The sequence below is a fragment of the Dama dama genome, chromosome 3, assembly GCF_033118175.1.
Source record: "Dama dama isolate Ldn47 chromosome 3, ASM3311817v1, whole genome shotgun sequence".
Classification (NCBI taxonomy): Eukaryota; Metazoa; Chordata; class Mammalia; order Artiodactyla; family Cervidae; genus Dama; species Dama dama.
This window is the reverse complement of record NC_083683.1, coordinates 40,864,782-41,008,960: the sequence shown is the minus strand read 5'-3', so window position 1 is coordinate 41,008,960 and position 144,179 is coordinate 40,864,782. Positions and strand designations below refer to the sequence as shown.

At 42.6% G+C, this 144,179-nt stretch overlaps 1 protein-coding gene across 9 annotated transcripts; it reads left to right on the top strand.

The window, feature by feature from the left end:
• Positions 1-76,441: 76,441 nt before the first annotated feature.
• Positions 76,442-142,899, top strand: TMCC3 (transmembrane and coiled-coil domain family 3). 9 transcript variants are annotated; one of them, XM_061125883.1, is made up of 6 exons: positions 106,017-106,139; positions 113,684-113,835; positions 131,186-131,270; positions 132,628-133,544; positions 136,105-136,240; positions 141,653-142,899. In XM_061125883.1, exons 3-6 carry the CDS (start codon positions 131,199-131,201, stop codon positions 141,953-141,955), a joined length of 1,428 nt encoding a protein of 475 aa, XP_060981866.1. In that variant the 5' UTR covers positions 106,017-106,139; positions 113,684-113,835; positions 131,186-131,198; the 3' UTR covers positions 141,956-142,899. The 9 variants fall into 9 exon arrangements, with proteins under 9 accessions (XP_060981896.1, XP_060981890.1, XP_060981872.1 ...); XM_061125907.1 differs by lacking the exons at positions 106,017-106,139; positions 113,684-113,835; positions 131,186-131,270 and adding exons at positions 76,443-76,605; positions 85,464-85,515; XM_061125889.1 differs by lacking the exons at positions 106,017-106,139; positions 113,684-113,835 and adding an exon at positions 76,444-76,605.
• The last annotated feature ends 1,280 nt before the right edge of the window (positions 142,900-144,179 follow it).

Below are 144,179 nucleotides of genomic sequence, written 5' to 3'. Positions count from 1 at the left end.
CACTGGAAGAACTGATGCTGAAACTGAAACTCCAATACTTTGGCCACTTGATGCGAAGAGTTGACTCATTGGAAAAGACCCTGATGCTGGGAGGGATTGGGGGCAGGAGGAGAAGGGGACGACAGAGGATGAGATGGTTGGATGGCATCACCAACTCAATGGACATGAGTTTGAGTAAACTCCGGGAGTTGATGATGGACAAGGAGGCCTGGCGTGCTGCGATTCATGGGGTCGCAAAGAGTCAGATACAACTGAGTGCCTGAACTGAACTGAAATGAGAAAATAGTAAAGAGATCACTGAGAGCCATAACCCTGATTCTGGGAGGGATTGGGGGCAGGAGGAGAAGGAGACGACAGAGGATGAGATGGCTGGATGGTGTCACTGACTCGATGGGCATGGGTTTGGGTAGACTCCGGGAGTTGGTGATGGACAGGGAGGCCTGGAGTGCTGTGATTCATGGGGTCGCAAAGAGTCGGACACAACTGAGCAACTGAACTGAATTGAACTGAAGAGCCATAAAGATTTACTAAGAATATTCCTTGTGGTGACTTGGCTCAGAGAAAAGTACATAGTAAATCTTAATTTCAACAAGGTACTCACAAAACCCCAGGTCAGATTTTGAAAAATGAGGTTGTACAGTTAGCTAGCATAACTCAATGAAGCTATGAACCATGCTATGCAGGACCACCCAAGACAGACGGGTCACAGTGGGGAGTTCCGACAATATGTGATCCTCTGCAGTAGGGAATGGCATACCACCCCAGGACACTCTCTGTGAGAACCCCGTGAACAGCATAAAAAGGCAAAAAGATATGACACCAAAAGGTGAGTCCTGCGGGTCAGAAAGTGTCCAATACGCTACCAGGAGAGAGTGGAAGACAACTGCTAATAGCTCCAGAAAGAATGAAGCGGCTGGGCCAAAGTGGAAATGATGCTCCATAGTGGATATTTCTGGTGATGAAAGTAAAATGTGATGCGGTAAAGAACAGTATTGCACAGGAACCTGGAATGTCAGGTCCTTGAATCAAGGTAAATTGGACATGGTCGAGCAAGAGGTGGCAAGAGTGAACATCGACATCTTAGGGATCAGTGAACTAAAATAGACGGGAATGGGTGAATTTAACTCAGTTGACCATTATGTCCACTACTGTGGGCAAGAGTCCTGTATAAGAAATGGAGTAGCCCTCATAATCAACAGAAGAGTCCAAAATGCAGTACTTGGGTGCAGCCTCAAAAAATGACAGAATGATCTCGGTTTGTTTCCAAGGCAAACCATTCCACATCACAATTCAAGTCTATGCCCAATCATTAATGCCGAAGAAGCTGATCAGTACTTTGAAGAACTAGAAGACCTCTTAGAACTAGCATTACAAAAAGATGTCCTATTCATCATAGGGGATTGGAATGCAAAAGTAGGAAGTCAAGAGATACTTGGAGTAACAGGCAAGTTTGGCCTTGGGAGTACAAAATAAAGCAGTGCAAAGGCTAAGAGAATTCTGCCAAGAGAATGCACTGGTCATAGCAAATACCCCTTTTCAACAACAGATGATTTTACACATGACTGAAATCCGGTTGATTACATTCTTTGTAGCTGAAGATGGAGAAGCTCTATACAGTCAGCAAAAACAGGACCTGGAGCTGACTGTGGCTCAGATCATCAGCTTCTCATAGCAAAATTCAGGCTTAAACTAAAGCAGGAAAAACCACTAGGCCGGACAGGTATGATTTAAATCAAATACCCTATGAATATACAGTGGAGGTGATGAATAGATTCAGGGGATTAAATCTAGTAAGCAAAGTGCCTGAAAAACTATGGACAGAGGTCCGTAATACTGTACAGGAGACAGCAAACAAAACCATCCCAGAGAGAAAAGGAAAGCAAGAAGGCAAAGTGGTTGTCTGAGGAGGTTTTTAAATAGCTGAAGAAAGAAGAGAAGCAAAAAGCAAGGAAGAAAGGGAAAGGTGCTGCTGCTGCTGCTGCTAAGTCACTTCAGTCGTGTCCGACTCTGTGTGACCCCACAGACGGCAGCCCAGCAGGCTCCCCCGTCCCTGGGATTCTCCAGGCAAGAACACTGGAGTGGGTTGCCAGTTCCTTCTCCAATGCATGAAAGTGAAACGTGAAAGTGAAGTCACTCAGTTGTGTCCGACTCTTAGCGACCCCATGGACTGCAGCCTACCAGGTTCCTCCGTCCATGGGATTTTCCAGGCAAGAGTACTGGAGTGGGTTGCCATTGCCTTCTCCGAAAGGGAAAGGTACACCCATCTAAATGCAGAATTACAGAAAATAGCAAGGAGAAACAAGAAGGACTTCTTCAATGAACAATACCAAGAAATAGAGGAAAATAACAGAAAGGGTAAGACTAGAGATCTCGTCAAGAAAATTGGAAATATCAGAGGAACATTTCATTCAAAGGTGGGCACAATAAAGGATAGAAATGGTAAAGATCTAATAGAAGCACTAGAGATCAAGCAGCGATGAAAAGAATATACAGAAGAACTGTACAAAAAAAGATCTTAAATGAACCAGATAACCATGATGGTGTGGTCATTCACCCAGAGCCAGACATTTTGGAATGTGAAGTCAAGTGGTCCTTAGGAAGTACTACTGTCAATAAAGCTAGTGGAGGCAATGGAATTCCAGCAGAACTATTTAAAATCCTTAAAGATGATGCTACCAAAGTGCTGCACTCAGTATGTGAGCAAACTTGGAAAACCCAGCAGTGGCCACAGGACTGGAAAAGGTCAGTCCTCATCCCAATTCCAAAGAAGGGCAGTAATAACAAATGTTCAAACCACCAGACAGTTGCACTCATCTCCCATGCTAGTAAGGTTATGCTCAAAATCCTGCATGCTAGGCTTCAGCATTACATGAACCAAGAACTTCCAGATGTCCATGCTGGGTTTAGAAAAGGCAGAGGAACTAGAGATCAAATTGCCTACATTCACTGGATCATAGAGAAAGCAGGGGCATTCCAGAAAAACATATACTTCTGTTTCATTGACTACACAAAAGCCTTTGACTGTGTGGATCATAACAAACTGTGGACAACTCTTAAAGATATGGGAATACAAGACGATCTTACCTGTCTCCTGAGAAACCTGTATGCTGGTCAAGAAGCAACAGTTGGAACTTTCTATGGAACAACTGACTGGTTCAGATTGAGAAAGGAGTACGTCAAGGCTGTATATTGTCACCCTGCTTATTTAACTCAGATGCAGAGCACATCATGAGAAATGCTGGACTGGATGAATTACAAGCTGGAATCAAGATTGCCGGGAGAAATATCAACAACCTCAAATATGCAGATGATACCATTCTAATGGCAGAAAGCAAAGGGGGACTAAAGAACCTCTTCATAAGGGTGAAGGAGGAGAGTGAAAAAGCCAGGTTAAAACTCAGTATTAAAAAAATGAAGATCATGGCATCTGGTCCCATCACTTTATGGCAAATGTAAGGGGAATAGGTGGAAGCAGTGACAGATTTCCTCTTCTTGGACTCTAAAATCACTGCAAATGGTGACTGCAGCCATGAAATTAGAAGGCAGTTGCTTCTTGGCAGGAAAGCTATGACAAACCTAGACAGTGTGTTAAAAAGCAAAGACATTACTTTGCCAACAAAAGGTCCATATAGTCTAGTCAAGGCTATCATCTTCCCAGTAGTCACGTACGATTGTGAGAACTTTACCATAAAAACGGCAGCGCGCCAAAGAATCGAACTGTGGTGCTGGAGAAGACTCTTGAGAATCCCTTGGACAGCAAGGAGATCAAACCAGTCAGTCTTAAAGGAAATCAACCCTGAGTACTCATTGGAAGAACTGATGCTGAAACTGAAGCTTCAGTATTTTGGCCACCTGATATGAACAGCCGACACATTGGGAAAAACCCTGTTGCTGCAAAAGATCGAGGGCAGTAGGAGAAGGAGGCAACAGAGGATGAGATGGTTGGACGGCATCACGCATTCAATGGACATGAACTTGGGCAAACTCTGGGAGATGGTGGGGGACAGGGAGGCCTGGCATGCTGCCATCTATGGGGTCATGAAGAGTCTTGGCGACTGAGCGACGAATACAGTTAACTGGAGAGAGTCCAGTTAGTGATTTTTTTTTTTTTGCTAGTGATGTTATTTCTGTCAGTTTCAGACCACACAAAAGGAAGGGTAATAGTGAAGAACCCTTTTTGTTAGGAATCTGGGAAAACACATAGAGCCCATGGTCATGAAACTTACAGATGATAAAAAGATCTCAGAAGGAGACTTCATGGCATGATACATGGCAATTTAATTTCAGAATTCTATAGGAGTGCTGGGATAATGGCCCCAAACTAATAAAAATGAAAACATTTTTAATGAAAAAGCAACAGTCAGTCCCATATATAAATTTAAAGGAATAATCATAAACATGTCAGATGGATGAAGAACAGCTTCAGGACAGTTCATGTGGGGAAAAAAAACCCAGAGAGGTTTAAGTGATACTGTGATTGGCATAGCATGCAGACCAACTATGGGTGGAGTCTGGGAGAGAGTGATAGGTTGAATTGGGGTGAGGCGGGGAGGGAGGTCAGTGGCCAGAGGGAGCTGTACTCGAGACAGTGACCTATGACTAGATTTTGAATTACCAAAGCTGTACTGAACAGAGTTCCTTCAAGGTGAAGAAAATGGTATCAGATGCAATAGATAAGAAAGGCTGCTAAGAATTAGGTCGAGGTTCAGGATTGAACCCCAGTCTCCTCAGAGAACCAAGGAGAGCCCAACTCTCAGGGCACCAGGAGCAAGTGAAACATTTCAGTAAGGCCAAGGCATGGGGCTCCATTGGGGAAAGGGTACCAGCTTGAAGGACACATCTTTGAAATCTGCAGAAATGTTCCCTATCCCTCCCCTTTCTTCCTGTGAGTGCCTGGGACAAGTTACTTGCCATTTCTGAGGACTGGTTTTTGCATCTGGTCAATGGAAGTGATAATAAAATCCACTTCCCAGAATTGTTGGGAGAATTGAGTGTGGTTCATTAAATGCCTAGTGCAGTCTATGAATTGTTTTGTAGAAGTCCTGTCAGGCGCCTTGAGCTCTATTTACAGATAGCGAGCTACAGACAAATTCCAGAGCGGATTTACCTATTAAGAGGGATTTCCTATTGCAGTGACTTTGAATCCTGGTTGTACATTAGAATCATGGGCGTTTTTAAAAATAAAATACTGATTTTGAAAAGAATACTCAAATCGACCCAACCAGACAGAATCTCTGGCATTAGAATGAAGCGTTAAGAGTTTTTAAAGCTCTCCTGATGGTTCTAGCAGCCAGAATTGACAGCCACTGTCTTACTATACCCTCGGTCCTGCTTGTCATTGACTCAGAGCCTCACTTAACTTGGATGTGGCCAGGTGGGGCTGTGGACAGTGACAGTCATGTCTGATCTTGCAATGATCCAGAGGAGGAGGGAAGCTGCTAAAAACCAAAGCCACAGATGCGTTCACAGTAACAACCATCTTGAAAAAGTACTGCATGGAAGGGGTGAAGCACAGGCCCCTGAACTCTGAGCTGATCAAGGCACACGTGGAATGTTGATTCCCTTTAAAGGGGAATTGGATGAGAGCAGACACGGTGTTTTTTCTGTGTAAAAATTACAGAGAAAGAAGCGCAGTGGAGAAGGTTTTGCTTGGGTTTGTTTAAATAGAGTCACTATAGATGTTGGTCTACAATGTTCTTTTTTAGGGGGGAGAACTTAATATATCATGAACATTTTGCCACTTAATTTTATATTGGAGCAGTTGATTTTTTCCCTTATATATATATATATATTTTTTTTTTTTTTTTTTTTTCTTCTGTAGCAGCGCAGCTTCTGCCCCCCAGGGAATAATTTTGTCTTTTTGCATGAGATGCCTGTGTTTGAAGCCTGGAATTTCTGTGGGCTTTGACCAGAGCTTTCACTGCAGGTTTTGGGCAGCTCCCACCCTTCTGATTATGAATCTTTCCTGGCATAGGATCCCCATAGGAACCACTGACACGAGCCTTCTCCATAGGATTTTGCTGTCAGATGACAGTTGTAAAGTGTGTTGGAAATTCAGCTCTCTGATACCCATGGTTTGGGGGCCAAATATTTGTGAGAGCCAGAAAAAATACTGTTGAATTCCTATTGCTTTTTTGTGATTTTGTATAATGTGAATTCTCAGTGACTCATGTACATTGATCAGTAACAGAGGGGTTTGTGAGAGGATGGTGTGGCATTTAAAAGAACAGAGTGGATGAATAGGTGACCAGCCTTGCCTCCATGATGGAGCTTTCTGTTATTATCATGCTGGGAAATTGACATAATTTAATTCCAGTGCCTCTTGCAATAGCTGCTCTTTGTTCATTTCCCTTTTATTCCAGTGGGAGAAAGACAATCTAAGCTTTGAATAGCTTTTCTTTCTCCCTTACCCTTGAGGATCACAGTGAATATCATGCTTTTCATGATATACTTCCAAAGTGCTTTAAAATATTGCTGTCATTATTTCATTCTCTTATCAAATATTTTCAGAGTAACTATTCTGTGCCAGTCATAGTACCTGGCCTTTTGGAGCAGAGAATGCAAGATAAATCAGTTTTCACATTATTGTCTGGGTGGAAATTCTAAGGTTGGTCACTGAGGAAAGATGGATATAGGACTGAAGTGGTGAGTGTTTTTAAATGAGGATATTTTGTATATATATGGAACAATAGATACCATTTACTGATTTATTACTCTGTGCTAAGTGCCTTTCTAGGAATTTTATATCAGTTGTCTCATTTAATACTCATAGGAAACTTTATGAAGTATATGCTCTTATTATTTCCCTTTTGTAGATAGGAAACTGAAGCACAAGAAGATGAAATAATTTACTGGGAATCACCCAGCTAAGAAGTGGTACAGTGTGAATTTAAACTTAGACAGGATTTCCCTGGCAGTCCAGTGGTTAAGATGCTGTGCTTCCAATACAGAGGGTTCAGATTTGAACCCTGGTTGGGGAACTAAGATCTCACATGCTGTGTGGCCAAGCAAACAAAAAACTCAGACCATCCAGTTCCAGAATCTGTGCTCATTGTGAATTATTACTAAAGAATCTGTTGGCTCTCTGATATATTGTATTAGCAGCTTTCAGTTTTTAAAAAAGAAAAAGATGGTTAATTATTGTTAACCATCAGTATCCCTGGAATCTTTTGGATTTTCAACCTTGAATCACGTTGATGAGCTTTTAGAGATATAATATCATAATGAAGTTGGGGATCAGAACTGATTTCCAGACTTTAAAGGAAATTGATCAAATCTTTGTAGTGTGTTGTACTTTCAGGGGATGAATTTCTACCTGTAGTGGGTGCAGAGTCGTATCAGAATGGATCTTGTTCTCTCGCTTGCAGTGTTGCTTGTGCTGAAAGGCAATCCACTGAACTGTTATTTTTGCTAAGTCAGCTTTACAGTTCATCAGGAAGTTTGCTATAATGTGGGAAAGTGTGTTTCCCCAACCTGCATCAGTGTGTATGTGGTCATTCTTCAGTCGCTAAGTCATGTCCAACTCTTTGTGACCCACGGACTGCAGCATGCCAGGCTTCCCTGTCTTTCACTATCTCCCAGACTTTGCTCAAACTCACGTCCATTGAGTCAGTGATGCTATCTAACCATGTCATCCTCTGCTGCCCTCTTCTCCTTTTGCCTTCAATCTTTCCCAACATCAGTGTCTTTTCCAATAAGTCGGGTCTTCACATCAGGTAGCCAAAGTATTGAACTTCAGCTTTAGCATCAGTCTTTGCAATGAGTATTCAGAGTTGATTACCTTCAGGATTGACTGTTTTGATTTCCGTGCAGTCCAAGGGACTCTGAAGAGTCTTCTCCAGCACCACAATTTGTAAACATCAATTCTTCAGCACTCAGCCTTCTTTATGGTCCAGCTCTCACGTCCATACATGACTATTGGAAAAGCCATAGCTTTGACTAGATGAACCTTTGTCGACAAAGTGATGTCTCTGCTTTTGAATATGCTGTCTAGGTTTGTCATAGCTTTCCTTCCAAGGAGCAAGTGTCTTTTAATTTCATAGCAGCAGTCACCATCCGCAGTGATTTTGGAGCCCAAGAAAATAAAATCTGTTTCCACTTTTCTGCCTTCTATTTGCTATGAAGTGAGGAGACTGGATGCCATGATCTTAGTTTTCTGAATGTTGAGTGTGTATGCCTATGTTTAAATGCATGTAGACATTCTTTGCTTAAAAATGTGAAAATCTCAATGCATTCCTAGATTCTTGTTTTATATATCTTGTACTCAGTGATTTTAAACTCTTTCAGTTGGTAATCCAGTCTGAAACTAACAGCTGCGAGTCACTATAAGCTAGGCTGTATAACCCTCAATTCAAATTCATAGTCCCAGATTACATATTTCCCCTTCACTTTACCATAATAATCATGAGAGCTGTCACTCACTGGGTGTTGACAATGTGTTAATCTTTGTATTAAGCACTTTACCTGTATTCTCATTTAATCCTCACAATAACCCTTTGAGATGGATCTTGTTATTCTGATTTTCCAGATACATAAGCAGAGGCTTAGAGAGATGGTTACTTGTTCAAAGTCACATAGATCCAAGTGGGAACCTGAATCCAGGTTTGTCTGCCTCCCAGGTCAGTTGATTTACACTGTGGAAACACTGAGGCAGACACTGATGAAGCAAGGAAGATGTTTTGTGTACTGTGTGCTTGTGTGAACTATGTTTATATGTAGCTTAATTTTAAAAGATAAACAAAAGTAACTATAACTTCCTATGGTAAGGTGAGGTCAAAGACATCAGAATTTGTATCCTAGCTCTGTTTAATATAAAGTTATTAAACCAATCACAATTTCTCTGAGCCAGTTTCCCCATCTGTAAAATAAGGATAATATTTGTTTAACCAACATTATGATGTTTTTGTTAGAAGGAAGTGAGATCACAGATATGAAAGTGCTGAGGAAGTAGTTTACAGGTGTAAGGAATCACTAGCCAGTTTCTCATCCCATTTACCTCACATGAACCCTTAAAACTTATTTCATATGATTCAGATTAAATCTTGCTGTGGATTTGGTTTAACTGTTTCCTTAAAAATTTAGGATGTAGTCTGGTTTTTCACTTCATTAATTCAGGTTTTTTTGCAACTCTATCATATCCCAAGTCTCGGCATTGTTGCTGGAGGTATAAATTCACTCACACTGGATCACAGATCATTCTAGACATTTTCTGGTTAGGATTGTTATCCATAATCCAGTCTAACCCAACTCCATGTCACCTGACCCCATGCAACGTGCACAGGGTCAGACTCTGTCCATGGCAGACAGACTGCTCTACGTGAAGAAATCTCGGGTCAGATGGGGCATCTGGCATGTGTTGCGAGTTTGTATCTTGTCCTGTGAGGTGGGGAGGGATGGAGGTGGGCTCAGATGAAGCGCAGGTGAAGAATTTCCCCAGACCCTGAGCATAATATATAGACCTCGTGGACTTGTGTCACAGTCTGCCTAGACACAGGAGCCCCCTGGCAAGTGTGTTTCAACTGGAACTGCCTATGTGGCTTTTTAAATCCCCCCAAATGAAAAAAGGCACGTTTCCCTCGGAGCTCACCAAACAACAATAATTAATAATAGACTCTAGTCCATTTCGAATACATTTTAATTGTGTGTTCAACAGTATTTCATACTTGCACTCTATTTTTTTGTTTAATGTTCAGACTAAACATGCACACAGCTCTATAGCAGCTGGACTGGAGACAAAGGTTGCTCAGTTCAATAAGTATTTACTAAGCTTTCCCCAGATGGGCATTGTGAAAGATCACACAGTCAGCTCCAACCATAATCATCAAAACAACTAAGCCTCTAGCTCTGTTTATTTATTTAATTGGAGTATAATTGCCTCACAACATTGTGTTCATTTCTCTGTACAACAAAGTCAATCAGCCATGTGTATACATTTATCCCCTCCCTCTTGAAGCTCCCTCCCACATGCCTATCCCACCCCTCCAGGTCATCACAGAGCACCGAGCTCCCTGTGACGTCTAGCTCTTTTTGATGCCAGCCCTCCTCTTTGGGTGCTTTTGGTCCAAGCGCTGACACTGCAGTGCAAGAGGCTCTGAGACCATCCATCTAATTTCCCAGGGAGCGTAGGCAGATGAGAAATCTGAGGCCTGGAAAAATATAAAGTGCACAGTTTGTGTGTTCATTTGAGAAAGTATTAAAATCAGTTCTGTGCTCTCTGATAGCATACATGTGCCACTTTCCAACTCACCCTCTACCACCCCCTACATATGCACACATAACCACACATCCATTTCAGAAGGTTCACCAGTAAGATATGGAATTTGGGACAGTGAAGGGGAATGGGTTTTGCTGGGGGAAAAGGGAGAATGAGTTTCTGTTTCCAAAGACTGGGATCAGAACTGTCTCTAAAACATCATTTAACTGGATCAGTGCAGCAAGGTTAATTTGTAGGTGGGTTACAGCTTAATAGACTTCCCTAGTGGCTCAGATGGTAAAGCATCTGCCTACAATGCGGGAGACCCAGGTTCAATCCCTGGGTCTGGAAGATCCCCTAGAGAAGGAAATGGCACCCCACTCCAGTACTCCTGCCTGGAAAATCCCATGGACAGAGGAGCGTGGTAGGCTACAGTCCATGGGGTCGCAAAGAGTCGGACACGACTGAGCAACTTCACCTTCACTACAGTTTAATGGAAACGGCAGCTTCATCTCACTTGAGTTGCACATTTCAAAGCAGTAACGTGATAGGGACTCCAGTGGCAGCCCCCGAGCTTCCCCCGCTGACAGCTGTCCCTGTGTGGGTAGACGTGGCCATGAGTGTCTCAGGTCACCCTGTGTTCCTGTGTTTGTGGGTCACTGTCAACGAGCACATGGTGACCTCGGCAGAACACCCCAGACTCATGCCAGTGACTGTCTAACCCTCAGTTCATTAGGAAAGTCAAGGCTTCAGAACTAATGCGTAGATTGCTTACACTTTTCATTTAAACTGGGCTTGAAGCTTTCAGCGTTTCCAGCTGTACACGCTTCAGAGGGGCAGGTCTTTAGAAATCAAAAGGGTGTCCTGAAGGAGGGCTCAGTAATTCTGATTGGCCAACAGGCCTGGCCAGATGTCAGAGAAGATACAGGCCACCCGAGAGAAAGAAATCACAGAGAGGGTTGCTTTGATGGCGGGGCAGCTGGGAACCTTCCCCGCCTGGCAGCATGCCTTCAGCAAGACAGATGTTCCCAGGGCAGTCTCTGGGTATGTCTGCTCCTGGGGAAAATAACTCTCATGCCTGTTCGTGCAGGTCCACCCTCCCTGATTACCTTCAGTTCTCTGAGCGATTTGTCAAGAATCTTTGAGTGGCTGTGGTATACTCAGCTCCTGGTCTAATAAGAGAGGAGGGGGCTGCTGATCACTCAGTCTCCAGACCCCTTCCCTGGGACATGCATCCCCATCTTCTCCATGCCAGTGGTCCTAAAGGAAGCAGGAGGGAAGTGTTCCAGATATGCCAGGGCAATGCATGTGTAACTGATACCTACAGTAGTTACAAAACGTAAAGGATGTTGGTCTCTTTCCGATCCTGTAATCTCCCCAGAAACAACTATTATTAAGTTTATCTACTTCTACAAAGATATTCTATTCATAAATACATATACATATTGTACATATTATACTTATATGTACATACACACATGATATGCATACATGTATTTATTCATCCTTTTTATTTATATAAATGGGGGCATACTCTGAAACAATAGGTATTTCATACCTTACTTTTTACACTTACCTTGAGAATTGTTCCAGGATAGCACATGTAGAGCTGCCATATTTTTTCTTTTTCTTTTTTTTTTTATTTTTATTGAAGTAAAGTTGATTTACAATGTTGTATTAGCTTCAGGTATACAGCAAAGTGGATCAGTTGTACATATGCATATACCCACTTATATTTGGGCTCTTCCCATACATATGCATATACCCATTTATATTTGGGCTCTTCCCATACATATGCATATACCCACTTATATTTGGACTTTTCCCATACAGGCTGTCACAGAGTATCAGGTAGAGTTCCCTGTGCTGTATAGTAGGTCCTTATTAGTTATCTATTTTATATATAGCAGTGTGGACATGTCAGTCCCAGTCTCCCATTTTTGGGGCTTCCCAGGTGGCTCAGTGATAAAGACTCCACCTGCCAATGCTGGAGCTGCAGCAGACTCAGGTTCAATCCCTGGGTTGGGAAGATCACCTGGAGGAGGCAATGGCAACCCACTCCAGGATTCTTGTCTGGAAAAATCCCATGGACAGAGGAGCCTGATGGGCTACAAAGAGTCATATACAACTGAGTGTCTCAGCACGCACATGTACAGTCTCCCAATTTATCCCTCCCTACAGCTTATGGTTACCACCTGGTAACCATAAATTCATTTTCTACATCTGTACATATTCTTTTTAATAGCTGTGGAATGTTTGTTCCATGTTTCAAATGGACCATCTAAACCATTTACTTCAGCCTTTTATTGTTGCACAGTTTGGCTGTATAAGCTTTTGTCATCCCAATAATACTTAGTTGAATATATGTGAATACTTGTGGGCACATGTGCTAATTTATATATAGAATCAGTTGGTAGAAGTAGAATTACTAGGCCCAATGTTATATCCTTTTTGTTCTATTTATTGGCCATCTATATTTTTCTTTATTTTTGGTCTCAGGCATATAACAGAATGATCTGCTATTTGTATATATTGCAAAATGATCACCAGAGTAAGTCTAGTTAATATCTGTCACCATACATAGTTATGGAATTCTTTTTCTTGTAATGAAAAGTTTTTAAGATTTACTCTTTTAGCTACTTTCATATATACAAATACAATATTATTAATGGTAGTTTAATGCTATAATTAATAATAGCTTAATTGATTCAGTATTGTTAATTATAATTTAATATATAATGCTGTATATTATATCCCATGACTTATTTATTTTATAGGGTATATCCTTTTTGATATTAATAGAATTACCAAATTGCCTTTCTAAGCAGGATTTATTCATTTATACCTTCCCAAACATGCATAAGAATGCATAATTTGACTGTCTTTCCCCAACGCCCACCCCCACCTAGGCCATATCAGTCTGTTGTAGAGGAGAAAGTTTTGGGCTGGATATGAGCCTGAGTATTTTTAAAGCACCTCATGTGTGTTAGCAGTCTTTTAGTTGGTTTCAGGTCATGGAAAATCTACATCAAACTAAAGAAAAATTTTTAAGTGGAGAAATTTATGGTACACGTAACAGAAGTCCAGAGTGACGTGGTTCAGGCATAACTACATCCAAGAAGGGCTGCCATGTTGTTGCATCCCTCCGGGGGCGCATTCAGGTTTTCTCAGAAAACAGTGTGCTGTGCCCCTGGAATTAGTGGCCCCATGCTTGGGGGTACAGTTGACGTCGTGGGAACTTGGTCTTTCTCCACCTCTTAGCCCTGTTTTCATGGGGTTTGCTTTATTGTCAGGCAGGCCTTCTCTTAAGAGGTCACCCTAGGGGTGGCTCTAGATTTCTATTTTATCAGTTTTAAAACCTCAGAATCTTCTCTGTAGATGTGGCAAAAGACTCACAAATGAGCCTCCTTGACCTGACTTGGGTCAGGTGCTCCTTCTTAACAATTCATCTCTTTGGGGACTATGTTTTGATGTATCTGCCCATCATTCATTCTCTATCTTATAATAGCACTTTGATTTTTTTCTTCCTCAGTAGTCAGTTCATATGGCCTAACTCCCTACCTTCCTGCAGGGGTGAGCATGGTACCCAGGCATCCATCTTACCAGTGGCCAAAGCAATTCTGATCCTCAGATACCACTGCTAATGTATCTGGGCTTCTTAAACTCGAGAGAGTTACAGCTGAAGGAGAAAAGATACAAATTTTGTGCATCCAGAATACCTGGTGATCTTGTAACAAAGCAGATTTTGGCTCATTAGTTCTAGGATAGGGCCCAAGATTCTGCATTTCTAACAGGCTTTAGAATGATGCTGATGCTGCTGGTCCAAGGGCCACACATTAGAACAAGGGGATACACCATGGATCCAATGAGTTCTTTGAGTTCCCTTAGTCTAGTACTTTTGAGATTTCATAGCATATCCAGGTTATTAAATAAATAAAATCTCCACACGCAGCCAATTTCAGTGTGTCTTCATTTCAAAGAGCAAAGAGAAATTACTTTCATAATCACATTTATCAGAAAACATTATTGTAACGTTCATTCATTTGAGACATAAAATTCTATTGCCGGCCATGGTGGGGAGGGGAGAGGAAGCCTTTGGTGGACTGTTTCTGAAGAATTGTACTTTTGTCCAATGTTGGCAGGAAAGTACCTTTCCCTCTGGGGACGATGAGCTCTCTGTTGTCTTAGTTAAAAAACAAAAAAACAAAAAAAACCCTGTTGTTTCCACCATCAAACCAGTGACTTACTAGTGCTTTGCCTGAGGAACCAATTTGCTCTTGGTAGACACTAAGTTTTACATATCCCGTTATCCCATCCTGGCTGGGTGGTCTGTTAGCAAATCTGCAGACAATATACTGGTTTCTTGGAAATAACAAAGTCACTTTCTCTCATGACCAAGTGCTCCTAGATTTTCTTTTCTCATCATCCCTCAGAACCAATATCTCAGTGCAGGATTAACTTGAAAAGCATTAAAGATTTTCTTTGCTCTCCCTAATTCAGATCAGGATTGAATGGACCCTTCCCTTCCCCCATACCACTTATTGAATCAGAAAAATGAGTTCTTTTGCAAAGCAATTTCATGCCTTGTTATCCTCCACATGTCTCTCAAATACAAAGTTAGATAGCATTGCCAGAAAGTCTCTATTCATTCTAGAGATTGAAAAGGGAATTTTTTAAAGGGGGCTCAGCAAACCTGTGACAGTGCCCATTCGGTTTTCTCCTGCCTTGTGTAGCATCGTGATAGTATTTGCTTTCAAACCATGCCTCCTCCAAGGAAAACTATGGCCTCAAACATTTGCATCATTATGTAAATAGAGATTAATGAATCAACTCTACAGAATGTACTGTGACTGATAATTTGGCTTTTTTATGAGAAAATAAAAAGCAGATGGATTTTTCTTCTTCTTTTTTTTTTGTGCATCCTCACACTCTTCTGTTTTACAGGTATGGCTTTTATGAGAAGGTTAGTCTAGAGAATTCTGCAGAATTCTCATCTTGCCCTTCATTTTCTTATTGCCAAGCTGCTAAGTAAAGCCAGTCCCATCTGTAAGCTTGGCAAACAACTTTAAGATTTAATTATTAAAAGGTAACATTTCCTCTGTAAATTCTGTGGGTTCCTGCTAAATCATTTCAGTTGTGTCCAACTCTTTGTGACCTTATGGACTGTAGCCCTCCAGGCTCCTCTGTGTGTGGGATTCTCCAAGCAAGAATACTGGAGGGGGTTGCCATGTCCTCTTCCAGGGGATCTTCCTGACCCAGGGGTTGAACCCATGTATCTTATGTCTCCTGCATTGGCAGGTGGGTTCTTTTCCACTAGTGCCACCTGGGAAGCCCTCTGCAAATACTGATCCTCTATAAATATTGTGTTGTATACATTTGCTTTTTGAGATTAGTATAATCTACCCACTGAGTTGGAATTAACTTAAAATGCTCAGAAAATGGGATGTTGAGTCCCTCCCTTGGTTCTCTGTACCTACTACTGACTCACTAGTGACTGAACTGTACTTAGATGATACCCAAACTGGCAAGTCATAAACCAACAAATTGTACTTTGAAGGTGGCATAGAAGGGAGAGGATCATTTATTGCAGGAGTCTTCTTCACCCATGAGCAGTATGAATAGTTGGAGACACGAGCTGGAGTTTGGTCAACTGGCCAAATGACATGTTTCTTAACAACCCCTTATTGAATACTTGCTGTGTTCCAAGGCATGAGGGTAGGGAATATAGTGATAAATCCAACATATGGAGCCTTGACCTCATGGAGATAACTTAAATGAACTATTTCACTTCTTCGGGCCTTACTTGAAAAACAAGGTGAATTCTTAACCTCACAGGATTTCTATGCTGACACATTTGAAAGTGAAAGTCACTCAGTCCTGTCCGACTCTTTGCAACCCCATGAACTGTCCATGGAATTCTCCAGGCCAGAATACTGAAGTAGGTAGCCTTTCCTTTCTTCAGGGGATCTCCCCAGCCCAGGGATCAAACCCAGGCCTCCTGCATTGCAGGCAGGTTCTTTACCAGCTGAGCCACAAGGGAATCTGAAGAACACTGGAGTGGGTAGCCTATCCCTTCTCCTGTGGATCTTCCTGACCCAGGAAAAGAACCGGGGTCTCCTGCAGTGCAGGCAGATTCTTAACTGAGCTATCAGGGAAGCTGACACATTTAGATAAGTACAAACTGTTGAACAGTTGTAGAGTTCTTTAGGTCAGCATGTTTACACAGCCTCAGCAGTGTCCTTATCCTTGAACTTGCCTAGGTTGGCTGTTTTGCTTATTATTTACTTTCATCAAGTTATCCTCAAATGACCTTCCCTTTGCCCATTGTCTTTTTGCAACCGTTGCATCTTCCTCTCCAAAGATGATCCCATTTTCCTGATTCTTGATCAATGCCCACTTCTTATCTGCTTCATAAAACAAAACAAAACAAAACAAAACAAAACAAACCTCTTCAAAAGGAGGGGGCTCCTAACTCAGAAATTTCATAGACATTTGATGGGAACTCAGAAAGAAGAAAAATGATTATTCATAAAAGATGGAGAAAAAAGTAATATTCTGTATTTTATACACAATAAAACCAGATACTTAAAATAACACCCCAGAATACAGTTCATGAGACATGTCTCTCATTTCCTAGAGTTAGAAATAGAGAACAGTGTTAGAGAGCTGGGCGAGTGGCCAGCCTTGTCGTTTGTGGATAGGAATGATGGGGGTCATGGTCTGAGCAAGGGAGAAGGCTGGGAGGGGCTTTCTCTGGAATATGCTGGAGCAGCTGCGACTTGGAAGCATGCGGGGAATGCTTCTAAGCATGCCTTTGCTATACAAGTAGGAGGAGGATCTCAATGCTTGCATTGAAAGATCCCTGGTCTGTCACAAACTCTCCCAGGGTACAGATTTTTGACTCACTGCACTAATTTTATGTACCATCTGTTCATTGAGGGATCTGCCCCTAAATCCTACCATCCATTATAATGTGTGTTTCTCTTTTTCTGCTCTGTGTCCCTGTCTCCGCATCTCTGCCTGACTCCCACCCAACTCCTTCACCCCACACATATGAGTTCATCACTAAGAATGGGAAAGCACAGCAAACCTTGAATCTGGGCTCCTAAAGAAATGTTTCTGAGGGTCTTATTTTACACTTTGTAAATTGCACAATTAACAAATCTTCTTAGGGATGAAGGGATTCTTCTTTTCTCTACCCCCTGACAAAAATGAGGCTGTTTGGTGGGTAGTTAGCATCATGGCATAGCACAGGATTGGCAGATGGTTTCTGAAAAGGGCCATACAATAAATATTTTAAACTTTTGAGGTCATATGGTCTCTGTCACAACTATTCAGCTCAGCTGAGGTATCATAAAAGTGGCTATAGGCAAATATATAAACAAGTGAGCTTTGCTGTATTCTAGTAAACTTGATTTATGGACACTGAAATTTGAATTTCATGTAAGTTTTACATGTTAGGAAATATTCTTCTTTTGACTTTTATTTTTTTAACATTTAATTTTATATTGGAGTATAGCCAATTAACAGTGTTGTGATAGTTTCAGGTGGACAGCCAAATATATACATGTATCCATTCTCCCCCGAACTTCCCTCCCCTCCAGGCTGACACATAACATCGAGCAGTTCCCTGTGCTATATAGCAGGTCCTTGTCGGTTATCCATTTTAAATATAGCAGTGTGTACATGTCCATCCCAAACTCCCTAACTATCCCCTCCCCCCAATATTTTGATTTTTTTAAACCATTTGGAATATAAAAGCCATGCTTAGCTTGGAGGCTTTATAAAAACAGTTGGAGAGTAGAATCTGGCCCATGTTACCATCATAGTTTACCAACCCTTGGCATTGTGGAAGCAACACAGAACTGGGGGTGAGAAGTACTGTGTTCCAATTTCAGTTTTACTTTCTAACCTTGACATAGTCATTTGACTTCTAACCTGTTTCCTCATTTGCAAAATGAGTGTGGAAAGCAGGAGTGGGGGAAGAGTAACTCTAGAGAGACCTGGTGAGTGCTGTCTCTGCCCAGTGATCAAGGTTCATGTCATTACACGTACGTCATGTTGATAGCACGTATCCTTGCTGTGGGATGAAAGTGGCACTTCACTTCTGGTCATCCTCCAAGAAACTCATCACCTCAGTCAAACATGAGAAAAACATCAGACAAACCTAAATGGAGGGACATTCTACCAAATACCTGACCAGTATTCCTCAAAGCTGTCCAAGTGTTCAAAAACAAGTCTGAGCAACTGTCACAAACCACAGGACACTAAGGAGATGTGATGACTAAGAGTACCATATACTGGGAATGGGATCCTGACACAGAGAAAGGACACGGGGAAAATCAGTGATGTCTGAATAAAGCGTGGAGTTTCCTATGTGACAGGTGCCCCGTGGTACCATAAGGTGCGAACATTGGGGGTATCTAGGTCAGGAGAATATGGAAGCACTGTACTATCTTTGCCGCTTTGTTGTAAATCTAAAACTATTCTAAAATAAATGGTTCATTTATATTTTTACAAAAACTAAGCAAGAACAGTCCCAGGATATGGCAATTGATTGGATTTGGAGGGTAAAGGAGGAAGAGAAGTAAAGATTATGTCATAGTGTTCAACCTGAGTACCTGGGAAGGTAGCCCTGCCATTGGACAGAAATAGTGAATACAAGGGGCTGGTTAGGCTTGGAAAATTAAAAAGACGCTTGCTCCTTGGAAGAAAAGCTATGACCAACCTAGACAGCATATTAAAAAGCAGAGACATTACTTTGCCAACAAAGGTCTGTCTAGTCAAGGCTATGGTTTTTCCAGTAGTCATGTATGGGTGTAAAAGTTGGACTACAAAGAAAGCTGAATGCCGAAGAATTGATGCTTTTGAACTATGGTGTTGGAGAAGACTCTTGAGAGTCCCTTGGACAGCAGGGAGATCCAACCAGTCCATCTTAAAGGAAATCAGTCCTGAATATTCATTGGAAGGACTGATGTTGAAGCTGAAACTCCAATACTTTGGCCACCTGATATGAAGAGCTGACTCATTGGAAAAGATCATGATGCTGGGAAAGATTGAAGGTGGGAGGAGAAGGGGATGACAGGGTGAGATGGTTGGAGGCATCACCAACTCAATGGACATGAATTTGAGTAAACTCCAGGAGTTGGTGATGGACAGGGAGGCCTGGTGTGCTCTAGTCCATGGGGTTGCAAAGAGTCAGACACTACTGAGTGACTGAACTGACTGACTGACTGAGACTTGGAATAGGAAATAACGAACTTTGAGTACCAGGTCGCATCCATAAATACAAGATACTGTTTAATACTTAAACTGATAAAATACTTGGAGAGAGGGCTTTTGGATTTCAGATGTTTTGTTTAAAGTTATCTCCAGCCAGTAGTTGACAGTGAGGTCCTAACTTAAGAAAGATTAACTCGATTAAATAATAAAATAGTTATTGGACTTTGTATAAGTGCCTGGATTCCTGCTCGTAAATATATCTATCTTTTGTGGGTGTGTGTTTCCTGTTGTTGTTAATGCATTGCTTGGAACTTGGAGTAGTTCTGAACATCTTTATTTGCAAAAGGAATGAAAGTTATGTTGCCAAGTGGAACATAATCTAAATGACTCAGCAACCAGAACCAGCCCTTTAGCAAGACATACTAATTGTGTTGACCCACAAATGGAGAGCGTGTTTTGTTTACTTCAGACAAGAAGTAAGAGATTTGTTTGAGTCATTTCTTTTTTTGTCACTCTATGTATATTTTATAGCCAGAATTGCTTCAATAGTGCATTTAGTCCTCTGGAGGCCTGTGATGTCTGCTCTGCATTAACAATGTATGTGGTAAAACCCACACCTGCATACATCCTGATCAGACAGTTCACAACAACAGAAATTCAAATGATTATAAATGTATGAAAAACACACAAAGAATCAAAGCTATGTCATTAAACAAATGCCACTGAGATGGTAAGGACAGTAAAGAAATGGACAATCCAGTGCTGGCCCAGGTGCGGGGAAGAGCTGTCTGGTTGGAATGTAAATAGATAGGATTTGGGGGAGGAGAGTTTGAAATCTATATTCCAAGCTTTAAAATGTGTATGTTCTTTGTCATAGTAATTTCACTCTTAGGAGACTATCCTAAGGAAATAAAAGGACAGGCATGTAAAGCTTTGATATAAAGAATGGTTGTGTTGTTGTTTAGTCTCTGACTCTTTTGCGACCCCATGGACTGTGGCCCACCAGGCTCCTCTGTCCATGGGATTTTCCAGGCAAGAATACTGGAGTGGGTTGCCATTCCCTTCTCCAGGTGATTTTCCCGACCCAGGGCTTGAAGCCTGTGTTAGCAGGCGAATTCTTTACCACTGAGCTACGAGGGAAGCCCTAATGATTGTATTAGCTTTGTTTACAATAGTGAAATGTTGCACATAGTATCCAACAATAGGCCATCAGTTAACTTCAGCATTGTGATGTAGCTACAGTAGAAATACTTGAATTATCGTTTTGAAAAAAACATATTTCAAAAAGAATTCATAGCCCAGTTTATATAAAAGTGTATGTGTGCAGGTGCATTTCTAGAAAAACATGCTAAATTTTTAAATGCTTTTAAAATGTTGATGAAAATTAAAATGTTTTAAAATCTAAACCAAAATCTAGACTTTTAGTATTAAATTTGAGTGGTGTAGACTATCCTTGTCTCATAAATTACTATTACTAGTAGAGCCTAAAACATGTTCCTGTCACCACCCATACTTTCTTTTCCAAAGTAATCTTGACTCTCTTAAAAGTTATAGCTCATCCTAAATTATTGAGTAAAGATTTTTATTCACAATGTGAAGAATCTAGTGCTGTCTTAACCAAAGAGAAACCAATAAATAGTTATCATTCCTTAGTTTTATTTTATAGTAGTTTAAGATACCCCAGGGAATTCCCTGGTGTAAGATTCCATGCTTTCACTGCTGAGGGCCCAGGTTCAATCCCTGGTCAGGGAACTAACATCCCATAAGCCGTGTGGTGCAGCCAAAAAAAAAAAAAATACCCCAAACAGAACTTATTAAAATGCACTGTAAATAAGGATAGAAGGTGGAAAAAAAAAGATTTTAAGGAAAATTTTGTCCTTCAACTTGATTGCATTAATTTATGTCATATCTCTTTCCAGCTGTATTTAAAGTACCTAAATTTCTTCATAGAATGTGTGCTGAGCATAAAAGCATGTTTACACACATGAACAAACCAGCTATATCATTGTACTACCTCCAAGGTAATGATGATTTGTAGATAACAGAATGTATATACCCAGAAACACTCATGATCTCTGAACTAGAGGCCTTATCTTTAACAAGTGAATGAAATGATTCAAAGGCATCTTCCTAGTCAAATAGAAAATAGTGTGGTCATGTCGTTCAGATCCGGGCGTAGAGCTTGAGAAAAAGAGCTGACTGTAACTAGCAGAATTCTCAAGTAAATAAAGCTTCATGTAATCACACACAGCCTGATAGAAAGGGGAAACGAGTAAAGGGGTGGGGAGAGCGGAAGGGTTCATAGGTCACCTGCTCTTTGCCCAGCATTGAGCTTAATGCTTACTGTGCACTGTCTCATTTAGTAGACTGCAGGCATGGATATAATGTTTAGGTGGTAGTTTGATCTGAATATTTCCAAGTAAGTCAGTCCTCTTCCTAACGTGGCTCTCACCAGCTGCATCTCGGAGGCAGCCATTCTCTAGATCTGCCAGTTATGCAATTAGTTGTTAGATCCCAGACTTTCCCTCCTCCCACCGCATATCAGTACTCCATCAACCACTGATTAAACCATGCACCACAGCCAGGGTGTGGAGGGCTCGAAATTGTTGGAAAAGGTCTACCAGATGTCTCAGATTTCATAGCCAGAGTAGTGAGCAGTACATTGTCTTCATTTCCCTAACATGTGTCTGTCTCTTTCCAAAAAGGATTTGATCTTCCAATAGGATGATGTGTGTCACAAGACATTTCATAAGAGGGAGAACCTTAGGATCCCCACACAGAAGGGCACCATGTGAAAAAGCAAGCAAGACAGTGAGAAAAGAGAGAACGTGAAAATCTCTCCCTGTGTGGACAGAGGCAGAGGGGGTCGGGGGGAAAGCCTGAGGACAGTTCATGAGAGTGTAGCTCCTGAAATGGCTTTCATGATGAAAATAGGTGGTGTGTGTGAAGGGCCAGCCCATGGCCGATTGTCTCCTGGTGTTTCCCTGCATCAAGAAGCCTTCTTGTGTTCAGACTTCAAGACAAGTTTCCTTTAAAAACCTTGTGCATGTCAGTTGCTCAGTCGTGTCTGACTCTTTGTGACCCCGTGGACTGTAGCCCAGCAGGTTCCTCTGTCCATGGAATTCTCTAGGCAAGAATACTGGAGTGGGTAGCCATTCCCTTCTCCAAGGAATCTTCCTGACTTAGGGACTGAACCCCGGTCTCTCGCATTGCAGGCAGATTCTTTACCTTCTGAGCCATGAGGAAAATCCTATAGAACCTTGTGCCTGGTTCATTCCATACCTGTTACTGGCATGCTTGGCTACACCCCAAAAGTCAGCCTCTCTTGTTGTTCAGCCCTCTTTGATTTTCCCATTCCCTTACCACTGTTCCCAAACCTCCCACAACGTCGCAGACAGGGACCCTGGGCTAAGTCTGACCCTCTGCATGCTCCACCTTTATTCCCACATGGCAACCACTGGCAAGAGCCAAGAGTCTCCCTGAGAGGGGAGATATGCTCTCCTGTTTGCTAAAGTCCCTACCACTCTCTGTTGCTCCCCAGGCCTGATAAAGGTGTCGGATGAATGTGTTCAGTTTGTGCAAATTCATAGAAATTTTAATTTTGTATATTATTTGCATATGTTATATTTAAGTTTTTTTTAAAAATTAAAAAGCAGAGTCTTGGTTTTCCCCTGCAAACCTGATGCAATAGACATTATTTCCCCCCATTTTGTAGATTAGGCTATGAGGATGTGGAAGAATCAAGCAAATTGTTCATTATTGTACAGCTGGTATATGGGCTAGGAATCATACCCCAACCAAACAGCAGAATTACAATGGGTGTGTTCCACCAGACCTGGCCAGCGTAGTTGGGGAATGATTGATTACCAGGGTTTTGTGTTTACTTTAAAGGGAAATCAGAGGATTATCACTGCCATTTCTCCTGAGCTTTTTCCAATTTGCACTTCCTGTGCTTAGTATGGAAGATAAGCGAGGAGAAGAAGAAATGCCCTTGAATGCATAACTGATGATGAAATACCTATTAGAAAGTTGGTAGGTCTAGGAAAACTTAAGATGGCCATGATATATATTTGAATGAAAAAAAAGCAGGCAGACAGAAGGTATTGTGTCAAGCAATCTGATATATAGATGGATGAATAAAAGATAGTGGGTTAGAAAGAGAGTTGTTTTTAGAAAGGCTGACAGGATCTATTCTGTTAGATGAGGGATGCTGCTCAACTCTACAACTCTGGTGAAAAAGCAGTCACAGACAACACAAAAGCAAATGGATGTGGCTGTGTACCAGTGAAACTTTGTGTATGGAAATTGAAACCTGATTGCATGTAATTTTCATATGCCACTAAATACGCTTCTTCTTTTGATTTTTTTCAACTATTGAAAAAAATGTAAAAACCATTTTTTAGCTCACAGGCTGTACATAAACAAGTGGCAGGCTGGTTTGACCCTTGGGCCATAGTTTGCTGACCTCCCTGGTCCTTTGGGTGGGGGAGGAGTTGAAGGATGGGGGTGGGAGGTGGAGGTAGGTGGGAGAGGAAATGACTTGCTTTTCACTTTCTACTTTCTAAACTTTTGTATCTGGGGAAATTTTAAGACCAAATATGTATAAATGTCTTTTATAATTAAAAAACTAAAGATATGTCCGTGGTAGGGTCAAAGGAAAAACAAGTCTGTACAAGGCCCTTGTTAGGTTTCAGTGGAAAAAGGACAAGTGACAGACCTTGGTGCTCAAGTTCGTATCATTGAAAATCTCATTCATTCAGATTTATCCATACAGAATTTGGGTTGAAGGTCCCATTTCCTTACTCCAAAAGGAAGATTTATTTATTAACTTTCATTGTAAACAGTTTAAGACAAATGGTGTTAATAATGATAAATCATTTTTATGTGCTTCTTAAAGCAATTCCATTAAGAATGTCTGTCTGAGAAGGCTGTGGGCCTAAATGATGATACTTGATAGTCTAATTCAGACTACCCTCTTTCTCATGTTACCCACAATTTGTTGTGCTCTTCTGATACCTACCTTAGGCATTAGGGTTGTTTGTGTTCTTCTTTTTGTCCATTTCAGTCTCTATATAAATTCCCAGGAGGCATGATACTGGCTGTTATAGATCACAACTTTTATTCCTTCATTCATTCATTCATTCAACAGACATTTACTGAGTACTTCCTATGTACCAGGACTTCCCTGGTGGCTCAGACGGTAAAGCATCTGCCTACAATGTGGGAGACCTGGGTTCAACCCTGGGTCAGGAAGATCCCCTGGAGAAGGAAATGGCAACCCACTCCAGTATTCTTGCCTGGAAAATCCCAAGGATGGAGGAACCTGGTAGGCTACAGTCCATGGGGTCACAAAGAGTCGGACACAACTGAGCGACTTCACTTTTTTTCTTTCCTATGAACCAAGCATTGTTCTAGGCCCTTAGAAATAACCGGAGTGAACATAGCAAAGTTCCTGTTCTATGGAGCCAATATTCTTTGTTGAATCTAATTTTGCCCTGTTCATCTGAATTGATGTTTTTCTTCAGAGATAGCAGATGAGGTTCACGTCACAAGTCAAATCTGATGATTGTTAGTGGCTGCTTGGGATAACATGTTAGGAGAATTTCTGGGGACCGGGTAGAAGGAGGACCCTCTTCCATTACTTATTTGAGGAGAAGAATGAGAGCAATGGGCCACATCTGTGTTATCTTTTATGTAGACTGTGAATTGTGGCAATGTGAGGTGGGGGTAGGGGAGTGCAGGGGTGCAGAGGGGAGTGTGGTGTGGTGATGGTGGAATAGATACAGATTTAGTGTCAATAGGATTCAAATTAATTTCTCTCCTTTCATAAAAATTTTAATTAATTTTTATTTAGAGGAGGATAACAGAAGATTCTCAAATGTTTTATTATTGGCCTTAAACAGATGTAGGATATTTCCCTTGTGGCTCAGATGATAAAGAATCTGTAGGCAACAAGGAGACCCAGGTTCAATCCTTTGATTGGGAAGGTCCCTTGGAGAAGGGAATGGCTGTCCACACCAGTATTCTTGCCTGGAGAATCCCATGGACAGAGGAGCCTGGTAGGCTGTAGTCCATGGGTTCACAAAGAATCAGACATGACTGAGTCACTAACACTTTCACTTCACTTTCAACAGATGTAGAAAGAAGGTATCTATAAAATGACAGAAAAAAAAAAAATGACAGAAGATTTTAAGATCCTGAATATATATTGTATATGATTTTTGAAACATGAAAGTAATAATACTTCTTTTGATGTGCTTATTTGCTCAGTCATGTCTGACTCTTGGCAACCCCATGGACTATAGCCCGCCAGGCTCCTCCGTCCATGGGGATTCTGCAGCAAGAATACTGGAGTGGGTTGCCATGCCCTCCTCCAGGGGATCTTCCCAACCCAGTGACTGAACCCTGGTTTCTTGCACTGCAGGCAGATTCTTTACCATCTGAGCCACCGGGGAAGCCCAAGAACACTGGAGTGGGTAGCCTATCCTTTCTCCAGGGGAACTTCGCAACCCAGGAATCAAACCGGGGTCTGTTGCATTGCTGGCAGATTCTTCACCAGCTGAGCTACATGGGAAGCCCTAATACTTCTTTAGGGTTAATTAAATGTTGTATGAACGATGACACGATGCTGATCAATTTTAAAGAATGTCATCACTTTTACAAAAGTGTTTTTTCCAACTTTGTGTGTTTGTAAAATTGTAGATTCCCTATAGCTCCCTAGACTTCCCTGGTGGCTCAGATGGTAAGGCTTCTGGCTACAATGCGAGAGACCCAGGTTCAATCCCTGGGTCGGGAAGATCTCCTGGAGAAGGAAATGGCAACCCATTCCAGTATTCTTGCCTGGAAAATCCCATGGACGGTGGAACCTGGTAGGCTACAGTCCATGGGGTCGCAAAGAGTTGAACATGACTGAGTGACTTCACTTCACTATAGCTCCCTAAGGAAACCTTTATCTTCAGATGAAGATCTGAAACTTCTGGTGCCATAGCTCTTCACAGAATACTTTGAGAAGGCATCAACCTATTCTTGCACAAGTGAATTCAGTAGGTGTAAGATATTTTATTTATAATTAAATAGTCAAAAAAAATCAGGGTACTTGATTTTAAAAAATAAGTTTTTATTTTAGTTTTCAGTATGTGTCATGTATACATGTATGTACAGTTGACCCTTGATTTAAACTGCAGAAGTCCACTTATATGCACATTTTTTCCAATAAATATACAGTTGGCCCCCCAGTATGGTCAGGTTTCACATCTGTGAATTGGGGCTGATGGTACAAGCCATTTTCTATAAGGGACTTGAGCATCCTTGGATTTTGATATATACAGAGCTCCTGGAACCAATCTGAGGGATGAAGGTATTTCTTTTTTTTTTTTTTTTTAATTTTTTTTATTAGTTGGAGGCTAATTACTTCACAACATTTCAGTGGGTTTTGTCATACATTGATATGAATCAGCCATGGATTTACACGTCTTCCCCATCCCAATCCCCGCTCCCACCTCCCTCTCCACCCGATTCCTCTCGAAACATCCCACCCTCGCCTTCTCCCAGAGAGTTCAAAAGTCTGTTCTGTATTTCTGTGTCTCTTTTTCTGTTTTGCATATAGGGTTATCGTTACCATCTTTCTAAATTCCATATATATGTGTTAGTATGCTGTAATGGTCTTTATCTTTCTGGCTTACTTCACTTTGTATAAGGGGCTCCAGCTTCATCCATCTCATTAGGACTGGTTCAAATGAATTCTTTTTAATGGCTGAGTAATATTCCATGGTGTATATGTACCACAGCTTCCTTATCCATTCATCTGCTGATGGGCATCTAGGTTGCTTCCATGTCCTGGCTATTATAAACAGTGCTGCGATGAACATTGGGGTGCACTTGTCTCTTTCAGATCTGGTTTCCTCAGTGTGTATGCCCAGAAGTGGGATTGCTGGGTCATATGGCAGTTCTATTTCCAGTTTTTTTAAGAAATCTCCACACTGTTTTCCATAGCGGCTGTACTAGTTTGCATTCCCACCAACAGTGTAAGAGGGTTCCCGTTTCTCCACACCCTCTCCAGCATTTATTGCTTGTAGACTTTTGGATAGCAGCCATCCTGACTGGCGTGTAATGGTACCTCATTGTGGTTTTGATTTGCATTTCTCTAATAATGAGTGATGTTGAGCATCTTTTCATGTGTTTGTTAGCCATCTGTATGTCTTCTTTGGAGAAATGTCTGTTTAGTTCTTTGGCCCATTTTTTGATTGGGTCATTTATTTTTCTGGAATTGAGCTTCAGGAGTTGCTTGTATATTTTTGAGATTAATCCTTTGTCTGTTGCTTCATTTGCTATTATTTTCTCCCAATCTGAGGGCTGTCTTTTCACCTTACTTATAGTTTCCTTTGTAGTGCAAAAGCTTTTAAGTTTCATTAGGTCCCATTTGTTTATTTTTGCTTTTATTTCCAATATTCTGGGAGGTGGGTCATAGAGGATCTTGCTGTGATTTATGTCGGAGAGTGTTTTGCCTATGTTCTCCTCTAGGAGTTTTATAGTTTCTGGCCTTACATTTAGATCTTTAATCCATTTTGAGTTTATTTTTGTGTATGGTGTTAGAAAGTGTTCTAGTTTCATTCTTTTACAAGTGGTTGACCAGTTTTCCCAGCACCACTTGTTAAAGAGGTTGTCTTTTTTCCATTGTATCTCCTTGCCTCCTTTGTCGAAGATAAGGTGTCCATAGGTTCGTGGACTTATCTGGGCTTTCTATTCTGTTCCATTGATCTATATTTCTTTGTGCCAGTACCATACTGTCTTGATGACTGTGGCTTTGTAGTAGAGTCTGAAGTCAGGCAGGTTGATTCCTCCAGTTCCATTCTTCTTTCTCAAGATTACTTTGGCTATTCGAGGTTTTTTGTATTTCCATACAAATTGTGAAATTCTTTGGTCTAGTTCTGTGAAAAATACCATTGGTAGCTTGATAGGGATTGCATTGAATCTATAGACTGCTTTGGGTAGAATAGCCATTTTGACAATATTGATTCTTCCAATCCATGAACACGGTATGTTTCTCCATCTGTTTGTGTCCTCTTTGATTTCTTTCATCAGTGTTTTATAGTTTTCTATGTATAGGTCTTTTGTTTCTTTAGGTAGATATACTCCTAAGTATTTTATTCTTTTTGTTGCAATGGTGAATGGTATTGTTTCCTTAATTTCTCTTTCTGTTTTCTCATTATTAGTATATAGGAATGCAAGGGATTTCTGTGTGTTAGTTTTATGTCCTGCAACTTTACTATATTCATTGATTAGCTCTAGTAATTTTCTGGTAGAGTCTTTAGGGTTTTCTATGTAGAGGATCATGTCATCTGCAAACAGTGAGAGTTTCACTTCTTCTTTTCCTATCTGGATTCCTTTTACTTCTTTTTCTGCTCTGATTGCTGTGGCCAAAACTTCCAACACTATGTTGAATAGTAGTGGTGAGAGTGGGCATCCTTGTCTTGTTCCTGATTTCAGGGGAAATGCTTTCAATTTTTCACCATTGAGGGTGATGCTTGCTGTGGGTTTGTCATATATAGCTTTTATTATGTTGAGGTATGTTCCTTCTATTCCTGCTTTTTGGAGAGTTTTAATCATAAATGAGTGTTGAATTTTGTCAAAGGCTTTCTCTGCATCTATTGAGATAATCATATGGTTTTTATCTTTCAATTTGTTAATATGGTGTATTACATTGATTGATTTGCGGATATTGAAGAATCCTTGCATTCCTGGGATAGAAGGTATTTCTATTTTAGTTGATTAACAGGTTAGTTGTCTTCTGGACTCATTAAAGAATTCATTCTTACATAGAAAGCACAGTCAACAGATCAGCATGGTCTTTTCTATCTTCAAGAAGCAGCCCCAGATTAATCTCTCTTCTGCCTCCATTTTGTGGTGTAGCTCATGAGGCCCAAGTTTACTCCTCTTTAAAATGAGGGAAATACCTACCTCAGAAGATTGTTTTAAGAATTGCCTATTCGTCTTCATAACTATTGTCTCTTCAAAATCATTATCATTAATAGCTAACATATATTGAACATGTGTTATGTCCTGTCGGGCACTTGACAGTATTATCTCATTTAGTTCTCTTAATAACCCTACAAGGTGGGTCCTATTATTTTTCTCATTTTACAGATGAAAAACTGGGATGCTGAGAGGTTACAAGTCTGCTCAAAGCTACACAGTACATGATGACACAGTATATGTGAAAGTCCCTGCATCATAGGTGCTCACTGCGTGTTGAGGGAACCACCAAGTCTTTGTAGGCAGTTTGTTTATAGGTGGATAGGTAGAGCCCATTCATTCTTGTTCTTCCTCCAGGCCTCCTAAGGTTAGATATGTCCCTTAGGATATATCTAATAGTGTCCTTTTTCATTTACTATGAAGGCTTTAGGTTGGACTTTAGTTAAGACTTTAGTAAGACTTGGACTTTAGTTAAGACTATAGTACTAACTAGAGTCCAAATAGGACAGAGATGACACACATAAATCAGATAAATTGAAGAGAATAATAAAGAAGCTCCTTATAAAGGTGGAGAGAAAATGTAGGACATGTGCAGGGCTATTCAGGCTGATACCAGCCCTAGAGCTGAAGAGGAAGGGAGTGGTCACCAGAACCGAGGACAAGAGGTCGTGTGCAGGGGGCTGCCTGACCAAAGCTATGCCTTCTGGTTAAAAGATGCAGCCAACTTACAGGGAGCCGCAGAGAGAGACTGGTGTAATGATTATCCCAGGCTCATTCTTCTTTTCCCCTTTCTGACAGTGTTCCCCCACGGTGAGCCTATCTGGAGGTTCTTGCTGCAGCCTGTGTGGGCTGAGCTCCCAGGGAAGGTACAGTAGATCCTTGAGGGGCAGCTGGAAGACCCTCAACACCAATCCCACCCCTGGGTGTGACTGGGAAATGGGGAGGAGGATCGCAGACTCAGTTTTTCATACTTCTTGGTATTTGTGCGGGTTCCAATGTTCTTGGCTCCAGCTGTTTAACAGATAGATTCACCAGGTCGACAGTTATTTACAAGTTACTTTTTATAAGTGCATACGTGGGAGAGTCTGTGGCAGTGATTTAATTGGAGGACAAAGAATTGGATGGATTATATCCACAGAGCTTTTGAAGCCTATTCACCATCTCAGCTAGAATTCTTCAAAGTCTCAGTTCACTTTTTTATAAGCTGGACAGAGTAAGATATTCTTCTCAGAGATGTGTGAGGCTTCATCTAGTCAAAGTCATTTTAGTTTTTGAGGTTTCTCATGGAGATAAGTTTTATTATGATGAGCATCAGATGCATTAGTAATTGGACATAAACCTCTTTCATTTTGATTTGAGATAAAGTGCCCTTGACTTTAGGTTGCTAATTATGTGGCTGATTATGGACTATCGTATCTTAGAGGTTCATTTGGGAGGTTAACAGCTTGACTTGAAAGGTTATAGGGGTTTTTCTCTGACCTTTTTGTATGTTAGAAGGTCTCAGACATGTTGACCAGAATAATAATGATTGTAATAGTACGGACAGTTTCTACCAAGAATCAACCACTTGAAACAACTGTCTAAATCCTCCTTTGTTATTGTACTTTATGTTCTAATGGTGAAAATCCAGAATAAATTATTGTAATATAAATGGAATGTGTAAGACTCTGTCATGTCATATCTATATGTATCTTCATGTTTAGACATCATATTGGTAACTGTGTGGAATAACTGGAACTAATCTCATATTACTTATGGGAATGTAAATTGGTTCAGTCAGTTTGAAAAATCAGCAGTTTCCACTAAAATCATGCCTCTACCTAGCCCTTGAACAGCAGCTCCACTGCTAAATAAACATATAAGAAAAATGTGTTCACTGGAAGGGAAGGGAAAAATAATTTTCTGGGTTCTTAGCTGAGACTCCCCATAATAAAAAGACAAATTAATGGGAGAGAAATGAATTTAATTACATACAGGAGTCCCACAAGATATGAGAATCAAAGGCAGCCATGCAGTTATGCTTGTACCCTATCCTGAGATAAGGAAAGGGACAGGAATCTGGAGCTTCAGAGGAGAGGAATGCACACAGAACTGTAAGAAAGAAAGGCAAGCATTTGGTAAACAAATGTTTACCAAATAATGACTCTATTCTTAGTACAGTCCCTCTTTCTACTTTTAGGCAGTTAAGGGAGAAGCAAAAAACTTTTCCTGTTGCTGGATCTTGTTTGCCTTCACCTCAAAATGACCCACATGGTGAGGTGGCACGTTTTGGGATGGGCTCTTCTGCCCTCCTTCACCACCAAAAGATGTGAACAATGGTGTTGATAACAGCCTTATTTCTAATAGCTCCAAGCTAGTCACCCAAGTGAACATCAACAGGGAAATGGATAGAATGAATTGTGGCACTTTCATGTAGTAAAATATTTCATAGCAATGAAAATTATGAACTAATTTTAAAAATGATCCAATGACACATGCAGAAGCATGACTGCATCTCAAAGGTATTATGTTGGGTAAAGGAAGCCAGCCATGAGAGGAGTGCCTGAATGAAGTTCATGCTTAGTCGCTCAGTCGTGTCAGACTCTTTGTGACCCCAGGGACTGTAGCCTGCCAGGCTCCTCTGTCCATGGGATTTTTCCTGGCAAGAGCACTGGAGTGGGTTGTCAGTTCCTTCTCCAGGGGATCTTCCTGACCCAGGGATTGAATCTGAGTCCCCTGCACTGGCAGATGAATTCTTTAACTGAGCCATCTGGGAAGCCCTGTATGAAGTTCAGAGACAGGTAAAGTTAACTGATGGTGATAAAAGTTAAAAAAAACAAAATCCCTTGTGCCAGGTGGGGATGGGGAGGTATTCTTGGGAAGCTCATGCTCAAAAGACCTAAACACTCCAATGGCTTTCTGGAAAGGGTTTTTAAAGACAGTGTGTGAGAGAGGCTCGTGAGATGGATGATCAGATTGTGTTCAGTTCTCTAACCACAGTAGTGGTTAATAGTGAGGTAACAGAGTGATGTTTTGGAAATATTGATCATTAACTTTTCTGATTTTAACCAATCTGGGGTCTGCATGCTATTGGTCAGCATGCAGTTAACTTCTCCCACCTGGCCGGGGTTTTAGTATCTATAAAACAACTCAAAGATATGGCTCAAGATATTATACATAGGCCTTGAGGAGGAACTAAAGATCCTTGATTTTGTTTTTTAGGTAAACTGTCATAGTTTTGTCTTGTTCGACTTCCTTTGGTTTATTCTGATTCTGTAACTTTTCTGAGCCTAGGAGGCTAAAGGTTTTTTTACAGGGAAGAAGCTAGGGACACGGGGAGGGGCGATGAGAGGCCTGTCTCCAGGAAGATCCCACGGGGTCCTGATTGGCTTTATGACCGAGTAAAATCCTACAGACATCACTAAGAACATATGTACATGTTTATCTATAAGGATGTTTCAGTGCCTCTTGTAGTGTTGAGCATTTGGAAACAATCCAGTGTTTCCAGAGCATATTGGTAAATATGCTTTGTAATAACGTGCAGCTATTTGAACAACATGGCGGGGAAAGGGCCTATATTTATAGTCATGTGTGTTTCTATTAAGGAAACCAGACAGACACAGTAAAGACTACAGGAAACTGTGTTAGTTGACTCAAAAAGTAGCTGTGGTGATGATGAAGACATTTGAAATGTACATATTGAATCAAATTGATAGATGAAAATATAATAGATATTGATTACATATTATTCACCTTCCTGGATGAAACATACTGTAAATTTTATGTTTATTCCTAAAATAGATTTTAGGAATAAATCTCATATTCTTTGGTTTGGCCTTAAATTTACTTTTTACTCTTCTGACTTAGATTCAGTAAATGAAATCTTGTCTGTGGCCTGAAATAACAGTTTTCCTTTTCAGTAATTGCTGGTTAAAAAACCCCTAAGCGTGTAAGAGAGGGTGTTAATATAAGTATAGAGACTGGGAGCTAAACGGTAAGGCCGTGTGGAAGAGAAAGCTGTTGAATAAAGTTGAAGGCTGAAAACATTCCCATAATAAAATCCTACTCTGTTTTTAGTAACCATGAAATGTCTTTTTAGAGTTGTCTCTAAGAAACCCACTGGGAAACACCCAGATTTTCTAAAATTTAGTTATCTCCAATGGAAATAACATTACCTGCCAATTAATTGTCATGGGATAACATTATTCAAATTAGGAACTGTGGTGGCTCAGATGGTAAAGAATCTGCCTGCAGTGTGGGGGACCTAGGTTGGATCCCTGAGTCGGGAAGATCCCCTGGAAAAAGAAATGGCAACCCACCCCAGTATTCTTGCTGGGAAAATCCCATGGACAGAGGTGCCTGGTGGGCTACAGTCCATTGGGTCACAAAGAGTTGGACATGACAGAGCGACTAACACAAGATTACATAAAGTTTTTTCAAGAAAGAGATCCTCGAAAATTTATTTCTATCTTTTCTTCTTCTGGCCAAAGGAAGAATTAAGTCAGTGACTTTGGTGGTTCCTTATTTTGAACAGTGCACATCAGAAATTGTGTACTATCATTTTTAAAAGCTTTCTCACTTCAGTTAGCCAAGACTCTTTGAAAGAGGGTAATTTTTTCCTCGGGAAAAGGAAGAAGCACTTTATTGTCAAGGTTGCTTTATATTTAGCCATCTTAAAAACTTCTTGGCCTCAATTTCCGTATCTATCAAATGGAAACAACAGTGCTACAACATCTTACTAGTATTAGATGAATTAAATGGTGTCTGAAATGAGGCAAGTGCTAATAAATAGTAACTGTATATTTCTGTATACACATATATAACAGCACACAGATATAGCTCTGTGTCCAGGAGTCTTTATCTTAGTTTTTCATCTCCTGTCTAGCACCATATTTGGCTCACACTAGGCCCCATAATTTTTTATTGAAGCCCCCCCCCTTTTGCTTTGTCATATATAGCAGAAAAAAAAAACTTTATTAGAGACTCATTTTATTCTCCAGGCCACAGCAACCTGGGGTTTCCGTAGAATTAGAAACATCTACTAGGAAAACAGCATGACAAGAGCAGATGTAACCCCTTCCAAAACTCCCCTTTTTATTCAAAAGGATTTCTGTGGTGCCCAGTCTTTCTGCCTCCTTCATTCATGCATCCCATAAATATTTACTGAACAGTAATTATAACTTGTGCGCACAGATGCTGGAGACACTGTGAGCAAAACAAGAAGAGGCCTCTACCCTCATTCATGGAGATTATATTCTGCTGGGGGTGCCCCCAGGCTGGCACTTCTGCTGCTCCAGTTTACCAAGCAACTCCCACCTCCCCCGCCGCGGCACCCCCATTGTTGGGGAGAGCAGCCTCTTGCTTCAGTGGGCGCAGCTGTTCTCTGAGCAGTGGGCTTTGAAGACTTCCTTCTCCTCAACTTTGCTGGACTTCGGAACAGTAGTCCAGACTACTTCTGGAACCCTCTCTCCAGGAACTCCGCTGAAATGAACTTATTGTTGTACAATCTTGGCCCCAGGCTTGAAAAATATCCCACAAACAAATACCAGCTTATCTGAGGCGTGTCCACATGATTTACTAGCACCCTTTTGCCTTACAGAGATGGGAAAGGAATACCAGGGCAATGTGTCAGCTCCTACTGGCAGGCACATATTTTCAGGGAAGGGTAAGGCATTCCCATCCAGAGTCTCTTTCAGATTCTTGAAACTGCAAGGACTGTGCAAAGACAAAAAGCAAAAGTAAACACTAAAACTGTGAATGAAGAATGAACACAAAGGGGGGATATCCTTCTATGGAAATAAGCTTTCCTGCAGAGGAGAAAAACAAGAACCTGATGAAAAATCTGTCAGCCTGGGCTAATAAGTGGAGCCCAGACTCTGCACCATGCCTCCTGCATCCCCATTTCTCTGCTAAAACACTTTGTTTTTAAATGGAAATTAATGTTTGGTAGCTGACGTCGTTGACACCGGCTCCATTGTGGAGCGGAGACACAAACCACAAACGGGAAGATTATTCTGGGAGTGGGTTAAGCAGACGGTGAGAGGGGGCAGTAAAGTGACGGAAAAACCGAGCAAATTCTGTGAAGTCTGGCTCACCTGTAGAGGCAGCTTGATTTGAGAAGTTCCTCCCCTGAGTTCGGCATTTGTTCACCCCAAGCGTCACTCGTTCAGTATCCAGGCCTCTTACCTGCTGCTGGGCTCTGGGGACCCAGTGGGGGTGGGGTGGGGGAGGAGCCAAAATCCATCCAGCTCCTCCCACTCCCCGCCCCCACCCCCACCGGCTTGGAACTCCCTCCCAACGCTGGGAAGTGGGGGAACCAGATTCACATTGAGGTCTTTCCACTCTGGATCTTCCCCTACCCAGGGATCCAACTGGGGGTCTCCTGCATTGCAGGCAGATTCTTTACCACTGACACCACCTTCAAGCCCTGTTGTGGGTTTGTTTTTATTTGTATTTTTAATCCTGGCTAAAATCTTTATTTCTTCTGTGGAATTTCACTTTTCCTTTGATCTTGAAGGCAGCTTTGGGTCACAGTGTCCTTCTGACCCAGAGAACCATATTCTCAGGTGATATGACTGATTCTACGGTTTCTTTCCAGTGTCAATATTTTCCCCCCTTACCCTCTGAATGGGTTTCTTTCTAAGCGCTGATTGATGTTTTCTGCTCCCAGATATTCTTTCTCAAGTCCTCCCAAGATTTTCTCTGCTCCCCAAGACAGACACAAAAGCCACCTCCTTTCAAACCAAACTCAATATAAACTGAAATGAAAGCAGGAAAAGGATTACTGAAAGTGCTCCAGAATTTTGACTTTTCTCATTCTGAAATCAAATTCTGTTTGAAAGGCAGGGACATGTTTACAGGAGAACATGATAAAATGAGGGTCCTCATGTTTGATTCAGAGAACTCTAATGCAGAGGCTATAGAAGAACCGTAAACAAACATGATTATGAAAACTTTAAAATGATTAAATATTACACTTACATCTTTAATTTTAACCATTCATTCATTCATTCATTCAACCAACTGATGGTTATGGAACACCTGCTGTGAGCCAGGCCCTGCGGTGCTGAGGAAACATTGTCAGTAAGCAAAGTAAACCAAAAAAAGTTTCTTCCTCTTACAGAGTTTATATTCCAGCTCTGTGAATATTGACTGGAGGAAACAGTCAATAAACCTAACAAGTAGGCACACTCTATGTTAGAAATCGATACGTGCAAAGAAGGAAAATAAAGCAGTGAAGAGATAGGGCACACTGGGGATATGGTTGCATTGCAGCTTTACGCAGGGAGGCCAACCAGAGCCTCTGTGGTGAAGGCGTGAATGATTGTTCAGTCTGAAGGAACCACATGCACAAAGGCCTGAGAAAGCATGCCCAGTGAGTATGCTTGGAAGAATGAAAATGCCGCCTGGGCTGAGGCACAGAGGGTGGAGTGGGTGGACCACCTGTGGAGGTCTTTAGTAGATGTTGGCCTTTTTCTAAGTAGGGTGGGAGCCTAAGGGGTTTTGAGCAGCATGGATAAGGTCTGACTTAGTTTTCACCATGTTGTGGTCAAGAGAGGGATTTTTAAGGATGAAAAATTACAGCATGTTTGTGTGCTTTTGTAAAGGATCCCCAAGGGAGAATATAAGATGATGTGAGAAAGAGAGGGGAGAATCACTGGCGATATGCCCTGAGTAGGGAAGGAGGCCTGGGGTGTAGAGCAGGAAGAGGAGCTTGGCCTCAGGATCACAGACAGCTCACCTGTGACAGGAGGGATGACAGATGTGTGTATGGGCACAGGTGCATGTGGTGGGCTGATGTGTTGGGGGGAACTTGTGGAAGTTCTCTTCTACTTTTTTTTTTTTTTCCCAGGAGACATGGAAAGCAAAATCATGAGCCAAAAGTGAGGCTGGGGGAGGAGCAGATGTTGGAAGTTTGAGGAGAGAGGGGTATGAATTAACCGTCTAGGAGAGAGGGAGTGCAGAGGGACCAGATGGCAGGATTATCAGATGGCAATCCTGGTTTCTGGTCATGGATTTAAGATGAGAGCAGCCACATGGGTATGTTTTTCTCCAGCCGTGTTGAGCTGCACTGATGCAGGCACAGAGTAAGTGAGACAAGGCAGAGGTTTTGCTGCATGAATATTATGATGGGAAGGAGAGGCAAGGAGTTGGAGGGATACATAGATGAATGATAAGCTGTCTGAAGAAGCTGATTGGAGGTAATGGAGGATATTATTAATAGTGAAAAGATGGTAAGATCACTGCATCATAGGTCTCCTTGGATTGGGAGGGAACTAAATGGAGTAAGCTGGAAGTCAAGCAAATGGTGGTTGGGATGCTTGAAATGGAGGAGGCGGCATTGGGGTTTGGCAGTGACATGACCTGGAGCATGACTATGGGGGAAGCTGAGGTAAGGTGGAGGACGAGACACTTGATGGGAAAGTGGTCAAGGAACCTAGAGGCCAGTAGTATTGGGAGACTCCCCTGTGGATTTTGAAATCAGGAAATAGTTTTATAATGTAAGTAGTGTTGGCAAAGGTAACAGTGAGTCAGGGACTAAAATCTTTAAGAAACAAGAGCGGATGGGGAATTCCCTGGCAGTCCAGTGGTTGGACCCCACGCTTTCAGTGCCAAGGGCCCTGGTTCAATCCCTCGTTGAGGAACTAAGATCCCCCAAGCCAGTTCAGTATGGCAAAAGGAAAACCAAAAAGAATGAGGGGAGAATGGTAAGGGGTGGCCTTCTCTTGATAACTGCAGCAAGGAGGAGCCGCCTGTCGTTGAGTCTAATGACAACTTTTAAAAGCTGGGAGTGTAGAGAGAAAGGAAGATCACTGACACGGAGGAGGCCAGCTGTGGAGGTGGACTCAGGCCTTAGCACAATGAAAATGTGAGAGAAAACAGCAGGGGACGCAGTGACCGCAGGTTTCAATTAGAACAGGGAAGTGAAGAAAATGTTCAGAGTTTGAGAACAGAGAGGAATTTGCTGCTGGAAGACTATGGACAGAGCACAGAGTAGAGAGCTTTGGGGTGCTGGGCTGTCAGAAGTGTATGAGGGTAGCAGCCTGGTGGTGATGCTTACTTGCCTGCATCTCTGGAGATCCTGGGCTTGTATTAACCACCATAGCAAGGGTGATCGGATAGGTCTTGTTGGTTTTGAAGGCAGAGAATATATGTGCTGGGAAGGAGGATAGTTCAGTAAAGGCAGGACTTGGCAGGACATCTTAGAGCTTTTTCTCCTCTCAATTGTAAGTGTATATATTGACTGCTTAGGAGGAAAGTAAACAAACATGCATTAAAACCCTCATGGTAGTTGTAGTAGGATGATGGAATTTTGGACTGTTTTCCTCTCTTTTTCACTATTTACCCCTTGAAGCCCATACAAAAGTCTCACCACTCAGTTTAAACATTTTACCGCCTCTTGCTTGTAACTTAAATAAAACATCCAGTACTCTTTTACAGGGTTCAACTAATTTTGTCTAGATTCACAGAGGAGAAAACTATGCACTAAAAACAATGATGATCACAAATAATATCCCTGCTGGTGATATTTCCCTGGGTGTTCTAATTGTTCTAATTGTGTTTTCGCAGGATAGCTCAGATAAAGCAAATGCCTTTCTGACCTTGAATATAGCTAAGTACCATGCATCCTGCCCCAGTCTGGATTACCGTTTGTTGGCCAGATCCAGACTCTCAGGTTCTTCCAGGAAGTGTGTTTCTAAAAATTTCAAAAGCCTGTATATAGAGTTCTTTTGTGCCCAGATAGACAGATTTGAGACTAATAACAGCTAGAGTTCTTTATGCCTTTGGTAATTCATCTAAAGCCTCACAAGATGTTAGAAATGAAACTATTCTAAATTTTAAGTTTGGTTATCAAATCTCTTTATTTTTATTGTTAATAGATGAAGAATGCAGTTATTCCCTTAGCCATCAGTCTTATCCCCAGGAGGACTTTGTAATGAAACCTCCTGAACCTGCAAACCAAGATTTTTGTACAAACATGTGTAGAAACTTGCCAGCCTGTTATCTACCTAACATATTAAATACTATAGAATATTTTTGTAATTAACTATCATATTTTGCTTGAAAGAAAGTATATTAATTTTCCTCTATAGGTAGAATGATCTCTAAAGAGAGATACACTGAGATTGAACATAGGTTTGGGGAATACCCTTAATGACAATGTATTTCTAGAATGAATGAATGACTATTTGATTAGTATTTCAAAGACTTTCTTAACCTCCAGGCATTTCAAGAGATTGAACTGGATCTTGAGTATGAAATCCTGCAGAAAAAGTAAGAACTACTTGTAACTAGCAACAGAAAGCTGAATTGTATCCATGAATGTATCTAACAGTAAATACCTCTGTTGACTTTGGGCAGTTGGCTTAACCTCTTTTTGGTTTTCATTTTTGTCACGAACATGACAGGATTTAACTAAAACCATAGAATTGTGTAGAGTATGAAGGGATCACAGGGATTTTATAATTTCCCTCAAAAGAAACTAGGAGTTCTAGAGAATTTCCTGGTGGTCCAGTGGTTGGGACTTTGCCTACCAATGCAGGGGGTACGGATTTAATTCCTGGTTGAGAAGCTAAGATCCTGCATGCCTTGAGGCCAAAAAGCCCCCACATATAAAACAAGCAATACTGTGCTGTGCTTAGTAGTTCAGTCATGTCTGATTCTTTATGACCCCATGGACGGTAGCCTGCCAGGCTCCTCTGTCCATGGGTTTCTCCAGGCAAGAATACTGGAGTGGGTTGCATGCCCTCCTCCAGGGGGTCTTCCCAACCCAGGGATTGAACCCAGGTCTCCCGCATTGCTGGTGGATTCTTTACTGTCTGAGCCACCAGGGAAGCCCAAGCAATACTGTAACAAATTCAATATAGACCTTAACAAATAATAATAATAAAGAAACTAGGGGTTCTAATTCCAGTTCACTTCCTTCTCCATTATGCTGTGCTGAGCTGGAAGCCACTTTCAAATCAAAAAGGTGATGATTCCAACTTTAAAGGTAGTTTCAAAATTGTGATGCTTTTGTAAGCAGGTTTGCACAAGTCTGTCCCCACCACCTTCCACACCTCATGCCTCCTGAGCCATTTCTGAGGAGTTTTGGATCAAAGCTCCTACATCATAGTGATGGTTGCACAACTCTGGAAATGTACTAAAAACCACTGAAGGAATATATGCTTTAATTGAGTGAATTGTATTCTGAATTATGTCTCAGTAAAACCAGGTCAAAATTCTTTCTTTGCAGGTAATAGGAAGTGAAGTGAAGTGAAAGTTGCTCAGTCGTGTCCGACTCTTTGTGACCCCATGGACTATAAAGTCTATGGAATTCTCCAGGCCAGAATACTGGAGTGGGTAGCCTTTCCCTTCTCCAGGGGATCTTCCCAACCCAGGGATCAAATCCAGGTCTCCTGCATTGCAGGCAGATTCTTTACCAGCTGAACCACCAGGGAAGCCCAGAATACTGGAGTGGTTAGCCTATCCCTTCTCTAGCGGATCTTCCCAACCCAGGAATCGAACCGAGGTCTCCTGCATTGCAGGTGGTTCTTTACCAACTGAATTATCAGAGAAGCACCAACTCCCAACTCAAACAGAAAAAAACGGGAGTTAATAGACCAGGTCATTGAAAAGTCCTACCCTAGATGTCCAGGCATGACTAGATTCTGGTCTCAAGCAATAACATTAAACCCCAGAAATGACTGCTCTGTCTCTCAGCTCTCTCTCTTCTGTGGGAGACTCAGTCTTAGGAAGACTTTCTCCATAGGCGGCCCCTGGGAGTTCTCTTATGTTTACCAATTTAGCGACTCTAGGAGAAGTATATCCAGCAAAAGTTCTGGGACTGAGTGTCTTTGGCTTGGTTTGATTCACATGACCATCCAATAATAGCATCCAATAATAATAATACTTACTATGAACCAACTCTATTCTTCCACCATCCCATTTCATAGATGAAGAAATTAAGGCACAGAGACGTTAGGTAACTTGCCTAGAATCACATTGTAGTGAGTACAGAAGCTGGATTTGAAACTCACGCAGTCTGCCCCTAGAGTTTATGGTCTTATTAGTTTCAGGTATTGATACTGTTCTGTCCCCAGTCACTGGAGTCAAGGGAAAGAAATGAATACTCTCATTGGTCAATTCTGAGGCAGGTCTAGTATTTGCAACTGCATTCTCTCCTGATGTCCTCTGTTCCAGACCTTTGATGATTGATTTTATATATATATATCACTTATATAATTATATAAGTTATAACATAATTTTACAAGTTATTTATAATATATATTATAATCAATGTCAAGATCTTGGGCTGTCTTAAAATAATACACTAATCTACAACTTTGGGAAGGAACAGTGGAGTAACTTTTCAGTGTTTCATCACCAACACTAAGTTAAAGGAGACTTTAAAGCTACTCAGCATAACTAATAGACAGTAACAGACAATAGCTAATAAGTTATAACTAGAAGATACACCCCTTATTGTTGAATACAAGGATTAGACTGAAAATGAGCATTGTTTTTTTAAAATGCAGATAGAAGATTAAAAGAAGATTTTTGGTCTTTTTCTGATGCAGGAAATAAACTTATACATGGTAAGTATTTCTAAGGTGTCAGGCTTTTCAGAGTGTGGCACCCAGAACCCCTGATATTGAAATCACCTGGGATGCTCTTTATTAAATCATAATCCCTGGTAGTGGGCCTGGGAATCTGCATTTGTTAAGCACCTTCAGTGATTCTTATGGCCTCTAAAGTTTAAGAATCATTATTGTAAGTAGCTAGGGAAAGTGGCTAGGCTCTTAGAAGTAGGATCTTAGGGAACTGAGGTTGGACAAAGGGCAACATCCATAGGAGGCATCTTCTGTTGGGTAGGAAAGAGGGAGCGCTCACAATCTCAGATTTCAAACAGCTTTAATTGTTAGATGGTCCCTCTGTAGTTTATCTCCCCTCCTTCTTTATGTTGAGAGGTGTGGGTATCTGTGTTCACTGTTGGCTCTGCAGATGAGGAGAAAATAGCACTAACCAGTAAACTTCAGTGAGGAATTTTTCAAATGAAAAAAGTGTTCCTGTGAACTATAAACCATGATTTCCAACAGTGGCCATTTAATATTAGTAATTGTTGTTGTTCAGTCACTAAGTCATGTCTGACTCTTTGTGACCCCATGAACTGTAGCCTGCCAAACTCTGTGGGGTTCTCCAGGCAAGAATACTGGAGCGGGTTGCCCACTTCCTTCTCCAAGGGATCTTCCCAGACCAGGGATCGAATCCCATGGTTGGAGGGTGGATTCTTTACCACTGAGCCACCAGGGAAGGCCTCTAATATTAGTAATAGTAATCATTAAATATTTAGAGCTAGCACTTTCTGAGTACACTCTACTGTGCTTTTTATACGCATTATTGCATTCTGTCCTCCAGTCATCTTATGGATGAATAGATGCTGATTATCAGACAAGCAGACCCAGGCTCAAATGTTAAGTCTTACATCACAGAAATGGGGCAGAATTGGGAGGGAAGGGGTTCAGGACATACTACCCCAGTGGGGCCCTTGGTGTATTGAATATTTTAAGCTGAATGAACAATACAGGCAGGAAGGTCACTCTGACCTTTCCACTCCCTTCTCCCAACACAGATCATAAAACCCTTTTGTGAGAGGTGTCCTTCCTACACCCTGAGCAAAGGAGCATCCTTATCTCCAAAGACAAAGTTACTCGGAGAGAATCTGAACAAACGAGCTTTGCTCGTTTCCCTCAGTTTATTGCAGTTGCTTCATATTCCTTAACCTGTCATATTTCTTCACCACTGTGCATTCTCCATCAAACCTTGCGTAAGAGTACACAGGCTTAACTGCTTCCCGGGGTCTTCATTTCCATGTGAAGTGTCTTGTGTTGGATAAAGTTGTATGCTTTTCTCCTGTCCGTTTACTTTTCAGGCCCAGTCAGGGACCCTAGGGCTTCCCTGGCGGCTCAGCGGTAAAGAATTTGCCTGCACTGATTCTTGTTGATGTATGACAGAAAACCACAAAATTCTGTAAAGCAATTATCCTTTAATTAAAAAAAAAAAAAAAAAGAATCTGCAATGCAGAAAACAGAGGTTCTATCCTGGGTTGGGAAGATCCCCTGGAGAAGGAAAGGCTACCCCTCCAGTATTCGGGAAATCCCATGGACAGAGGAACATGGCAGGCTGCAGTCCATGGGGTCACAGAAGAGTTGGTCACGACTGAGGGACTAAATAGCAACAAGAACAGGGACCCTAAGAGAGTTGTGGAAAACTTTTTCCTCCTCCACAGGACATTCAGACCAAGTCCACTTAGCAGGAAAGCTCACCTGCTTTTTGAACCACCTTGCCTTATGCTCTCAGCAAGAATTTATCATTCTCCATGAGACTGAAAACAGATAATTTAAAGGAATGTTAACTGCAGCAGACATACATTTATAATAAACCTACCTGAAAAGAAAGACCCTCCCAAAACTCACCATTCTAAGTGATCTATCTGATGCGCACAAAGGCAGTTCTGACATGTCTCAGATATCTGGTCACCAAAATTAGGAAACAGTGGTGCGCATGTCCTGTGGGCCCTTCTTTTTTTTTTTTTAATTTATTTATTTTAATTGGAGGCTAATTACTTTACAATATTGTAGTGATTTTTGCCATACATTGACGTGAATCAGCCATGGGTGTACATGTGTTCCCTATCTTGAACCTCCCTCCCACTTCCCTCCCCATCCCATCCCTCAGGGTCATCCCAATGCGCCAACCCTGAGCACCCTGTCTCATGTATCCATCCTGGGCTGGCGATCTGTTTCACATATGATCACATACATGTTTCAATGCTATTCTCTCAGATCATCTCACCCTCGCCTTCTCCCAGAGTCCAAAAGACTGTTCTATACATCTGTGTCTCTTTTGCTGTCTTGCATATAGGGTTATCATTACCATATTTATAAATTCCATATATATGCTCTTTTGATGCTTCTCGAATGTTTTAAGGATCAGATTCCCCCTACTTCCTGGGTCTTGGATGCTTGACCTTGGATGGCCAATTATAATTGCCATTCTTGACTTGTCCTAAAGTCTTTTTGCTGGATGAAATAGAGAGCGATCACATGCCTGGAAAAATCAGGCACAGTGATCTATCTAGAAATGCATAAAACAACACCAAGCTTCTTTTGCTCAAATTCAAGCACCCACTTTGAGCCAGGCCTTGAGTTAGTATAATGGGATAGCCAAAAATATACGACCTCAAAATTCGCAGAGCAGATGGGACACTGTGCATATTACAGTACAAGGCAACATGCAGCAGAGCGTGTGAGCTCCCTCACTGCCCTTTTAAAATACCTAACATTTCTCAGCCTCGGTTTTCTCATCTACAGAAGGGAATAATCATGGTGTGGATGGAGGTCACTGTGAGGATTAAAGGGAAGAAACTATCAACTGTGTCACATGATTCCTGTCCCATAGTATGTGCTCACTAAGTAATCTTATTACCAACTTTATTGACTGTTGTAGACAAAGAATTATTTGGGGTGAGATGAAGAAGTTATTGCTTCTGGTAATTGAGGAAGACATCTTTGGGGAGGAGCATTTGATCTGGGCCTGGAAGGGTGGGGCTCCTGTGAGAGAGAAGGGGATGTTGTTGTTGTTTAGTTGCTAAGTCCCATCCAACTCTTTACAACCCCGTGGACTGCAGCATGCCAGGCTTCCCTGTCCTTCACTGTCTCCCAGACTTTGCTCAAACTCATGTCCACTGAGTCAGTGATGCTATCTAACCATCTCATCCTCTGCCGCTGCCTTCTCTTTTTGCCACTCTCTTTCAGTCTTGTTTCCCACCACCAGGACTTTTCCCAGTGAGTCAGCTCTTTGTATTAGGTGGCCAAAGTACTGGAGCTTCAGCTTCAGCATCAGTCCTTCTAATGAATATTCAAAGTTAGTTTCCTTTATAATTGACTGGTTGGATCTCCTTGCTGTCCAAGGGACTCTCAAGAGTCTTCTCCAGCACCACAGTTCGAAAGTATCAGTTCTTTGGTGTTCAGCCTTCTTTATGGTCCAACTCTCACGTCCATACATGACTACTGGAAAAAACTTAGCTTTGACTAGACAGACCTTTGTTGGCGAAGTGATGTCTCTGCTTTTTAACATGCTGTCTAGGTTGGTCATAGCTTTCTTTCCAAGGAGCAAGCATCTTTTAATTTCATGGCTGCAGTGACCATCCTCAGTGATTCTGGAGCCCAAGAAAATCTGTCACTATTTCCACTTTTTCCCCTTCTGTTTGCCATGACACCATCGGCAAAGAAAACAGAGTATGGAGATGGTACAGGTTAGCATGTGTAGGGAATGGTGAGCAATGCAGGCTGACCGAGGCATGGAGGGCAGGCCAGCTGCAGAAAGGGAGGAGGGAAAGCCTGGTCAGAGGTATTTGTGGAAGGTCTCCCATGCTGACCATCATCATGTGAACAAGCAAAGGGCTTGTGTGCCTGCGGTGCAGAAAACCAAATTCTGGCAGTGGGAACCTGCAGCAAAGTGAGGATTTCTTGCAGAGCGCCAAGTATGGGAGGAGGAGATCCACTCCAATGTGGTCTTTGAGTTTAGGAGTGTTTTTAAAGGAGAAGAACAAAGAAACTGGTCATCATCATCTTGTGACATTTCTGTGATATTTCTTAACTGTGGTTTCTGGAGTCAGGATGTCTTTGGTTTATGATTCTCTGGCCATCCCATCGGGGATCTGTGAGCTCATCATGCCCTGGAGAAACAACCTGAGTTTGTACGTTGAAGATGACATCTATAAGAGCAATTCTCATCTATACAAACAATTTTAGTACGTTAACACTGTTATCAACAACAGCAATCTTGGTCATCTGACTCTGGTTGATTAGTGTTCAGTTAGCACAGAATTGAGGTCAGAGAGGACAAGAATGGGAATGAAATTTTGGAGAGAGATTAATCATCAACTTGGTAAGAGAAGTCAGTCTTAGGGGGACTTGATTTCAATCATATTTATTTTCTAGTCCAATTTCGGGGATTCCCTGATAGCTCAGTTGGTAAAGAATCTGCCTATAATGCAGAAGACCCCAGTTCGATTGCTGGGTTGGGAAGTCCAATTTCAGTTTTGGGTGCCAAATACACAGTAAAGAAGGATTGCACTGCCTTTTTCTTCCTCTTCCTCTCCTACCCCTCTTCTCCCCCTTCCCCTCCTACCCCTCTTCTTCCCCTTCCCATCCTCCCACTCCTTCTCTCCTACCTCCTCCTCCCTTTTTTTGTCATTGATAATACTCATGATCCTGGTGCTTCCCAGGTGACCCAGTGGTAAAGAACCCGCTTGCAATGCAGGAGCTGCAGGAGACCTGGGTTTGATTCCTGGGTGGGGACAATCCCCTGAAGGAGGCAATGACAACCCACTTCAGTATCTTGCCTGGAAAATTCCATGGACAGAGGAACCTGGCGGGCTACAGTTCAGAGGGTTGCAAAAGGTTGCAAAGAGCGGGCATAGGCATACTCATGATCTTAGCCAGGGCTGACTTGGTGACAAGGAGAATTCCCAGAAGCCTTAGGAGGCAACTCTTTTTTAATATTAAAAAAAAAATTATTTATTTTTGGTTGCGCTGGATCTTTGTTGAGGCTAGCGGGAGCCACTCTTCATTGTGGTGCATGGGCTTCTGATTGCGGTGGCTTCTTCTGTTGTGGAGCACAGGCTCTAGGTGCCCAGGCTTCAGTAGTCGTGGTGCGCGGGCTCAATGTTTGCAGCTCACGAGCCCTGGATCACAACCTCAATAGCTGTGGCAAATGAGCTCAGTTGCTCCGTGGCATGTGAGATCTTCCCGGACCAGGGATCAAACTCGCATCTCCTGCAATGGCAGGAGATTCTTTACTGCTAAGCCACTGGGGAAACCCAGAGGCAACTCTTTTTGAAGTCACAAGTACATCATCAAAGTTATGGTCTCCCCAGCCCCACCTTGGCTGTTGCTAACTACAGCCGCAACAGCCTGGAAGATGGTGTGATTCAAGTGTTCCTGTCATTGGGCAGCCGAGGACCTAGGCCCTGGGGTCAGGGAGAGGAAGAAGAACCAATCTTGTTTTGCAGAGATAGAGGAGGATGCTGGGAAGAATTGTGTACAGAGGGTGATTTAGCTGTTATCTGCTTGGGTGTGGGATTGATTCACTCCTACTCAGAGGTTCTGGGAGCCCAGAATGTTAGATAAGTGAAACATCTGATGTTTTTGTCTCTGTAACAGTTAATCCACCACCTCTGCCCCCATTCAACATTTTCAATATTTGTAACATACAACCATAGCTAAAGGGAAGGAAGGACTTGATGTTTTAAATTTTAAGAGAAAAGCCCTTGTGGTTCTGATCTCTGTCCCTTTCATTGGAGATGGCTATGGCTCCGTGTCTCCATAAGAAATGGCCCCAGTTGGGGAGCAGGTACCAGGCTGCAGTCGTGTATGATCTTGCCCTAAGTAAGCCTCAATTAGGAACTAGTGAAGAGAGGCTTAAAGCCTGTCTGGTCTATAATTAGACTGGCTGTACTGGTTTTTCTTTGGTTAGTAAATGCACAAGCATTTACTATGTGCCAGGATTTGCGTACAGAATTGTTACACTGTCAGATTCAGAGCAAACTGAAAGTAAGTATGTCACACTCTGCATTTTCTGAGAGCAGACAGCGCTTCAAGCTTAGGCCTGGCTTAACCTCATTGTCAGTCGGCTTCCGCAGCCCCGGTGGTAGGAATTAACAGTGAGTATGCAGGTGTTTCTAAATAAACGACATGTGAAATTGTTAAGCAATCACTGAATTTTTTTGTTCCCCTGAATCAGTTGGTGAATGTTTGTACACATATCCAACCGGTTGCTGTCAGCTTGCATACATCATTAGAAGTAGCTTTTAATGGTTGCAGCTGCTTTGTCGTGTCAGTTGTATCTGACTCTGTGCGACCCTATGGACGGCAGGTGCCAGGCTCCTCTGTCCATGGGATTCTCTAGGTAGGCAAGAGTACTAGGGTGCCATGCCCTCCTCCAGGGGCTCTTCCTGACCCGGGGATTGAACTGGGTCTCTGCACTGCAGGCAGATTCTTTACCGCTGAGCCACCAGGGAAGCCCCCTCTTAAAGCTTACTTACCTTCAATCACAAGAAATAGGGTTGCATTTGCATAAAGCACTTTTTCGGGCTCCTCCTCCTCTGAGTCTGCCCAGACCCAAGGGAGCCATGATAAACATCATTCTGACCTTGACGTTGGACGGATTGCACAAGATGACAGAGCTCAACAGTGGCTCATCCAGAAGGACTAGCCAGCTAGGTTTTCTTCCTCCATGTACAGTGTGGGGTCTGTGTTCCAGATTGTCACAAAATAGTATGGCTCCATTGATTTTTCTAAAGCTCTGAATTTTCAGCCTCCCAAGAGAACTGGAGTAGGTCTTTTTGTTTCTTTGTTATGTTGACCCAATTACACATCTTTTCTGTAGACTTTTCCATCTTGTAGGATGTGGGAAGCAAGTGTTATGCCTAGCCAAGGACTTTTAAAAACCAAATTTGTAAGCAAAAAATCTGAATTTCTTTGGAGCAGGAAACATGGAAAACAAACACCTTATCTATGCTGATTGCTCCCATAGAGTTGCTAAGCAAAACTCTGAAAGGGGTTGGGTTTTAGAAATTCAAATTATTTCATTGTCACCTAAAATAAAACCCACCTTGATTGTAAATTAGTGCAGCCACTGTGGAAAACAGTGTGGAGGTTTCACAAAAAACTAAAAATAGAACTCCCATATATTTCCACTCATGGGTATATATCTGAAAACACTAAAAAGACTAACTCAAAAGATACATACACCCCAATGTTCATACCAGCATTATTTATAATAGTCAAGACATAGAAACAACCTAAATGTCCATCAATTGATGAACGGATAAAGAAGAGTGTGTGTGTGTGTGTATATATGTACATACATGTATTTGTAACATACAGTGATCACTAAAGAGCAGGACTTGATGTTTTAAATTTTAAAAGTAAAGCCTTTGTGGCTCTGTTCTCTGTCCCTTTCATTGGAGATGGCCATGTCTCCATAAGAAATGTCCACAGCTGGGGAGTTGGTACCGGGCTGTGGTCATGTATGATCTTGCCCTAAGTTAGCCTCAAGTAGGAAGTACTGAAAAGAGAGAGAGAGAGAGTGTGTATATATATATAACACATACACATACACATACGTGTGTATGTATACATGCACACTGGAGTACTACTGAGTCATAAAAAGGATGACATTTGTAGCAATGTGGAAGGACTTGGAGGGTATTATGCCATGTGAAATAAGTTGGAGAAGGACAAATGCTGTATGATGTCACTTATATGTGGAATCTAACAAATACAGTAAACTGGAAGCAGAGTCACAGATATAGAAAACAAACTAGTGGTTACCAGTGGGGAGAGGGAAGTGAGAAGGGGCGAGATGAGGTAAGGGAGTAAGAGGGACAAACTACTAGGTATAAAGTAAGCTACAAGGATATAGTGTACAGCACAAGGAATATAGCCAATATTTTATGATTATAAATGGAGTATAATCTTTAAAAATTGTGGCTGCTTCCCTGTCCTCGTTTCCTCCCCTTCCTCTCACCTCTCATCCTTCTCCAGTCTGGAAACTGCCAGTTTTTTGTTAAAAAATCTGGTCTTCACGTTAATCAGTTCAGTGGGCAGTTTTTAGGACTCAATTTAATTCCTCTCTTAGCAGGACTTAGTACACAGGGTAACCTTGGGAAATTACTTAACTTCCTCTTAGGATTGTAGCCAGGTCTAAACGAGATAGTTCATGTAATGGTGAGCACAGTGTCTGCTACAGCAATGTGTGTGCGTGTTAAGTCACTTCAGTCCTGTCCAACTCTCTACAACTGTATGGACTATAGCCCGCCAGGCTCCTCTGTGCATGGGATTCTCCAGGCAAGAATGTTGGAGTGGATTGCCATGCCCTCCTCCGGGGCATCTTCCAAACCCAAGATAGCGATAAGCAACAATAAATGTTAACTACTGCTTTTATCAGCACACTCTTCTTTGGTTTTCCTCTTACATCCTTAATCCCTTCTGCTCTTCTGTGGTGTCATGAAATGTTGGGATTTGTTCATTCCACAAATAATTTAGCAAGTGCATATTTCATGCCAGGAGATTTTCTCGGCTCTAGGGATGCAGCGGTGAACAGAATTAAGTTGCTGGTTTCATGGAGTTATGCTTGGGGCAGGGAAATTGTAAAAATTAACACATACTATATGAGATGATGACTGACACATAGTAAATGTATATGATATATACTACTGTATTGTATAACACTATATTGTATATAATGAACCATATGTCTAGTGGACATATATCAGATATTACTACATTTCAGTAGGGAAAGAGGAATGGATGAATGCTGCAATTTAGGATAGCATACTCAGGGAAGTCCTCACTGATTGGCTGATTTTTGACTAGAGACCTCAGGAAGTAGGAAGTAATACATGTAGAATATTTATAAGACCATTCAGGCAAAAGGAACAGCCAGTGCAAAGGCCCTGGGGCAGGGGAGTACTTGGTACATTGAGGAGAAGCAAGAAATCAGTGAGCCTGGAGCACAGTGAGCCCAGCAGGAGAGGGGTGGATGCGGAGATGAAGTCAGAGAAGCGGCCTGTGGTGAGGAGAGAGGCAGGGTAGATCTTGAGACATTTTCCAGGCACTGGAAGGACTTGGCTTTATTTCAAGTGAACTTAGAGGTCATTGGAGGGCTTTGAGTAAAATAATGACTTTAATTTTAAAATAATCTACTAGATTCTCTGTGGAGAATAGACTACTGGGAACAAGGGTGGAGGCAAGGGGCTGAAGAGGAGGCTGTTGAGATGGTCCAGGCTTTCTCTGGGTCTGTAGGTGACTCTTCCCCTCCCATCCTGCGCTCTCTCCTAGACCACGTTTGGCTTCAGAGAGCATTGATGTGCCTACAGCTCCCACCCTCAATTCTTTGGCTCCTCCCTGTCTTCTGACCTCCAGTCTTACTTATTTGTTTACCTCTACCAGCACTTGGCCACTCTGCATCTGAATATACCCACACTCCTCCACACCCCCTCTGGCTCCTCTGGGGTCACACTGGCCAGTGAATGGCACCCCCACACAACCAGCTGTCAAGAGCCCTCCTTGGAGTGTCCCTCCCTAGCACATTACATCTGGGGGATCAGCACGTCCTCTTGTTTGTTTTCCACAGCATCTCTCCCCTGTTCTCTTTACTACAAGCCTCGCAGAGCAGTGGGAAGACTCTTGAGAGTCCCTTGGCCTGCAAAGAGATCAAACCAGTCAATCCTAAAGGAAATCAGTCCTGAGTATTCATTGGAAGGACTGATGCGGAAGCTCCAATACTTTGGCTACCTGATGCAAAGAGCTGATTCATTGGAAAAGACTCTGATGTTGGGAAAGATTGAAGGCAGGAGAAGAAGGGGACAACAGAGGATGAGATGGTTGGATAGCATCACCGACTCAGTGGACATGAGTTTGAACAAGCTCTGGGAGTTGGTGATGGACAGGGAAGCCTGGCGTGCTGCAGTCCATGGGGTCGCAAAGAGTCGGACTCGACTGAGTGACTGAACTGAGCAGAGCAGTAGCCTCCTAGCTGGTAACTCTTATTTACTCAGCCCCTCCAGCTACTACTGGGTTGTTTTATTTGTTTGTTTGTTTTAATTTACTTATCTGGTCATGCCGTGTGGCATGTGGGATCTTAGTTCCCTGACCAAGGAGGACAAACCCATGCTCCCTGCGGTGGAAGTACAGATTCTTAAGCACTGGACCACCAGGAAAGCCCCTGGGTTGTTAAATGATATTCTCCACAAAAATGCAGAACTCTATGAGGAGCAGAGTTTTTCTGTAAAGATGTGTCTTTCTCACCATGGAACAGCCTTTTCATTTATTAAAGGAGACACTTAATAACATCAGAACATTTGCTTTTGGATTACATTACTGGCTTGGAGAGCTACCGAAGGACAGTGGGTATGCCACTGACATTTGCATGACCAGAAAGCTACTTCCCAGAATAAAGAATGCTTTTCTTTAGTATCATATCTGGGCAAACCCCAGATATGAATTGTAACAGTTTCCCTTGACCACAGGAAGCTTATTAACATTGAATAATAGTTTTGTACCTGCATCCTGCTGCTCAGAGGACTCTCCTACTTAATTGGGGGGTTTTTTTAATTAAAAGAAGGAGGTGGAGTGGATGTGGTACCTATGCATGTTCACGACTTTATTTAGTTTTATCAGAAGAAAGAAACTAGATTCTCTACTTCCACCCCAGCTGCAGCCAGAGTGACCTAAAATGACCACAAACAATAATAACAATCAGATCATATGACTTCTCTGCTTGGAACGGATCAGTGGTTTCTAATTGCCCTGGCAGTCAATCCTAGATTCCCTCTTCTGGCCCAGCAGGCTCTATGGTGTGGCTCTTACCTTCTCTTCAGCCTCATCGCTTACTTTTTCCAGCTGCCTTATATTTATCTCCATTTCTCAAGTGTACACCACTCTTCCCCTCAGCTGTCTTTCTCTATTCTTTCTGCACCAGCTTAAAAGCTGTTCTTTCTTTAGGCTTCAACTTAGGAGTCTCTTTATTAGGGAATCCTCAGCTCCAGACTTGGTTAGGTCTGTTGCAGGAAGGGGGACCCCTTCCAGGGCCCAAAACTGGGCTCTTGTCTAACACTCAGAAATGAATTGTCTGAGGAGACACATGTGCTGACAAAGCAAGAGATTTTGTCGGGAAAGGGCACCCGGGTGGAGAGCAGGGGGGTAAGGGAACCCAGGAGAACAGCTCTGCCTGTGGCTCGCAGTCTCCAGTTTTATGGTGATGGGATTAATTTCCGGGTTGTCCTTAGCCAGTCATTCTGACTCAGAGTCCTTCCTGGTGGTGCACGCCTTGTTCAGCCAAGATGGATGCCAGAGAGAAGGATTCTGGGAAGTGGTCGGACAGGTGGTGTCTCCTTTTGACCTGTCCCGAACTCTTCCGGTTGGTGGTGGCTTATTAGTTCTGTGTTCCTTAGCAGGACCTCCTGTCATAAAACAACTCATGCAAATGGTTACTATGGTGCCTGGCCAGGGTGGGCGGTTTCAATCAGCGCGCTTCCCCTAACAGGTCTGCCGGCCGTAAGACTCCAACACACCTCTTTCTCCCCCGGAACCCACGATGTGCTGTGTTGGTCTTCCCCATCAGTGCTTTGCTGCGTTCAGCCAGTGGCAGCTCGTTCTGCAGCTGTCACCCTACAACCTGGTCAAAACTTGACACACAGTGGGCCCCCAGGAAGTACCAACTGGCCGGTTTGCCTCGGTTTTGCTGTAAATGTCAGGATGTTTCATAAAACAAAGTGTCTTCCAAGTGAAGGTTGCAATGACCACTCGTTAATTTGGTCGTCTGAACCTCTTAAAAAAACAGAAATAGATTTTCCAAGAGGGGTGGTGAACTCAGAGAGCAGGAAAACAGGGATAATCCTGAGACTATTTATCAGCCTGGTTTGAGGTTTCATTTGGCTTGTTCCTGTTTCATCAACTGTATTGACTTTATATGCCTAACCCAGTAAAATAAGGTTCCTCACACTCTAGACTTGAATGAATCGGCATCACATGTTCTCCCTGAGTGAAAAGTCTAGGGAAGTCTGGGATAGTGAAAATAGAAAGTATCCTCATAAACCCTCAAGTTCAGAATTAAGTGACTTTTGGAAAGGGGAGGGGGAGGGTCAGTTTAGGAGTAGGTAATTAAGAAGTACAAACTATTATGTATAAAATAAATTATGAGAATATGTTGTAAAGCAAAAACAAAGCAAAAAAGAATATGTTTTATAACAAGGGAAATATACCCATTATTTTATAGTAACATAAGTGGAATATAACCTTAAAAAATTGGGAATCACTATACTCTACACCTGTAACTTATATACTATCTTACATCAGCTATACTTCAATATTTTAACAAAGGTTTCTTTTGCCTTCCTGCCTGCCCAGGTTACCATCAAAAGTTTACCAGTTTACCATATAAACTCTGTGGAGTTGGTTGTTGTGGTACCTGTATGTTTTATAATTTGTATAGTAATGTTCATGAAATAAGGGACAAGTTTCCAATTTTCATTGGAGTAGGATGAACTCAGATCCTGCCAAAAGTTCTTTCCATCTTAAAAAGACTTAATCCAAGCTTAAAGATGTCAGCTTCCTTCTTTAAAACATGGCTTCTTTTCTTCAGGAAATGTGTGTTTCTACTGGGATACAAATGGGAATTTAAATACTGACAGAAGTAGGTGTAATTTACTGAATGTGCTTTTGGCAACTGGGAGAAGGCTATCTGAGATTTAGAAAGCATAATTACCAGGTTTGTCAGTATTATCACTTTGGGTTACAAAAGGACACAAAATTACAAGGGTATGTGCCTTGAACTTTTTGATTGTTTTCTTTCGAAAAACATTGCCTCATTATGAACATAGTGACATAAAAACAAAAGCAATTCATTGCCTTCCCAATTTCCATTCTACTGAGGATGACCCAAGGCAGACTTAGATTTTTCAAAGTGATCTGAAAGAAGATTGGGTATTAAAATAGCTTTAACGTTAGGCTCTGACCTCATGCATTAGATGTGAGCAGAAGGACACACAACGTCTGCTAATGAATGTTACTTTCTGTCTGTTAAAAACCAACATTATGCCATTGGCTCCTAGAGTAGTAATAGTATTAGGTTGGCCAAAAAGTTCGTTTGGGTTTTTCCAGAAGCTATTATGAACAAACTTTTTGGCCAACCCAATGCGTGCCCTGTGGGTTGTTTTATTACAGTAATAGGTCACACTCTTACCTAATCACTCATGCAATTCAGATTTACCAAATGAAGATTTAAGGATGACCTTTGTGGTGACAGCAGTTTGAGTCAACAGGAGTGAAGCATCAGGTCTCATTAGCCCTGTGGTCCAACAGTGTTGAGTTGTAGCTATGGAGCTACCAAACTGTTTTAAATGAATACAAATTATTTATTCTCTCTGCCAAATAAAACTGTTTCTAATTAACAGGGCCAAAGAAATTGAGCACCAGTCCTCAGTTTGATGAAGCAGTTCCCAAGAAGACTGTAATTTCTGTGAAACAAATACAAAATTCTAAGAAGCTTTCACATTTAAGTATGCTGGATGTATTTTAAATGTACTTTCTGCCTCACTTCTTGGCTTGGTTTCTGGTGCCAGGTAGCCAGGTGGCTCAGTGATCAAGAATCCAGCCGCCAGAGCAGGAGACATGGGAGACGTGGGCTCAATCCCTGGGTCAGGAAGATCCCCTGGAGGAGGAAATGGAGACCCATTCCAGTATTCTTGCCTGGAGAATTCCATGGACATAGGAGCCTGGCGGGCTACAGTCCATAGGGTCACAAAGAGTCGGATATGACTGAGCACACACCCATTATGGCCTTGAGTTTGCATCAGTTGCTAGCTGATTTCTTGTACCTTTTTGTGCCTCTCACCATGAACATTAGGTGATGGGTATGAAAGATATGGAGAAGGAAATGGTAGCCCACTTCAGTAATTTTGTCAGGAAAATCCCATGGACAGAGGAGCCTGTCAGGCTACAGTCCATGGGGTGGCAAAGAGTCCAATGCAACTGAGTACACACACACACACACATAAGACATATTCAGTAAATTTCCAATTTAGGTAAGACATGCTAAAGGGTCTGTATTGCGTTTCCTTCAAATAATTCAAATAACCCTTCAAAAGATTATGAATTTTTTATCACTGATTCATTAAGGTCAGACAGCTGGGATTTCAATTGATTTGTACTTAAATATATATTAATTCCGGAGAAGGCAATGGCACCCCACTCCAGTAGTCTTGCCTGGAAAATCCCATGGACGGAGGAGCCTGGTGGGCTGCAGTCCATGGGGTCGTGAAGAGTTAGACACGACTGAGCAACTTCATTTTCACTTTTCACTTTCATGCATTGGAGAGGGAAATGGCAACCCACTCCAGTGTTCTTGCTTGGAGAATCCCAGGGACGGAGGAGCCTGGTGGGCTGCCGTCTATGGGGTCGCACAGAGTCGGACACGACTGAAGTGACTTAGCAGCAGCAGCAGCATGTATTAATTCATACTTTCTTAGAAAGTGAAAGTCGCTCAGTCATGTCCGACTCTGTGTGACCCCATGGAATTCTCCAGGCCAGAATAGCTTTTCCTTTCTCCAGGGGATCGTCTCAACCCAGGGATCAAACCCAGGTCTCCTTCATTACAGGCAGATTCTTTACCAGCTGAGCCACCTGGGAAGATTAAATATGTATTAATTCATACTTTCTTAAGTAAATGTCAATTATGCTGCCAAAGTTTAAACTGGTAAAAATCAGAGATTGAACAGTAAGGAATAAACCCAAGGTTTCAAGAAATTTTATGTAATGCCATTGTAAATATCAGTTTTGAACTTAATGTAACTTGGTCTATTTATTTTCTTTAAAAGTGTGGGGAAATTGGGAAGGGTTGGTGTGTGGTATCAGACAGACTTGGGTTTAAATCAGTCCCTCCCGGTGACAGTGGGCAGGTTTCCTAACGTCTCTCAGCCTCAGTCCCTCAGTCCCCCTGTCCTGGGACTGTGACAAGGATGCTGTGAGGTGTGTGTGTGTGTGTGAAAGTGCAAGGACATGGACCTGGCTCTGGACCTGCCCACAGCCTCTCTTCTCTCTTTTCTCCCACCCCTTCCTCTAACCATCTTACCGATTTAGTGAGTCATTTTACATATCTGTGGCTCAGTTTCCTCATCTAAAAAACAAGGCTAGACCATACACTCTTGAAGATTCTGAAAAGCTCTGCAATTCTAGGTTTTAAAAGTAAAATATTAATTAAAAGAAAAAGAGTTCCTACTTGGAAAAAATATTGGCACCATGCTGAGAATTCTGACTGATCTGTAAATGAAAGTGTCTACAGACCATGAACTGGATCTGTTCTTTATGCCAAAAGTAGATTTTTCTGAGAGCAAGTTAATTGGAAAATTTGGAAAGCACCAATAAGTTCTTGCATTCACCTTAAAAGAGCAATGAAATTCCATATCCTGTGGTCTTGAAGTGAGTAATGGAAGGATGTAAATATTTATTGAAATGAGAGTGCAGCAGAGAGAAGATCTGCTTTGTCTACTGGTGGGTGGTAACACATCTATGGATCATTGTTTGCACTAAGCATTTAATAATCCCATCTGTTGAAAATGTATATTTAGAGGTACTTTGAAACTGCTATAAGCTACCTAGAAATTGGCAGGGAAATACTCCTGGAGAGATTCCAAACTCTGCAGTAGACCAAGAAATCCAATATAAATCAATATGTAATTATAAAACCCCATCTTTAGCCAGAGCTCTTTAAAATATATTTTTTACTTAGGCATGGTATAGATTTTTAACACCAGAGTCTGAGACTGTAGAGTCCTTTGCTAACCTCAGATTCAGTTCTGTTTATTTGACCTGAAAAACCCACTCTTCATTTGACCCAGCAACAGCAGAACTTCCTTCTGTCCCCACTCCCAGCAGTTGCTATGGCATCATCTCCTCATACCTTCATGCTTTCCTTGTCTCCCAGGTCCTTTTAAGTAGATCACATCTCATTTCAAAAATCAACCACCGAGCTTTATAACAGCTTTATACTTCTTTTTCCATCCTATTACGTCTTTTTCACATCCAAAATTCTCTTGGTCCATCCTGCATTTCACTCAGAGAAGTGCCAGTTACAGCATGGTCTTACCTCTCAAGTGTATTTTATTTTTCTTACTGTACTTCTCTCTTTAAAATTATCAATTCACTGGTTTTCCTTTTCTCCCAGCTCTTCTGTTTCTCTCCCCACACTCTCCTTTTCTGCCCGTTTATCACTAGGCCCTACACATATGTTTTATACAGAGAGGTGACACATTGAGAATTGGAGAAAAGGCTAGGTATTTTGCAGGAGCTGTTAGAGGCAATTAATGGACCATTACTTCTTTAGTGGGCTTTCGTGGTGGCTCAGACAGTAAAGAATCTACCTGCAAGGCAGTAAATCCGGGTTTTATCCCTGGTTTGGGAAGATCTCCTTCAGAAAGGAATGGCTATCCATTTCAGTATTTTTGCCTGGAGAATTCCATGGACAGAGGAGCCTGGTGGGCTATAGTCCATGGGGTCACAAAGAGGTGGACATTACTGAGTGACTAACACACACACACACACACACACACACACACACCTCTCTTTAGTTATCTCTTTGGATGAAATCTTTTACATAAGTCTCTGTGAAATTTAAGTAGGAGTTTAAGAGAGTACCTAATCAAAATGAGCAGTTTTCTACAAAAGAAACCAGGCATTCCCCACCCCTCCACCTCCTACAGTTCATGGAGTTTCTCTGTGGGCTTAGAGATCCCTTCTCTTTCACTTCTCAGCTGCTGTTCCTCCCAGCCTCACAGCATGGCTGCTTACATGTATTTGGCAAATTAATCATCCCATAAGTAGTGTTTGGGGCTGCATTGTGTCCCCCTAAAATTCACATGTTGAAGCCCTACCCTTTCATACTTGAGAACATCACTGCGTTGGAAAGGGGGATCTTTAAGTTAAGATGATTAAGTTAAAATGAGGTTTTTAAGTTGGGCCCTATGTCAGTCTGACTGGTGTCCTTGTAAGAAGAGGATCTTTGACTACACTGAGGATATAAGGGCACAGGGTGATAGCCATGGAAAAAAGGCAAAGCATCGAGGAGGGTGCCGTGTGCAAGCCATGGAGATTGGCCCCAGAGGAAACAAATCCCTGTTGGTCCTTTGATCTTGGACTTCCAGAACTGGAAGAAGATATGTTTCTACTATTGAAGCCACTCTATCATTGAAAGTATTTTGTCATGACATCCCCACAAACTAATACCAATGGTGATAGCAATATCACATCTGTGTTACGAGGTCACTACAAGACCACTCAGGAGGATCGAAGCCATGAGATCTAGAAAACAGGCTTTCGAGCAGGAAATAAACTCGTGTGGGAGATGATCTGAGCACATGCGATATTGATAGGCAACATATTTGAAACATTCGTTTCTTTTCAAGCCTGGTTTTGGGATTTTTGCCTCCCTGGAAGTCAGGGAAGAAATTCCACCACTTGCTCAGAACTGCAGAAAGTGTAAGCAAGCCCTGCGACACGCGGATCGCACTGCCTGTGCCCTGAGTGTCTGATGCGTGGGGTTACACCGACAGTAACTGGCTTAGATCTGGGTGAGTGAGGGTCACACTGAGCTTCGCCTCGGTGAAACAACCCAGGTGGGGGTGAGTCAAGAGGCGCTGTTCAATAGAGTGGAGCACTGTCAGTGTGCAGTTGGACTTGGCTCCAGCTTTATGGAGTTAACTTCAAAGAAGTTCTTAGAAGTACTTTGCACAGTGACTGAGTCCCTCCATGGATTTACTGGCCTCTACCGCAGTTCTGAAATTTTGACCTTCATAAAGCCGCAGTGACTTCTGGCTTGGTTCAGTACATTAAAGAAGAAAAAATGTGTTTTATATACCCTGTTGTGTGGGCATCTTTAAAATAAGTCCTTAAAAGTACTCATTTCTGTTCCTTTCTATTACCATTGGGTAGGAACGGTGTGTTCACTGTGTGTAATTTATGTGGTGCATAGTCCACTTGGAAATCTCAATGAATCATCAGTAGTAGAAAATATGACATAATTTTCAGAGATGAGTTGCACCTGAGTTTTTTTATTTTGGTGTGAGAATCTAGTGCAGTTTTCCTTTTCTCCATGGGAACTACCAGTATTTTCCTTTCCCCACTGATTTATAATGCTATCTCTGTCATAGATTATGCTACTAAATATGCTTGAGTCTATTTCTGAGCTCTCTCTATTGGTCTTATTCCTGGTCATGGTAACTGATCAGTTTCTGTTTCATTTATCAATTAATTTAGAGGAACTTGTCATTTAGTTGATATTGAATCTTTCCTTCCATGAGCATAGAATTCCTCATTATTCGCTTTAGGCTTTCTTTTATAGAACAATTAACTTAAAAAAAAAAAAAAAAAAAACCAACTTGTATACACTGTATTCAAGTTCCCAAACATTTATGAAAGGATTTCCATTGTAAGAACCACAGTGGGCAGTGGCAATGAGCAAGTTAGTCCTCCTATTTCAAAATGATTACAGTCTAGTAGAGAGGGTGTGGTAGATATGCAGTTTATTTAATATAAATTAGACTGTCAGGAATTCCCTGGCAGTCCAGTGGTTAAGGCTTCATACTTTCACCGCCTAGGGCTTGAGTTCAATCCCTGATAGGGAAACTTAAATCCTGCAAGCCGCCTGATGTGGTCAATAACAATGTTAGACTATCATAAATATGGTACTAAAGTTATACATAACATGCTAGCAGGGAAGGAAGATTAATTTTGACCTGAGAGATCATTTGAGGAGAAAGAGATATGCATAAATAATAGTATGCTTATATTTGTCTCATATTTTCTGTAATGAGATTTAGAGAATACTTAGAGATTTAGAGAAGATTTAGAGATTTAGAAAACACAGTCAACCTCTGTGTTTTCATATTTTGGCAACTAAATAAAAGTGGCCTTTGTTGTTTATGTTAACATGTAGTCAGCACCAAAAATATTAATGAATATTTTACATTTGGGGGTGCTCAATCCTCAAAATGTAACTTAATTAAAATTAAATAAAATAAAAAATTCAGTTCCTCAGTCCCAGTAGGCACATTTCAAGTACTCATAGGCCACATGTGGCTAGTGTCTGTTGTGTTGGACACCGCAGCACTAGGCAATCATTTATTATGCAGTTAATCTTTATCTCAATGAGGGAAAATATTTAAAACACAATAATTTAAGTAGGTGCTTGTGCACTGGAATTTTATGAATAATATACATTCTAATTGATAACCTGTATTCTAATGGTTTATATCTAAGACATTATGCCATTTTTGAATTGACAGAATGTAATTCCGTTTGTAAAAGGATCAGATGGAACTAATCAAGCTTGGGAAAAACTTCATCTCGGTAGAGCTGTGTCTAGAGAATAGTTTTACAATTATGAGTGTCAGGAGTTCACAGTGATATTTATGGATTTTCTTCTTCTTTGGGAGCAGAAATTCCAAATCAAGCTTTATATTTGGTCTTTTATCATATGTTTGTTTGTTTTTCCCCTTATTACCTGCAAGAGTCCCTTTTCACGGTTGAAAGGGTGATTATTGTTTATAGCTCCAAATGACCAAACCCTGTTGCATTTTTGGTAACTTCTGATAATTCATGTGTGTGTGTGTGTGCGTGTTAAGTGTATGTTCATGCTCATAAGCAGGGGTGGCTACCAGCTGGGTACCCTGCATGATGCTTTGTTAGCTATTTTAAATCTTGTGCCTAGGGTAGCAGTTTTTTCTTTTGTGAAAGACATTCCTTCAATGGAATGTCAGAAATACTGGCTGGGAGTGCATCAACCACAGCTGATCTGGCAAGAAGCAGTGAGAAATAATGGAACGGTAGAATACCTTTCAACCATGTCAGCTAGGATGGTGAGTACTTCTAAATACTGGCAGGAAATTTAACCTTCCCTTCCACAGTGATCTGAGAATTGAGTTCTCATTTTGCATTTTGAAATGAAAAACTGGAAAGCTAAAAGTGCTTGGAAATGATAAAAAAAAAAAAAAAAAAAGAAGAAGAAGATTTACAAGGAGGCTTTAGATAAGGTCCTAATGATGTAATTTTGAATTTCAAAAGCCCTGCTCATTTTCTTTCTTCAAGGAAAGAACAGGAAACAAGAAGCTTAGAAAATAGAAATCATCTTCATGGGGCTATTAGCAATGCTGCTGTTCATTAAACTCTTCAAGAAATGCAGGAAAAGATCAAGCGGGAGGTGGGGAGCAAGTTCATATGAGCTGAGTGTTAAGTGAGGCGCCAGGCATCAGTGGAGTTTCCAGACGCCTTGAGGTTCTTCCTTGTTCTTCTCTTAGTGATGCCAATATAGATTGGTTAAGAGACAGTTACTGGGTGCGGTGTTAATGGATGCAGTTATCCCCATTCTACAGGTGAGGAAACTGGGGCCTAGAAAGATTAAATAAATTGGCTAAGAATATATACCTAAGTGGGCTTTGATATCAAATAGGCCTGGAATTTGGACTTCACTTTTGCCATTTATTAGCTGAATACCCTTGGTCAGATAACTTATTTAGAGACCCAATTGCCACTCAGCAAAATGAAAAAAATAATAGCATGTACTATTACAGAGATGCGGGCAGGGAAGGGGTTTGGCATAATTCAGAGTTGGTGCATTTAAAATTCCAGTGCAGATGGAGTAGGCTGCTCCTACTCTATATTATCCAAAAGACGATAATAACTATCATCTTTTGCTGACTCTGTACAGAGCACTGGACAGATGCCATAGGAAGACACAAAAGTAATAGAGGAAGATTTTTTTCCTTACTTTTCAGTAGCAAAATGTTTCAGGGCTTCTGCTAATCATTTTGCTCTGAACATTTGGGGTAGGTCAGGGAGAATTAGCATTTATGATACTTTATACTGGGCATTTTGTTTGACTCTGGGTCAGTCAGTTTGGCTACCTACAACCAAAAAGCCATACTTTGTAAAAATTAGTTAAGATAATGAGAAATAGGCTCTAGTTAGCTTTTTCATGCGTTTGATTTTCGGCAACAGATGACAGACATTAATCGGAAAATATAATTCTCAAGTACAACTTCTACAATTTACCCACTTGTAGTTGATGACAGTTGAGTTATTTCCTGCTGGGGACTCTTAACCACATTGAACATCCTTGTCTTTCTGTTCTGGTTGACTAGTCTCCTCTAGGAAAGGGGTCCCCAACTTCCAGGCTGATGCCTCCTGTCAGATCAGCAACGGCACGGGATTAGAAATAAAGTGCACAACAAATGGAATGTACTTGAATCATTCCAAAACCATCCCCCTAACTTCTGGCCCATGGGAAAATCATCTCCCATGAAATCACAAAATCAGTCCCTGGTGCCCAAAAGTTTGGGGACCACTGCTCTAGGATACATACTGATGAGTGGAGAGGTTGACTCATAGGAGAGGCATGGCCTCAACTTTATGAGATAATGCCAGATGGTGCTTCAGAGGGGTTGTACCTGTTTATATTCCCACCTCCAACGTGTAAGAGTTCCTGATGCTCCAGGTCACTGCCAGCACTAAACTAGAATACTTTAAAAATTTTTGTCAATCTGACAAATTAGGGTTATCCTGATTTTTTGTATAGTAGTATTACATAAGCATTTCCCCATATGATTACACATTCTTCCTAAGTATAATTTGCAGTAAGTATACTCTCTTTTTGTAGAACTATCATAATTTGTATCATTAACCTTTTATCTTTATAAACAATAAACAACTGTTTCACAAACAATCCTTTAAATTGTTCCGAACTTTGCAGAATGATAAAACACTGTGATGGGCAGTCTTCGTCTATAAAACTTTTCCTGTGTTGTATTACTTTTTTTAAGATAGAGTCCTAGAAGTGGAATTATTTGGTCAAAGTGTACAAGCAAAAAAAAAAAAAACAAAAACACCCAACTCTGTGTTATGTGGGAGCAGGTACCTTGAAGACGAAGGGAATCAAAGGTTAGTGTGACGAGAAGTTGACCTTTCTTGGTCCAGAGCTTGGCCACAGGCTCCTACTTATTTAGTTCTGTTACAAAATTCATGAAGATAAGGTATGACATTGGAGTGCACCCTCTTCCTTAATAGGATACTTTCCAGGATAAGGCCAGTTGTTGAAGTCTTACTGATCAGAAGAAAAATGTGTCATGTGAAGGCAGATTTTAGGTTTTGTTTTGTTTTCTGTAGACATTTATTGAGCCATCATTTGGAAATGTTTTTCACATATTGTCTTTTAATCCTTAGCAATAATGAGGTAGTTTCTTTTATCATTCTCAGCTTACAAATGAGAGAGCCAAGGCTTTATAGCTAAGTAGGTAGTAGCATCAAGATTAGAATCCAGGCAGTGTGTCTCTCCAGTGTGTACGGTCCTGCCTCCCTGCAACAGGAGAACGTTTCTACTTAAATGTTTTTTTGTTTTTTTTTTTTCTACTTAAATGTTTATCTGACTGATAGAAGCAACAGATGCTGTCGGAATTCAGAGATGGGATATGTGAGTGTGAACTAGGGTGGACAAGGAAGGCTTCAGCAAGCAGCATCCTCCCTTTTGGTTGGACTGGGACTTGTTTAGACGTCACATCAGATTTCTCTGGCAGTTTCATCTCCCACCATCCTTATCTTGCAGAGTGAATTGATAAAGTGCAAAGTGAATTCACAGACACTGTGTTCCTGAAGTGAAGCTAGCTCAACCTTCGGGCTCAGTATGTGTTTGATGAGAAAGAATTCTCCTTGGCTGGTCATGCATAGCGTGAAGTCAGCTAGAGATCAGAACACTGCTGCCTGTGTGGTGAAGGGAAGTAGGAACCTTGAGCGTCACTAGTTAAAGACTTAACCAAAAGGAACACGTTGTGCCGAGTACAAAGTAAGGCATTTTCATCTAGGTTTGTTTTCTGTCATTGTTGTGGCTTCTGGGAAACTGCAGGAGCAGACAGCCAAGAGTCATAAACGGTGATCAGACAATGCAACCCTTTCCTAGTAAATGGGAGGTCAAGAGGTTAAAAAAAACATAGCACTCATGTTATCATGTGTGTGTGTTACAGAATGTAATTCAGAGACTCAAACCAATATGGGAACTCCTCAGCAGAACAGTGAAATTCTCTATTCAATGTAGAGAATATGAATTTTTGCATTTTACTGAAAATGTTGTTGTTCAGTCATAAGTCATGTCCAGCTCTTTGTAACCCCGAGGACTGCAGCACGCCAGGCTTCCCTGTCCTTCACTGTTTCTTGGAGTTTGCTCAAACTCATGTCCCTTGAGTCGATGATGCCAACCAACCGGGAACTCACTATGTAATGAGTTTTTTGAACCAGAACCAAATCTATAAACTGTGTTGTACTCTTCCAACCAAATCAGGACTTAATTGTCAGTTTATTCAAACAAAATAAATTGTCATTTATTCAAACAAAAACGTAGAATGACTGCTTCTCTGTTAAAATGCTGAGCACTGGGCTGGCTCAGGATAAAGGACTAGCCCCTGGCCTCAAAGTCTTCAGAGTTGACTAGAGCTTCAGACACAGTGTCACTGCAGCTAGGGGCTGCTGGTGGTGATCTCATTCGTGGACACCACCTATGGTCTGGCCCTTACTTGCCGATCTCTATAGCTGGTCCCCTCCTGTGCTGTGCTAAGGGGCCAGAACCTGGAGGAAGCAGAAAACATATGTTTTCTGCTCTATGGACCACTCCTCCAGAGAAAAAATCCTCTCCACCACCCACTCCCACTTGCTGTGTTGTTCCCCCTTCCCCAAACCCAGAGATTTTCCTGTGAAAACTATCCCAATTGCATCTACATTTAAAATACATTTTATTTTATTTATTTTTAAAATTATGTGTTTTTGATTGTGCTGGGTCCTTGTTGCCGCTCATGGACTTTCTCCAGTTGGGGTGAGCCGAGGCCACTCTTTGTCGCAGTGCATCATGGCAGCTTCTCTTGTTGCGTGGGCACAGGTGCTAGGCGTGCCCAGGCTCAGTAGTTGTGGCACATGGGCTTAGTTGCTCTGGGGCATGTGGAATCTTCCTGGACCAGGAATCAAACCCTGCACTGGCAGGCAGATTCTTACCCATTGTACCACTAGGGAAGTCCTAAAATGCATTTTACATTAACATTTTAATTTTGAGATAATTATACAGTCACCTGTAGTGATAGGAATATTACAGAGAGATCCCGGGTACCTTTTACCTAGTTTCCTCAAAAGTAACATCTTTTGTAGAATTAGTACTACAAATAACATGGTAGCATTGAAACAATTCACAACTTAATCAGATTTTTTTTCAGTTTTGCTTGTGTAATTGATCCTTGAACAACACAGATTTGAGCTGCGTGGGTCGACTAATACACAGATTTTTTTTTTCAGTGAACACATTCCATACTATACCTGCAGTTGGTTAAATCCGAACTATGGATATTGAGGGTTGACTACGGGAGCATCTGTGGGTTTTGGTATCTGCAGTGGGTCCCGGAACCAGTGCCCCATGGATACTGAGGGACCATTCTGTGTGTGCATGTGTGTTTAGTTCTCTGCAGTTTTATCACATGAATGAGTACTGTCTGCCACTACAGTCAAGATACAGAAGACTTCCATCATCACAGGATCCCTCGTGTTGCCCTTTGATCACTCTATTCACCTCTTCCTGCATCCCCCTTCCTCCCCACCCAGTTCCTAATCCTTGGCAATCACCAGTCTTGTTTCCATTTCTATGACTTCGTCATTTCAAGAACACTACATGAATGAAATCATCATGTGGTATATAGCCTTTGGAAGATTAGCTTTTCTCATTCAGCATAATTCCCTCAGCACTCACCCAAGTTGTTGTATATCACTGGTGTGTACCATTTTCTTGCTAAGTAGTGTTTCATAGTATGGATGTCCCCCAGTTTGTTGAACCATTTATCTGCTGGCCATCCGGGCCGTTTCTAGTTTGGGGCTTTTATGAATAAAGCTACTCTGAACATTTTTGTGTAGGTTTTGATGTGAACATATGTTTTCTTCTCCCTGGGATAAATGACTTAAGAGTGTAATTGCTGAGTCATATGGTATTTGCATATTTAGTTTTATAGAAAAATGCCAAATTATTTTCCAGAGAGATTGTACCATTTTACATGCCTGCCAGAAATGTATGAATTATTTAGTTTCTCCATATCCTTGCCAGAATTTAGTGCTGTCACCATTTTTTATTATTACCAATCTGATAGGTTCTCATAGGTATGTCATGATGTCTCAATTGAGGTTTTAATTTGCATTTCCCTAATGGCTAATAACGCTGAACCTCTCTTCATGTGTGACCTGCTATCTATATATCTTCCTTGATGAAATATCTATTCATGTCTTTTGCCCATTTTTCAGTTCAGTTCAGTTCAGTTTAGTCACTCAGTCATGTATAACTCTTTGTGACCCCATGAACTACAGCACACCAGGCTTCCCTGTCCGTCACCAACTGCCAGAGCTTGCTGAAACTCATGTTCATCAAGTCAGTGATGCCATCCAACCATCTCATCCTCTGTCATCTCCTGCCCTCAATCTTTCCCAGCATCAGGGTCTTTTCCAAGGAGTCAGTTCTTCACATAAGGTGGCCAAAGTATTGGAGGCTCAGCTTCAGCATCAGTCCTTCCAATGAATGTTCAGGACTGATTTCCTTTAGGATTGACTGGTTTGATCTCCTTGCAGTCCAAGGAACTCTCAAGAGTCTTCTCCAACGCCACAGTTCAAAAGCATCACTTCTTTGGCTCTCATCTTTCTTTATGGTCCAGCTCTCACATCCATACATGACTACTAGAAAAACCACAGCTTTGACTAGACAGACCTTTGTTGGCAAAGTAATGTCTATGCTTTTTAATATGCTGTCTAGGTTGGTCATAGCTTTTCTTCCAAGGAGCAAGCGTCTTTTAATTTCATGGCTGCAGTCACCATCTGCAGTGATTTTGGAGCCCAAGAAAATAAAGTTTCTCACTGTTTCCATTGTTTCCCCATCTATTTGCCATGAAGTGATGGGACCAGATGCCATGATCTTAGTATTTTGAATGTTGAGTTTTAAGCCAGAGTTTTTACTCTCCTCTTTCACTTTCATCAAGAGTCTCTTTACAGTCTCTCTTCACTTTCTGCCATACGGGTGGTGTCATCTGCATATCTGAGATTACTAATATTTCTCCCTGCAATCTTGCTTCCAGTTTGTGTTTCATCCAGCCCGGCATTTCACATGATGTACTCTGCATAGAAGGTAAATAAGCAGGGTGACAATATACAGCCTTGACATACTCCTTTCCCAATTTGGAACCAGTCTGTTGTGCCATGTCTGGTTCTCACTGTTGCTTCTTGACCCACATACAGATTTCTCAGGAGGCAGGAAAGGTGCTCTGGTATTCCCATCTCTTGAAGAATTTTCCACAGTTTGTTGAGATCCACAGAATCAAAGGCTTTAGTGTACTCAATGAAGCAGAAATAGGTGCTTTCCTGGAATTCTCTTGCTTTTTCTATGATCCAACGGATATTGGCAATTTGACTTCTGGTTCCTCTGACTTTTTTTAATCCAGTTGGGTTGTTTATTGTTTTTACTGCTGAGTTTTGAGAGTTCTTTATATATTATGGATACTAATCCAACTAATTTGTTGCATTTGTGGTTTTGCAAATATTTCTTCCCATCTGTATTCTGTCCTTTCATCCTCTTAACAAGGTTTTTACAAAACAAAAGTTTTTCATTTTGATGAGATAAAATACATTTTTGTACTTCTTAATGTAGCTTCATATCTTCAGGGGAGATAAATGTTAGGGATCAGTTTCTTAAACACTTGAAGTCTTCATGTAGAATCCTCCTTTAAGATTCATTGCTCTTAGCAGTGAAGACACGGACATAGACATGGACACACGACTGATGGACAAGAGTGAGGGAGAAAAGGGAGAGGGCAAGATGAATGGAAAGAGTAGCATGGATACATATACACTAACATATGTGAATAGATAGCCAATGAGAATTTACTGGGGAACTCAAAATGGGGCTCTGTAATACCACAGAGGGGTGAGAATGGGCCGGAGCTGGGAGGGAGATCCAAGAGGGAGAGGACATATGTACACCCATGGCTAATTCATGTTGATGTATGCCAGAAATCAAACTAACATTGTAAAGCAACCATCAGTCAATTAAAAAATTTTTAAAAGATTCATTGCTCTTGAGAAATCAGTAGCATGAAATTGTTAAATTAAAAAAAAAAAAAGGAAACTTAGAAGGCAAGTTCACAAGCCTGCAAAGTTTGAATCTTTTTACTTTCCTGTTTTTATCAAAATCTTGCCAAGTGGAAGTTATGGGTTTCTGTGCCAGACGATTGCTAATGCTAAATAAATAGCAGCAATTGTTTTCTTACAGTTATATAGAACATGCTATCTTGAAAATTAAATATAAACATTAAGAGTGGTCATTTCCAGTTGGCTGTAAATCAGGTGGTTAAAATTAGAGATTAATATTTGTATCAGCCCTGGAAGCTTCTGGTCTGGGGTATAAACAACTTATATGTTTATATTTTTTATATATATCAGCATGCATTCACCTTAAGCTATTTGAATAAATTTAAAAAATCTGATTTATTCTTCTCTTTCCACTCTCCTTAAATCCTTAGGAGAAAAGCTTGCTGTACTTTTTGCCTTACATATTTTCCCTGGAGAAGGAAACTTCCCTCTACTATTAAATAAAAATATTATGTGAAAGGAAATACATTTTCCTTTATTTTATAAGAGGCTTACATTTTCATCTTTAAAGTCACACTTTCCTTTATGTTTATTTCCTTCTCCCTGCTATAGTGACACGAAGCCTAACATACCTAAGGAATCGAGTTTCACCAGCAGACGACTTTTTCCCTTTGCCCCACCACTGTACCAAGGATATAACTATCTTTGCATTCATAGTAACCTTTTTTTTTTTTTTTTTGCAGTCTGTCTCCCTGTCTAAATGGGATAGCCTTTCAGGATTGGACCATGTCTTCCTCTTAAAAAAAAAAAATTATTATTTATTTTTTTGGCTATGCTGGGTCTTTCTTGCTGCACACCGTCTTTCTCCAGTTGCAGCGAGTGGGGGCTACTCTCTAGTTATGGTGTGCGGGCTCTCACTGCAGTGGCTTCTCTTATCGTGGAGCACAGGTTCTAGGTGCGTGGGCTCAGTAGTTGTGCACGACTTTAGTTGCCACCTAGCATATATGTTCTTAGTTCCTGGACCAAGGATCGAACTTGTGTCCCCTGCATTGACAGGCAGATACTCAACCACTGGACCACCAGGGTCGTCCCTCTTATTCATTTTTATATCCTCAGCACCAGGAACAGAGCCCATCACATCAAAGAGGCTAACAAGCAATCGTAGAGTTCACAAATTTCAGTAACTACTTAGTGTGTGAAAATTAGTAACACTCATTGTTCAGCACATTTTCATCCTTATAATATTGTTCATTCCAACCCCTGGAGGGCAAAAGCTACCTTCTGCTTACCTCTTACTCATTTTTAAAACCCTAGTGCTGGGAAAATAACTAGGCATTTGATAAATGTTGCATCTATCCATTCACTCAGCAAGTATGCATTGAATACGAGATGCTATGTTAGCAACCAAGACTTCACACACCTACCTAGAAGGCATCATCTTTTCCTTCAGCTAACCTATAATCTAGTTGGGGGCGGTCACATGCAAAACACCACACAAAATATTTAAATAACGTGATAAGATAACTTTTGTGCTCAAACAAGAGGTATAGACTATAATTAGTTCAAGAGTCTAGGAGGTCATCTGGCATGGACTGACCAAGGAAGGCTCAATCAGTGGCCTGATAAAAACTGGAAAATTCTCTGCTCACTCTTCCTCTGTGTTGTCCTTAGTTCCTGCTTTCCCTTGAAATGCCACCCTTCTCACTGTCTTCTGTCTACCCAGACCCAGCGTTAAATGTATTAGGGTTTTAAAAACTGGTTTAAGTGAAAAGAGAAATAACCAGAAAGGAAGGGAGGATCTAGCCACATTTGATGTGGTGGATCGTCTGCCTCGATGGCATCCAACAGTTCTCCCATCCCTGTATGTACGTACTACTCCAGTCACGAGGGGATGCTACTGCTCCTCCCCTTGAGCCTGGTCTGGGCTTTTGACTCATTCTAACCAATACAATGTGACAGAAGTGCTGCTCTGCCAACTCTCGGCTGGCCCTTAAGAGGTTTGGCATCATTTATTTTTGATCTCTTGAAAACCACTCACCATGTAAATAAGTCCAGCTATCCCCATAGAGAGAGGGGAGACCTGGAAGAAGGGAGACTATGAAATATAAGAATATTTTGTTTAAATATATAAACATATACAAATTGAGACAGAGGCCTGGCCAGCCCGAGGTATTCCAGACACCTCCATTCCTCTTGGTGCTGACAGGTGAGTGAAGCCATCTTGGATACTCCAGCTGCAGCCAGTATCACAAGGAGCAGAGAAAAGCCAAACTCTGCAGACTTGCTCAAAATGCAGGCTCATAAGCAAATGAATGGGAGCTGTTGTAAGCCAATATATCTTAGGGTGAAGTGTCATGTGGCAGTAGATAGTGGGAAAGCTAGATTCAGTGCTCCAACAATTCAGCAATGAGTCTTTCTCCTTTCATGGTTGTTATCCCTGGGGGAGGAAGTTGTCTTTGATGCCTACCACATACAGCAGGAATGCCCACCATGGCAACAGACTTATATTCTACCGGCTGAACCTGGTGCCAACTTGATGGGCTCAGCTCTTTCCCAGCAGTTACAGCAGAAGTCTCAGGGGAGACTCTGATTGGCTCTGACTGGGTCACGAGCCTCTTTCTGCACAAGTTGAAGCAACTCTGATTGGCCAATGCCTCTTCCAGGTGCCAGAGGTCCGGGGTGGTCAGTCTCACCTAAATTACTTGAATTGAGGGTGGGGTTTGAGAATAAGAGGCTGGATCCTGGGGCAGGCAGGAACAACAAATATGTACTATGAGAATCGAGTACAATCCTGTCTCTTTTATGAAGCCTCTTCTCACTATTTTACACTATTACGGCTCGAATGACCTGGTTTGCTGCTTTCCTGCTGAGAACATGCTGCGTTATTGTGCCTTACACCTTGGAAGTAAATTCTTAGTTTACACTCTAGATTTTGTACCTTTATCTTCCGTATTGTTCTGATTGCATTTGCTACTTTAAAGGTGCAATTTTTAAAAAATTTTAATTACCTTTTGCAGAGAGAGGCTTTTGGAGGCTTTTATCAGAGGCACAGATAATTCTTACATTGAAGAAAAGATGTGTGTGTTCTCTCTCTCTCTCTCCCCCTGCGTCTGACAAAACCTGCATTGCCTGCAAAAGAAGGCACATGGTCTATTTTCCCCATGGGTCCTAATTCCAAATAAGAGAGCCAATGGTGATCCACACGGCTTGTTTTCTTTCTTTTCTGGGGAGCTTGCTCTTGTGCTATTTAATTTGGGCTTTTAAAAACATTATTTTGTATGAGTGCCCAGTAGAGCAGCTTTTGGGCAACTGGCTTATGAAATAAATCAAAATGATCTAAAAAAGAACATCCTCTGTTAATTGAAATTGAAGTGAGCCTAATATAGTTTTAATTCATTCTTTTTCTGGAGGATCAGCGTTTCCTTCCAGAATGGAGTTCTTCTAAGCAACACCAAGACAGTAATAGAAATGGAAAATAGCTGCCTGCTGTCACACTAACCAAAGCCCAACCTTGGCTTGTCAGAGACCTTACTTAGGTCTGGCCTCTCTAAAGTTACACACAGATACAGTTATACACACATGTACATGCATACACCTGATCAATATAATTTTTACAGTCCTAGGTACCTGAAAAAATGAGGCATCAGGCAAATGAGGGGGAAAAATCCAGAGACAGACTCTTACAGATTTCAGAATGGATCTTTATAAGATTACATTGGCATAAAGACAATAATAACAGACTGTCTTGCCTTTATATCAAGATTTATACTTGTAAAGTGTTACTCAATTCAGTTCAGTCGCTCAGTCATGTCTGACTCTTTGCAACCCCATGAACCGCAGCACGCCAGGCCTCCCTGTCCATCACCAACTCCCGGAGTCTACCCAAACCCATGTCCATTGAGTCAGTGATGCCATCCAACCATCTCATCCTCTGTCGTCCCCTTCTCCTCCTGCCTTCAATCTTCCCCAGCATCAGGGTCTTTTCCAATGAGTCAGCTCTTCGCATCAGGTGGCCAAAGTATTGGAGTTTCAGCTTCAACATCAGTCCTTCCGATGAACACCCAGGACTGATCTCCTTTTGGATGGACTGGTTGGATCTCCTTGCTGTCCAAGGGACTCTCAAGAGTCTTCTCCAACACCACAGTTCAAAAGCATCAATTCTTCTGCACTCATTAGATTTGTGTATATGAGTAGATACTCCACTGTTGACTTAAATCCAGGATTAAGGATGCCATCATCACAGCTGTCTTTTGAGTCTTTGTTATCTTTAGAATTTTAAATTATTATGAAATATTGTGTATATGTGTAGGCATGAAAATATATCTATTATACCAATAGCCATTGAGTAAATATGGCATTATTTATAATCTTGTTTCCCTTTCTTCTTGAATCCTTCTTTATCTCCGCACTAGAGGTAAATACTCTCCTGAAATTTGTGTACATCATGCTCTTAACTTTTCTTAATAGCTTAGCTATATATCTTTGTTCTCCTAAAAATGCCATTTATTCTTCCTATTTAAACTTTACTTGAATAGAATCTCAACAGGAAATTTTATGTGGTTTGCTCTTTTTTGTTTCTCAGTACTGTTGATGAAATTCATCTATATTGATTATTTTTAGCTCATTTTGTTTGTGGCTTATCTTTTCACTTTATTATTTTTTTTCATGAGCAGAAAATTTAAAACAGTGTAGTTGAATCTTTATGGTTTATGTTTTTTGTGAACTACTTTTTATGACTTGAGATCGGAATGATATTTTTCCACTTTCTTTCAGCAGTTTTAAAAATTGTATTTTCTCCTTTAGGTCTTTAATCTATCTGATACTGATTTTGGGGTATGCCTTGAGGTAGGGATCAGTTTTTTTTTTTCCTCCCAAGTGAAAAGGCAGAGCATTTGCTTAGAAAATTTCAGATATTCCCATCTTTCTCAGAATTAAACTCGAAGTTCTTAAAATGGTCTAAATTACCCTATACAACCTGGTCCTTTGAAATGTTTCTGATTTCATCTACTGTTGTTCCAGGCAACACTGGCCTCCTTGCTCTTCCTGAACACTCCCAAATGTTCCTGCTTTGGGGACTTTATATTAATACTTGCTGTTCCTTCCATCAACAGTCTTCAGACATCTACGTGGCTAGCTCCCTTTCTTCCTAGATCTCTTCTCAGATCTTACCTTATCGTGGAGGCCTTCTGTGGCCACCCTAGCTAAGATCATACACACACTCACATTTGAGATCTCTTCTCTGCTTTGGAATAACTCACCTACAAAACTCTCTGGGACTGGTGTAGTTGTTTCATATATGATGAGTATTTTTAAATGTTGATTTAATTTTTGAATGATTTTAGGACTCTATGGGGTTTTCCATTTCTTCTTAAGTTAGTTTTGATAAATTTGTCCTTTTCATTTAAAAAAATATATATATATATTTAGAAATCCATGCCTTTTTTTAGAACTTTTTATTTTATATTGGGGTAAGGCCAATTAACAGTGTTTTGATAGTTTCAGGTAAACAGTGATGGGACTCAGCCATACATGTGTGTGTATCCATTCTCCCCCAAACCCCCCTCCAATAAAATATATGTTTTATTTCACTTTTTAAATAGTCAATATATGCATACAATTCAAGCATTCAAGTTCAAAAAGCATATATGATGAGAAATAAACCTTCATCCGTTCCTTCTAGCTACCTAGTTCCCGTCTCCTACCATCAGTTTCTTATCTATTTCCCTAGTTTCATGTTAATTCTCCCCCAAATATGCTATGCATATTTAACCACATATATATATATATAGTTTTTATATAAATGGTGGAATACTATATATATATTATTCTGCACATTCCTTTTTTCACTAACCAGATATGTTAGAGATATTTCTGTAGCTATACATTGAGAGCTGCCGTTCTATTACAGGTACCTAACACTCCACTGGATGCCTGTATTGTAATTTACTTAATCTCCTTCTGAAGGACATTGACTCAATTTTTGCAGTAGCTTTCTAGCCAGTGTCCCTTACCCATCTTTAATCAGTGCATCTCACAGCTATTAGATATTTCTTCTTCTTTAATTTCCATCCTGATATTGTCTTGTCCCCTTTCAGAAGCCTACAGCAGCTGCCCAATATCCAAGAATAGGGCTGAACTAATTAGCCTTGAAGTAGAGCCCTGCACCACATGGTGGCCGCCTACTTTTTCCATCCAGTCTTTCTGTTCTTGAAGAGACTCCCTAAACTGATGGCTTGAGGTTTTCCAAATGTACCTTTGTTTTTGGGCTTCCCAGGTGGCGCTAGTGGTAAAGAACCCATCTGCCAATGTAGGTAGAGGTAAGAGATGCGGGTTCCATCTATGGGTGGGGAAGATCTCCTGGTGGAAGGCATGGCAACCCACTCCAGTATTCTTGCCTGGAAAATCCCATGGACAGAGGAGCCTGGCAGTCTACAGTCCATAGGGGTTGCCCCGAGTTGGACATGACTTGGCATGCACCTTTGTTTTTATGCTCGGGATTTTTCTTCTGCCTGAACTTCCCTTCCCCCTCAGCCCTTTGAAGGAGAGGATCACAATCCTCCTCCTTCTGGGCTGGTAAGGTCTAACTCTAACTCTTCTCTGGAGCAGCTGCACTTTCAGTATTTCAACTCATTCTCCCACTGGTACACCGTCTATAACCAGATGAGGTGTTTTCACGGTCTCCTCTAGACTCCATATTTCTTGTGGGGAGGCACTCTTCACTCGAAATAGGGAATACTAAAATGAAAAGATATATCTTGATTTTCAAGTAGTTTCCAACATAAAGGTGAGCCAGACTTGCAAAATAAAAATACATAACACTATAGATGGTTGTTTAAGGGGAACTGTAGTCTTTGCTCAGTGGAATCAGAAGAAGAAAAACATGAGCTCCTAAAAAGAAAGAAACGTCAGAAACAAAAAAATAACTCTGATCCCTACCCCAGGGCCTAGGACGATGCCCCATAAGTACATGTTGAATAAGAGTTACGTGAAAGGAAGCATTAAAGGCATGCCTCAACATCTTGACCAAAATCCATCTTTTATCAGGTAAGTCAACAAATAGTGTAGATGCCACTCATCCCTTGAGTGAAAAGAGGGCAGTGTGGAAGGAGGTGGAATCAAGTTTAAGCAAGCGAGGGAGGCAGAGCCGAGGCACCTGGAGAGGGTCTCGGGAGGGCGGGGCGCGCAGGGGGCGGAGCCGGGGGCGGTGCCTCTCGCGTCCCGGCCCCGCCTCCCCCCGCCCTCCCCACTCCGCGGCGGCGGCGGCGCAGGGCGGCCGCGCGGGTGTTGGCAGCTGCCGCGCGAGCCCGCACCGCCCCCTGGCCGAGGCTCCCCCGGGCGAGCCCGAGCCGGAGCACGCCGGCAGCTCGCGGCGCGGCGGCACTGGACCCCGGGAAAGTTCCCGGCGCCAGCGCCGAGATGCCGGGCAGCGACACGGCGCTCACCGTGGACCGGACCTACTCCGACCCGGGCCGGCACCAGCACTGCAAGAGAAGGGTGAGGGTGGCGGTCGGTGTGGCGGTGGGGGCGCCCTCCGAGGGGCGAGGCTGGGTGGGCTTGGGCTCCGGCGGGAACGACCTCGCCCTGCGCGTTTCTCCGGCTCCCTCCCTCCCTTCCCTGCGGCTCGGAGCCCGGACTTCCCAGCACCTTTCGGGCTGACGGGGAAGGGAAGGGGGGCGTGGGAGCTCGGCCCGCGGTTCCGAGACCTCCGGGGTGGGAGCAGCGCCAAGCCCAGGCCCACCGCCGCTCGTCTGTCCCCGCGCGCCAGGGTCTCCTCGACGACCGGCGCTCCGCCGCCCTCTCCGCCAGGGAGCGCTCGCCGCGCGGGGCCAGACGCATGGGGATCCCGCCGCCCGCGTCGTCCTGTCCCCGGAGTTCGGCCTCCCGGCTTCCTAAGCTCAGGTGCGGCCGCCGCGCCTCCCCAGCCGTCGGGGCTCTCGGGCTCGGGGCTGTGCCCCGAGCGCGGACAGGCGGCCGACCCCGCTTCCCGGTTTCCCGCGGCCGCTCCTGCGGGCTCTGCCCCAGTGAAAAGTCAGTCTTGCGCGCTGCCTGTAGAGAGTTTCTAGTCGTGAGGAGCAGGCGCCCTCTCCATTGTTTGCTGTGTAATTTGCTGTTGCTGATTTTGGCTGTGGGCGAAAATAGCTTTTCAGAGTGAGCCGCAGAGACGAGCCTTATAGTGCTCGAACGGGGAGGGAGGCCTCAGGCTGCGCGCCGGTCCCTCGGGAGAGAGGAAGCCTCACCTGCCCCGGGGATCGCTTTGCTGTCTTAGGGCTGTTTGATCGTCCAGGTTGAACACTTGGCTCTCCCCTTGACTGATTGAACTGCCATTTAGAAATGCACCTCCTCTGTCTGGCACTTGTTCGGGCGAGGATTGCCTGAAGGTGTTCTTTGCGCTAACTGCTCTCTTGCACGATCTTAGTCGTTGAGTGCCAGCCTCTCTGCTTAAAGTTCAGGAGGTAGGATCGTGCTCGCATCTGTTAATCAGTTTCACACAATGATTTAATTTTTTTCGGATTAAGTACATTTAGTGGAGTAATACTTATCTCCAGCATCCAGTCCGCGCTCCCCTCCCCACAAAAGAATTCTCCCTGTTTCTGCACTTCTTAAAAGTTCCATAACAGTTTGTAATGAAAATAACTAGAAACTCCATTTGAAAGAAAATATTGATAATAAAAAATCTTTGGTTACCTAAAGTTAGAAGTTTGTTGAGGGATGGCTGCTGACTAATACTCTGTTAACTGCAAAGGAAGATGAAAGTCTTTTTCTGATGCCTTTGTAATCAGGGGGATGTGTGGTCCATAGTGTTGTAGTTGACGGAAAAGACATTTCAGGTTTGAAAAAAGTGTGGAAGCTGGGTTTCTCTTGTCACAACTGTGATAATCTTTGTGTAAACAACAGGATTAGTAATCTTTGAGGGAGGGATGGCTCATTGTGAACCCATTTAAGCAATTTGGCAAAAGCACACGGAACTTTCCAAAACTCAGCTCTTTTTAGCTTAACTACTGAGATGGAAAGTGGCAAAGCAGATGTGTAAGTCAGCGACAGACTTTATCTCTGCTGTATCTGCTGCTGTTCCATTTCCACACCCATCTTTCCTGTTAAAGTAGGGGAGCCATTTGTGAAGGGGGTTTCTTATTTTGTTTAAAATTCTGTTGACCGTGTTAAAGTACTACATTGTTAGCATAGAGACACCTGGTTTTTATATAGACCATAGATTAAAACTGAGTTAGACTTATATATACTGATTATTCTATATTAGCTTATATAGGGCAAATGAAATCTGGTAAGGGCTGGACGAAATCACATTGAGGAAGGCTAGAAATTCAGTGGACAGTGGTCACAAGTTCTATAGCAAAGACCTTTACTCAGATGGGGCTGATACAATTTTGATCTGTCCTGAAGGCTGCCATAAGACTGCTGGAATGAAGGCCAGGTGGAAGCAATCTTTGGGTGCAGAAAGCATCCCATTAGATGATTTTAACTCCTGTTTTGTGGTACTCATTTGAATGTAGCTATAAAAACGTATTTTCTTTAAACTCAGAAAGTATGTGATGCTGAGGAAAACCTCAAGGAACACTGATACTTAATTTCTTGATGTCCTCTTTGCCTTGACATCTAGTATAGGATTCATTTATTTATTTTTTGATGGGAATATAGTTGCTTTACAGTGTTGTGTTAGTCTGCTGTACAGCAAAGTGAATTGACTATATGTTTACCTGCATCCCCTCTCTTTTGGATTTCCTTCCCATTTAGGTCACCAGAAAGCATTGAATAGAGTCCCCTGCACCGTACAGTAAGATTCTAATGTGGGTTTTAAAAAGAACCTTTTTGTGGACTTATTTGGTAAATTAGCTCCCCTAAAAACATTATAATGAGAAATGGAGGTGTGTGTGAGGAGTTGATTAACCTTTCAGAGATAAGAAGTTTCCCCCTGCCTAGGGGCTAAGACTCAGTGAGATCAAGTTCTTGTTTACCGAATGGTCACTTTTTGTGTTCAAAATTGATACCCTGTTGAGAGAGCAGGGAAAATAGACATCTTGCTTGCTGAGCTTGTTTAAGCCTTTGAGACTGGAATAATAATGAGGCAGTGTACTATTTTAACAGTGCACAAGTCTATTTTTACAGCCAGGTGGATTAACCTAAATTCCGCACCCCGCCCCCCCTTGGTGAAAATGTAATGTAACTGATGAATTCTGTGATTGTCTCTAAGCTGGCAAGTCAGGGTCATTCACATTTTTAAACTTCATCTGTGTAAAACTCAGAAATGGTACATGTTAAAACTCACTGCACATTATATCCCTTGATTTTAAAAGAAAGAGCATACATAATTAGAATCTTACTTTTTTTTTTCATGCCCTAGATAGTTAAAGCCTATTATCTATTTAAGAATATAGGCAGTCTGCTTTCTATCCAGTAACTGGTTTTTATTAATTATGTCTGAATCAAATTTTTGTCAGTTCTAATTTTAAGTGTCCTAAAATTCCATCTTCAGCCACTGGGGTCTAGAGCCGAACAGCTGTGGCTCTGGAAGCAGAAGACTTGGATCATAGCTGGCTCTTCACACTTCCCAACTGGGTGACTGCTGGGGCAGGCTCTGACCTTTCCAGGCCTTCAGTTGCCCGTGTATAAAAGGTGATAATGATCCCCACTTTGGGGAGTGATTGTGAGTCTTCAGTAAGAGAATTTGTAAAAACAGTGGTTGTGTATACTCAGTAGTAGCTGTTTTTCTCCATGTGTGAGATAAATAATTTTTTTTTCCTTATGCTGTTGGGCCACTGATCAGAGCTGCTAGTTGTCTGGAGTGCCTGCCTTCCCTGCATCTCTAGTCTCAGCCATGCCACTGGATCTCTGACATTTCTCTGGAATCCTTTCCTTCTTCCCATGTTCCCCAGACATCCCACCTTAGTTTAGCCACTTACGACCTCAGGAGGAGATAGCTGGTGCTTTACCTTCCTCTCTGATGTCATCAACTTCTATTCCATCCAGCCTGCACAGACCAGACTGTTCTGTCTACAGAACCGCTTTCATGCGGCTAGCCCGCAGAAGACAGACCCTGTGCTAGTTAGGGCCGCTTACTAAGCACTCGACCTTGGACCTTATAGTTATCCCAGGTCTTAGCTTCCTCTTCCACACCGTTGATGTGTGGTGAGTGATAAATGAGTCATGTCTATAAAATGTCAGGTACACAATAAGACTCAATTGATGGTAGCCAGTTTTTGTTATCACTATGTAAGACATGAGTTTGAGCAAGCTCCAGGAGTTGGTGATGGGCAGGGAAGCCTGGTGTGCTGCAGTCTGTGGGGTTGCAAAGAGTTGGACATGACTGAGCAATTGAACTGAACTGAAATACATATTCATAAGCTTGAGAATGGAAAGACTGCTGATTTTATGAATAATATAGAGACTTTTCTTGGATTTTTAGCATATGGTACCTTCCTCCATTGCATGTTCCTCATCAATTGATTACTTACATGTTTATAAACTATAGACACTGGCGCTGTGAGAGCAGGAGGCTTCATTCAGCAAATATTTCTGAGCACCTTCTCTGTGCTCACTGCAGTTCTAGGCATCAGCAGCGTATGGGTGATGAAATAGTCTGGCCTCTCTGGAAATTTAGTACCTAGTGAATGTATCTTTTTTATCCTTGCAGCCCCAGGAAATAACCCTTCTCTTTTACAGACGGAAGTGATGATAGTAAGTGCAAGTCTCTAGTGTCTGAACTAAAACCTGTGTCAGGCATGGTTGCCACCTATAGTACATCTTTAAACCTTCTGAGGTGTGGAAATAGATTCAGAACTGCACGATGAGTAATGGCCAGAGGCAGTCAGGGAGAGGAAGATGTCAGAGCCCTTCTCACTGTGGAAATGGTTGGGCAATGATGTAATAAGTTGATGACTGTATGCTTACTTCCTGAACAGGAACCAGAGTGAGTGGAAACAGACTTCTTTTGTAGGTGACACTGACCTGGTGAAGGGGTAACCTGAGTGAGTGGTCTGTGAGTACAATTTTTAATCAGTGATTTGTTTTCTTCTAAAGAGTTAATTTAAGGGATGGTGAGTAGATGAATGTGTGAGTTGGAATTGTCTTCAGTGTAGCATGAATGGATTGATGTGTGTGTTTTTTGAGTGATGCTTTGCTGTGGGCTCACTGGTTTTCCCTTTAGAGGAAAACGAATTGCCAGCCTCCAACAACACGCCTGCTTGTCACATCCGCTGTGGAACACCAAGACAGCTGCTACCAAGTTGGATCACAGGATGTGTTTGCTTCAGACCCACTGCCTAAATTTCCAGGTCTGCTGTTAAGGCCAGAAATGAGCCTTGTGCTTCTGGGTGGAAGTTGCCCAGGTCTTGACTTAGGAGAGGCTGCTAAGTCAAGCCCAGCTTGACTTTATTTCAGCCCTACTGTTTCTTTGTTTAATTGTGTTTTTGTGTTTTCAGTTGAGCGTGGTGGGGGGGTGGGGGGAGTGGTGAGAGAGAAGAGAACCATGAATCACTGTACTGTGAATCAGAGTGAGGACTTCACATTCCTCAGAAAAGGAACATGGGGATATATGATCTATGCATAATCCAGCTGCTTCCACTGACTTGGGGGAGGGCTATGCTGCTTGAAGCAGAATGTAGCGTCTGTGTCGATTATTCCTCTGTAAGAAGGCAAAAAGAATGTAAATAAAGAGAAGAATGCAGCAACAGTGATAATAGCCAATAGGTACCAGTTCCTTACTATATACCAGGCGCCAATATTAAATACTTCAAATGCACTCCTTAATCCTCATGATATCCTATTTATAGTTCCATTTTACAGATGGGGGAGTTAAGGCCCAGGTGGGTTAAGTGATTTGTCCAAGGCCTGTGGCTGTTGGGTAATAGTGGAGCTAGGGTTTGATGAACCCAGATCTAATTCCACAGCTTGCATTTTAGCCACTTCCCAATCTTCTGCCTCTGAGCTGAGGGCAGGAGAGCAGTTCTGTCTTAATAAACCTGCTCAGTGCTTGGGGATGAATGTGCTCAACCTCTGCTGGGGGCCCGCCAAACTGCACACTCGAGACTGTTAGGAGACTGCACACTGCTGGTGCCCTGCACATAGTTGGTTGTTCCCAGTAAGTGTTTGGTGGATGAACAATTTAGAGGGATCATTTATAAAGTTCTTATAACGCCTAGGGTGTAAGAATTTTGGCAGTAGTTGGGGACATCTTCAAGGCTGTTGAACAAGCTTACAACTTAAAGACGTTGTTAAAGAATCATATTCTTACTGGCGTGTTTTCTCTGGAGGATGAGCAGTGGAAGGACAGAACAAGGGTGGTTGCTTCTTGTGATGGTCGAGTCACATTCTGGCCTCATGGGTTCTCTCTGTAGGACTCAAGCTTCACTGGGCAGGCATGTCCTTCTAATCCTTAAGGCAGAGATTGGAAAGTTAGACTTAAAGATTTCACCGTGTTAGAATTGGAAGAGAATTCAGACTTTAACTCCACATCGTTCTCTTTATACTTTGCAAAAAGAAATCCAATAAGACCATAACCAGATAGAATGACTACAAACTGATTAAGGACTAACCATTATACTAGCTCCTGTCTTAGAAGAGAATTTCTTAAAAGAAAGCTACTTAAAACACTTCTCAAAGTAAAGTGAAGTCACTCAGTTGTGTCCGTCTCTTTGCGACCCCATGGACTGTAGCCTACTGGGCTCTTGCGTACATCCATGGGATTTTCCAGGCAAGAAACTGGAGTAGGTTGCCATTTCCTTCTCCAGGGGTATCTTCCCGACCCAGGGATCAAACACAGGACTCCCACATTGTAGGCAGATGCTTTTACCATCTGAGCCACCAGGGAAAGTCCTTAAAACACTTTAATACTATACTAATTGCTAAATTATGTGATAAACATCTCAAAATTGAACTTGATGAAAATTCTAATTATTTTCAGTAGAGAATTAATTGATGAACAGATTTAAAATTTTGTGATTTTGGGGTGAAAAAAGTGAATTTGAATAATTTAGTGTTAGGCCATTATGCTTCTGAATTTATTTCCAGATTTCTGGTGGGGTTGGAGTGAATAGGAGGGGTAACAATTCATATATTAAACTACTTAGCTGTATTGGATCTGCTGCAACTGTTTTAAAATTATCTTTTCTGGGGCTTCCCGTGTGGTTCAGTGGTTAAGACTCTGCCTCCCATTACAGGGACACAGGTTTATTTATTTATTTATTTTCATTTATTTTTATTAGTTGGAGGCTAATTACTTTACAATATTGTAGTGGTTTTTGTCATACATTGACATGAATCAGCCATGGATTTACATGTATTCCCCATCCCGATCCCTCCTCCCACCTCCCTCTCAACCGGATCCTTCTGGGTTTTCCCAGTACACCAGGCCCGAGCACTTGTCTCATGCATCCAACCTGGGCTGGTGATCTGTTTCACCCTAGATAATATACATGTTTCGATGCTGATCTCTGGAAACATTCGACCCTCGCCTTCTCCCACAGAGTCCAAAAGTCTGTTCTGTACATCTGAGGGACACAGGTTTAATCTCTGGTCAGGAAAGTAAGGTCCCACATGCTGTGGGGTGTGACTAAAATTTTTTTTAAAAAGTCTTTTTTGAGGTCCCTTTTATGGTCTGTTTTTTTTTTTTTTTTTCTTTCTAAAATCAAGTTTTGTGATGTGAGTTCATCTTTGTCTTGACCTCCTACCTGTTGGGAAAGGGTATTGGGAAAAAACATGTGCCAGATGCAAAAGTCATGGAATACATCATGTACGGATTTAACCTAGAATTTCAGCCCCAGTCTTTTGTCACCTCTGAAGCTCTCTGTTCCTGTGAGTCTCTTTTGAGAGCATCTTCCAGCACTCTTTGTCTTTGGCATATATAATTTCCATACAACACAGCCCCTAAACACAAACCAGCAACAGCATCAGCTTCTTAGCCTAAGAAACAGTCATGCGCTGGCACCCTGGGGGAAGCCAGGGGAGGGGTCTGTCACATTCTGGGAGCTGGCAGGCCTATCCTGAGGGGCACGCCTCTCTGCGTGAAAGTGTGTGTGCTGCCTCATGTGCTGACCTGAGAGCTCAACCTTGGTGTGGCTTTATTACACAGTATGTTTCTACCCTGCCCTGGTGGCTCAGATGGTAAAGAGTCTGCCTGCAATGCAGGAGACCCAGTTTCAGTCCCTGGTTGGGAAGATCCCTTGGAAAAGAAAATGGCAACCCACTCCAGTATTCTTGCCTGGAAAATCCCATGGACAGAGGAGCCCAGTGGGCTAGAGTTCATGGGGTCACAAGGAGTTGGACACACCTGAGCAACTTTCACTTTCATATTTCTGCTTTCATATTTCTATGCAGATGTTCCACAGGCACCTCAAAGTCTGTGTGTCAAATTTAATTTGTTCTCTCAAACCACCTCCCCCCGTCCCCAAATCCTGATGAATACTTTTCCCATACAGCCAATCCCCAAACTGGATGCCGGGGAAGCCCCCTCAATAAGCCCCCTTACCCACCACATCCAATGGTTTGCTTCCTCAATTTTCTCAACCATCTTTTCCTCTTTATCCCCAACACCACTCCCTCAGTTTGCTTCCAGATTTGAGGGTTGGAAGGAAGGGTTCAGAGTTTGGAGTCAAACTGGAACATCAGCTCCTCCCCCTCCCGCTTGTGTGAATGACCGTGAGAAGTGGGGTTGGCAGATCCGACACAGTGTGGGTTGTTCTGACACTGAGTCATCCTTTGTCTACTGCAGAGTTCCCCAGACCTCACTCATTCCCACACCTCCTACGCAGACCACCAGCACCTTTATTTATTTAATATTTCTAAATCAGTTTGGGCTTCCCTGGTACCTCAGTGGGAAGGAATCCACCTGTCAGTGCTGGAGATGCGGGTTCGATCCCTGGGTCAGGAAGATCCCCTGGAGAAGGAAATGGCAATATTCTTGCCTGGAGAATCCCAAGGACAGAGGAGCCTGGGGGGCTACAGTCCATGGGGTCGCAAAGAGTCAGACACAACTGAGCAACTAAAAAAACAACAGCAGTGTTAACTGCTCTAGGTGAATATCGTCTGGGCCTCTGAGGCCTCTGCACCCGATGAAAAAGGGAATGATCAAACGCGGGAGCGTTGTAAAGGGGCTGTTAGTGCAGAACCTAGACTTTCTCCCAGCCTCAAGCAGCGACGTTTGGTTGAGGATTGTTTTCAAGGGACTAACTCACTCTCTGTGATTCTGTGTGTATTTAATGCTTTCAATTTTGTCCACCTAACATGATTCAGAATCTTTTAGGAAAAACACTGGCCTTAATGTGTCATCATCTGTCTTCCTTTATGAAACAGTTAAGACCTTTGGTCTTGAAAATGCTAAGAGATTTTTCTTCTTCTCATAGATTGCAAGAATTTAAATAATTGAATGTTTGCGATGAAGAAAAGCGCACTCTGGTGAGTTGAAGGCAGCCTTGTTGGGATAGGAGTGCTTGGGAGAGGTTGGGAAATTGAGAGTCGTGTTCCAGGCTGCCTTTCTAGTCTTCTGATGACCTGAGAAAAACTGAGACAATGGAGGGCGTGGGGCTAAAGAGTGGAACATCCAGAAGATACAGATTCTTTGGGAATTTCAGGCACGGACAGAAAGATGGGTGGAGAAGAAATTTAAGCTCTGTGTTTTGCTGAAGTAAAGTTGAATCTAATTAAGCTGTATCTGTAAGCTTGTTGTAAGGAAATTAAATGATGCCTTGAGCTGCAGCTTTTCTCAGAAATTTTGATGTAAGCACTTGTCCAGAAATAAAGTCAGTCTTTAGTGAAAGCTATACTTCGTCACCTGGATATATTTACTCCTGTATGTGCAACTGTGTGTTAGGACTGAAATTCTCTCCTTTTTTTTTTTTCTGTCTTTTGTAAAGATTTTGTGATATCCAGAAGACTTGGGACTCGACTTCAGATAGTCAGTAGTATACTATTTTAATCTCACTAATTGGAACAGGTGGCCTCGATTTGAGACTGAACACCAGTTGGCATAGATTTTAATTTATCTGAAAATAGGAGGTCCATTCAGTAAGAGCTGTTCAGGCTGTGTATTGGCATCAGGGATGGTGCTTGAAAGCTTCAACCATTACGTGCACAGAAGACAGGAAGGTTGTAGAAATGCAGCGGAATAGTTTGCTGCTTTGACTCCGTCCTTAAATGTTGGATGAAGAACTAGTAAAGGAACATGGTTAAGGGAAGCATGTCCAGGTGCTTGAGACATCTGCTTGTAAATATTTCTCCAAGTGAGAACAATGTGTCGAGTATATCCTCTGACTCCAGTACGCAAGATGGCATGTTTCAAGAGGACTTCGTGCTGTCCTCATGGTTCTGGAGGTCTTAGCAGGTGTGAGGTGAAGGGGTGTGCCTGGGTGACTCAGCTTACGGGAAGCGCTCAAGGTGAGATGTCCTAAGACATCTCTCATGAAATCACACGTGGTCTCCAGATCCTGAACTTGTCCAGCTGGACCCCTCCTTGGTTTTTATAGTAACTGTGTGCTTCACTGAGTGTCTTGCCAAGATTTTGCTTTAAATCCTTCAGCAGAACAGAATCCCAGCCTGTCACCCAAGCCTCTTCATTTGATCTTTGTCTTTTATGCCCTCTTGGCCCTTGAGCCCTGGTCTCCTTTCTTTGTGGGCTCTCCTGTCTCCCCTCTCTCCTGTGGGCACTTGCTCCATCTTCTCACATGGGGATAGTTATGTCCTTTTTATCCAGACATGAAGCGTGGTACATACTTGGGACATGTAAATACTGACCAAATAAGTGAATGTGGGTATGCTGTGAAATTGCTCTGCAAGACTTGAGAAGCTGGAAAACATATTCTACTTTTGATCTTTATCAATGCAGATTAATCGATCTTGTTATAATTGCTATACAGGATTCCAGTCTATGGGTATCCCATAATTTATTTAATCATTTCCTTATTAAAGGGAACATGTATTGCTTTCAGTCTATAATTACTGTAGGCACCTCACTCACTGCACTGGGGCATGCTTCTTTTGCACACATGAAGAATATATGAAAGTCCCTCAGTCATGTCCGACTCTTTGTGACCCCATGGACTGTATAGTCCATGGAATTCTCTTGGCCAGAATACTGGAATGGGTAGCCTTTCCCTTCTCCAGGGGATCTTCCCAACCCAGGGATTGAACCTAGGTCTCCCGCATTGCAGGCGGATTCTTTAGCAGCTGAGCCACAAGGGAAGCCCAAGAATACTGGAATGGGTAGCCTTTCCCTTCTCCAGGGGATCTTCCCAACCCAGGGATTGAACCCAGGTCTCCCGAATTGCAGGCGGATTCTTTACCAGCTGAGCCACAAGGGAAGCCCAAGAATACTGGAATGGGTAGCCTATCCCTTCTCCAGCGGATCTTCCATTTGTAAGCTAAATTCTTAAACGTGGGTTTGCTCATCAAACAGTTTGTGCCTTTTAAATTATGGTATTGTGAAATTGAACACTGTACCTGTGTCAAACAGTAGAAGCTGAAAGTACAGTAGAGAGTGAAACTATTACAGTTTATGTAACCATCAACGTATGAACATCTTTCTGACACATAGTGTATTGCAAGGTTTTTTGATGTTTGCTAATCTGGTAGGTGAAACTGGTACCTCATTTTAATTTATATTTTTCCTGATATGAATGAGATTACCTGTATTTTGAAATAATTTTAGATGCAGAGGAAGTTGTAAAAAGTAGTACTGAGGTGTCCATTTACTCCCTCCCACCACCCAGATTTTCCCAACAGTTACATCTTATATAATTATAGTACAATGTGTTAATCATGTTTTTATACACTTAAAAACATTTCTCTTTATTGTGAATTACCTGTTAATATATTCTGGTCATTTATTTATTGGGTTATTAGTCTCAAATTGATTGGTAGAAGTTTTTACTTATTAAATAGGTTGTTTTGCACATTTTTTTTTCCTGTTTGTCATTTTTGTCTGTTAATTTCTACTATCATGTAACAAATTACTGCAAATCTAGCAACTTAAAGCAACACCCATTTATCATCACACAGTTTCCATGAGCCAAGAGTTCAGGCCCAGCTTACCTGTATCTCTTCTTGTAAGTTTCATCAGCCTAAAATCAAGGTGTCAGCCAGGATTACAGTCTTGTCTGAGGCTTGGAATCCTTTTCTAAGCTCATTTGTTGTTTCCCGAGTCAAGTTCTTTGCAGTTGTAGGACTGAGGCCCTCAGCCCTCACAGGCTGCCTAACTGCTATTGCTCCCTGCCACGTGGCCCTCTCTACAACGTGGTAGTTTATTTCTTCAAGGCCAGCAGACGAGTATCTCTGTCGCATCACCTCTAGAGACCTGATAGGCCAGGCCCACTCAGTTATTTCACCTTTTGATGAACTAAAGTTAGCTGATTAGGGACCTTAATTATATCTGCAAAATTCTTTTACCCTTGACAAATAATGTAACCTAATCATGGGGGTAAAAACCCCATCTTACTCACAAGTCTTGTTCACACACAAGGAGAGGTTATCATACAAGGTGTATACACCAGTGAGTAGGAGTCTTGGGGTCTCTCTTAGAATTCTGCCTTCCACACTGACTTAATGATATATTGTGTATATATAGTCGTAGCATGTAGCAAACATGGAATATATACTAACCAGACTGTGCCATGAAGAAATTTAAAAATTTTGGCACTTGTTAAAGGTTTGTGTCATTCTTAGAATGGCCTTTTAAATGACTCTTTAAAAAACCATAAACACCATGGTGTTTTACAATATATTTTATGATTTTTCTTTTTATATATTTTAATCTTTGATCCAGTTAGAATTTGATCTTCTTTAAGATGTCTGCACATAAATGCCATAGTTATTCCTGCACCATTTTTTGCAGTTACTTCTCTTTAAAAATACACTGCTGTCCATATTTATAGTTTCATTTTCATGAATTTCTTTCTCTGGTTGTATTGAATCAAAGGTTATGCTTTTGGTTCATTTTTTCTGGATTGATATCCTCCCTCCCCTTCTCCTCCTCCCCCCAAAACAAGCATTTTGAAATGAGCATTTTGAGAACTCTAGCTCATGTATTTAGAAACTTTCAACAGGCGTATTTTCAGTATCACTTATGGTAAGGAAAGACCAAAAAGTAAAAGAAGAGATGGTAAAGTTTGTCATTTAAAAATAAAAATTTGCCCTCAACCCTTTTGAACTTGATGTTACCTCTCAATAAGTTCTATTTAATGTAAAATCTTGGAGAAGGAAATGGCAACCCACTCCAAATATTCTTGCCTGGAGAATTCCATGGACAGAGGAGCCTGGTGGGCTGTGGTTCATGGGGTCACAAAGAGTTAGGCATGACTGATCAACTAACACTTTCACTTTCATTTGTCCTTCCATATGTTTGCAAAAGCTATTACAGTATAAAGAATATGTATTCTTGCTGCCTTAATCATTGTGGTCCACCATCTTAGCTCCAGAGATGAAAGAACAGGAATAACTCTCAGCAGAATACTTTCAAGCTTAGGAAAAGCTTGGTCCTCTCCTTAGGAAACATCTGTAGCTCCCTTGTGCTATCCTTGGTACTAGGAATTTAAGTTGGTTTATGACTCATGTTAACATAATGAAACAAGATTTCGTGTTTGTAGGTAATAAGGTGTTACTGTATTTGGCTTAATTACCCATATTTGTAAGTTACTCCTGTGGCTTGCTAAATATCACTAGATATTTAGTGGTTGTTATATGCACCGAAGTTAATTACCGAGAGGTTCACATGGGTTACAGTGTATGTGTCTGACACAGAGGGAAATTGAAACTGTTTGTTGTACCCAGAAATTAACACTTAACATTTCATAAGCTGACCCATGAGTGTATTATAATGGTGAAACGAGTATGCTTTTATTACATGTGTTTTCATTTGGGAAGGGCCACTGTGCTAGTCGAAACTTCCTGACTTAAGCAAATTATCAAGTAATATTTCTTTTATAAAGCCAGCCAAAGTTTACCTCATGTGCCGAGCAGTTTAGAGGTACTCACTGATTTGGCATCATCTGTTGGATATGTGGGCACCAAAATTAAAGTGAGAGTTTCCTTTCATCTAAGCGGCTCACTCATGTGCTGGTCATGGGCGCCATGAGGGCTCTTGTTTATACCAAGTCATTGTCTGTTTTAGCACCCAGACATGCTCCTACTGTTTGGGTAGGTGGGAGCGCATTAAATTCTGTTGAGAAATTTAGCTAGCACTTTGGCAATTTAAAATGATTTTAAGTACTCAGGGCTCAAATTAGGCTCTATTTATAAAGAAAGAATTAAAAGGAGAGCTCTTCAGCTTTATGCTGTTTAAGGATGGTTTTGCTGAGCCTACCATTTCAACAGACATTTTTTGAAACTTTTCTTTGGGCAAATAAGAGATGAATGAAATAATATATTTATGTGGTTTCCTTTAAATTAATGTTGATGTCTTCTCAGCCTTCATTTTTTTAAATTATTTGTTGCACATTTGGGGTGATTTTAATGATAGCTGATTTGTTTAATAAGAATAATACATATACAGTTGAGAGAGATATTAAATCTGTACACAAAGATTACTTTATGTTTTCTGATACTTTGAACATTTCAGAAATCACAGTTACTTTGTTAGTAAATAATTTTTCCCCTCTTGCTGCCCTGGGTCTCAGTTGCAGCATGCAGGATCTTTAGTTGCGACATGCAAACTCCTAGTTGAGGCATGTGAGATCCAGTTCCCTATTCTGGTCTGTGCTAAGCTGCTTCAGTCATGTCCAACTCTTTGTGGTCCTGTGGACCGTACGTAGCCCACCAGGCTCCTCTGTCCATGGGATTCTCCAGGCAAGAATACTGAAGTGGGTTGCTGTGCCCTCCTTCAGGGACTGTTCCTGACCCAGGGATTGAACCCACATCTCTTACATCTCCGGCATTGGCAAGTGGGTTCTTTACCACTGGTGCCAGGGAAACCCAGGTATCAAACCGGGGCCCCCTGCTTTGGGAGTGCAGAGTCTTAGCCACTGGACTGCCAGGGAAGTCCCGTAAAAAATTCTTTAAAATAATTGTTCCTTAGTTTCTTTAAACAATAAAATGAGGCTTGATGTTTTTCTAGGGCAGCCAGCTTATTAAACTCTCAGTGGATTTTAATTTTCTTAAGTTTATGCTTACTGTGGTTGTTGATTTTAATTTAAGGTTTAATTTAAGGTTGAATGTCCTATGGAAGTAAATGCAGTGACATCAGATTCCAAAATGATAAGGTAACAAAATGACCCATCAGAAATAGCAACTTACACCATTTTTAAAAATGGTTCTGCACGTGAGGAAAACCCATATCAAATCATTAACCAAATCGTTCTGAATAAATAGTAAATTTATTTTTAATTACTAAATACTTCAGATATGGAAAAGACGTTTTTCTAAAGTGTGGCACTCATAGACCTACCACGTAGATTTAAGATGTTAATATTTTGCTGTGCTTGTACCAGATTTCTTTCTTTCTTTTTTTTTAAAGAAATAAGTGGTTCCAGATACAGTACTTTGACATCTTCTCCCTTTCTACTTTCTCAGAGGTCTCCGTAACCTCAATTTGTTGAGTCTCATTCTTGTAATGGTTTTACATTTTGGGAGAATCCATGAGGACTGTCAGAGTCTCAGTTCTCCTTCTGGAAAATAAAAACCAACCAAACAAACAAAAAAAGAATCTGTCCGCAATTTATAGTACTGTTTTTTGTATTAAATATTTATGTAAATGGCACCTCTTTTGTAACTGGCTATTTTTTCCCAACATGATGTTTATAAATTTATCCAACTTCATTCCCATTTATACTGATGTACATTATTTCAGTATATGAATAAACCAGAGTCTATAGCCACTCTCCTAATGGTGGTCAGGCCGGCTGATTCTGAGAAGGTCTGTATACTCGTGGGAGGGTTTCTCTAGGAAAGATACTTTGAAGTGACATTCCTGGGGCAGAGGAAAAAGAATATCTTTAAGTTTACCATCTATTTTTAAGTAACTTTATCTATTTTTAAGTAACTTTGTCAAATAACTATACTTACAGGAGTGATTTTTTAAAGCCGTATTTTAACATTTGTCATAGAAAATGTTCATAGTGATGTTAGATTCTATGTGTATGTTGAATAGTATTTGTTTAGAGTTTGTATGCATTTTAATTTTGCTTGAAAGCAAATAAGTGCAGTTATCCTCATTTTATGCATGAAGAACTAAGACTCAAACAGGGATAAATGACTCTAGCATGATTATACCAGTAAAAAGTGGAAAGGCTCAAACCTGAATCTGTATTGGTCTGCTTTCCTGAGCCTTTGCCTCTGAGCATTAGGCAGAACCACCACAATCCCTGGAAGGGTAGTGACGCAGAAATTCAAATATAGATACTGGAAGCCTAGTGGCTCAGATGGTAAAGAATCGCCTGCAATGTTGGAGACCTGGGTTCAATCCCTAGGTTGGGAAGATCCCCTGGAGGAGGGCAAGGCAACCCATAGAAGTATTCTTGCCTGGAGAATCCCCATGGACAGAGGAACCTGAGTTGGACACGAGTGAGCGACTAAGCATGCACACACACAACCTCTGGACAAGTAGAACGATGGGAGCTCTATTTCTCTTCCACTGGCTTTTTGGTATTTTCATAGCTTTACTAAAACAAACATGTTTTGCAATTAAATCTAGCTAAGTGATGAGCAGCCTTAGTCCTGGAAAGATGATAAATCACATTAGTGCTGTAATTTTCTCATTTACTTTGTTTTGCCCCAGGTCTGGGGAAGCGTCAGTGGTCACGACTCAGGACCACAGTGATGGAAACCAGTAGCAGCGCTGGACTGCAGGTCCCAAGCTGCACACCGAGAGAGAGCATGGATCTAGAATCCCCTGGCTTGCTTCTCAGGCAGGCACAAGTTGAAGCAGGATGGGTTCTAACTTGAGATCTTGGTAGAAAATGTAAGGAGTGGCTGCCTTATTCCAGAGCCCCCTTCATTGTCCTAAGTGCTTCTCTCTGTACCTGGCGCTGTGCTGGGCCCTATGACCAGTCACACATGGGCACTGCCTTGGAGGAGCTCGGGTCAACAGTCTTGCAGATAGAAATGGCAGTGCTCCAGGGAGCCCTGGCTTCATGTGGGCCTTTCTGAAAGGAAATGACCGAGAGTCTACCCTGAGATGCGTAGGCGGGAAGAAGTGTCCACTGCTGAGGCTTTCTAGCTCGCCTCCCTTCATATTCACACTCTCCTGCCCAGGTGTTTCCTGATAGATGTTTGTAGGGAGAGGACAAGTGGTACCCATTTTTGAGCTTTTGCTTCACCTCTGATTAGCCCTTTTTTTTTTTTTAAAGATTTATTTATATCTGTATGGCTGTGCCAGCCCTTTGTTGCTGCATGCAGGCTTTCTCTATTTGCAGTGAGCAGGGCCTACTCTAGTTGAGGTGCTCAAGTATCTCAGTGCAGTAGTCTCTCTCGTTGCAGAGCACAGGCTCCAGGCATGCGGGTTGCAGTAGTTGTGGTGCTTGGGCTCTGTAGTTAAGGCTCGTGGGCTCTAGAACACAGGCTCGGTAGTTGTGGCACATGGACCTAGTTTCCTTCCGTCCTGTCGGATATTTCTGGACCAGAGATCAAACCTGTGTCCCCTGCACTGGCAGGAGGATTCTTTCCCACTAAGCCACGAGAGAAGGCCCTGGTTAGCCCTTTGATGATGTATTTTGTGTATGCGTATGTGTGTGTATATGCATTTTTATATCCTCATGCAAAGGAAATACTAAACCCTGGCTATCACAGATAGGTCCTTTGATTTGATTCAGATGTAAGAAGGATGCTACAGAAAAGGGAGGAACAGGGATGTTCATTGTCATAGCAACCAGCAGGTTTTTATAGTGGAACACTGCCTTCATAACCCAAACCAGGCACCTTTTTTCTAACTACAGAAAACAGACTGACGCAAACTCAAGAAATTATAGTACCATCTCTCAGTGAGGTTTTGTTTGCTTTTTGGAAATAGTTTTGCAGTGATTTTGGTTCCTTTGTAGAATTTCTGAGATGAAAGGCACCCTTTAAGTGCCTTAGAATTTTATGAAGTCAGTACTTAATGATTTTCCCTTTATTATGATGTGTCACCCCCATTTCCAACCCTACTCCCACCCCAGTCTAATCCACATGGCCAGGACTTTTACAGAGGATTAGCTGAGGTTGAATTTGGAGTTTGGGAGACGTTATGCATTCCTCCACAGTCTTCTCCCTGGTGAAGAGTATTCCCTCTCCCTTCTCTTGAATGCATTTGTGTTTGACCTTGAGCCGTCTTCTTGTGCTTGGGTCTTCACCATCCATCGCTCTTTAGATTCAACAGACTGAGATGCCTAGAATATCTCACTCCTGCCAGTCACTCTGTAGGCAAGTTCAGAGTCCACCTTTGCTGTGAGAATTCCTGGAGGACTGAACCCTTATGGTTTTCTTTTAGGAGCTCTGGTGAGTTTCCTGGACCTGGCCTTTGGGAGAAAAGATGGAGGTTAACTTGGGAGAATAGGGACCTCCTTGAGTGGCCCGGCAGAGTTTTCAATTGATTAGCACTTTGGGAGAAGGCAGAAAAGTAGGCTAGCCTTTACTTTCCGAGCTTCGTGGTCTGAGGTGTCCCCTTCACCCAGGACCACACCTTGAGATTGACAGCTTTGATGGACAGTAGCCCTGATGTGCAGCGCATCCAGCTGGGTGGTACCTACATCTCAACACATGCTGGGGAAGAGGAGTTACTCGGGCATCTTGGCGTGGTACTGGTTGAAGAATGAGCTCCCTGTAGACCCTGAGGGGCTTCTCCCAACCCCCTCCCACCCAGTGTCTCCTCCCCGTCCCTTTCCACCAGCTCAGCAGCATCTTATGTGGGAGATGTCAGGCCAACATCCATGCAGAAGCGGCACAGTTAAGGGTCATGCTTGTCACGATTCTGCTTTCAGCCTAATTCATCACATACGTATGGAGCACCTGCTCTGTGCCAGGCTTCCGGGAAGATTCGGGAGTCTGGGCTCACTGAAATCATTCCTTTGATAAGCACCTTAATCATCTAGGGCCAGTATCCTGTTTTTCATCCCCTCAGGGTGCACAGTTGAAGGTGGCTGCAGGGACTGATGGCTCGATGGCCGCTCCATCCTTTGTTTACCGATATGGCCGGTGACATTCTTCGTCCACCTATGTTGAAGGGAAGTCATTAGGGTGGGCCTTAATCCACTGTGATTGGTGTTCTTATAAAATGGGCGGCTGGGAGACAGACATGCACAGAGGAAAGATGATGTGAAGACAGGATTACTGGATGAAATTATAAGTCAAGGAATGCCTGAGGCGGCCAGAAACTGGGAGAGAGGCCCTTTCCCAACACCTTTAGAAGGAGCATGGCTTTGCCAGCACCCAGATTTCAGGCCTCCAGTGCTGCGAGACGATACATTTCTGTTGTTTTAAGCCACTCATTTTGTGGTCCCTTGTTATGGCAGCCCCAGCACACCAAGACAGTTAGCTGACACGTTTCCTGTCCACCCATGACAGCTAAAGAAGTACAGATACCTGGCCTCACATGAGCAGAAGTGGAAAAAGCCTTGAAACCCCAGAGTTTCCAGTTAACTTGTTTAGCAGGTGGTTGTCTCTATGACCCACCAAATTTTAATATTTTTCACTGTCTAAATAAACACATTCTTTTAAATTGTTTGTAGCAAAATCATGGAACCCCAGAATATGCCTGTGGACCCCATTTGAAAAACTCAGGTGTAGAAATAAGAAAAGCAGCTCAGAGTTTGGTTTCAAGTTCAAATCTCATCTCTGCCAGTGTGCGGCCATGCACCCCTCATCACCTTGCACAGTCTTCCTGAGTCTGTTATGCACCTGTAGGGTGGAGCATACCTCTAGACTGTGGATTGAGAACTAGAGGTGGTGAAAACCGCCTGGCATCAAACCTCGTGCATGGCAGGTGTTCAGGAACTTAAGGTACACAGCTGGGCTGAAGGGGAGAGCCGAAGGAGGGAACTTAGAGTCAGCGAGAATGGTATAGATCCTGGCCTGGCTGACAGATAGGGTCTGACTCCCCTGTTTGAACACTCGCCGAGAGGTTCATCCACGTGGCTTTTCCCCTCTAAATCAAAAGTTCATGGGGCAGCAGAAGAGAATGTCAGGTTCAGGCTTGAGCCTTGTTTCCTTAAAAACACAGAGACCCCAGAGACAAAGTCACGTGTCCCAGGTCAGGTGGTCTTGTCAGTTGGGTTATTTTCATTTAATAGGACAACAAAAAAACAAAAAAGAGCTGTGTTGATTTTTCCTTAAAAAAACAGCTTTATTGAGATATAATTCACACACTATTCACCCATTTTGTAAGTGTACAGTTTAATGATTTTTGTATACACACAAAGTTGTGAAACCACACAACAATCAATTCCAAAACGAAAAGAAGCTCTGTATCCATTAGCAGGCATTCTCCATTTCCTCCTTTCCGGAACTCAAGACCAAGGCAACCACTAATTTACTTATTTGTCTCTGGATTTGCCCTATTTTGGATGTTTTCTTTAAATGGGTGGGTTTTCTGTCATGTGGTCTTTATCTTGACTTCTTTCAATCAGAATAATGTTGTCAGGGTTCTTCCATGGTGTAACGTGCGTTAGTACCTAATTTCTTCTGCCAAATAGTAGTTCATTGCATGGATGTGCAACATTTTATCATCCATTCATCAGGTGATGGACATTGGGGACTTTCCATTTGGGGGCTGTTATAATGAAAGCTGCTATATACATTTGTGTACAAGTTTTTGTACAGGCATAAGGTTTTGTTCTTCTTGGATATATACCTGAGAGTAGAATTGCTGGGTTATATGCTAATTCTTTTTAAAAATATTTATTTATTTGGCTGCGCCAGGGCTTAGTTGTGGCATGTGGGATCTAATTCCCTGATCAGGGATCGAAACTCAGCCCTCTGCTTTGGGAGCACCGAGTCCTAGCCACTGGGCCGCTGGAGAAGCCCCTGGTTGTTCTATATTTAACCTTTTGAGGAACTGCTAGAGTGTTTTCTACAGCAGTTGCACCATTTTTTGCTCCCACCAGCAGGTTATGCAGGTTCTGATTCTCCCTGTCTCTGCTAACACTTGTTATTTTATGCCTTTTGATTGTGATCGTCCGATCGTCCTAATAGGTGCGAAGTGCTATCTCATTGTGGTTTTGTTTGGGTTTTTGAAATTTCTTGTAATGAAAGCAGTTGTATTTCGTTATACAAGGAAACAGACAAAGTATCTTTAGCTGAAAGGCTGATATGAGTAATAGTATAACTTTGAAATTAACTTCTATGCTTTACCACCTTCCTCCTTACTAGTCATTTCTCGAAGCTGGATATCCACAACCAGGGTTGAGTAGAATAATTGTAGTTGAGTTTTCCTGACTTGGCTTTTACTTCGCCACTGAAATTGCACAAAAACAGGTACCGAGAGCTTCCTGGTCCTCTCCATTCTGCAGGGCCCGGGGTTGGAAGGCCTTGTCAGCAGGCAGCCTTTTGAGGGATGTAGTGGGGTGTCTGGCCCCCTGTCAACTCAGGTAAGAGGCCAGGGCATCTACTCACGGTTCTCCCAAGAGTTAGCTGCTGCTGTTCAGATGTGGTGGTTATGATAAGCGGGGACAGCCAGAAGTGGCCCCTTGTGCCGGTAAAGATAGATGCCATGCCCTCTTTACAGACAGGCTTTAGAAGCTGCAGACCCTATTGTCTTTATTGTAAGGAATAAGAAACATAACAAAATGCAAAAGCACCTGTGAGGCCAGAAATACATGTTGGCTGAACAAATGAATAGCTTTGGCTTTGGGCGCCAGACACCATTCTAGCATGGCAGCTTGGAGCTAGCTGTTTTAAGCTCTCTGAGTCTTGGTCTCTTAGCTGCAAAACAGAGATAGGGAAATGCGTCTGTTGCTGGGTTCTCGCAATGACCTCAAAGTGCACAGTTCATGGTAGGCACTCAAGACATGTTCATGCTCTTTGCTTACGCAGCTCTGTAAGTGGCTCTGCTGTCAGTCTCAGGGATTTTTTTCAGCAGCTTTGGTCCAGCTCCACATATGAGAGAACACTGGGTGGATAGTACTGCTTAGCTTATCTTTTCTTTACAGAGAGATCATGAGCTCTTGGCAAAAATTAAGTATTGGTGGAAATGAATATTGCAATTTGGTAGCTGCTGATTGACACATGTTTGCTAAACAGCTACTCAGATTTCAGAAAGACTGCCTGGAAGGGAAAAAAAAAAAAGGAAGAAATCCTAAGAACATTTTTATCCTCTTTGCCAGGTACTTATTTATAAAACCATCTTTTGGGAATGTCTCAGCTGACAAATTTTTATAAAACATTGGCTAGCTTTGGCTCAAGCGTTCAAATTAACCAGCACGAGAGCTTAAACTTAAGTGGATATAAAAGGGTTAGGTCCTTTTTGGAGTCTTTTTGCCTTATAAATTATTATTATTATTTTCTTTTTTTAAAGAAAGGGCTGTTCTTTTTGGTCACTTGGTCTTTTTTTAGACCTGCAGGGAAGTCATAGTAACAGGCTCCAAGTCTGATTGGGTTCCATGGCAACAACGGGTTGTGACTTTATTAAAGGAGAGTCGAGCACGCCAAGAAAGATAAAAATCAAAGTATGGAAAATGTCTGACCAGATGAATGTGTTTTTTTGGATCGTGTGCCCTGGAACAGAAAGGTTTCCCGAATTGGCATCAGTCTCTGTTACAAATTTGAATCCCTTTGGGTTATCATTAAATCGGAGGGTTTGGTGCTCATTTCCAAAAGATCTGTCTGCATCTTTGCCTTTTATTCATTCATTCATCCTTTTCTGTATCTTGGTATTAAAAAAAAAGAAAAAGAAAAACAACTATAATGTTGTAAGAACCTTACTGGAAATGATTCTGATTTCCAAGGTAGAAAAGAAATTTAACACATTTTTTGTGGAACTGATTACAGCTGTAAATTGTGAGGCCGTGTGGGAGGGCCAATTAGAGGCAATTATAACTCCATGGAGCCCTCCCCGAATTAAAGCTTGCTGTGTGCTTTCCAAGCTGAGCACATCGGTTTGTCTCCCATCGGTTTTTGTCGTCGATGGGTTAAGAGATACTGGTTTCAGGTCAAGGTTGTGGAATCTCGGTGGGAGCGGTCTTCTGTCTCCCAACAGCAAGGTGCGGGCTGTTGCTGTCATAATGAAAGTGTGTGGTTATTAGACTTCTTTGGGTAACGGTTCTAACATTTGAGCAAGAAATAGTGAGATCAGAGGACTTTGAATCTTCCCCACCTAGTTATAATTGTGTGGAAGTGTATGTCTTTTTCCATCACATGTTCCATTTTATGTGCCTCCTCATCCTGATGGAATTCCCAGGTGGCGCTAGTGGTAAAGAGCCTGCTTGCCAGTGCAGGATATGCAAGAGACGTAGCTTCAATCCCTGGGTCAGGAAGATCCCCTGGAGAAGGAAATGGCAACCCACTCCAGTATCCTTGCCTGGAAAATCCCACGGACAGAGGAGCCTGGTGGGCTATTGTCCATGCGATCGCAAAGAGTTGGACATGACTGAGTGTATGCACACACACGTGCATGCACACACTCATCCTGATACTGAAAGTGAAAGAACTTTAGGTGCAGGTAGCTAGATGTTGGACAGCCTTACAGCGATGTTATTCTTTAAACCAGTGGCATGTCATGACACGCCCTCTGCCTTCAGACTTCATTAGTCACTTACTTGGGGCCTCATCGTGATGAATCAGAAACTTCACAGATACTCATGGTAAACAGAATAATAAGTAATAAAGGTGTAAGAGGCGAGAATTAGCTCACCAGGTTTCGAGTGTCCCAGCTGTCAGTGATCAGCTGGTCTTTGGAAAACCTATGTAACAACTTAGACCTTGACTTCCTTATCGTGAAACGAGTATGACCTGAATTGGTGTTTTCCAGACTTCCCTGTTTATTAGAGTAACCTGGGTCACTGGTTTAACACCCAGAAACTCTTTTAGAGATTCTGATTCACTAGGTCTGGGGTGGGACAAGGATAGGAGGGGCCCCAGGTCCCATGGACAGAGGAGCCTGGGGGGATACAGTCCGTAAGTTCACAGACAGACACAGGTGGGTGCTCAGCGCAGCACACACAGGTGATCTTATAGTCAGATGTTCAGGAAACACCAGATGAGCTCAGTAGTTGTCAGACTATATTCGGACAGAAGACTAGGGTGGGAGTGGGTAGGAGAAAGGAGGCTGTGCGGTCAGGTGATTGTAGCCACAGTCTGAGAAAATAAAAGAGCCAGAGGTTCTGTTTGAAGCCAGCGTTAGCTCCAAACTCTGTATCAGTGTTTCAAAAAAAATAATGATTTTAAAATCTTGGAGTGGTGCAGTAGTGAACACCTTTGTTTATAGAATTTTATACTCTGTGGTGTGTGCTTTCATTCAGATGAGACATAGAGTTTGCTAAACATGATTATTTCTGCTGTGCATGAGGTAGGACCAGCCATGTAGAAACTACCTGGAGAGCTGGTTAAAAGATACAGGAATTGGACTACCAGACCCAAAGGTCCAGCGAGTCCTATATGGAGCTTGAGCATCAGTCTTTTTTCTTTTTTTAAGTTGAAGGGGTTTTTTCCTTTTTCAAGGTTTTGACAAAAGTTATGAGCTCCTCCCAATCTCCCCTCAATTTCCAGAATAAAACTAAGTTTAAGTGTCAGAACATATTTATTAGCACAAGGGAGGTGGTTAAATTGAGCCACTAGAGTGTGGAAGAGTCTGTAGCACATTCAGCAGGCACTTTAGAGAAAAGAAGCCTGATCTCCTCAGACTCTGAGACAAGGGTTTCTAATGTGTAATGATGAGATCATTACCTGCTGGAACAAACATATTTTAATATGTAGACTTTCTATTTGTTCCTCGTTCTATTTCCTGTTTACAAAGATTGAATAACATTGTTAAATGAAGTGTCTTTTAGATCATCCACGTAAGTGAAAATTATGAAGGTGCACTTTGCTTTCCTATTTACAGTCCACACTTAAATGCGAGTTCATAGGAAAAAAAATCCGTAGCACTAAAGGGCAGATGCTGTAAAATGGAGTCTCTTTCCAACGTCTCATATTTATCCCCAGAGAATATGGGCTATTACGTTTCCTATGTATCTTTACAGAAAAGTTCTCTGCACACAACCTCCATATCTGTCATTTATTTAACTAGTCTCCTATTGATAATACAATTTAAGTTCCTTCTAGAGGGCTTTTTTCCATGTTTCTTTTGACTTGTTAATACTGTACTGAGTATTTTTGTACATCTCTTTTTCTGTAACCATATATGGATAAATTTTTAAAGGCAAAATTGTAGGAAAAAAAAAAAAGCAAAATTGTTGGGTCAAAGGCCATATGTCTTTTAAATAAGGATCAATAGGAACCAAATGTCCTTCTAGAGGGTTGTGGCTGTTTACCAGGAAAATCTTTTCTTTTCAAAAAGGCTTTCCTGCCCAAGTTGGTTCTGATGCAGCAAGTAAACAGCTAACTCTCCTTGTTTACTCCAAACCTGAGTCTCCAGAGTCTCTGCTTGAAGGAATTAAATGAGATCTTTCATGAGAAAGAAAAGAATTAAAAAGATATCTTAGGTTTTCAGAGGGAGACGAGTATATAGAATAGCTTAGCAAAGTAAGTAGCTAATCCTGAACTTGCAAGGAGAAAGCTTTGGGTCACACAAGGTCCCAGAACCAGGTAAAAGTCAGGGTTCAGAAGAAAGTCAGGCAGCCCTGGAGCAGAATGTGATGATGAGAAAAATCATGCTCCAGATCATGGTAAAGTGTTTCCTGGATCTGACCTGCTCCGTTAGTAGATGCCGTAGGGCAGTTTGGGTGAAGTGTCGTGGTGATGCAATGCTCTTCAAGCACCTCTAACGTGAATCACCATGTAGTAGTTAGATGTGTGTCTGTTTCAAAGTATTTTTTGAAATTATTTATTTCATTTATGCTTATATTTTGGCTGTGCAAGCTTTATTTAAGCTGTGGTGAGCAGGGGCTACTCTAGTGCGGTGCCTAGGCTTTTCATTGCGGTGACCTGCCTTGTGGAGCACAGACTTTAGGGCCCACGGGCTTCAGCCTTGGGCTCAGGGGTTGTGGCTCCCGGGCTGTAGAGCTCAACAGTTGGGGCACATGGGCTTAGTTGCTCTGCAGCATGTGGGTCCTCCCAGATGAGAGATCAAACCCGTGTCTCTTCCATTGGCAAGCAGATTCTTTACCACTGAGCCACCAGGGAAGCCCCAAAGTAACATTTAAATGGAAAGAATTACATCACATAGGCTTTTCCCCTGGAGAAGGAAATGGCAGCCCATTCCAGTATTCTTGCCTGGAGAAGCCCATGGAGAGAGGAGCCTAACGGGCTATAGTCCATGCGATCATAAAGAGTCAGACACGACTGAGCACACAGTCTCTGTCAGATGTGCGTGCATCTCCTTAACACAGGAGCTAGGCGGCATGGGGGCGTGCTGGTTTAGTGGCAGATCCCATCCCGGCTGACGCTATCTGCCTTTGTCTCTCTGCCTTCATTGTGTCTCCTGGTGGCAGCAAGATAGGAGAGGGTCTTATAGACACATAGAAAATTAGTTGAGTTTATTCAAGTCTGGGAAATTCAAGTCCATTCAAGGCAGGGAAGAACTAGGGGGTATCTTTGAGGGGATCTGGATGTCAATGAGGAGTCAGAATCTTAGATATTGGCTAATGTGGGTTGGCCAGGTGTGTTGTGTGAGCTTAAAGGGAGCCATCCAGACAGTCTCAGAGATCCTCGGGTTAGGGTTAGGCATACTGGGGAGAGGATATGTGTTCTCCTTTAGCACCAAGGGACTAGAGTGCTCTCTGACTGGTCACGCTTGAGCTGGACCACCTGTGGCCAAGTTGAAGGTAGCTGGGAATGAATCAAGTCCCAAAGACCATAGCTCTAAATTAGATCGTTCTCTGTCTTTAATCAGACTAATTAAATAAGCCAAACAACAAGAGAGCTTTGAGGCGGTTGTAAAACAAATTTATATTAGAAACTTTTTGGCAATATTTTGACTGAGAGAACATGAAGTAGGTATGTTAAGCTAGGTTGTGGATGAAAGAATGGGAATGTATGAAGCTAGGGAGAGATCAGGAAACATGGTCAAGTAAGACTGTAGCAAGTAAGTTGAAAATGCAATAAAATATCCAGGGACCAAGATGTTTTCAGGCTAGGAAGACAGCTAATAAAAAATGGGTAAAACAAGTTAGTGCCCAGATTTGAAGGCAAAACCAGGAGGAAAATGAACAGGCTTGGCTATGTAAAATTGAATTCTATATGCTTTAGCAGACAAGTGTTCAATTTTACTGTAGTTTTTAAATGTCCATTTTAAGAGTTATAAATAGAAAAAGCAAAATGAACCTTACAAAGACACCATGTATTTCTTACATACAGAGTATACTATTGACTTAACATTAGGTTTAAGACAAGACCCATTTGCTAGAGTTCATTATTTAACATTTAAGACATTTATTTGAACTGAACCAGAGGATAGAGGCTATGTAAATACTAACTTCAGGAGACACTCTTCCTCTTAAATGTTACAGTATAGTTTTCCGAAAAAAAATGTAAGTCCTGTTATTTTCACGAGGCTTTATTAGACCGAGACAGTTTTCTGTCTTTTGCATATACCCATTGCCCTTTTCTGCCCCCGTCCCATCACGCCCCCAAGACAGAATTAAATCAGTACCACATAAACCACATAACAATCTTGAGATCTTTGCATTAGTTATTTAATGTCAAGGGCAGGAAACCCCTGGTCTCTTAGACTGATTCTGGCCCGAGCTAGCAGTTCAGATATTTGAGAATCTCTTGGGACTTCCCTGGTAGCTCAGACAGTAAAGCGTCTGCCTACAATGTGGGAGACCTGGGTTCAATCCCTGGGTCAGGAAGATCCCCTGGAGAAGGAAATGGCAACCCACTCCAGTATTCTTGCCTGGAAAATCCCATGGACTAAGGATCCTGGTAGGCTACAGTCCATGGGGTCGCAAAGAGTCAGACCCGACTGAGCGACTTCACTTTCACTTTCATACTAGGAAGGTCAAAAGGATTTGAAGACAAGTGACTAACAGCAGGGCAACTTGTAATCTGTGGCAGAGGTTAGTACTCAACTTACTATTGTAAAAAGCCATTTATGATTAAAGAAGGGCAAGAGAGAAATATTTAATATTTGTGTCTGACCTGACATCAGGTTCTTTGCTGCTCTCATTACATTCTAGGAGGAATTTCCTCAGATGAAACTATAGCCTCAAAAGAATTAATTTACTTGCTCGGGGTCAGCTACTAAGTGGCAGAATGGGGTTTTGACCGGGTCTGCCTGACCCTACGGAGAAGGCCATGGCACCCCACTCCAGTACTCTTGCCTGAAAAATCCCATGGACGGAGGAGCCTGGTGGGCTGCAGTCCATGGGGTCACTAAGAGTCGGGCACAACTGAGTGACTTCACTTTCACTCTTCACTTTCCACTTTCATGCATTGGAAAAGGAAATGGCAACCCACTCCAGTGTTTTTGCCTGGAGAATCCCAGGGACGGGGGAGCCTGGTGGGCTGCCGTCTATGGGGTCGCACAGAGTCGGACATGACTGAAGCTGCCCCAAGGCAGTGTCACCCACGGGCTCCAGTTCTCTGTCTTCAGCCCCTGTCTCTTTGAACATCCCTCTGTATACCTGTGCTGGAATGTTCCACAGGCACCTGGAGTTCATCTTGTCTGTTGCTGAATTCCCTGCAGATCCCTTCCTCTTCTTGCCTGTCCTCAGTTGCCTGTCTCATGAATGATCTGTTGCCCACCAGAAAGAATGAAACAAGTGGGGTTTTCCTTGATTCCCCTGTTCACCCCCCTACATCTGATGGGTATCATGTCCTTTAGACACTGCCTCCTGTGTATTCCCCAGACACTGTTCTCTTCTCCCCAGCACCACCCCTTCATCCTGCCTCTACCAGCCCTTGCCTTGGATCACTACTGCGGGCTTCAGTCCCTACCACTGCGATGCATTTTCTCTCCTGCCTTTTCAGACTGACTTGTCTGAAACAGGGAGCTGATTACTCTCATCCCTTTAACTGCTGCCACCTGTCCTCTCAGATGAAATCCAAACACCTTAGCACGGTTTAACTGGAATCCTCAACGTCTGATCCCTGTCTGATGACCCAGTTCTTCTTCTGCCGCCTTTGCCTCGCACGGTACCCTTCACATCTTCACGGGCTGTCTGGCTGGCTGATTCAGAACGCACCACCCGAAGCACCTTTTGACTGACAAATCTTTCTTCCCGCCTTATACCGGGCCTTGTCGCCTCTCCTGCCCTCCTCTGCCTTTCTCCCCCTTGGCTGCCCCTCCCGTATGCTACCTGATAGCACCATGTACAACCTCCCATGGCACTCACCGGCAACTGTCGTTTGCCTTGCCTGTAGCCCAGGGGCGGGTGCCCCCTCTGCAGCTCCAGCACGCCTCGCTGCGCCTGACACGCGCAGGCACCGGCGGGCAGCTGTCTCATGAATGAGGCAACAGAAGCAAGGCTCTCCCGACTCCACTCACGGCCCTGCCCTCCGCGCTCTGACCACTTGCTGCTCGCCCTGCCTCCGTCCTTGTCGGGGTTTCCTGTGCTCAGATCGCTGGTGTGTGTTGGCTCTGCCCGACTGAAGTTGGTTGAATTGAGCCTGTTTCCTTGTCTGTAAACCGGGGGTGCCAGTCTGAACGTGCCCCCTAAATTCCTCTCGTACCCCCAGAGTGGTGTGATAACAGGACTCTGTTCTAGCCTGCCTCTCTCTGAAAATACAGAACTGTATCTTTTCTTCTGGCAGCACAAAGAGCCCGTTTGTCAGCAGTGGGTTGAATACAGCGTATTACGGCTGGCAGTAGTATTGGTTACGGTGCGGGGCGTGGAGTTTCTCTGAGGCAAACCCGGGAATACCCGGAGATATGTGAGCAGTATCTCCAAAGTCCAGGGTGAGTCACACGGTAGGAGCTGGTGCAGTATCCAGCCCACCTGCCTTCCAGGCTCAGACGCCTCTCGGGCAGGAGGGAGAGCTGGTTGCCGATCCAGGTCTCTGCTGCCTGACGTGTGGCGTGGTGTTCGGTGAGTCTCTTCCCCGCGCTCCTGTTTCAGCCGGGCTGTGTCAGTGTGTGTGGTAGAGCTGTGTGGTAATTCGTGTCCTGTGAGGTGCTTGAAAGAGAGATACAAGTTGTTTGGGGGCTTTCAATAGTTGTTGTTTTGCTTGCCCTGCACCTTCCGTGATTTCTCAGTGGGTTTCTAGACCCTTAAACTGCCGCAACTCCTAATGAACCAGCGAACTCCTTACCGCTTGGTCCTTTAAAAATGTAAATCCAGTGTGTGTGATTTAAGAGGTGAGCAAACATCTGGGTATGAGTGTGCCGGCTTGCTGGAAAAGAGCCAGTCCTACTCCTTCCCTGTCATTTTGAAAGTGATCCTGGTTCTGAGCTGACTGCGTTGGTATCTGACTTTGTCTTTTAACATCCGGTCTGTTGACAAGTGGACATCGCTCCCTGAAACTTCAGACCGCGGGAAACTGACTGCGTGACCGTGTGTGGTGCGGTGTCTGCGGCTGGAGAGGACGCACGCAGCAGGGGGAAGCGCTGTGAGCTGGAGCGGCGGGGCTGTTCTGGCCGTCCTCCGCCCCCCAGGTGCTGGGTGGGGGGTAGGGAAGATTCCATTTCACCTGAGCTCTGCCTCCGAGAGCTGCTGGATCTCATGGGAAGTCTGTGTTCAGTTTGTGGCCGTGCTTTTGCATCTATGTCCTGGAAGACTGTGGGGTTATTGCTGCAAATAAAATACAAACTTTCTTTCATTTCTTGGACATTAACTTATGTTGAACACATGTATTAATTCATATCATTTTCCCTCAGTTCTGAATCGGTTATTTGCCTGGACTGTCACAAAAGTAGCCTTTTATTTATTTTACTTGGCTGTGCTGGGTCTTAGTTGCAGCCTGCAGGATCTTTTAGTTGCGGTTTGTAAACTCTTGAGTCACAGCCTGTGGCATCTAGTTCCATGAACAGAGATCGAACCTGGGCCCTCCGGATTGGGAGCACAGAGTCTTAGTCCCTGGACCACAGGGAAGTTCCCAACTATGGTCTTACTGTTGGTAATGACCCCCAACCTTTAGAAGCTAAAACAGCCTTGGTTGGGGGGTGAGGGGTATGGAGAGATGGAGAAGTCTGCGGTCATTGTTTGATCCTTTGAATCTTGAAAATTAAATTTCTGTTACTAAAAAAAAAAAAGCTGGAGGGCTAGCTATTCTAACAACAGAGCATCTTAATAGCCTCGTAGCATTGTGAGTGGAGAAGGCAATGGCACCCCACTCCAGTACTCTTGCCTGGAAATTCCCATGGACGGAGGAGCCTGGTAGGCTGCAGACCATGGGGTCGCTAAGAGTCAGACACGACTGAGCGACTTCACTTTCACTTTCCACTTTCATGCATTGGAGAAGGAAATGGCAACCCACTCCAGGGTTCTTGCCTGGAGAATCCCAGGGACGGGGGAGCCTGGTGGGCTGCCGTCTATGGGGTCGCACAGAGTCGGACACGACTGAGGTGACTTAGCAGCAGCAGCATTGTGAGCGTGGTGGTTAACAGAGATTGACACGCAGGGTTTCCGTTGGAATGAAAGGGGGAAATTGTCACCCAAACTGCTAGAGCGCAGCTTGTGAAACAAGTGTAGCTGCTGTCTGCGAGAGGCTGTTCCCAAGGGGTGTGGGAGTGGGTCTCTTCTTGCCTGCCGCTGCTGGTGGATGGGCTCCTCCGGTGAAGTCCTTGCAAGCCTGGCTGGCCCACTACCCCTCAGGCTCTTCCTCCTCTCTGTTCCCTTCCTCCAGCCACTGAGGAGTCCGGTTGGATTGCCTAAAGTACACAGTTGAGTTGTTTGCAGCCACCTGTAGCCTGGAGGAAATTTGGGGCTTTATCCTGACTAAGTTATTCAAATTCCGGGATGTAAGCCACTTAGGATAATGCCCCAGGGAGATTAACTCAGGCCCTGTTGAGGCGTGTCACCTGAGGGCCTTTAAATCCAGGTCACAATTTAAGTAAGGCCTCAAATTTAGATTTTAAGATAATACCCAAATAGTTAAGTGTAGACTCAGAGATAAAACGATAGGATTAAAAGAGATTGTTTTTTTGTTTTTTTTTTTTCATTTATTTTTATTTAAAAGAGGTTGTTAGTCATCACATAACATAAACATATTCAAAGTACCTATTCAAGGGTGAGTGCCTGCTAAGTCGCTTCAGTCTGTGCTTCGACTCTGTGCGACCCCATAGACTGTAGCCCACCAGGCTCCTCTGTCCATGGGATTCTCCAGGCAAGAATACTAGAGTGAATGGCCATGCCCTCCTCCAGGGGATCTTTCCGACCCAGGGATGAAACCTGTGTCTCTTAGGTCTTCTGCATTGGCAGGCGGATTCTTTACCACTAGCCTCACCTGGGAAGCCTTAAACATACACACGTGGGTTTTTTTTGTTTTGTTTTGTTTTATTGTGTAATTTGTTCTATGGAGGAGGAAATGGCAACCCACTCCAGTATTCTTGTCTGGAGAGTCCCATGGACGGAGGAGTCTGGTGGGCTACAACCCATGGGGTCACAAAGAGCCGGACACGACTGAGTGACTAACACTACTTGTTGTGTAGTTCTTATTTTTAACTGTTTGTAAATTGTAAAATACTGCACACCGAAGATACGCCATTTTAAAAAGTAACATGAGACACCCCTGCAGCTAAAACCCAGGGCAAAAATTCAGACTTAACCCTCTGACCTTCTCCCTGATTTCCTATCACTATATCACAAATCTCCTCACCTAGGAGCTGATGCTATCCCAAGGTTTGTGTTAACTGCCCCCTTGCTTTTTCTCTGCCATTTCCCCAGAAGTAATTACCATCCACAATTCCTAAGGTATCCTTCTAGAAATTTCTCAACCAATAAAATACACTTGTATCACATTTGTATGAATCCCACCACCGCCCCTCTTTCAAAGCTCAAGTGGGTGTGCACTGTAGATGTAGCTCTGAATCTTTCCCCCTTAACAGTTTAGCTTGGACGGCTTCCCATAGTAGCCCATTCAGATCCACCTCTTATTTTAGCGACTGCCTTGTTTTTCATTGTACTGGTTTTTAAGTGGTTCTCCATTAGTGGATGTCTAAACTGATTCCAGAGTTAGAAACAGATAATGGTGGGGGCGGTGGTAATGGTGGTGATACAAGGCAGACTGTCCTGTTAGAAGAAGCGAAGAATAAGAGGAGGCAGAGACTTGGAAATACTTTCATCTCCATTTCTGTTCTTTAAATCTCTCAAAAGTGTTTTTTTAATGTTTTAGTGTGTTTGGGGAAATGTATGGAAGCTCAAAAGGAATGATTTTTTTTTTTTTTTCCTGCTTGTCTTTCATTCCTTGTGATGGTCATGATGGTGAAAGAGATTGTGATATTTAAGGATCTGAGGAAAATGAGTGTATTTACAACCTATTGGCTAAAGAACTGGGAGATTCCAGTTCTCATCTCTCCTAGTGTGTAAACAACACCCTATTGTAATAGGGTTGCTTGTTATACCTGATTAGCAGAACTTTCTTAAGATAATTCATCTATTTGAACTGTGAAGGGGTTTCATTATACAGAGCTTATCATTGCATTGATATTTCTCTAATAGTTGGTTGTCTATCCAAATACTGCTCTCCTTGCCTTTATCCCTGGCTGGAGGAGTCAGCACTGCTAAATCACTTCAGTCGTGTCCAACTCTGTGGCGACCTCATCCCTGGGATTCTCCAGGCAAGAACACTGGAGTGAGTTGCCATTTCCTTCTCCAATGCACAAAAGTGAAAAGTGAAAGTGAAGTCGCTTAGTCATGTCTGACTCTTTGCGACCCCATGGACTGCAGCCCACCAGGCTCCTCTGTCCATGGGATTTTCCAGGCAAGAGTACTGGAGTGGGGTCAGCACAGTAGAGGCTAAGAATGTTAGGTGCTGCTTCCACAGCCTTCTTTGCAGCTAGCTCAGGGACACAGGACTCAGTCCTATCCAAAGTCCTGTCCAAAGGGAAATCTACTAAGGAGTTTCTAGAAAATAGTTTCGTTCCTAACAAAATATGAAAGAAGAGCAGTGTACTTGTCTTTAGCCAGAAATTATCTATATGTGATTCCTAAAACTACGGTAGCTCATTTGCCTCCATGAGGGAACTTGCAGATGCCCTGAAGATTGTATAATGAAAAAATGGAAAGAGCTTGGATCTTTGATAACATTTTTAAGCCATCAGATTAGCCCTGTCTGCTGATCTTAGTTCCTGACATCATATTGAATCTTTTATTCGGTTACTGAAATTATCCTGCCGGTATGGAATTTTACCCATAGGACATGCTGTCAAAGTAGAGAACAACTCAGTTATAAGACAGCTGAGTGCCTTCTGTGTTCAAGAGGCAACATGAGGCTGGGGGACTATGAACAAGGGGGAAAAATAAGGCAGTTAAGAATAAGAGGCAGTAAAGAATTTACTGCAGCCAGAGAGACTCAGACAGTAAGAGCAGCAGGGGTTCTGAGTAAGCTCTGTTTATTAGATAGGAGGTGATGAGAAACACCTTTGGGTAGAAGAGGTTAAATTGAATCAGACTCTGAAGGAAGCCCAAGGTTTTGGTAAGGAGCGAGTTGGGGATGGTATTCCAGGAAGGCTGAGGTTTTAGAAAGAACATAGGCTATGGATTCAGACCTGAGCTTGAGCTCATCTGTCACCAGTTTGTGAATTTGTCAAAGTCTTTGATTTCTTTGATACTCATCATGATAGATGAAACATAACTTGTAGGACTGAGGTGAGGATTAGAAACATGTCAAACATCTGTCATGCTGATGGGCATGTGGCAGGCACCAAGGAGATGGTGGAGGTGGAAGGGGTGGTGGGACTGCATGTTGGGAGCTGCTCTTGAGCAAAGATGAGGTGAGTTAATAGTGATCTGGGCATGTTGATCTTGATCTAGTCAGAGATCATTGGATCAAGTCATTTGGTCTAGGTAAGAGGGTGTGTGTACAAAATCTAGATAGAGACATCTGTCAAGATGGGTCAAGACATGGAGGACCTTGACTTTTCTTTTCTTTTTTTTTTTACTTTTCTAACTAATAGAATTTAGATCTCATCCTATAGACCAGAGGTCCCCAGGGACCCGTTTCACAGAAGACGGAAAGTTTTTCCACGGACTGGTTATAGGGGATGGTTTGGGGATCATTCAAGCCCATGCCATTTATTGTGTACTTCATTTCTATTATTATTACATCAGCTCCCCTCAGATCATCAGGTGTTAGATCCTGGAGGTTGGGGACCCCTGCTGTAGACAACCTATGGTGATCATTGATGGGGCAGCCTAGAGCAGTGAGATGAGTTCCGAGATGGCTGTAGGTGCAGTATAGAAGACCTGGACAAGCAAGAATCAGATGTTGGAGAGAAAGGAAGGGTTAGGTGTTAGAAAATAAAAAAAGAAACTTAGTGATGTGTGAGGCAAGGGGGAGAAAAGACTTAGCAATGAGCCCCCCAAACCTGAATGGCTATCATTTGTTCAGTGTGAAATTCAGAAGTGATTTGGAACACTTTCTGATAATTATATCCTAGATTGGGTCAAGAACGTTTGGCAAGATTTATTGAAACTTTTGATGAAAGATGCTATATTAGTGGTAAATAAATGATGACACCCAAGTCTGTCGTTTAATCCTAGCCCAGTTATGTTTGTCACTTTCCCACTATTAATATATAAAGTTTAGTTTCTTTGAAGGATATGCCCCTTAATAAAATAAATACACTCTTCCCTCTGATTAGGTAGGAGCACTTTGAGTCAGTCCTGTAGTATGAAGAATATGTTCAGTAATTGTTGACTATATGTTCAGTTCAGTTCAGTCACTCAGTCATGTCCGACTCTTTGCAACCCCATGAATTGCAGCACGCCAGGCCTCCCTGTCTATCACCAACTCCCGGAGTTTACTCAAACTCATGTCCATCGAGTCAGTGATGCCATCCAGCCATCTCATCCTCTGTCGTCCCCTTCTCCTCCTGCCCTCAATCCCTCCCCGCATGAGGGTCTTTTCCAGTGAGTCAACTCTTCGCATGAGGTGGCCCCAAAGTATTGGAGTTTCAGCTTCAGCATCAGTCCTTCCAATGAACACCCAGGACTGATCTCCTTCAGGATGGACTGGTTGGATCTCATTGCAGTCCAAGGGACTCTCAAGAGTCTTCTCCAACACCACAGTTCAAAAGCATCAATTCTTTGGGGCTCAGCTTTCTTCACAGTCCAACTCTCACATCCATACATGACCACTGGAAAAACTATAGCCTTGACTAGACGGACCCTTGTTGGCAAAGTAATGTCTCTGCTTTTTAATATGCTGTGTAGGTTGGTCATAACTTTCCTTCCAAGGAGTAAGCGTCTTCTAATTTCATGGCTGCAATCACCATCTGTAGTGATCTAGGACAAAAAGTGGTTGAGCAAAATTTTCTCTGTCACAGGGATTGTGGTCCTTATGGATATATTTACAGTGGCCTCAGTAATAAAACATGAGTCAAATGAACATCTGAAGTAATGAATGACATCACAGGCATCATCAAGTATAGAAATCAAAGAAGTTTCAGTTCATCAAATTCAGGATCACATCTTGGGCTGAATGAGTTTTCATAATTTTCTCAGCTGGTGAAATCTTGAACAGATGGTCCTCTAACATTTTGGAATGCTGAATAAGGTAGATGGACTGAGTCTAATTAATAAAGTGTACTACTTTGGAATATTCGTGTGTAGTTAGCAGCCCTTAGAGTCTTAATAAGTTCATGGGCTTTCCCAGTATTAGGCAAAAGACCACCCCACCATTCATATATCTTAGGGAAGTAGGCTTGAATAAAGCCTTTTAAGAAAGGCATTCTTCCATTTGGGTATAAAATTAATGTGTTTTCCAATGGTAATTCTGCACAAAGCAGTTCTCTGATAAGCTCAGAGCAGGTGTCCTATCTGAGAGTTTTTACAGTCTTGTTGGAAAGTTAGGGCTCTGAGCCAGGTACTGGCCTATGATTTGATTTCAGTTCCCAGTAAAGAGAAATAAAAGCATCTGTCATCGAAATTTTCCCAAACTACCTTCTATCCTTCACAGCCTTTTTTCCCCCTCTTTTACTAATCTAATTTGGATTTTTTATATTTTTTCCTTACAGAATTTGAGTCATAATAGATATATAGTGTAGAACAGGTGCTTTCCTGCAGGCAGAAGAATCTGAGATGTTTCTGTAACTGTGGCTTACAGTGAAGAGAATATAATTTGTAACACGCATACATTGAAAGATTTCTTTTTTCAATCTGTAAATAAAAGACAAAAGGAATTGTACCTTTCAGTGAAGTCATTTTTAATTCTGGCCTTTTCTTTCATCCTAGGTAAAAATTTTGTCCTTTGCAATCTGTCAAAAAACCCTCTGATAAAAAAGCACCAGCCGCTGTGATAATTAGTTTAGCATTTCAGATCCCTTGCAAAGCGATGAGTAAAGATGGAATAAATCACCAATCATGTTTCTGAGGCAGAATGCCTGATTTCCCATCATGTGATGGGCACTAGTGTTTTAGGGGAGAATTCAGCTGTCCTTAACTTCAGATGATTTTTTTTTTTTTTTTAATAGATCTGGTTACCTGATCCTTGCATCCCAGTACTGTTGCTATGCAGTGCAGTGTGAGGGTACAGGCACCGTATTGATGGAGTCTTACAAATTCATGAATAAATCTTATGTGACTGTGAACAGTACATGAACCAAGTCTGAAATCCTTATGTACAGTAAGTATAGTCATAGTTCTGTGTTTCAAAAAAATTACTGAGAGTCTAAGCAGTGTCTATTTTTAAGGTGGGGCTATGGATGGTTTTTTACCCCTACTCTTTTTGACATTTCAGCTTCTCTATTTCTCAGTATATTATTTTTATGATTAAAAAAATTTCCCGGGACTTCCCTGGTGGTCCAGTGGTAACTCCACGCTTCCAAAGCAGAGGACATAGGTTTGATGCCTGGTCAGGGAACTAAGATCCCACATGCTGTGCATCCAAATAAATAATAAATGTTTAAAAAAAAATTTCCCAATCACTTAAAAAATCCAAGCTTCACCTTGTCTGCATGATGAAGTATCAAGTCTAACATGGTTTACATAGAGCCTGGCACAGACTGTCTGTATTCTTCAGCATTTCATGTCTCCTTCCTTTAGAAATTCTTACCTTGCACTTCTTTTTGGCCCTAGCCTGACTTAGAATGACCCATTTAGTTGTTATAAATTCTTGACATCCAAAGAAACTTTGTTTCCTAAGTATTCTGCAGTTTGCCTCTGTGGACCCATTGTGGTCTCTCTTGGCTGATTTTTGAGCCTCCACTTCCAAGTCCAGGTCAGATAGCATCTTGGAAGATGTCTCACTGCCCTCTGTATCCAGTATTTCCACTTTTTTGTTTTCTAGAGTACCCACTACATTTTTCTACAGTTGTGTAGCTCTGTATGTCTCCAGCCCAAACAGTGAACTCCTAGGGTAGAGTTTATCATTTCATCTTTCTGACACCAGTGTTTTTAGCGTACTGCCTGGCTCACAAAAATGCCCAGGAAAACATTTTTTGAGTGTGAGTTCTGTATCTTAGGGAGCCTGGCTTGGAACCTAAATTAATCAATTCTGTTAACTGTCATAATTTGGTCTTATAAATGAGTAAGCCCTAGTTGTACTTGGTGTACAAAGAGGTTTCTTAGCCTCTTTGAGAAACACTGGCTTTCTAAATGACTATCATGTAACAAACCAGGTCATTTTCAGTCTGCATCAACATGGTATTTAGGATTTTACTGCATTTGGCAGAATGTAAGATAAAATATTTTTGCATCTAAATCTGATGTATTTAGTTACATCGTAGGTATTAGTGCCTTGCTAGTGTATCATGCAGATTTCTACTCTTTTTCTGTGCTTGGTACCTTTGCTCTTCTGTATCCCAGTATTAAAAACAAATATTTGTAAGAGAGTATCATGAAAATTTCAGAAACATTAAAAATGTTAAAGGGCTGACCAAAAGTGTGAATGGACACACCCACTGAAATGAAAATTCCTTTCCTGCTAGAATTGAACAATTTCATATGTTAATCAACATGCATTTATCGAATACTTGCCATGTTTTAGGTCCTGTAAAGATAAAATAGTAATTTTGACAGTAATCTTCATTTTCTATGATTTTTTTGTATTTATTTATTTTTTTAACTCTTTTGAAGAATAACTTGTGGTAACGTGCTTACGTCTGAATGTACAGTTGAATGGTTTTTGCCTGTGTTACACCATGTAACTATCCCTTGCATTGGCCTGGTCAGCATCTAGCACTCCACTGTGCCACCTTCTGGCGGGTCCTCTCTGCTTCCCCACACGCATAACCAGTTTGACATCCCAGTCACTGGAATCACAGAGCATGTCCTTCTTGGTTTGTAGTTTCTTTCATTAAGAACGACGTTATTGAGATCCACTTATGTGGTATGTTAACAACTGTTCATTTTCTTTCTTTCTTTCTTTCTTGCTACATATTATTTTTAACTGCTTTTTGCTTGATTTTCATTTTGGTGAGTAAAATTCATTATGCAGAAGTATAAATATTCAACGAGTGTTAATTGGTATGTGCTGAGAGCAGCCAGCTTTACAGACTTAGTAGTAATAGAATTGTGGAGAAGAAGAGCTGCAAAGGCATGTGGGTTGCAGAGTTCAGCCACTTCATTTTCTCAAATGAGGGACCTGAGACTGGAGGGTTGACTCGACCCCGGGTCCCACATTTTTCTAGACCAGGTTTCTTCCTGAGGTCCAGATGCTGTGTCACAAGTTCAGACTTGGTCATAAGGATGATGTCAGGAAAGCAGTCGTGGGAAGTTAGTAATTTAGAAATCCACAATCAGCAAGACTTAATATATTGGCCCATAAATGGTAAGAATTCTAGCTACCTGGAAATTTCCTTCACTCATCTATAATACTTCCCTCTTTGGGTCAATTAAATTGAGGTGTTACTGACTGTTTGTGAAACTTACTCTTTTATGAGACCCAGTGCTTAAAGGAAAAGGAAGGGGACTGTCTTAACCAATGTGCATGTTTATTAGAATGTTTCCATTTCAGTGCATCGTTTTGAACTTTCGCCATTCCCAGATGTTATTCTTTTAAAGCCTTGATGAAAACCACAAAGATTATTCTTAGGATGGGAAGTCTTAAGGTAAATTCTGCTTCTGTGATCTCTGCAAGTTAAAAAAAAAAAAAATTAGTCCTTAATCTCATACCTTCCTGGGCTTCCCTGGTGGCTCAGAGGTTAAAGCGTCTGCCTGCAATGCCAGAGACCTGGGTTCGATCCCTGGGTCGGGAAGATCCCCTGGAGAAGGAAATGGCAACCCACTCCAGTATTCTTGCCTGGAGCACCCCATGGATGGAGGAGCCTGGTGGGCTACAGTCCATGGGGTCGCAAAGAGTCAGACATGACTGAGCGACTTCACTTTATGCCTTCTTGCTAAGATAGTTGTGATTCACAGAAAGTTCCATAGAAAGGATTTTAGAGGAGAGATTAGTGGCTCATAGCAGTGGAAGATTAAATCCCTTATTGACCTCCTGGCCAGGAAGTAACTACAGAACATTCTTCAGTATGTTGTTGTTTAGTTGCTAAGTCATGTCTGACTTGAGACCCCATAGGCTGGCAGGTGGATTGTTTTGCCGCTGAGCCAGCCACCAGGGGAGGCCCCCTTCAGTCTGTTAGCGGCTCCTTAAATATAATTAGTAAACATAGAAACAAGTGGTTTATATCTTTTTCTTAATTATAAAGCACATTTTTTCAAACAAGGTAGAAACCCATTAGTTGGTTATGAAATAGATTTAATGGCTAGCAACTATCATTTTATATTTTTAGATGGAAAACTAGAAGGAAGAATATAGCAAACACCTATCCATGTTATCAGATTCAGCAGTTAAGATTTTTCACAATTCCTTTGTGTCTGTGTGTGTGTGTGTGTGTGTGTGTGTGTAATCTTTTTCAAAGTAAGTTATATGTAGACATCAGGGCATATTGTTTCTGATATGTATTTAAAAACAAGGACTTTTTCTACATAATAAAATTAACATACCTAACAGAATTAATTATAATTTACTAATATGCAGTTGTCATGTTAAATGTTTAAAAAAGTGTTAGCCATGTTTTTTAAAAATATAGTTGCATTGCATGTATAAAGATAAGTACTTGTTTCATAAAATTATGTTTTGGTTATGTATGTGTATGTAGATGCACACATATGTACTTATGTAGTGGTACCTGTGTATTTCTTACTGTGGTCTCATTCAGAATTGGGAATATACTGCTTTATAGCATAGGGACGTTGGTTATAAGTATTTGCTACCCAGTGATATTGCCAGTTCTGTGCTGAGTATTGTGTGACGTCTAAAAAGTGAATACTCCTAGTAACCTAAAAGCCAGCAAGGAAGATAAAGCAAGTAGGAACCAACTGGACCGTATAAATAAGAGCCAAAATGAATTGGGAAGGATGGGACATGGACCTCGTGGAAGAGATCTTGAAAGAGTGGTAGAATTGGGGTAAGACAGAGACTTTGGAAATGGTGTATCCACTGGGAATGATGTTTAAGTATTAAGGTTTAAAAAAAAAACAGTACAAAAGTGTGTTCAGTGTACTATGGTATCAGGATCTGTCTGGTGGGTGGTTGGTAGAAAGGAGGAAGACATTGAAGAGTTGAAATGGGAAAAAACACTCAGATTAAGTACCAAGAGGAGGAAGAACCTCATTTCTTTATTAAAGGCAGAACCATTGTACATCTTGAGTATCTTGTTATAACGTGATGAAAGTGGAAGCTTAGAAAATTAGCGTGATGCTCTCTATGGACTGGATTGAAAAAGTAAAATGTTAAAAGCAGTAAAACTGATTAGACCATTGCCCTTTGTGTAGGGTAAGGTAAGGAATGGGCTTGGATTCAAAAAGACAGACCCAGAAATAGCAAGAGTCAATCTAGAGAGAAATTGCTGCACAAAGAAATAACAGAATTTGGTGGCAATTTGAATAACGGATGAAGGAGCAAGAACCTTGGCAAAATTAGAGAATGTTGTCATTGATAGATAAGGTCATAGAATTAACTGCAGCCTGGCTGGGAAAAAAAAAAAATTCCACACTTTATCTATAAAGACAAGCTTCCATGACATAATAATCTCAAGAAGTAATTTGGGAGGCTCTTTAGAAAAAGTAGCAAGTTATCATCATTAGATAAGCTCATCTAATACAATTTCCTCTTGTTTGGCTTAAAGACTTGGAGATGGGAAATGTTAGATATCTGTCTTTAGGTCTTAATTTAGACTTCTGGTTTTACCAAAAATAGCAACATAGAAAAGTAATGAATTTATTTAAAAATAAAGGACCAGATATTGAGCTTTAAAATTTTAATCATTTAAGATACCGTACCTTTTTAAAATTTAGATTAAATCACTCATATACTAGGCCATCTGGTTTTGATGGGCATTTTAAAAAAATGTGTTTATTTTTAATTGGAGGATAATTGCTTTACAATATTGTATTGGTTTCTGCCATATATCAAGATGGATTAGCCATAGGTATACATATTCCCCTCGCTCTTGAACCTCTGTCTCACCTCCCACCCCATCGCACCCCTCTGGGTTATCACAGAGCAACAGGTTTGAGCTCCCTGCGTCATTAAATTTCCGTTGGCTGTCTGATTTTACGTATCGTAATGTGTGTGATTCAGGCTCCTCTCTCACTGCCCCCCTTCTCCCACCGTGTCCACAAGCCTGTTCTGTGTGTCTGCGTCTGCACTGCTGCCCTGCACCTAGGTTCATCAGTACCGTCTTCCTAGATTCCTATACATGCGTTAATATGCGGTTTTTGTCTTTCTCTTTCTGAGTTACTTCACTGTATAGTGGGCTCTAGGTTCATCCATCTTAGAACTGCGTCAAATGCTTTCCTTTTTATGGCTGAGTAAGATTCTATTGTGTATAGGCAGCACAACTTCTTTATCCATTCATTTGTTGATGGACTTGATGGACATCTAGGTTGCTTGATGTCCCAATTATTGTAAATAGTGCTGCAGTGAGCATTGGGGTACATGTGTCTTTTTCAGTTATGGTTTCCCCAGGGTATATGTCTAATAGTGGGATTGTTGGGTCATATGGTAGTTTTATTCCTAGTTTTTTAAGGACTCTTCAGACTGTTCTCCATCCCTCCAGTAGTGCAAGAGGTGTCCCTTTTCTCCACACCCTCTCCAGCATTTATTGTTTGTAGATTTTTTTAAATGATGGCCATTCTGACTGGTGTAAGGTGATACCTCATTGTAGTTTTGACTTGTATTTATCTAATAATGAGCGATGTTGGCATTTTTAAAGAAGTCTTAGCGTCACTATTCAGGCTCATTGGCACTTGATCCTTAAGGCACCTCCTGGTGTGAGTTTGATACCGTTTGTCGTTTCTCTTCTCCGCGTGCAGCTAGATGCAGACACAAGCAGATTCCATGGGGTGGGGGCAATGATCAGCTTCTGCTGGAAGAGCTTAATCATGGCAACAGCAGTACCTTTGTTCTTGGTTCTGGACTTTTCCGAAGTTCCCACCTGTTGGGTGTGCATATGTGCTCAGTCGTGTCCAGCTCTTTGTAACCCCACGGACTGTAGCCTGCCAGGCTCCTCTGTCCTTGGGATTTCCCAGCAGGTATCCTGGAATGGATTGCCATTTCCTCCTCCAGGGGATCTTCCTGACCTAGCTAGGGGAGTACCTGTTGGGGGTACGTTGTGTTTAGTAAACGATAGCTTACACTTAGACAGCAGTTATTCTGTATGAGGCCCTGTTTCAAGCAGTTCATAAACATTAATTCATTTAATCCTCACAGCCAGCCTGTGAAGTCGATACCTGTTCCCACTTTACAGATGAGGAGACTTGAGACATAGAGTAATTAACTACTTGCCCAAGGTGATACAGTTAATATGGCAGAGCTGGGATATGAACCTACATAGTCCAGCTCTGAATCTCTGCTTCTAAACCACTAACTTAGGCCACCACTGTGACACAGTTAGATCTCTGTTTAGGACACACGGCTTTGGAATCAGGGCTTTCCCCTGAGTCTGAGTTGGCTAGTTGCTGCAAGTGTTATAAGTGGCCCTGGAAGGCTGTTGCCTCTGTTTAGAAATACAAACCAAATATAGACTTGGATTCTAAGTAGGGTCATGGTATAGTATTTATCTTAAAAATCACAATCTACAATTCATTTCTTTGCAGTTTCCTTCCTCTGAGATTACAAAACAGTAAGTTCCTAGAGGACAATTGTCTGTGAACCGTGACTCTGGTACTTGTGAACTGCTGCGTCTGTGGGAGAAGGAGGCCCCCTCTTAACTGCATCTTGGTAGCGCAGCCTCTAGTGACTCCAGTATCCACTCAGGGATCAGCTGTACTCTTGATGCACAAGCTGGCATGTGTCCCTGGCACTGAGAATCATTTTTAATGGTTGAAACAGGAGCAGGCTACATTTTTAATTACCCATGGTATCTTGGGATTTAAGCATAGTGTTTTGTCTTACTTATTAAATGTCAGATTCGGAACATCTCCAGTAATTGCCTTGCGGCACCAAGAACTGTCTAAATCCCTCTGTTAGTATTCACCCTTCTGGTTTCTCTACCATACATACTTTTTACTTTGTAACATTTAACAGTAACATAGTGATTTAAGTAAACAAAATCTTAGGGGTTGTAGGGATTATGGGAAACACACTCATATCTAGGAAAGAGTCTGGTATATGCAGTAGGTCTCGGTAGAAGGTGGGAATATTGTTAGAGCCCAGTCCTTGAAGCTAACTGGAATGATAGCTCTTCTACATGCTAGCTTTATGACTTCAGAAAAGTCAGTTCCTTTTCCCATCTGTAAAATGGAAATAGTTGTTCTAATCTCGGATTCTTGAAAGGAAAAATACAATAATCTATGTGAGGCATTTAGAAAATTATATGATGCTTCCTCAGTCCTTAATAGCTAGTAGCTTCCCTTTTAAAAATAAATTTGGACAATTTTGCCAAGGTTCTGTTCTTTCTTAGACCCTGCTTTTGGCCTTTATAAACAAGTCATTTCCTTCTTAGGCTTTGGAGGAAAGAAGGGCTCTTTTATTTTTTTGTTCCAGTTCTATTGAATTGTGATTTCCTAAGGGACAAGGAACTACAGTCGACATTGGTGTCCCTGGGACATTGGTTCCAGGACACCCCCACCTTGGATACTGAAACCTTTGGGTGCTCAAGCTCCATACCCCCCTCTCATTTCTGCCCCTCTTTGCCCTGCATCTGCAGATTTAATCAGCCAAAGATTATGCGGTACTATACTATCAATTGAAAAAAATCTGTGTGCAAGTGGACCTACCCAGTTCAAATCCACATTATTCAGGGATCAGCTGTACTCTTGATAATCTTGCTGGCACATTGAATAAATTATTTTTTGAAGATTTTTATTTAATGCAGCACAAGACTGTTTCCTTACATGCCACCACAAACGATGGATTGAGTTGAGACATGGATGTGTTAGGAGCAGACACCTAGTTCTCTGCGACAGGATGGTAACCTCAGGGGAGATGTCACTTAGAGAGTACATCTGTTGCACATTGTGGGCCTTAGTATCTATCAACTGATAATCAGTCACATGTATTCCACTTGGAGCGTCAAAGAGCCATGAGATGCATTAGTCTCTTGAATATTTGACCTCTTGCATGAATCAAAAGCCATTAATAGTCCACAGTCCAGTCTGTCTTGAAGACAATCCAGCACCACTTCAACTGCAGGTTCTTCTTGATCTCGGTTGCAAGCAGCTGAGAGGATGTAAACATGTGGGATGACTGGCTGCCCCAGTTGGCTGTTTGTCAACCATTGATTCACCCAACAGATAACAAGGTCCTGTTGAAGAAGGAATGTGGGCCAGGACACAGGTGGCTTAGGAGACATTCCCTCCTCCTCCAGGCTTTAAGACAGCAGGGGAACAAATGTTACACACGTGCTTGCCAGACCTGGAGAGTATGCACCTAAGGTGCATACTTGTGGGAAGAGTGTAAAGGAACCTGGGCTTTGGCATGAGGGAGGCTGTGTGAAAGAGACAGTATTTGGATTAGACCTCAGAAGATACCTTGGGATGGAGGTATGAGAGGTCGTGCTAGGGTAAGGAACCAGCAGGTATTTAACACGCAAGTGCGTGAAGCATTCAGGAGCTTATTGGACGAGTGCAGTGAACGTTAAAGGCTTTAGACCTTGGTACACATGTTGGTTCTGTGTCTTATTGGCTGTAATCACAAATTATTTGATGGCTCCTCACTTCTAAATTTATAAAGCATAGGTAGTGGCTCCTACTTCATGGAGCTGCGGGGATTCAAATGAGAGTGTGTATCCAGCTTCATCCTAACTTTAGTGTTGGTGTGTCAGTGTGCTCACGGTAACATTGTGGATGAGTCTACTAGCAGTATAGGCTGAGAAGACTCTGATCAAGAATTTTAAAGTCTTTGCTAAGGATTTCACACTTTAGGGATTTCGAAAGGGTTTTGAAAAGGACTTCATCTGCTTTATCTTTTAAAAAGGTAATTGTATTCAGCCCAAGGAGGTCAGAGTTTTTATTTTGATTGTCTCATTTGAAGGTCCAACGTGACTTCAAAGTCAGATGTTTTTCCATACTGCATAAAGAGCAAAATGTTGATTGAGTGCACTTTTCATGGACATTAAAGTTTTTTTTTTTTTTTAGTAATGTTATTTATACTTTTCGTGACACTAAAAGCAGCTTTTTATTTCCAATTGCTATTTGGTGATAATGCTGCTGGCTTACGTTAGAAAAAATAAAATTGCTCAAAGGAAATAATTTCCGTATTGCCAGAGGGAAAGAAATGAATATAGATCAGTTTTCCTTTGCTTCCTCAAAACTTAAGTATGTTATTTCTAAGCCATGTCTGATATCTAGTAATGTTCGGATTCCTTTAAAACAGAGTTCTATACTACACAGATCATCCAGGACATGTTCCCCTCCTCCAGTATTTGTTATAGGACCAAAACCAAATTAAACCCCTGGCCTGAGGGAATAATTCAGTTATAAGGCTTAGGTTTGCTTGGGGACGGTGCTTTAGGGCCTGAGTGTGTTTTCTGGCTCAGTCTTAATACAGCATCTTTTCAGAGGACTTGGACGAAGCTGTGACACTCCTGTGGCTTTCTCTGGGTGCCCTGGGGAAGGGGGGGAGGCGGCAGTGCCAGTGTGTGAGTTCAGTGTTCAACCACATTCCTGCAGTCACATATGGGAGTGAGACTCTAGTGTTCATCTCCCGGCAGGATGACACCCCCAGCATCATTAAAGTTCACCTACTTCTTTCCACTAAGAGTCAGAAGAATATGATAGGTAGAGTAGCAATAATATCCAAATGTTCAAAAAAAAAAAAAAGAAAGGAAAAGCAAACAGACTCGTTGACAAGTCTAACAGTTACTATGAAGTTGGTTCTAAACTTCCTCGTATCCTGGTAGCAAAAAGGGAAACATGATGGTTGGTGTCTGATAGACATCCCTATCATATTCACCATTATATCCACCTTATGTATTGATCCAAGAAGCTGTACTTCTAAAAAATTTATTTTGTATTGGAATATAGTGGATTAACAATCCTGTGTTAGTTTCAGGTGTCCGGCAGAGTAATTCAGTTATACACATACATGTATCTATTCTTCAAATTCTTTTCCCATTTAGGTTATTACAGAGTATTGAACAAGTTCCCTGTGGTATACAGTAAGTCCTTGTTGGTTATCTATTTTTAAGTACTTTGTTTGAAAGTTTTTAAAATTGAGTTCATAAGATTATAGAGCAAGATGGGTCCATTGCACATGTGGTCCAGATATCAGTATACAACTAGGGAACCTGAGTGGAAGCTTCCGCAGGGCTCACACAGCAGCTGAAGCGCAGAGCTGTTATTGTCACACAGCCTTCTGATCCCTCGTCAAGTGGTTATCTGTTTTAAGTATAGCAGCGATATATGTCAATCCAAGACAAATTACTTTCCCTTTGGTGTAGGCCACCTAGAATGAAGAGAGCATAGATTGCAATGAAAAGTAAGTTGGGTACACAGTCAGGCTGCTGCCTTTAAAAACAGGCATTTGGCCAGATGAGATTTCCAAGGATTCTTCCGTCTTGAGAGTAACTTCTGCTGCAGGTCACTGCCCCTGGTACGAAGTTATCCATCAGTGTGTGTCTGAGAGGGAGATGCGTTTCCCTCTCTCACCTTGTTCAGATTGGAGGTGCTGAAAGATACCAGGACACGGCTGGCTTTGTAGTTAGCATTCAGAAGCTCCGATTAAGCACGTGGCCCTCCCAAGAACACCCACCGTCTGTGTTTTGAGGTAGCGGAGGCAGTGAATGCTCCAGGAAGAGGAGAAGGCTGGCCGCAGCCTAGCGGGACGCAGGCGGTCTGCCCCCAGGCCGCCACTCTGGCCGCCGCTCTGCTCTGCCCCCTGGCTCAGGACCTTGGGACCTGCCTTCTTTTGAACTGCCTCTGCTCCCTCAGTTCCCCGGGGGTGGGTGGGTCTTCTGGAGCAGAACATGGTCCTCGATCCTCTCCCTTCACTCTCAAGGTAGGTGCTCAGGTCCCTTTCCTGGATCTGTTTGGCTGACAGATGCTGCCAGGAACGGACCGGGAATAACCATGGTGGGGACAGATCCCAGAATCCCTCCGAAGTTGTTAGGTTGGCACCCGGGGCCTCTCACTCACCTCTTCCCTCTGTTTGTTCCGAGTATAGGAACTAAAAGCCTCAGTGATGTTTATTCTGTGTTTAGTATTAAAACTGGGGCTTCCTGTTTCCCCTTCTTCAAAGCTCCCCATCCCACGTCTCCCCACAAGAAGGAACTGTGATCGTTTCTGCTGCACGGCATCGTGAATCAGCCACATGTATGTGCACACCCCTCCCCTCGGCCACCCCTCTTGTCTGCGCAGAGCGCCAGGCTGAGCTCCCTCTGCGACCCAGCAGCTTTCCACTAGCTGTCCGTTTTGCACATGGTAGCGTATATATATGTCAGTGCTACTGTGAAAAAAAAAGATAATTTAAAACAGAAGAAACCTCAGTAGGAGAAGTCTTAACCTCAGTGAAATAAAGTTTAAAAATCCTCTTAAAAAAAAAAAAAAGGAACTGTGACCTCTTCCTAAGAGAAAGCTGAGTTCTTGGTGGAGGTGAGGGGCTCACTTCCCTTTCTTGAACTTGCCTGTTTTCGAGGTACACGGGGTCCCCAGAGACTCCCTCCTCTTGTCAGCAGCACCCTTGTCTCATGTTGCTCACACACGCCTACGCTCGCTCGGGGACTGTTCTTGAGCCGCAGGTGGTTCTCTGGGTAGATTGGTTTTCATGACCATAGCCTTCCCCTTCTGCTCTTCAAGGCACAGTCTTTTAAAATCTGGCCTCCTCCTCTTTAATTTAATTCTTAGATAAATTATAAAGTATACAGTAAATCTTTACCAGATCAGACTAATTTGGCAAGGGATTAGTTTGCATTAATTGAAGGCTCTTTTGAAGAAATAAGTATTTTTCTAGTGTATGTAACTCAAAGTAGGTTACCTACCACTGTTGCCTGGTAGAGGCTTAACAAGAAGATAATTATTTCTAATTACAGTATTAGGTGTTTGTAAGTGCTTGAAGATATTTGAAGAATTTATTTTTGAGATCTCTGAACACTTTGCCTAATCTCCCTTACACTATTAATTAGCAGGATCTGTGAATAAAAGATTGAGCTCTCAAAAGGACATATATTTCAGCCCCAGTTCCAAATGATCCTTGATTCCAGGTTTACTTTACCTGCCAATCAAGAAATAGAATTTTTGACGCTACAGGTTTTATTTTGTCAGTGATACTGAGAGGAAGAGGTGGGGAGAAATTAAACTTTTATGATAAAACTAGTGACTCAATTCCCGTTCTGTACACCGTGAACAGAATGTGCCATTGTTAGATATGAACGGAGAAAGGAAGTGTTCTTTGTCTGAACAAATTAGAACAAACATTGTACTAAGACAGTTTACTAATAACATATCCTTTTGGATACCACGTGAGCATCTTTCAGATTTTTCATTTCTAGCATATAGTTATGGGAGGGGAAGTGGCCTCCTTCTCGGATATAGGTCTTAAATGTTCTGTATAGGTGTAATTACTCTTGGTATGGATGCTTATTGACCTTCAAAATTATTTTTCCAGTACAGATTGGCTTAGTTGGCAAGAAAACCAAGTTTGAGTCCAGGGTCCAGTGATTGGGTTGGTTAGTTGTTCAGTCGCTCAGTTCTGCCCAACTCTTTGCGACCCCATGGACTGCAGCACACCAGGCTTCCCTGTCCTTTGGTATCTCCCAGAGTTTGCTCAAACTCATGTCCACTGAGTCGGTGATGCCATCCAGCCATCTCATCTTCTGTTGCCACCTTCTCCTGTCCTCAATCTCTCCCAGCATCAGGGTCTTTTCCAGTGAGTCTGCTCTTCACAACAGGTGGCCAAAGTACTGGAGCTTCAGCATCAGTCCTTTCAAAGAATATTCAGGGTTGATTTCCTTTAGAATTGACTGGTTTGATCTCCTTGCAGTCCACGGGACTCTCAAGAGTCTTCTCCAGCACTACAATTTATAAATTTGTATATTATTCCATTCATATATTTGTGAAGAATATATGAATATATAAACAAATTTAGCATAATGCCTGACTCAGAATAAAAGCACTCAGTCATGATTATCAGGGAAACAGGCTCTGGAGACAGACGGCCTGAATTTCAGTCCTGGTTCTGCTGTTTACTAGGCAATTTACTTCTCAGCATCTAGGTTTCTCATTTGTAAAATGGTAATAACTGTGGAACCGGTCTCCGAGTTTTTAGCCAATAAGATATGGCATGTGTCGCTAACATGGTATTTTTCCTCCTGGGCATGTGGCAGGATTGAAGTTAGGTAGGACCAGTGCATCGAATTCAGGAAGCCCAGGAGACTTCTGGAGAAGGCTTTAGGAGCCAGTGGATGGTTCACTGAGTACCCTGCCCCGCCATGGCCACCGGCAGCATCCCTGATGCAGGGGCTCCACCACAGCCCGGGTCCCTCAGCCTACTCGAAGCAAGCTTGTTAGCCTGAAAGAGAGATAAGCCTTTCCCTTTTTCTTAAGCCCCTGGGATTTTGATGTTAGTTGTTACCCCAGCAAAGCCTAGCACATTCTGACCAGCACACCAGAGGGACAGCCCTGATGCTGCACTGAATGTTAGAGTTCAGCTGAAATGAGTGATAATACAAAATGTCAGCTGTGTTGGCTTGGACACCTAGGCCACGGAGACCCTGAAAACCCCTTGTGGGTATGTCTGTAAAACCACCCTTGTGTGTGCTCTGAAATACGAAGGGCCTGGGCAGTGACCACCAGTTTGCAGGACCTGACCCTTTCTTTATATGACCGAGCTCAGGCAGCTTTTGTGTAAGCAGAGGTTCATCGTATTTGGCCTCGCGCCTAAGGTGGTGGTGGTTGTCTGTTGCCTTGGTTCTGATCTCTCTGCCCCTGCAGCTTCTGGCCGCTCTGTGGCCCCAGAGCCTCAGGCTGTCTTGCCTCAAGTCCACGCCAGTCTGCGTCCACAGGAGCCCACACTCTGCCCTCCAGTCCTCCTGGTTTGGATAGTATGCCTCTGCTTGATTATGCTGCTCTTCTTGTTCATGTCTCTCTGAGCTTTAGGGGGTACACATGAGATGTCCTGGGGGGATAGCCCTCTTTTGAAGCCTGAACAATGTGTTTGAGCAACACTGGTAATGTCTGAGATGTGCCTGGCATCCCAGTGAGGAAGGTGAGCTCCCAGGGGTAATTGTGCTGGAGGCTTGGGCTGGAGCAGAGATGATTCAGTGTCAGGTTTTGACGTCTGTCCAGGGCTTAAAGCTTTTCGTTAGCCTTTGTTCCAGAACACTGAGGAGACAGTGGAAATGTTACTGCTGCCAGAAGGGAAACATTATGAGGAATGGCTTTTCACTAGAATGCTGGTGGTCTGCTTTTCATGTAAGGTAATAATAGACAAATCATTCCAAGAGAACTGAAGCTTAGCAGTCATTTTTAAAACCAGCGTCTTTTCTACCACAATGGTAATTTGGGTTCCTTATTTTTTAAAAATTGGAAAATACAAAAGCATCGTAAAAAGAATGGCTCCTCATAACCCCACAGGACAAAGATAACCACTGTTAGCCTTTTGGACCTTGTTTTTCTTTTAGTTTTTATATAGGTACATTTGTAAGTAACATAGGGATGATAAACAACAGAACATCTTATTGAAACCAAAATGGTTATTTTCTGTGCCAAGAAGTCTTTTAAGTGCTTCATGCGAATTAGTCCATTTATTCCTCACAGCTCTTCAAAGAATCACTATCTCTATTTTATAGATAGAGGAAGCACAGAGAGGCTAAGTCATTTTTCCAGGGCCACACAGCTCCCAAGAACGGTGCCAAGATGGAAACCAAAGCAGTCTGTCTTTCATGTCCAGGGTTTTGATGATCCCGTGATGCACTCTCACAGTCAAGATAGCTTGGCGTACACTTCAGGGAATTTTCCAGTGTTAGCTCTGAGCTGTCTGGTTCTGTCTCCTCATTCTGTAGATTAGGAAATCAGAGACCACACAGGTGATTAGATATAGCTGAGAACGCACAGCTGGTGAATGCCAGTGCCAGCACTGGAGCGCATGTGCCCTGACCCACCTGGTCCCCAAGCTCATTGGCTCCGGGCGAGCTGTGGACCTTTATCCTCCTCCCTGGGCCCCAGCCCCGAAACAGCTGCATTTGTACCATGACCTCAGTGCCAAGTCTGATAATGGTGGCTGGAGGACTCACTCAGCTTTCTTCAGCGGGTACCTGCAGCCCCAGCTTGAGGTCAGGGATTGCATGGGTGTGCTGACTGTTAATTATCTTGTAGAGTCTGGGCTATAAAAGGCTGAAGCCTGCAGCCCAGCACAAGTTTCAGCTCTCCACCCTCATCAGAAGTTTAACTAAGATTTGCGAGCCAGCAGAAAGAGTCATTGATTGAGATTTAGACACGGTTGCTGTCCTCCACCTGGACTCTCGAGGACGTGCCAGGCATTGTTGTAACTTTAAAGTGAGCCAGAAGTCAGCCAGCCATCTGAGTGCAAACATTCTTGTGTACGCGGCTGGCCGGGGCCAGCATTTGTGAGGGAACTGGGCCAGTGCCCCGAGACACCAGGGCTGGATAGGCAGCTGCTGTGGGGCTGAGAATTAAAGGAAGAGAACAGGTGATGACTTCTTGCTGTGTTGGTAAGGTAAGGGTTAAGAGCCCCTGTAACCTCCAAGGTGGTGAACTTCTTAACAGGGAATGTCTAGCAGGGTTTTGTTTTCTTTAAAAAAAAAAAAAAAAAACTTAATCTGATTTTATCTGAGTGACAGGAGCCTTTCTCCTTATGACTCCCATGATGTGGAGCAAAAAAGACAAGAGGACTACATGATATATTAGCCAAAATGAATGTGTGCTGTTAGAAGCTAGGCTTGTGGTTACCTCTGGAGATGGGGGTGATGTTGTGACTGACAGAGGCGCAGGGGAGCTTGTGTTCTTTTTTTTTTTTAACTGAGTCCTGGTTACACTAGTTTTAGATTGTGTGAAAATTCGAGTTTTATTCTTTTCAAATACGCTCTTTTCTGCATGTATATTAAGCTTAAGGTTTAGAAGTCCTTGTTTTTATTTGTGCTTCATGTTGCATGTTGATACTCAGAAAAATCTGATCAGTTGAATCAGGTTGAAATGATGTAGAAATTACTACCTAGGTATTAAGAAAATGTCTTTACCTGAAATTGTCGGTCTGTCTGGACAGAACTTCTAAGGCCATTTTTTTATTCTCTTCAAATGTAGCTTATAGTTTTATTTACTTATTTATTGGCTGCACTGGGTGTTTGTTGTGGTACACAGGCTCAGTGATTGTGGCACAGGGGCTTGGTTACCCCATGATATGTGGGGTTTTAGTTCCCTGACCAGGAATTGAGCCTGTGTCCTTTGCATTGCAAAGTGGGTTCTTAGCCACTGGACCACCAGGGAAGTCCCTTCAAATATATCTTAAATCAGGGATCCACATACTTTTTGGCACCAGGGATTGGTTTTGTGGAAGAGGACATTTTCCAGGCCTAGGGTGGAGGCGGGGATGGTTTGGGGATGATTCAAACCCGTCACAATTATTTTGCACTTTAATTGTATTATTATTATTATTATATCAGTTCTACGTCAGATCATCAGGCATTAGATCCTGGAGGTTCGGGACCCCTGTCTTAAATGACTTCAGTGTAGATTCTTCCGGAATAAAGGATGAGGTCACTGTAGTTCAGCAAGCATGTAACTGACAGCCTCTTGTGAAGCAGGGACAGAGCTCGCTCTAGAGCTGGGGCAGTTGCGACACCACCTTTCCCCTGGAGGAGTGGGTGAGTGCTCAAAGGCGGAGTAAAATGAAGCAAGAGCGCTATGGAGCTTCACAGGAAGGACAGGCAGCTTTCTGACAGGACTAGGAAAAGCTTCAGAGGAAAAAAGTAGCATTTGAAATGGATCATAAAGAATATACTGAATTTTGATAACCAGAAGTGGATATGTAGCTGCCATTGAGAATACCATGCATATGAGGAAATCCATAGAAAATGCATACACATTCTGGGAACTTTGGGTTGTATGGTTCTCTTAAGATGTTTGACATTCATCAGGTGCATGGTGGAGGCCTGACAGATAAGCTGGGCCCTTAACAGTGGCCAGGTTGTATTAAATAAATTGAGAGGCATTAGAGAGCCAAAGAGATTTTCTCAGAAGTAGAGCAGCATGGTCAGATGGGCTATCTTAAGTGAAACTGAATTTCTAACCTCGCAGTTATACTGTTATTAACTCTGTCTGCCCAAAGTAAACATTTCCTCAGCTTAGTGCATCCTTTGTTTCTGTAATTTGAGCCTATTCCTGTTTGGATCCATGGGGTGAGCCATAGGTGCTTGGCTTCCTTGAGCTTCCTGTGGTCATCTCTTCAGGACTTGAAGGTGATCATTATATACCTTCTTTAGTTCCTACACCCATCCTTCCCCCTTGACCAGGTGAAGTCACAATTCCTTTATCGTTTTTTACAGTCTTATAGTGATCTGGCATTTAATTCCTTCCAGCCTTTCCTATGTGATGCTCATCTGCCAAAGAAAGCAACCAGGATGTCTTACAGCCATGTCGTGTGTGAAAAGAGGGGGCCAAGAAGTAAGTTAAGAAATTTTTTTTAAGTTGTGAAGGAGGCCCACTGACCCGCTGACCTGGGATTGTGTCCCCCTGGGCTACTGGCCTCCCTCCATGGAAAAAGCACTGGGTAGGGTTTTGCATATGGCAAAGGGTTAATGCTAATTATTGGAAATGGTCCACATTTGAGCCTGGGTCACTTGATCAGTATGAGGTCTGTTATTGTCATTACAATTTTTGGCTGTGTCAGCCTATTCTCCCATTAAAAAAAAAAAAAGCTTACTTGAGCTGAACATTGTCTTTCATCCCATCTCCCAAGACTCTATATCAAGTCATCTTCTAATCAAAAGATTGTCAACTTTACAAGTAAGATGCTTCAGTTTAGAGCCTAAGAATTTTTGTTCAGAGATTGTGTTCAGATGCTGTAAAGACCTGTTTTTAGTCCTCTAGGGACAAGAGTGTCCTGACGTGTAAAGAGGACAGAGGTAGAGTGTGTTGGATTCAAATCCTGGCTCTTAAAGTCCCTGTTTCTACGTGTTATAAGGATACAACATGTTCTCTGCCTGGTGTGATGGTGAGGCCCAGACAAGACCAACCCTGCGATCATCCAGTGCCTGCCATGCGGACCCCATTTGCCTTTCCCTTTTCGAGCAGAATCTAGTCACCTGCCCTGGCCAGGGTGCTCAGTGATGCAGTTCTTTTCTCCTGGTGGCCCTTGAGTGAGAAAGCTGTTTCACATGGTCTTAGTATTGTCACTGTGGTTGTTTATAATCGCTTTGGTTGTGGTTTGGGTTATTTGTTTCCACATGTAAATATTGCTATTGTATTACTCAATTAGTCTTGTACCGTATTATTCTATCACATCTGTTTAAATGGTTCCATTAAGAAAATGATCCTTGTGTTGACAAATGTACCTACTGGAACTTTGCTTTCTTTTTTTATTTTTCTGTCCTCCTGTTAAATGATTGAGTTCTGAATTGAGTACATTTCCCACAGTGGTGAAGTTCGCTGTGAATGGGGCATGGCAGGCATTCCACTTACCTGGGCACTTTGGGAAACCATGAGGACTGATAACATCATCCCGTGATGGGTTTTCTACCCTGGCAACAGATACTTACCATCTAATCAGACAGAACATTGGATATCCTGGCAGAGCTGAATCTCACTGGGCCTGTACATGAGTGCAGGAAGGAGTTGGGTTGTCCTTCATTCAACTTGAGAGGATAATAGGGAGTTTTTATCTGGCGAATACTTGCAGCTTGAAAATCTGGGGCGTAAAGTGTGTCTGTTGTGTGTGTACAGGGTCAGTCACAGTGACACTCTCTTGGACTTCCAGTCTAAAAATGCTTCCTGCTCCCCCCCCACCCACTGTCTCCTCCAGGTAGAACGTCATGACATGAATACCCTAAGCCTGCCCCTGAACATCCGCAGAGGCGGGTCGGACACCAACCTCAACTTCGATGTACCGGATGGCATCCTGGACTTCCACAAGGTCAAACTCAGTGCAGACAGCCTGAGACAGAAAATCCTCAAGGTCACAGAGCAGATAAAAATTGAGCAAACGTCCCGTGATGGGAACGTGGCAGAGTATCTGAAGCTGGTCGACAGCGCGGACAAGCAGCAGGCTGGCCGCATCAAGCAGGTGTTTGAGAAGAAGAACCAGAAGTCAGCTCACTCCATCGCCCAGCTGCAGAAGAAGTTGGAGCAGTACCACCGGAAGCTCCGGGAGCTCGAGCAGAACGGGGCCCTCCGGAGCACCAAGGACACTGCCAAGGATAACCTGAAGGACATCCCACCCTCTCTGAAGGATGCCCAGGCCAAGTCCCGCACTGCCCCCCACAGCCTGGAGAGCAGCAAGTCGGGCATGCCGGGGGTGTCCCTCACCCCTCCCGTGTTTGTCTTCAACAAGTCCAGAGAGTTCGCCAACTTGATCCGGAATAAGTTCGGCAGTGCTGACAACATTGCCCACCTGAAGAACTCCTTGGAGGAGTTCCGGCCCGAGGCCAGCGCCAGGGTCTACGGGGGCAGCGCCACCATCGTGAACAAGCCCAGATACGGCAGCGATGACGAATGCTCGAGCGGCACGTCGGGCTCCGGCGACAGCAATGGGAACCAGTCGTTCGCGGCCGGGGGCTCGGGCACGCTGGACAGCCAGGGCAAGCTCACGGCCGTCCTGGAGGAGCTTCGGGAGATCAAGGACACCCAGGCACAGCTGGCTGAGGACATCGAGGCCCTCAAAGTGCAGTTCAAGAGGGAGTACGGCTTCATCTCTCAGACACTGCAGGAGGAGAGATACAGGTATTTCAGGCTCTGCTCTTAGGAGCTTGAGTTTCTAAGATTGGAGAGATTGTTTGAAAGTGATATGCTGATGGTTGTATTTTTTAAAAAATGTGAATGTGGGTCAAAAGGCATTTAGGAACCAAGAGTTCCTTCCGTACTTTGCAATTCTAAATATTGTAATTTGCAACTTGAAGCTCGACAGCTTAGAGAAAGACACATGCATGTGGGTCTGTTAAAATATCACCATATAGTCGATGACTCACGTGCATATTAAGCTCCTGATTCAGTAGACAGTTGTTACGAGATCTCAGTATACTAATTTCAAGATCTGTATTTGGTTTCCCCCCGTAGTAACTGTCAAGTAAAAAAACAAATTCACGGTCCAGCAAGGTAGCTTTTATTTGGTACATAAATCTCAAAATCTTTATATAATGTATTTTTTTGTGAGATTACATTTTGCTTATTAATAAACCTTTCGCCCTAAATGAAAATCTTTCAAAAGGAAACTTAAAAATTCAAATCTTGTGGATTATACTAGCTAATTTTTAAATTCAGATGTTATATATGGTTGGCTTTTTGGTGCCTCTTGCTTAAGAAGTGTACATGCCCAAATATGAGGTGATTTCCCACCATTTTCCCAGTAAAAATATCCCCCCTCAGGTTTTTTTGTCAAGTGAATGTAAACTTCTAAAAATACAGATGAAACAGTGAATGCCTATTACATATTATAAGATTTAAATTTTAAATTTAGTTTACATGTTGTTTTATATCTGATATGTGATTTTATGTGAGTGTTAATTTAGATACGTGGCTTTTTCAGCTCTTACATTTTATGAAACAATTTTTTTAAAACTTTCTGTGTACATCTTTGACTTTGGATTCTTTGTCACATAAGAACTATTTTTGAGTCACACTTTTTCTGAATAATATTGACTTTAATTCCATTCAGGAAGTTTAGGATACAGCTCTGTTTGGGTCCAAGTTTTATTTCAAGTCACAAATATCCATTCAAACAGTTTTGGTTCTCATTTTGTTATATAGTTATGTTTGTGATCCTCCTGATTTAGTCTCTCACTATATTGCTTACGTTAGGAGATCTTTGTTTTTAATCTTTATTTTATATTGGAGTATAGCTGATTTATGATGTTGTGTCAGTTTCAGGTGTACACAAAGTGATTGTTATACAGATACATATATCTATTCTTTTTCAGCTTCTTTCCCCATGTAGGCTTTTACAGAGTATTGAGTAGAGTTCCCTGTGCCATACAGTAGGTCCTTATTATCTCTTTTATATATAGTAGTGTGTCCATGTTAGTATCAAACTTCTAATTTATCCCTCCCCTACCTTTTCCCCTTGACAGTCATCAGTTTGTTTTCCAAGTCTGTGAGCCTGTTTCTGTTTTTTAAATAAGTTCATTTGTATCTTTTTTTTTTTTAAAGATTCCACATATAAGCGATATCACGTGATGTTTGTCTCTGACTTATGTCACTGAGTGTGGTAATCTCTAGGTCCATCCGTGTTGCTGCAAATGGCAGTATTTCATTCTCTTTTATGGCTGAGTAATATTCCATTGTCAGTGTGTACCACCTCTTCTTTATTCATTCATCTGTTAAGAGATCTTTAAAAGGCTTGCTTACAAACACCAACATTGAGCAGCTACAAGCTGCTCCAACATTGAGCATGCTCCAACATTGAGCATCTCCTACCTAAGAATGATCATTAAATCTGTATTAAAGTGTTTTTTTAAATGATTTTTTTTCAAGTGACCTACATGAAGTGTCTAAAACTGGCATTACTCAAAAGTCATCCAGGCTAATGCATCTTCCTCAAATAGTGCTTCCTGTTTCAAAATAAGCATTATATAAGTTTTCAGATAAAAGAAAAAATTCCCCTATTCTGAGGGGACTGGGCATTGGGAATAGGAATCTTTGTGCTTCTCTTACTTTAGATTTGAACTTTTGGAACTGCCACCTGTTAAGCCATATTGAATTTGTAATAAGCTGAATTTTTTTTTTATTGGCACTTAAGAACTAAGACATGTATTCACTATTACCATGCACACTGGGAAATCAGTGGAAGTGGCTCCAGCCTAGAAACTGGTCCTTTCCTTATAGATCTCTGGTTCATGAGAGCTATGGCGGTGAACTACCAGGCTCTGAGCAGTCAAAAGAGGGAGAAGCACCAGGATGCCAGTGGGTCCTCGCCTTGAGCAGGGTTCTTGACAGCCCTGTCTCCTGACCAACCCAAATGAGCAGCCGATGAGGTCTGTCCTGTTGTCCCCACAGCCGCCAAGGTGCTGGTGTGATGTGGGTGGAAAAGCCCAATTTGGTTTGCATGAACCCTCAGTAGTGAGGACAGAGTTAAGACTGCAGAGACCAGTCCTTTCTAGAGCTAGAGTTCAGCATTATCCAAAAGCATGTCCCCTACAGCTAGACTTACTCTTGGAAGCTCAGTCTGCCTGGAGGAGAACAAGCCACAGGGCAGTGGCAACAGTAGGCACAAAGGATGTCATTTTCCAAGGGCCGTCCGTACACTTTTGAAATGTCGCGCTCAGAATCGATTCATCTCTTTACAAAGGTACGAGCGACTAGAGGACCAGCTCCATGACCTCACCGACCTGCATCAGCACGAGACGGCCAACCTGAAGCAGCAGCTAGCCAGCATCGAGGAGAAGGTGGCCTACCAGGCCTACGAGCGCTCGCGGGACATCCAGGTGCCTTTCCTTCCCCCACCAGAGCCCCCGCGGGCCCTTCCCAGCTGTTCATTCATTTAACAAACCAATATATTACCCCCAAGCCTGGAAGGATTTCTGGCACTGAGGGGCAGACATTTAATCTTTACCCTGTTGACCCCAGTAGCTTATGTTATAGACTTTAAGCTATAGTCTGTCTGCTTTCTGCCTAAGTTAGTTAACAATTATTTTTTATCTACCCCAAGCCTGTCACCTGTACTCTACTCTCCCCCACCATCACCACATTGTTACAAATTTTAAAACCTGAGACAAACCTTGCCTTCAACATGCTTGCCTAGGTGAGAAATCAAAAGGAACACAGCTACCAGTGGGCTCAAGACAACATGAACAAGGGCCAAGTTACATGAGTGTAGGCTCTGAAAGCATCAGAAATTCAGGCATGCAGTGCCCAGCAAGCTATGGACTTGTGGGGCAGGGGCCACAAAGTGATCAGACCCTGGATTTCAATCCCAGCTGTTTACCAGCTACCTGGTCCTGAGCAAGCTCTAAGTTTCTTTGCTTATCTGTAAAATAACAGCGTTCATATTTGTGGGAATTTCAAGCACTTGAGTACATACTCTGTGCCAGGCACTGTCAAAGCACTTTAGATGTCTGTATGCCCATTTGTTTCTGTTTGTGATAGCTCCTATTCCTCTCCCCATTTCTCAGATGTAGAGACCAAGGTGCAGAGACCTTGTTCAAGGTCTTACAAATAGTCCTTGAGTAATGAATCTGAATAGAAGTCCTGGAGAAGGTGGGTTTTGAAGGGGTGGGTGGGATCCCAGTGGATGGAGGAAAATGGATCAGTATAAACAAAGGCATGTTCTAGTGATAATGTGATACTGATGCTCTCATGGTGCTTCCCTGGTGGCTCAGATGGTAAAGAATCCACCTGCAATGCAGGAGACCTCAGTTTGATCCCTGGGTCAGGAAGATCCCCTGGAGGAGGAATGGCAACCCACTCCAATATTCTTGCCTGGGAAATGCCATGGACAGAGGAGCCTGATGGGTTACAGTCCATAGGATCGCAAAAGAGCCGGACGCGACTGAGCAACTGAACAACAATGCTGTAGTGAAGCAGCCCTAGGCTTCTTGAGCTCCTTTTTGGGGGTTCCAAAAGGTCTTCTTTTCCCCCCAGTTTTTATTCAGACACAATTTTCATGCAACTGTATTAAAGTGTACAATATAATGATTTCATATGTGTACCTATTGCAGAAATATCACCACAATAAATTGAGTTAACATTCGTCACCTCACATAGTTACAAATTTGTTCTCTTGTGATGAGAACTTAGAAGGTCTACTCTCAGCAACTTTCAAATACACAATACACCGTTGTTAACTATAGTGAGCAAGCTGTACATTACATCTGCAGGGCTCATTTATCTTATAGCTGAAAGTTTGTGCTTTTGACCCTCTTCACCCATTTCACCTCCCTTCCCCTTTTAGATTCTACAGTATTTGTTGTCTGTCTGACTCATTTCACTTAGCGTTAATACCCTTTAGGTCCATCCATGTTGCAAATGGCATCGTCTCCTTGTTTCTTATGGCTGCATAGCATGCCTGTGTGTGTGTGTACCACATCTTTATTGATCCATCAGTGGCCACTTGGGTTGTTTCCATGTCTGGGCTATTGTCAGTAATGCTGTAATAAATGTGAAGGTGTGAGTTTCTCTTCTAGATGCTAGTGTCATGTCCTTCCGGTATGTACCCAGAAGTGGGATTTGTGGATCACATGGTAGTTCTATTTGTAATTTTTTGAGGAGCCTCTATACTGTTTTCCATAGTGGCTGCAGTGATTTACATTCGCATAGATTGCCTTTTTTAAAAAAAGGAAACAAAAAAAGAGTGCTATCCAAGTCATGCTCAGCTTCAGTTTTACAAATGTTCTTTGTAGGCGTGGTTATTTTCTCCAACCCCACTTTACAAGGGGCTGAGACACAGAGATTTCTCCCACAGTGTGTGAGCCGGAGTTTCAGCTGCCCATGTTTTGTTCCTTCCTGTCAAGAGCTGAGCCTGTGCTAATTCCAGTTGTCTGCTTGGACGATGCTGAGAGCCAAAGAAAGCATCAGGCTTGTTTGCCTCTGAGGACCTTGGTGCAGAAGACACCAAGTGGATTTCTGCTCTGGGCTAGGAGACTGAACTTCACTGCTGACTGGTGTGAAAGATGTGAACCTGCTTAAATGTGACGTGTTGCCAGGCAAATAGCACATTCATTTTATTAGAGCATGCTGTTTAGCTACATCTGGGATTCCACTGGCTTATATCTAAACATTATATATGGTTAGCTTATTTAGGGGATTGTTTGGGTTTATATTGTTATTCCTTTTTTAAAGAAATATACTTTAGAGATGGAAGGGGTAAGATAAGGGGGGGGGGGTGGCGAACTTCAAAGAGAGCTTAAAAATTCAGAAGATTTCATTTTACCGTTTTCTAGTTTTACCTGTAGCTCAGAAGTGCAAAGGGGATATCCGTGTGAGTGACCGGAGGGTCTTTCTCATTAGAATCTTGCCTCTGTCTCTTACTGTGACCCTGTACAAGTCAGCGCTATGCCTCAGCTTCCTCATCTGTAAAATGGAAATATTAATGAGCTCTACCTCAGAAGTCTGTCAGAAGGATTAAATGGGATAAGACACATGAAATACTTAAATCTTTACCTGACACATCAGACAAAAAAATAGATGCTGGTCAGTTTCATATTTAGTATGTATGAGTAGCTGTATTTCTTGGGGCTTTGGTGACTGGGCCTGCTCACCTTCCTCTTTCTTGTTTTTTTGTGCTTATAGACAGGGCTATACAAGGTGATGGAGTAGTATAGATGAGGGTAACTGTTGCCTATAAGGATACAAAGGTTTTATTGTTGTTTTAAAGAGCAAGTGAGTTTTTTTAACCCTGAATTCGAAATAAAAAGTTTAAAGGTAATCCTGTCCTTTGTCCTTATCCCCAATAAATTTAGTACTTACTTTGGCCCAGTATTTAATTTCTTAGTGGCTGCTGTGACCAAAATTCCTTACAGTTGACAGCTTAATTTTCTTGAATTTTTCTTTTGGTTAAAAATTTGACAGAAGTTCTAAGGCAGTTCTAGAATCAGCCTACTCTGCATATGTAAATCATCTCCCCAATCACAGATGAATGCATTTACCTAAAATGGTCATCTTTTGTCCCGTTCCATCACCACTTCCATGCCATGCCTAAAACAGAGGATGCTCTCTGTGGACCTAAGCATTTTAAAAGAATACATGACTCGGAGGGTCCTTGCCTGTTGGTGTAGAAAGTCAGTGCTATTTAGAATGTGAAGATCTGAAGAAATTTTACCTTCTTTGTCGGTAGCCTGTGTGATGAAAGTTACTATAGTAACAGAGAACCCTTGGCCCATAGAGTATGTTCAGAAGAAGGAAAGTAAATCAATGTTGGCGCCATTATGCTTGTTTAAAATCTGAAAACATGACTGGATTTTAATTGAGCAAACATATATCGGGAAATGAGTTAGAATGTAGGCTGGTGAACTAAACTAGGTCATTGTACTGCCTCCACTTAGGTCTTTTTCTCCTGGGAGGTGTATGTTTCTTCTCTTTTTCAAGCCTCGTATCCCCTTAGTGGCATTCAGTCTCTGGAGCATGCGGCCAGCTTGTGCCTCCTGCTGGAGGTAACAGTGCAGTGTAGGTATGGTCCCCCGGTTGGGGAGGAGGCCTGGAGAGGGGCTTGACAGTCTGGTGGGTCCAGGAATGCTTCCCTCAGGACGTGACCATCAACATAGGACCCGAAAGGTGGAGCGGGTGGTGTGTGGGGAGACAAACCTTTTAGGCACAGCACATGTACAAAGGCCCTGAACACGGTCCTTTGCAGCACTTTATAAAGCCAGTATGTCCAGAACACAGTGAAGAGGGGAGGAAGGGGGCTTATCTGGTAAGCTTGGCATGAGAGAGTGGCTCAGCCTGGGCCATGTTAAAGATTTAAAAGGTTCTACAAGAAGAGCCATACCAGATCCACATCTTTCAGAGATCACCTGGGCTGCTGTGTGGATAGTGGATTCATGAGGTTGAGGATAGAGAGGGTGTGCAGAGAAATGAGTATAAAGTTATCGCAGGCAGAGATCCTGGTGGTTTAGGTGGGGGGTTACTGTGGGCGGGGAGATAAATAGACCAGTTAGGATAAATACCAGACATTGCGTGGGTGGGGCTGGATCATGAGAAGGGTGTCAGGAAATGCCCCTCATGCTTCTCATACGAGAATTTGGTTCACCAAGTGCTGTTTTCTGAGAAAAGGAACTGGAAGGGCAACAGGGCTGATGGCAGGAGTGAGGATGGTGAGGACATGTATACAGAACTGGCCACATTGCATTTGAGGTGCTTCTGAGAAACTCTGATGGAGATGTCACGGCCTCCCTGGTGGCTCAGAGGTGAAGAATCTGCCTGCCATTGCAGGAGATGCAAGAGACGTGGGTTCAATCCCTGGGTTGGGAAGATCCCCTGGAGAAGGAAATGGCACCCCACTCCAGTATTCTTGCCTGGAGAATCCCATGGACAGAGGAGCCTGGTGGGCTACAGTCTGTGGGGTCACAAAAGAGTCAGACATGACTTAGTGACTAAACAGCAGCAAAGATGGAAATGTCAGGGACTCATGTAGACACACAGCTTGGTCTCAGAAGAGACAAGGGCTGGGCTGGAGATGTACTTGGAGTACAAGTAATCAAAGCTGGCGAGGCAGAGACCTCGGGAGAAGGCATGGCCTCAGGTCGGGCCCTGGGGACGCAGCGCTCAGAGAGCAGCCGCGAGAGCCCGCAGAGCACGGTCCTGTCTCTCCCGCTGTCCTCCTCTGCTCTGCGGCGGGTGCGCAGACTCGGAGCAGTGGCGGGAGGACCAGGGGTTGGAGATGCCACTTCCTCCATCTCTGGAGGTAGACCCTGTCACAGAACGGGACCCCACCCCTTCCTCTGGTTTGTCCGTGAGGGTTCCACCAGATGCCAGTATTTTATGCACTTTATTCTAAATATGGGCAGAGTCAAAATACCTAACCGTGGGACTTCCCTGGTGATCCAGTGGTTAAGACCCTGCGCCACCAGTGCAGGGGGCATGGGTTCGATCCCTGGTCGGGGAACTAAGATCCCACATGCCATGCAGTGTGGCCAAAAACCAAAATACCTGCCCATAAATTCCTTATTCATGGTATTTCACGGTTGTAGATACATGCTCGTTCTATCCATGAATAGCAGGATAAGGTGAGCCCTGGGATTCTTGTCTGACACCTGTCTGTCATCACCACCATTATCACCAGCGTCAGTGTGAAGCTGCCCCAGTAGCAGCGTCCTGAGCGGGGCGGGCCTCATGCACGTCCCGGCTCACGCTCCCATGTTGCCCCAACAGCGTTTGATCCTCGCTCTCCCTCTCACCCGCAGGAAGCCCTGGAGTCCTGCCAGACTCGCATCTCTAAGCTGGAGCTCCACCAGCAGGAGCAGCAAGCCCTGCAGACGGACACGGTGAACGCCAAAGTCCTGCTGGGCAAGTGCATCAACGTCGTCCTGGCCTTCATGACCGTCATCCTGGTGTGCGTGTCCACCATCGCCAAGTTCATCTCGCCCATGATGAAGAGCCGCTTCCACATCCTGGGCACCTTCTTCGCTGTGACTCTCTTTGCAATATTTTGTAAAAACTGGGACCACATTCTGTGTGCCATAGAAAGGATAATAATACCAAGATGAAGTCTCCAGTTCCTGTCCTCACATCCTCTCAAGTTTTTATTTTAAAGAAAACTCTGTGCATACTACCAAATTTTAAAATGAACATTTTTGCCGACGGACGAATACAAGGACCGGGGCTGTGCGTTGCAGATAACTACAGTTATCGTCGCTCGGTGGCGCTCGCCAGCTGGGTCCCTGTGCGTGGTTACGGTGAATCTGTTTCCAGGCTCTCCCCACCTTGCTCACTGCCTTAATCAGCCCTGGTTTCCTGCCGCCTGCCCGGCTCAGCACGGTCGGCCTCTGGTTGTCAAGCACTCGGGAGTAGTCAGTGACCCAGAAGAAGAGAGATTTTCTGTCTCTCTTAAGTCTCTGTCAATCGTGAGCTTCACCGTTGCTAGGGCTACATTCCCCCTCGAGTCCTGCAAGCCGTGGTAGGACTTGGGGAGGGGAAGAAGCTCAGACTGTGACCCTGGAGCCTGTGGGGCCTGTGAAAGCACAGTAGGTCCCGTGTGTTCTGTCCCACTGTCCACTGCTGACCGTTGGTCCACTGTGCGCCCCGTGTCCACCCTGGCCAACTGTGTGTGACCCTCTGTCATGAGGGGATCTTACAGTTCACCTGTTAGTCCATCGAAAGTCTAACCTAGTGTTCCATTGCTCTTTAAATGGTAAGACGTGAGGATTTATGAACGGGTCTTGCCTTCTTACACCCAGGGAGCCATAGTCCTGATTCCACCCTCACTGACTGTCTAACGCACCACCTTCCAGGCATATAGAGAGGCTCCCCAATCCCTCTTCAAACTGTGTCTTTAATTGAGGTCCGGAAAGCACTGTATTTGTGTTCCAGCAAATTTTCACTGTGATCAGCCCCTCTCAGGATGTGTTTCGTTTTCTGTGATTCATTTTATTCAGTCTGTGAGGGCTGGCAACGTGTACTCAGTAAATAAAAAAGGCTGCTCACGTTTCAAGTTTTTTTTTTTTTCTCTCTTCAAGAAAGGACAACAGGATCATAGTTTCTAAAGCTAAAGTGCCCTGAAGTGGGAACACTGGAAAAAGGGAAGAAAATAGGATATGTGGTTTAAGGGGGTGGCATCTAGACCAGTGGGTGCAGGTGACCTGGGTGAAGATTGAGAGGGTCCTTGTCAGACCCTGAAAGACCTGCAAGAATAAAATAAATTAGATTCGGTGTCTGAGCCAAGGTTGCCCTCTGTCGCTTAGGATAAGTTCTAAGGGAGTAGATGGAGCGGTCACACTTCTGCCGAGGTGAGAGCATGCAGAAGTCAACATCTTTAACCAATTTGGGGGATGTCGTTTACTCTCTTGAGCCCAGATGATACTCTTTTAAATCTGTTTCTCTGTCACAAAAAAGAAGCTCTAGAAGATGTTAATGGAAACTGGTTCATCCCCTCCTCCCACCAGCTGTTTTGCTATCTAAAGACAAAAGGAAGAGTACTGGTGTACATTATCTTCCAGAAAGCATCAAATGACCTGGATTTAAATTTTAAGTGCAATATTTTTGCAAATAGGGCTTCCCTGGTGGCTCAGCGGAAAAGACTCTGCCTGCAGTGCAGGAATCGCAGAAGATGCAGGTTTGATCCCTGGGTGGGTCAGGAAGGACCTCTGGAGGAGGGCATGGCAACCCACCCCAATGTTCTTTCCTGGAGAATCCCATGGACAGAGAAGCCTGGCGGACTACGGTCCATAGGGTTGCAAAGAATCGGACGCAACTGAAGCGACTTTGCATGCACACGTGCTCTTAGGAAAATCTCCTTTAAAAAAGCGACATAGGCCATGGTGTGAGAGAACGGAACTGTTGAACATCTGGTACAAGTCCAGTGGGTGAGACTTAATACAACTCAAGTTTGCTTGCTTTTATTTTTTTTAAGTTTACAGTTTAGTGGTTTTAGTCCAGTCACATGTAAGCAACTGTGGCTATCATCTAATTCCAGACTTGAGTTATTTAAAACAATAAACATTGTTTCATGAAATCTTTGGCTTCAAGTATCTTGCATTCAGGGAAGAGGGAGTTACAGTCCTACCTCTTCTCATGGCTCTGTCCCCTTTCACTGCCAAGACTCTCCCCTGGTCTCTATCCATCCAGTCAAGGAGATGGAGGCAGCTTCTGGATCCAGAGAAGGAATCTGGTTCTGTTTTCATGGCCAGCGTTCCCTGTTGTCTGTGGGCCTCAGTCTCCATGTGGGTAAGGGCTGGATGTAACTTATGCCCTTGAATCAAGCTGCCTCCTGGA

Bases quoted from the DNA above. Each gene is read 5' to 3' on its own strand.
- TMCC3 (XM_061125913.1), top strand. From the start codon at position 76,528: ATGCCGGGCAGCGACACGGCGCTCACCGTGGACCGGACCTACTCCGAC. The intron at 76,606-132,627 runs GTGAGGGTGGCG...TGTCTCCTCCAG, and splicing joins ACCAGCACTGCAAGAGAAGG to GTAGAACGTCATGACATGAA. The intron at 133,545-136,104 runs GTATTTCAGGCT...CTCTTTACAAAG, and splicing joins CTGCAGGAGGAGAGATACAG to GTACGAGCGACTAGAGGACC.